The sequence below is a fragment of the Athene noctua genome, chromosome 2 (genome assembly GCF_965140245.1).
Source record: "Athene noctua chromosome 2, bAthNoc1.hap1.1, whole genome shotgun sequence".
In the NCBI taxonomy this organism is placed as follows: domain Eukaryota; kingdom Metazoa; phylum Chordata; class Aves; order Strigiformes; family Strigidae; genus Athene; species Athene noctua.
The window spans coordinates 138,178,236-138,322,414 of record NC_134038.1 but is presented as its reverse complement, the minus strand read 5'-3'; the positions used below and the strand labels follow the sequence as shown (position 1 = coordinate 138,322,414).

The 144,179-nt window shown below is 40.1% G+C and overlaps 4 protein-coding genes, 1 long non-coding RNA gene and 1 other non-coding gene across 12 annotated transcripts in view; 2 read left to right on the top strand and 4 right to left on the bottom strand.

The window, feature by feature from the left end:
- KLHL7 (kelch like family member 7) overlaps window positions 1-16,412 on the bottom strand; it is a 25,059-nt gene extending 8,647 nt beyond the window's left edge. Inside the window, exons 1-7 of the mRNA XM_074900414.1 lie at window positions 16,077-16,412; window positions 11,580-11,682; window positions 10,556-10,649; window positions 9,238-9,362; window positions 7,672-7,847; window positions 4,881-5,055; window positions 3,295-3,437 (exon numbers count right to left, since the gene is read on the bottom strand). Of these exons, the coding sequence (XP_074756515.1) occupies window positions 3,295-3,437; window positions 4,881-5,055; window positions 7,672-7,847; window positions 9,238-9,362; window positions 10,556-10,649; window positions 11,580-11,682; window positions 16,077-16,196 (936 nt within the window). The 5' untranslated portion in view covers window positions 16,197-16,412. The remainder of the gene's footprint in view (window positions 1-3,294; window positions 3,438-4,880; window positions 5,056-7,671; window positions 7,848-9,237; window positions 9,363-10,555; window positions 10,650-11,579; window positions 11,683-16,076) is intronic.
- A 23,154-nt stretch (window positions 16,413-39,566) lies between these two features.
- On the top strand, window positions 39,567-90,621 carry HYCC1 (hyccin PI4KA lipid kinase complex subunit 1). 7 transcript variants are annotated; one of them, XM_074900410.1, is made up of 12 exons: window positions 39,567-39,648; window positions 60,314-60,393; window positions 61,289-61,390; window positions 65,942-66,121; window positions 69,019-69,099; window positions 69,504-69,619; window positions 69,957-70,052; window positions 74,688-74,804; window positions 75,553-75,640; window positions 76,137-76,296; window positions 86,129-86,496; window positions 88,584-90,621. In XM_074900410.1, exons 2-12 carry the CDS (start codon window positions 60,343-60,345, stop codon window positions 88,668-88,670), a joined length of 1,446 nt encoding a protein of 481 aa, XP_074756511.1. In that variant the 5' UTR covers window positions 39,567-39,648; window positions 60,314-60,342; the 3' UTR covers window positions 88,671-90,621. The 7 variants fall into 7 exon arrangements, with proteins under 7 accessions (XP_074756511.1, XP_074756514.1, XP_074756513.1 ...); XM_074900413.1 differs by lacking the exon at window positions 88,584-90,621 and adding an exon at window positions 84,962-85,176 and having other exon boundaries at window positions 86,129-86,269; XM_074900412.1 differs by lacking the exon at window positions 88,584-90,621 and adding an exon at window positions 84,962-85,256 and having other exon boundaries at window positions 86,129-86,247.
- A 23,936-nt stretch (window positions 90,622-114,557) lies between these two features.
- LOC141958010 (uncharacterized) lies at window positions 114,558-122,330 on the bottom strand. The gene is made up of 2 exons (XR_012633222.1): window positions 122,199-122,330; window positions 114,558-115,423 (listed from the first exon to the last, which is right to left on the bottom strand). It is a non-coding gene; the product is annotated as an uncharacterized LOC141958010 (long non-coding RNA).
- On the bottom strand, window positions 115,049-115,136 carry LOC141958296 (small nucleolar RNA SNORD93). Its single transcript, XR_012633257.1, has one exon. It is a non-coding gene; the product is annotated as a small nucleolar RNA SNORD93 (small nucleolar RNA).
- Window positions 122,200-127,453, top strand: TOMM7 (translocase of outer mitochondrial membrane 7). The gene is made up of 3 exons (XM_074900405.1): window positions 122,200-122,732; window positions 125,994-126,042; window positions 127,231-127,453. Exons 1-3 carry the CDS (start codon window positions 122,303-122,305, stop codon window positions 127,244-127,246), a joined length of 495 nt encoding a protein of 164 aa, XP_074756506.1. The 5' UTR covers window positions 122,200-122,302; the 3' UTR covers window positions 127,247-127,453.
- Window positions 127,454-128,048: 595 nt separating this feature from the next.
- On the bottom strand, window positions 128,049-141,786 carry IL6 (interleukin 6). Its single transcript, XM_074900406.1, has 4 exons — window positions 141,714-141,786; window positions 141,427-141,540; window positions 141,045-141,191; window positions 128,049-138,759 (listed from the first exon to the last, which is right to left on the bottom strand). The coding sequence occupies exons 2-4, from the start codon at window positions 141,538-141,540 to the stop codon at window positions 138,568-138,570; spliced, it is 453 nt and encodes a 150-aa protein (XP_074756507.1). The 5' UTR covers window positions 141,714-141,786; the 3' UTR covers window positions 128,049-138,567.
- Window positions 141,787-144,179: the final 2,393 nt, after the last annotated feature.

Sequence of the window (144,179 nt, the reverse complement as noted above, 5' to 3'; positions counted from 1 at the left end):
TATTCTCATTCCTTTAATAATCAAGAAATAGCAATGCCACGCATCTGTTACTTTTTACTTGCCACTGCTGGGATTTTGCACTATTAAAAAGTTAAAACTTCCAGACATTTCTGTCACTAGAGACAGCAATTTCAAAAGAATAAGCATACTGCTGCCCCAAAATTCCATAAAGTCATGTATAAATTTTAATCAAAAATTCATAAACCAAGAAGTATTTTCTTCCCAGGTTGAGGGGGGGGAAAAAAAAAAGCTTAAAAAAATATTCTCTGGCAAATTTAACAAGAAAATGCTTCCCACCACCACTAATACATCTAGGATTTCTAGTAGTATGCTGAAAACAAACACCTCTACTCAAAGCAGTGCCAAATTGCTCCACAAGTTTTATGCCCGTCTGCATCTGTCCTGTTGCATCATTTTGCTCTCTTGATGAATTACATGCATCAGTGGAAGCATCAGTTACAGTGCAACAAATACAACAAATACAGACTTAAAGTAATACTGCTAACAGTCTCAACAAATAATATACAGTATCCAATCCACTCTTATTTAAAGAATCCTTTCTGACAACAAGAAAATGAAGATCAACATTAGAGACTAATTTTGTGTGCAAAGCAATGAGTGAAAATTAAAATTTTTTGCAGTAGTTTTATAGTGTTAGAATTATTGAAATTTATATCACAACTGGGAAACATATTTTCAGGAGAAACATAACATTTGTTTTGAACTGTTTCTTTAGCTGACAAAAATTTAATTAAAATCAAAAGTGAAGGACTAAGTCACTATTCAAGCAGTTCAACAGACAACAAAGAAAACTTCAATTCTTTCCCAAGGTCCTAACCTTGCAAAAGTACACACTCAACCTTAATTCTCTGCTCTGTGAAACTCCCATCATCTTTTGATGAAACTTAATTAAAGTGAGTTAAACGTGATATAGTCTTTGCAGCATTGGAGCCTTACATCCCATCCTTATTTTGCATGCACAGGATGCTAATCCCACAGGGGTTCTGGATCCTTGGTTTGTTGCATTTAAGAAGCTACTGTCACAGTTAATTAAAGATCAAACTCAGATACTCAAGCGAAACATCCAGAAAAGGACCTTTAAATAGCTTAGAGTTGAAATGAAGTAAGTAAAAGCTATTCAACAAGACATGACAGGCTAGCTAAGAATACCCAAGAAAGCATATAAGCACTAGGAAAACATTCAAGGAAGACATGCTTGTTAGAATCAAGTTCTCCAATTACCCACTTTTTTCCTTCTCCTTCCCTGTCCCCCACCCCTCTCCCCATTAATCCACATGCAAGGCCATAAAGCTTGATCAAGAGGCAGTTCTGCAAAATTTCTTCCAAACTCAGTTCTTTTTCGGTGTTATGCCTGGACAATTAGTCTATGAAAAAAATAAGCTATTTTATCCTATACTTTGTGTAGACTTATAAAGATAAGACTTTTTGTCTACAAAACAGACTTCTTTGTAATATAGTTTAGCTCTGACTGAAGACCACCTCCCTACATATATCATTTTCCTTCTAGTTTTAAGTCTTTGCCTGTTGCTCCCACTCAGCATGCACCGAGATGATTATTTTTCAAACAAGATTAAGTTTTCAGAAAATACATGGTGACAACTCGGGGAGCTTATATTAATTTATAAAGACTGATGAAGCAACATCTCCCATCTTTTGAGTTCTGACTACCACTGACATTAGGCACTTACGAAGTTTAACCTACCAGTTAGGTTGGTAAAGAGACCACATGCATGCTATGCTGGTAATACCATTGCCAATTAATGACTGGGGCAATAAGTCTCAATGCTTGCTTCTATCCTACCTAAAATCAGCTTTGTTCCAACCTAAGTAACTGGAAGTTAAGAGAAAGAAACTTTGATCTGATTTCCTTTTAATAAAAGAAAGGTCAGAGCATATTGGGTGAATTACAACTTGTTAAAATGCCAAAACAAAGTAACTGAAAAGGATGAATACCCTGATCAAAAGCTTTCCCAGCTCAGACCCTGAAAAGAATTATCTGCTCTGTTCCCTTCACCCTTCACCCTCTCACCCTCAGCTGAAGTACTGCTTGCTTTGAGTACGTGTAAGAAGCAAAAAGGTACTCGTTATTTCGGAATTTGGAATTCCTCATAAAAACACATACTAAAAGTTTCTCAAACTAAGTCAGCAAAGCTGGTCAGTTTTTTCTCCAGACTTAAGTGGCACTCAAAGAATGTAGCTTCAATTTTCTCTTGCATAAGGGAATCTGAATGATGAGTTCAAAACACATCCCAAGAGCTCATTCATTCTGAATTAGATTTGACAGGGCTCACACTGACTATAAAATTCACACAGATAACACACAAAACTGCTTGAAATAATAACAAGCATTTAATATGCTCAATTAGAACAACCACAATTTCTGCAACAAAATATTACATGTATGTGATCTCATAACTTATGATCTCATAACCCTGATATTTATGTAGTAATTTTTCTCTGTAGTAGTGCATGTGCTTGTCTGGTAAAAGAGTATGGATAATCCTTTTGCATGCAGCTGATGTTTCTAAACCATTTAGTCTGCATAGCTGAAATATACACCACTCCTGTGGCTTGATTTTATTCGGGGAACATGGAAACAAATTTCAGGCAAAACTAGCTTGCTCGCTCACTCTAAATTAGCCATCTCTAAGTTTTCTGTTGTAGAAACTCACTCTTTTCCACTTACAGAATACCTGCCTCCCAATTCTTTTCCTTATATACTGTTAAGAACTAACAAAACTCTGAACCATTAGGATTTAGAAGTGGTTACATGTTTATAATTAATGCACTGAAAAACCACCTTGCACTCTAAAACTGGCTTCTACACTAACATACTAATGTTAGCCAATTAGCTAATTAGCCAATAATTGTGCTAAAAAAAATTGCTTTGAGTTATTCTCTGAACACATATGTGCATGCACATGCATACAGACTTCCATATATTCCTAACCGATTGCTTGATGTTTCGGGGACCTTTTAGTTCCAGCTGTGGGATGCACGTATCAATGAATTCTTAACTCAGATGGATTTATCAAAACTAATATTGCCAACGAACACATAATCATTCTATTAAAAATTAAGTACTACCTCTAGGTACACAGATTTGAAAATACCCAATTAACCATACTCTTCCAACTGTATACCCAAAAGGCAGGGAATACATCCTTCCTAATACTGTTTTGTACGTCATTATGTCTTAGTTAATATCATCAGCAAATAAAACACGTAAGATTACAAACAGTGAATCTTAATGCATTTTGAGGTAACGATTACCTTTGGATTAAAATATCGGCAGGACTGGGGCTGTGAGCCTCCAAACAAAGCAATGCGATAATCATGTTTTTTCCTTCTTGGCCTTGTACCTTCTACTAACTCTTCTCTGTCTTCTGGGGAAAGTAGATGGTAGCGCATCCCACCTGGAAGGAAGACAACAACTGTTTGCAGATCCAGTGTAGTTCATACATGGAAAGGGATGTTTCATAGGCAGGGATAGGTGGTGAGAGGGAAGGGAAGGAAAAGGGGGGGAAAACCAAGTTTCTACATTACACCTATACAGCTTTGATTTAAAAGGGCAGAATACATAGCAGCACATGAGGATGGGAGCATACATCCAGATTTACACCCTATTTCAAATTGCCTGCTCCATGTGAAAACAGGACATTGATATAGACTCACATTATATACCAATTCAGCTCATTTAACCAATATTAACAAGCAACTAAGTTTGTCATATTGAAATAGGCAAAAGGAGGCAAACCCAAAGAAAAGGAACAAGAAAACTGGGAGCCTAAAGAGGACAACCCTAACATTAAAACAAGGGACTTGAACCCAGTGAGGAGTCAACCATGCTTGCCTCCTCACACCCCTAATTTCCGATGAATAAGGCAGGCATCTCTAGCATACTGTACCTCATGAAAACTCCTCACTTTTGTACTTAGCTTGAAAATGCAAAATATTAGTTACAATTGGTATAAGAAAATAGGCATTCTCCTAAGAAACATTCCAAAGAATGCAAAAATATTAGTGACAGTCCAAGCCACTAAAACCAGACAAACAAAAATCCTTATTTCTTAAACAATGCACCCAACTCCATGTCACACAAGAAGTATGACTGAGATGCTGATGGTCAGCAAATACTTACCAACATATAGGTTAATTTGAATCTTGCTCATTGAGACTGGAGGAAAACAATTGCATACCATTTTTTAGATCTACACTAAAATGAAGCCAACTAGTTAACTGCTACTGAAATGAAAATTTTTATTTCCAGAATATTTATCAACATCTAGGTTTTTCTTTCTTACATGATCACATTTCTCAAATGGTGTCTGAAAGTAAAAGGGAAGCTTGTTCTCTATCTCATCTGCACCTTGAGAATGCAACTGTCCGTAGGCTCAATGGTCAGTATATATTAGAGATAAAAACAGCAAAACACATGCTTAATATTCTAGTTTGCTTAGGAAAGCTATATAATATTCAAAATTTTGACATAAAACATTTTTAATTCATATACAAACATGAACAAATTGACCTAGCCTGTTCCAAAGGCACACTAACACTTCCAATTACCCTAACAATGCATTGACAAAATCTCCATTCCATTACTTGTCATGGAGTTCATGTCATTTGCTTGGAGGAAAGAAATGAAAGTCACACTGGGTTACATAAACTGGGTTTTATTTACATATTAGTCTGCTAATCCAACTTCAGCTCAACACAGCATCCTAGTGGGAACAAAGTCAGATGAATTTAATGTGAAAATGTTGTCAGAGCATTTTAAAGCAAACAATTTTCAAGAATTCCACAGCATTTTTAAAATTACACAGAACATTAAAAATTTCATCTAGAGGTCAACTTACTGATCACCATTTTAAGGCATTCTGGGTTATCCTGAATAAGTGGTTCAGCCTGAACTGTTTTACTTAAGAAGTTCTTTGATATGAGAGGAAATCGGACTTTAGCAAGAATATCAACCATGTACGGCTGGCGATTTGGCTCATCATACTTCAACCATCTGACTGCTGCATCATAAACCTTAAACAAGAGAGGAAAGAAAAGCATAAAGCACATCACCACACACTAAGACAAATTATTAAACCTTAATGCTCCAAACTGATTCTTCTGCCCATTGGTGAACTTATACTAACATTTTAGTATGTGGGGATCCACACCATCTTCCGAAGAAACCCAACAAAACAACCAACCAAACCCCAAAAGAGATGATGCTCAGACATGAAGTAAAACAAATGCACAACAACAGAAAATCCATCTACATACACCCCCCCCCCCCCCCCCCTCCTTCTACTATGTAACCTTTTTCTCCTCCAAATGGGAAGCATGAATCAGCAATTCACACTGATGTGGATAACCCCTATACCAGGTTGAGTCTAACATGCTTCGAGTTCCATGCCCTAACACAGGTAATACTTCACCAGAAATGTTGAAATAGCTTCTACTTGATATAGTCTCCTGAGCTGACAAACTGCTTCTGTTATCAAATTGCAGTGTTGGGGATCAAAATATATTGCTATCATTGTGTTTTAGGGGACCATTTGAATAAAAGTTTTCAGCTGCAGACTACCATAAATTTATCATTCAGAGAGTCTCCTCTCTAACTCCTCTACAGGAAAAGACAATGGGTTTTCTCGGGGGGCAGGGAAGACAACCAAGAAATCTGCTCTATTTATGACTGTCTTCTGGGTCAGGAGGAGTGAAATGAAAATCCAATATTACCTAAGATACTTCCATGCTGCTCTCAGACCTAGCAAGCTCATCTACTATGCTGCCACTTCAAAGTCAGCACTAACTTCATTACAAGTGATAACACAGTCAATACCTACTCCTGTAGCTGGAACTGATCACAGCGATCAGTGGTGGAGCGACTGAATTATAACGTGGAAACACATTTAGTGGCAGAATTAGAGTTATTCAGAGGGACTGCTATACCACCTCAACTATAATTCTGCAAAATGATCAGGGAGCAAGGGAGAATAAAGAAATAAAAAAATATTTAAGGCTCAACTCCATCAGCTAAGGAAATTTAACAATGATTAGACAGGAACATTTTATCCCTTCATCAACAGAAACATTACTTGCATACAGGAAAAATAGGACAGTAATTAAAGCTACTTTTTTTTGCTAAATGTAAATATGCTTTACACTAATACAAGAGTTAGAGTATAATGTCAACTTTCTAGCAGTACTTCTGAGAAATAAAATTACTATAGTATCACTGGCAAACTTCCAGTTTCATACTGCACACTGCCACTTTCCTAAAGGAATTTTAATGATGCCATGCTGCCTACACAAAATTTCTACCACTGCCACCAAGTTAAAGAATGCTATCTTACCTTACTAACAGAACAAGAATATAAATTCCAAAGTGTCATTTTGGCTGAAAGCCAAACACCACTTCCAGCTTTGAGACTGTTACCCTGAGACCTTAACTTTTCCTAGCACCTGGCAAGAATGTTGAACTGTGACAAAACTCATGTTTATACTTGTAACTAGCCAACTATCATATTCAGTCACCTGAAATTACTCCCCCACTCTCAGTAATTATTTTCATTTAAGATTTTTTACTGCAATTGATACATTGAAGAAAACACATTAATTCTCTGAAAGCTAAACTTCAGTCAGGAAAACATCCATTTCTATCCAAGTGGATACATATATGATGTTGGCTATGGGATCTGCCTCCTGCACTTCAAAGGTATGAGTCAACTCATGACAACATAGCCAAACAAATTACTTAGTTCAAGCACCAGAATAGCATAGCTAGAAAGGCAAGATTTCAATTTGTTTTCAACAGATTTGACTAAGAAGCTACAAGAAGTACCCAGCAGCTACAATCACCCTGTAATCACCTCTTTGGGCTGCAGTGCAGACTTCATACACTTCCTGTTTTCCTGCAGCAGTTAGAACCAGCTGGTGAACAATCACTCAGGGCTATGTTATAAACTGAATCAAACTTTCTGAATGGGACACCTGTAAATGTAGTTTCTACCACAGGTTACAACTTTTGAGTGAAACTCCAGGCTCCTTTCAGCCACCTAAACTTTTTTGTGTCCCTCCCCTAAATAAAGGCCTTCCATTGATCCGTCACTGTCAATGCATCGAGCTTTCAGTGTTTTGTTCACCTTGCTTCAAAGCCCCTCAGTTCCCCAAACTTAACTTGTGTATTCATAAGTTTCCATCAGAAGCAATTCCTCTGTGAAATGGACTGAGCCCATACTCAGGTAGAGACATGCAACCATTAAAGTGTAGTTTGTTTTACCACTTCAAAGTAGCTCATTTCAGTGATAGCACAGGAACCCCAATCTAGGAGCAACTGCTATAGTACATCCAACTTAATTCAGCTCACGTACTATGGAGTCAGAATCTCTATCTCAATAAAGGAAACTGTTTTGCTTACCCCCTTTATGATTGCTTTCTTTCCAGTTTGGTGAAACAAAACATGTAATAACCACACTTGAAATGTTAATATTTGTTTTTGACCAAGCCAGGCTGCATCTTTTATTCTAAAATTTAGCAAGCACTACGTGCATCATATACTGTAGGAACATCAGAAGTGAGATACTTTAAACCAATTCTTTATTGAAAAAGATAGTCAAGTTGAATGCTCTTTGCTGTATGAAACAGGGATCTCACCTGGTCCTCTGCCCTCACTGTCAACGTATCTTGGTTCAAGAGATGTGTCACACGCTTAACATCAAGCTGAAGAAATTCATCTGTCTTGTAAACTTCAGTGAAGTGCTGATGGATAAAGTCATCTGCAGTGGCTTTCAGTTCTGGACAGTCTAGGCATTCTGCTAATACACTTATACCTATTAAGGAAAAATTAAGAAAAAACCCTTCCAAATTTGAATTTCAATTACCTTTAATATATTAAAATATTACTTGCAACCCCAGTTTATTACTATGCTTTTTTTTCTTTAACACACATGCTGTCACAACTCATCTGCAACTCAAGACAAACTAGGATAAGCACAAGCTCCTGATACCTATGCTTACTGAACTAATTCCATTCCCATTAAAAATTGGGTAAGCACAGAGTTTTTCAGCAGATTGCGCTACAATCTTCTTCCTCTTTCTACAGAGAAGATGGCAAGTGGGGTAGAAGCAACTCACCAACCCATGGGCTGCAACTAGCCTGAGCTGCTCTAAGCAAACCAGAAAGATAAAATCCGAGTGTATGACCTCTTGACAAAGTATCAAGAGTTTCAAAATAACCCATCATTTCTTTCAAATATAAAAAACCCCCCAGTGAACTGTGGACTTGCCTAAGAATCTGCACAGAACAATTTCAACTTGTAAACAACGCCTTGAAGAAAAAATTATTTAATCTTTATGTCCCTTTTTGCTATAAATTAGCAACAAAGAATGCAAGTGTTAAGAGACCATAATTATTCTTCTAGTTAACAAAAACCACAGAGGAGGTTTGCCTTAAAGCAAGCATAAGTGGTATTTTCCTTAGAAAGTAATCTCTTTCTTCCAGCAGTTGTTTCAGAGCCACAGCTGTACTGCATCAAAGTGTCAGTTCAATCACTGTAGTTCAGATTCTCTGCAAAACATTTCTATTGATATTATAAACATCTATAACATGATTAGGAAGTTACTAGAATTACATGACAAATGTCAATAAAACCCTACAAACAAGTTTACTTTTAATCTCTGATTAAATAAAGTGCACCAAATCTTAAGCATGAAAAAGCACTTAGTTCTACTTGTTTACCTTTTCTGTAACACCGAGTTCATCACATTAGGGCTACAGAACATATACAATATCAAACTTGCCCAGGTGACATTCATGGATTTCAGTCAAGATGAAGAGCAAGTAAAACCAAAAGTAACCTAAACTTATCCTGTTCATACTTCTAAAAGATATGCTAGTTCTGCAGAAATTACAACTCTGTCAAATTCTGTAACAACTGAAAGCTCCACCTTGTTAAACAGCTGAGGTTCTCTTAACAACCAAGAAGCTCCAGGGTTGTTGCCAAGTTGGCATGAGACCTAGCAGTCAGTGGACCCTGATACTGGCATGATAACTGTCAGTTTATTTTGTCTATGACAAGGGACAACAGTTCAGATTCAGAGCATAATTATTTTTACATGTCTGGATTTAGTCAAATATTGCTGCCTTTTAGATGATAGTATCTGTTTTTCAAGAACAGCAGAGTTAAATGAACAGTAAATTTACGTATGCATTTCTCTTACCAAGACAATTGGAAGCATCAACTTGTTCCTTTAAAAAGTCCACACACATTTTTTTCACAGGTTCAATTTGATATTGGTTTGCTGCATCTAGTAAAGACTGGACATTATTGCTGTTAACTGAGATTCTGCAAAACAGGAAGGGTAAAACTGAAATCACTAGAATTATCTACTTTGTTGTAGTAAAAAAAAAAAGGCAACTTATTCACATAAACGGAAAAATTATTTCCCTGCTATTTACCCAAGAATCTTTCACACAGTCTGAGCACACAATTTCCCTTCATGATCTTTCCAAACTGCTTTCATTTGCTCTGCTTTACTGAGGAAGGGCAAAGAGTAAACAGCCCTGGATTCTGAAGAAATAGCCTTTAACACAGGCCCTCTGCAGTACCATACTATTGCTCTGACTTGTGTGATTAGCCACTTTCACAAAGCAGAAATGAATATTTTTTTTTCCTAACAGTCTCCTACTTCCAAACAGGCATCAGCAAAAATCTGTCTAAACTCATTGTCAAGGCTGCTCTGATTTGCCCAGAGTGCACAAGCAGAACCACCAGCCTGGCAGTGCTTCAAGAGAAGGTACAGAGCTCACAGACAAGGGCTTGGGCACCAGGGAAGGCAACCATACCAATGGGGTGCTGACACTGACTGTCTCTTACCACTGATGGAGCACACAAGATTCCTCTCAAAGAAAGGAGAAAGCCTTCCTAAGGAGAATTAATCCCATTAGTACAAAGATGAAAGGCCTGTCATCCATCTGTCATGAGAGCTGATTGAAAAGTGCTGTTGACAATCCTAGTCATCTGCACAAGCTGTTTTAAAAAAACAAACAAACAAACAAACAAACAAAAACCAACCACCACCACCCACACACAGACAACCTGAGACAGAAGGGAAATGCTGTTCACAGAACAGTTATCCACCCTGCCTGTCCTGAGATAAAGGTATAACTCCTGGAAATGGTTCTGTGTGATAGCTACTGTGGCCATTAAGAGAAACCCTGCTGATACCAATAAGGGCCCGAATTTCAGAACAATGGGAAACATCACTTGACTCCAACACTCAAGTCAAAAGCTTGAAGTGCTCCGAATTGCTTTCTGGAGATGACTACTGTTCTCTTTAGCCTGTAGGGCTTCCTACTGATTAAATAAAAATGAAAAGGGAAGAGGATATAAGGTCTAGTCACATCAGACTTTAAACAAAGTAAAGAATTGTAATGGTAACAAAACGGGTGAATCATAAAAGCATTATTTTCAGATTTTATTATTTACAACTGGCAGGCTTCCTAGAAAAAAGTATCAGCTTTAAATAATGAAGCTACCTTGCGGTATAGGCAAATTCCACGAGCTGTTCAATAATGTCAGGTTCCGCATCTTTTAACTCCACTTCAAAGGACTTTGATTCAAGCATATTTGCTGCAAATAAATTAAAAAACAAACTCCATCAATAAGTCACTCTATTTTCTACTGTTTGCAAAATATATAGTAACTAGAGTGATTATACAACGTGGGAAACTGCTAAAAACTTCACACAGTTGATTGCTGTTTTCCCAGGATTACTAACGCAAGTCAGGAAAGAAATGATGCAGTGGGACAAAAAGTAACTGGTGTGTGCACATAACTATTATGTAAATTACGATAAACCATATTAAATAGAAAAGGTCATAGATGCTATCAACTGCAGTGCAGACTGCCAAGTTAGCATTACCAAAACCAGGAAGCACACTGTCAAAAGCTATTTCCACATTTAAACTGATAACAATAGAGACAGCTCTGAGCTCCCCACAACCAGACACAGCACTGTAAGTCTGTCCACAGACAGTTACAAACTGACCATTGGAAGGCATGGTTATTTTACTTTATTAGACTTAAATGTGTGGTTTATAGCACAGTAATTTTACAGTTCATGGCTAAGGCATAAAGAAGAAAGATAGATACTAATCAAGTTTGTAAAGATAGCATAAATGCAAGAATACTGACACTTCTGAAAGCCCATTTTATATGTGGAAAAGACCAATGGTGAGAAGCAATGGTGCAGACAAATTCTGTCATGGGAGTAAAAACTCCCAGTTTTCAGGTCAAGAGAGGGAGACCAATTCTAATACAACATATGGGCCCAATTAATATGAGCTCACATATGAAGTAACACTTAACTTGATCAAAAGTGTTGAAGGGAAAATGAGGGGAAGGGTAAACAGATGAATGGAAGGACATAAAATGAGGAAATCTTCACTTATACTTATCCTTGAAATTAATCACTTTCATAAAATAAACAGCTTGTCAGACACTAGTATAACAGGATATAAACACAAAAGCTTATAATTAATTAATTTTGAAAAGACTTACTAGTAAACATCAAATTAAAAAAATGACTGGCCGAAGCAAGCACAACACGGTGAGCTGGAATTTTTCTTTCTTGAACCATAAGAATGACATCACATAGAGTTTTCTAAATCAGAGAAAAACACAGACAAAAAATGTGAAGAACAGTATTTTCAAAAAACTTTCAACAACATTTCTTTAAAAACAGATTATGGAAATTAATTGCTTTTCTTAATCCACACAACTCGGGAGTATTATGCAATGAAAAGATTTTCTGAAAGTCAAAGTTAAGTTCAGTAACCTGGAGAACTAGCAAACTTAAGTTTACCCATGAACTTGTACCTTAAGGATGGCCACAAATAACATGAACTCTTGATTAAAGTTTTTCCTGTAGTATGTGTATCAGCCTCGAATAACATGGGCTCTGCAGCATCTAGCAGAGGATGCATTTATGTTACCATCTTCATCTATCAGTGGCTCTCTTTACTCAGCTGTTGATTTTCAGAAATACTCATAGGAACCTCATATCTGAAGACCACCATCATATGGTCCAACCAGAGTGAACGTGATTGAACACTTAAGAAAATGTACCCCAAAAACATCACTTCTATGGAAGGGTTTGACTGTTCACACTTGATAAGCAATTAACTGCCAGAGGGAAAAAAAAGCCTTTTATTTCTCATTTTTTTGATATCTGTATGCAAGCAGTTAGTTTCTCCTCTACATGTGAACTGTCAAGCACTAGGAGAAAGGGAAGTGACGGAACTTACAAAAGTTGTCAGGAGACATGAGAGTAAGGGACTGGGGTAAAAAAACATAATTTCAAGATAAAGGATATCATTTCAGAATCTAAGAACATACTGACTGAAGTAAATTCACACCATACTACAGTTAATTACAACATCTTTATTAAGAAAGAAAAACTGAACAGCACTGCTTCCTAAAAACAGAAATTCATTTTCAACTACTACTTTAAGAACACCTACCTACACCCATCCAAGTAGTAACCCCAGAAAAGAGCATCTCTACTCTGGGAAGTACATACTTGCTTAGAACATTTTCCCCATACAGACAATACTACCTAGGGCACACCTCACAAGGCTGATAATCCATATATGCAGCCCCTTCAAATAAACCTGTTTTTTAGTTTCTGGAAGGAAAGGCCTCTCAGAAGCACACATGGGACAAAATACAAATAATATATTTTTTTAAAATGTTTTAATTAGGGGGTGACATACAGCTTCCTTTGTACATCTGTAGCTTTAAACCATTTAGGATTGAATAAGCAAAAGTAAGAGACCTTTCAAGAAGAGTTTCAGAGGAAGTCCTCTAAAGCTGAAATTCCCAGCACATCTTGTTCAAAACAAGTGTAAGAAACAAGCAGTACAAGATACCAGAACATCCTGTGGCGAAGCTTTGGTAAGACTTGCAACTGTTGCCTGATCTCCATGCTGTATTTCTCACACATTTAGTGCCTCAGCTCAGCATCTGAAGCACCTCAGATATTCTAAGGCCTTTCTGAGTGCAGGAAGAAATATTTGCCAACCATCATTTTCATCTGGGATGTTTCTGGGTGTTACTGTTTCAACTGACACTCTTCTGAGGATTTCTGTACTTCTTTCCAGAAGGACCCACTGGTGTCACTGAGTCACCTCAATGAGGCAACTGATGACTGGTATTGCATTAACCAAAGGACACACCCGCACATCAGCTTGCATTAGGGTGCTTCACCTTCCAAATAACAGGTCCGGCAACACCTTGCAACTCTGTCCCAGCTTCATTCTCAATTACTTCACTCACAGCTGACCCCCACTCAGCTGCAAAGTTGCAACAAAGGATTTATGCACATGCTGTCAAATAGCTCCATAAACTGCCCCCACAGGCCATCTCATGTCGGAGATGAGCAAGAAGTCCTCCATACACTAAACATACTTGCCCCCAACATCTTACCAGTACTAAGTACAAGTATGACCGTAGTTTACTCTAAACTCCCATACTCATGGAGGCTGCTTCTAGATCAGAGCTCACACAAAAAGCAGCCTCTTTCAAATTCTGCACTTTCCAATCAGCCCATTCTCCTACAGCATTAAACTAACGCATTTAAATAGCTAGTGCTCCACATGCATGCTGCTACTTCCATCCCAGGAAATTTTAAAATATCATATTTAGGTTTTATAACCACAGCATAGTTCTTGACTTAGCAAAATACAAAGCCTATAAATCCTTTAAATTTTCGCACAACTAATCAGCTGAACTAGTACATTCTCCTCTGGCTCCTGCTGACTTTCTAATTTTATCCTATATAATCACATTGTCTGTTAACTTCTTACAAACAACTCCTAAAAGAAGTGTGAGTGTCATGAACTAAACAAGAATTTCTGGAGCAGCCAGCACTGGGTGTGAGATGCAAAACTACCATCTGAGGTCAGATTAGAAGTTTCCAGGAAACACCAATAGCAGGCAAAATTCAGAGTTGCACCTCCCTGGGCATAACAGATTTTGAAATTTGAATCAGAAGTACACATCAATTTCACAGCACTTAATCCTGATTCTCCCTCTCCCTGTTTAGAGTAACTCACAACTAGATGAGAGCTGGCCCTCTATTATACTGAAAGATGAGGTTCTTAAACAGAACAACATGGTGCCAGATACTGGAGTAGTTACATGGTAAAGCACTGTGATTTCTCTGTGCTAGGGTCTGCACATATATCTAAGGGAGCGAAGTATTTCCTCTCATCTACTTACAAAGCATAACAGCATCTGGAATCCCCTTGTCAACAATGACAGAGGTATGAGCTGAACATTAATGAGCAGAGTTATGAACTCAGCTACACCATGGAATATATTTACCTAATTAGAAGAGAAACAAAACCTAAAAAAGTAGATCATAGGCTTTAAGTCTCAACTCCTGTACCTGAAGTCTTGAAATCAATTTGGTTTTTCATACATAGGAGCTTTGTTGCATGAAATGGCTTATGCAGACAACACAACTGGCTGCATATTAGTGAGAAGGACAGGGCTGAAGTGCAGGAGAAAAGCAGAATCAACACTGTGACATCACTTGCTAGCCCAGGACCTAGACTGCTGATGACCACATCACTAAAAGCTGGACTGAGCCTTTGGCAAGACTAACACTGAGAGATAAACAGCTAAACCCTAGAAGGTACAATACATGACAGTGCCAAGTACAAAGCCCCCAACTGTTCTTTAACAGCTGGCTTCAGAGTGAGCTTTAACTCTGGCTCCACATCATTTTTTAAGAGAACAACAGTACCACAATCAAGCCAGCTTCTCTTCCTCCAAGACAGATCTCTTCATATTCAAGGAGTTACACAGATCATCCTTCTGCTCCTGTACCAGAAGTCTGAGCTTTTTAAGGGGGGAAAAGAAACATAAAAAATAAGAAAGCAGCATTTCTTTCAGTTTGGACAGCTCAACTGAAATCCACTTGTATAATTATAATTTTGGTTACCGCTCTTGCTCTATTGATAAACTGAAGTCACCTTTAATAATAATTATAGGCTATTGATCTAGGAATCTTATCTGCCAGAAAGGTCAGAATTTGTAAAGATGAGGTCACTAGCCCCCTGTACTGCCATTGGCTTCTTAATGAGATGGCCAGACATACTTGGTACGAAGCACAAGAAGAAATGCTACCGGTGAAACCCAACCATGGTTACAGCCATCCCTCTCCTCCCACTGCAGCTTCACTATACCGATAGTGTTCCAGGGGTTCACAGTCCATTTGTTCAGAGAAGAGTTCCTGACTAAAATCCATCATCAACATCTCTACTGCCCTCAGGTTTCTGTTTGAAAAGGACTACGTAAATACTCTTATCTGGAGAAACTCCGCCACATTTTTTCACAGTGAGAACCACCAGCCATTGGACTAATCTCCCCAGTAAGTGGTGGAAACCACAACATCGGACACTTCTAAGGTCTGGCTGGACATGGTGCTGCTGGGCCATCTTGTCTAGACCGGGCTTCTGCTAAGAAAGGTTGGACCAGACGATCAATCCTTAAGGTCCCTTCCAACCTGGTATTCTATGATCGATCGCAACTTAACTTCTGACCTACCACAGGCAAGGTGCTATGAGATAAGGAGTGGGTCCACTGTGTCTTCTGCCTTCAGCACCAACAATAAGCCATCGCAAACAAAATCTGAACTTGCCACACTTGCTGTGTCAGCGTAGGGCAGCGTTTCTGAGTTACCCTTCCCCGTGGCCAAGGCCCGCCTCAGAGGCTCAGGCTCCCGGCGCCCCGGCTGGCCTCGGCGGCACCGTCCTCCCAGGGGTTCACCGCAGTCAAACCCAGCGACGGGAAACCCAAGCAACCCTTTGCCCGGGAGGCGGATCTGCCTACAGAACGGCGCTGTCCCCCCCGGCAGGCAGCCCTGCCGAGCGCCTGCCTGCTCGGTTCCGGGTCCCCGCAAGCCCCGCGATGGAGCCGTGGAGCCGCCGGGCGGCCCCGCCGTACCGGGGGCAGGGGAGGGGGGGAGATGAGCCGCCGCCTCCGCCGTACCTGCTTGCGCATGTTGTTCATCACCCCCATGAAGCTGGCCAGCAGCTTCGCCTCCTCGCGGGCGGCGAGCTTCTTCTCCGTCTTCTTCTTGCTGCTCTTCTCCGACCCGGGGGCGGCCATGCTCCCCCGCCCTCACCGCCGCCGACACCGGCCGCCCGCCACCCCCGCCGCAGCACATGCGACGCCGGGGCGACGCCCGCCAACCGCCGGGCGGCGACCGACGGCTCCCGACACCGGGGAGCGAGCTGCGGAGCGGCGGCAGGCAGGGCCGACCCCAGCCGCACCGCCGACACCGGAGCGACACCGGAGCGACACCGGCCGCGGCGGAAGCGGAGAGGGGGCGGAGCGAGGCGCACTGACGCCATCGCCCGGCGCGCGGCCCCCACGCGGCATAAACAAAGAGCGGAGGGGCCTGGGCGCGTCACGTGACGGGCGGGGGAACGCGCATGCGCGCCGGCGGGGCCGCGGCCCCGGGGGGTGTTGGGGGCGCCGGGGGGGCGGGTACAGGTCCCGGCGGGGGGCGGCGGGCGCTGTCAGTACTGGGTGCTCGCCTCCCGACGTGTTTTTAGGGATCCTGCCGTGGCTGGGGTGAACGTGAACCAGAGGCACCCGCTCCTGGTGGCTGCACCGCCCCGCTTCCAGAAATAATAACGTGTTGACCAGAATATTGGGTGCTTCGATCCCTGTTTTTTTGAACAGGGTTGTGACAGCCAAAGCAGCGTTTTTGTGTAAATTTGCTGTTTGTGTGATGCTTCCAATTTTGATCCCACATATAACAAGGTCTTGAACAGCTTAATGCTCTGACTTGAAGGGAGAGAAATTTGTGTGTGAAATAAAGTGAGGCTTTGTTTTGTTAAAGGAATGAGTGGTTTTCATCCTCATATCGTATACCTTGTGGTAAGCCTTAATAAGAAGGACTTTGATATTCTGGTTCTGCCATCTAACAGTTATTACTACATATAAGTAGTAAAAATTTTAACACATCCTTTATTTCATTGAAATAGTCTGACCCGGCTATCACTTGACGTTTCAGATTTTATTATATAACAGTAAAAATGAGAATTCTACACCTCTCTTGCCATAGTGATAGCCTGAAAAAACTGAGAATGTACATCTGGCCAATTTCAGATTTCACGGTGTAAAGAATTTACCTGTAGAGTTTTAATTCTAGGTCAAAAGCAACCCTAAGGTGCTTGTTTTATGTATGGGATACACAAAAATAGCCATGTTGGGCCCCTGACTGCATTCCCCTGTTCTGGGAACTTAGTCAGCTGAATTAAGGAGTTCAGCTTGCTGTGTCCAAGGCTGATAAGAGCTGTGGTGAGGAAAGCTAAAAGCGAGGACATGACGTTTCTTTCCCTGGGGAGCGGCTTTTAAGCAGGGAATTTACCGATGGCTCCTGTTACTGTGATAGACACCACATAAGTGCTTGAGTTCACAGGTACCACTCGAGTGTTCCCTTCTTTCATACTGCGCTATCCCTGGGGCAGGCAGGGTTACGTGACCTAATGATTAGCAGTAGTATGTAGCATTAGTCATCCAGCAGTCTCATAGCATAGTAGCATAGTCTTATACCTTTAGTCATAGCATTTGAGGAGATGTCCAGGGAGGTGCCTGTAACACAGGCAGGCAGCTAATATGATGTCTGTATCCAGATCAGGCTCAAATGAGGGGTCAGCCATACCCAAATCCTGCAAGTACCTTCAGTGGGATTTCAGACTGGGGGTAACCTCTGATGCAGGGAACCTCTGTGCCCTGTAAAGGGCAATGTACCACAAGGCCAGTTTCTTTCATGAAGTTTTCACTACTTCAGGCCATAGTACAAGATGAACAGCCTTGTGAGTGAGCAGGGAGGGCTGGCTGCTCTGAAAGGGATGGTGAGCTGGCAGCAGAGTGTGATACCAAGGCAGCTGCTTCACCAACAAGGAGCTGGCATGCTATGTAAGAGCGTTCTAGATTTACTTTAAATGCTCTTAAGATTAAATATCCTTTTAGCTAAGAATCTATATTCCTTTTTCATGAAAACCAGCTATCATTTACGTGTGTGTGTGTGTGTGTACATATATGTGCATATATGCACTGCCATGTGTAATTAAACAAAGCCACCCAGGAAGAACATGTCAAGATGAAAAACAAATCCAAACATATAGAGGTCCTAGATCTTGGGTCTAAGGTTTCAGAATCTTGGAGGGATGGCAGAAAACACTGTAATCTCAGAGACAAAAATGTCTTATTCAAAATTTTCAGATGAGCATTGGAAAAAAGAGTCAGCTTCTTGTGAAATCTGAGAAATTAAATTAAAAACATTTAAATGAATAGGCAATTTGTAACATTTAATACAAATGAAAGCATCATAATGTGGTGTGTCTCTTCTAAACACGTTGTTATTCCCAAAGCACTCTACCAACATTAATAGTTTAATGATATCCTTCAATTCCCAAACTGAGGTTAAAATTAAAAATGGAAAAAGATTATCCTCTTCTCTAAAGCTCATTTTATTTTTGAGTTTGACAGGGAAATCATTGGTCTGGCACAAACAATATATATCTATTGTGGTTTTGAATATCAAATTAAATTTTAAGCAATCACCTAATGCTGCTAAACAGGCTGGTGCAGGACAGCTGGATATCCTGAAATGTTTTAGTGAACACTGTTTGCTTAATCCAATAATCTCTAATGCATAGTGTGGTAGAGATATTTCCATCAAGAAGCCAAAGTAATGAACGTATCATGCTGAAATGTAGAAGATGAGCAAGGCCTGGCTCTGCAGTACAGATTCAGAATGACATGGAGTACCGGTCATGTTCAGCTCTTTATGCAAACCTGGCACTGAAAAATAGAATATTTACACCATCCTTTTCTCTCAGGGGTGCATGTGCTTCTTTGGGCAGGAGGAATGCTCCTCAATTACTTTATCAGTGGGGTGAGATTAATTCCCCTTGGTGTTAATAATTTATTACATACTGACTATAAATAGTAACAGTTCACCTGTCTTGTTTTTTTCTGATTTAAAAATCAAAACAAAAAGTAGAAGTTCTGAATATATGTGATACCTCATTATGTCACAATGGTATGGACTCCTAATGGAAACTGCTGCCACAATATGGTTAGCTCTGTCATTCCAGTTTTGTCTTTTCTCGAGCCTGGGTCTCCTCACCCATCTCCCCATGCCTCTTCTTCATTTAGATGAAGCAACACTGCTCACAAGGCCTCTCCCTTCTTTCCTTTGCCATCCTCTTGCCATCCTCTTGTGGGCAACGTGTGCATGCTTGGGAAGATGGGGAAGCTGAGGAGATCTTCTCTCTCCTAGTAGGAACATGAGAGAGAAGGGGAGGGTTATGCCGGACATGGAGAACATCTCAGGCCAGCTTGCAGTGCAGCTTTTGCCATGAAAGAAAGGCTCCAAAGGAGCCCTGTGCTCCTCCCACAGAGATCAGGAGAAATATCTCCTTCCCATGCCAAGCCACTTCCCTTCAAAAGCACAGCGATCCGCTCTGAAAGATTTAATGCTATGGTGACAGTTAGTACTATTCTGATCCTATTTCTGGCAATACTGTAGCGAAAGACTCAAATGCCTTGGGTTGGCTTTTACGGCAGGTCAGGTGCCCTCTACTTACACTGGCATGACTGGCAGGTGCAAGCCGTGCTGCTGTCATGAGTAGGGCTGACAACCCAGGTGAAGCAATGAAATCAAACAGAAACCTGTGACTTGGGATCAGTAACAGGCTCCGTTCAGTGTATGTTGACTGAGGAGGAGCTGGCACATTCAGCATGAAGGACAGATTGCCCAGATGAGGCCCTAATTATATATTTAACAGACATCGCTATTAAAACCAATTCTCCGCTTGAGTTTGTGATCAATTCATATTCAGTGGATTAGAGAAATATGAGCCAACGTGTCATAACAGAGAGCAAAAAGATCGATGACAAGCACTCAGATCAGACACTACTGGATTAGTGGAAATATGACATCAAAGATGAAAACGGATGCTTAGTTGGGGATAGTATAAAACCAGGGATTGTCAGCAGGTTTGATTTTTTTAAAGTGGACTGCATGTGGGTCTCAGGTATATTATCTAAGAAAGTGGCAAAATACTTTCCAAACTGTGATGTTGTTGATTCTTTTCGCTTAAAGCCATCACAGTTGTTGGTTTTTGGGTTTTGGTTTTTGTTTTGTTTTGTTTTTTTTAAAAAAAGCAAGGCTTTTCTTCATTTTCCCAGAATAGTCCCTTTATTTGCCATAGAGCTACATATAGGAATTTTAACTGTCTTATGCCAGAAGGAGCACCAGGACAAGTCATAGCATTGATGCTCACAGGAGGCATAAACTTCAAGGAGAAAACGGGCTTATCGCTATGTTAGCCAAGGTGTTTTACTGTATGCATTAAGGAGATCAAATGTTCATTTTGTTGTACTCCCAGGAGCAGTGGGAGTACTCTGACTTCCTGAAATCAATATTCTGGTTTTGACTAGCACATTTTAAACTGTTGCTGGTTGTCTTAGGAGCTTGCTCTTACTGGTGCTGGTGGCCTCTTCTGAGCAAGGACACTTTGTCCCACCTTTTGTCAGTCCCTCTGAACTGTGCCAGGGCACAAGGGGAATTTGGTCTGAATGGTTTCCTCGTGTTTGAAGTATTTTCAGGATATTCCCTCCTGTACAGTTTACTAGAGGTCCTCCTGATTTCTTGGCTTGGAGAATTGTTTTAATGTCCTGAATTAAGGCTTTCTCGCTGCTTGTTTATATTCTTTTCACATGGCTTCATTTCTTTTTTCTAATGAAATTGTTCCCTTTTATTTTCTCTCTCGTTTTTTAAACAAGTTTTAGACTTGTGCCTTCAATGCTAATGGAGGAGACTCTCATTTTCTTACTATGCTGTGAACTGTGGCTCATAACATCCCTTGGCATCCCAAATTTTCTGTTTTGATAGATGTGTCAGTTGCATTAAGCTTTAAAGGCACAGGGAAGAGAGACTAAAATGGATTTATATTTTATTTGCTTATTCATGATGTAAGGAAGTTTGGGGTTTTTTTGCTTCCTTTTTGCATTAAAGTTTAAGGTCCGTTTTGAAAACCTGGACCATGTAATAATTTACAAGTGAAGCCCCAAATGGCAAAGTGATTTTTTTCCACACTGTGTAACTGCTGTATGTACTGTTTAATTTTTATTGCTTATTCATCCAAACAGTAATGCTTATCTCAAAGCAGCACTTTTGTGCTGGGGAGCAGGAAGAGCGGGGCTGCCCCAAAAGCGGGGCTGCCAAGGAGACCCCAGCCCAGCAGGCAGAGTGCCATCCCCCACATCCAAACAGGTCCAGGGTGACAACAGGGCCTTCTGATGGTCCAGTGGTCATCAGAGGAGGTGAAGTGACAAGAAGCTCTGGAACCTGGACAGCAAGTGGGGATCCTGGGTGAGGGTGGTCAGGGCATCACAGCCTGCCCATGTACCCTGATGGGTTGGATGAGGAAGGTTCTTCCAATGAGACACCACCTAATGTATTTGGTTTTGAAAGTGTACCTCCTGCATTCTCCCAGGCTGAATTTCATGCTCTTTAATGGCACTGATGTTGTAATATAACTCATCTGTATTTCAGTGGTGAGGCTTAGGACATGATGTGTTAAGAAGTGAGTGCAGCTTTGTTCTGGCAGCCCAGGTCGGTACGTGCCTTTTGTCAGGCAGTGGTCCTTTTTCACACTGACACTTCCATTTTAGCTTATTGTGGAATGATTTACCGCCAGAGCCAGCCAAAGGACGCAACTGTGACAAATGCACATAAATACTCTGAAAACAATCTCCTTTCGGGAACAGATAAACAAACAAGGCAAGGAAAGCAGAGGATTCCCTGGATCCCTGTTTGGCTGACCTCAACCAGTGGGTGGGTTGAAGTTAATCCTGCCATAGGAGGCATTGCATGAAGTTAACATCTGCCATAGACTGAATATATCTCCTGGGTTTTGGTAGTGTTTGGAACGAATTCCAGATCTTTTCCTTCATTTAGCTTTTCTGATCTGAAGAATAATAAATATTTAGACTGTCTACAATACAATCCAACCCACCTCTCTGCCCCTTCCTCAAGGAAAAAATATTTGATGGATCTTCAAGCCAGTTCAGTAACTGCTATAGCATGGGTTGTAACAACATAGCAGTAGAGCAGCTGAGCATAGAAAGCTTGTCTCTGAAGTATAAGGATTTGGGGCTGGATTCTCCTTCTGCCAGTAGCACAGCCTGCTGCTCTCCGGAGCTGACCTGTGGGAGCTTGGCAGGGGCTGTGCCAGCAGAGTCTGAACCTACAGCCGAGTTTCTGCATACTGCAAAAAAACTCTAGGCTTCCTTGCCCATGAGAGGGAAAAGCAAGTAGCCCTAGCAAGGGACAATCACAGAATCATCTAGGTTGGAAGAGACCTTGAAGATCACCTAGTCCAACCATTAACCTAACACTGACAATTCTCAACTACACCATATCCCTAGGCGCTATGTCAACCCTAAGATTTTGTAGCAAGGTCATAATAACCATAGGATTAAAAAACCCCCGAAATTCAAAGGGGAATGAGTTGCAGAGAAAAAAGTGCCCTTCTTTAGTTTATTGCTTAAAGTCACTGGGTATCAAGTTGATGAAGACTTAATCATGCGTTCTTTTTAGTGAGTGTGAAATACCATAACCTTAAAGTGACAACATACAATAGGATATTACCAGTCACCTTCCAGCACATTCTGCCCTTCTGCATGTTCTAGCAACCAGAGCCCCTCCCAAGGGCTGTCATCTCTTCTTGTGAGAACTAGTATTTTCTTGGGAGAAACTTAGAAGAGAAAGGATTTCCTGCACCAAAATAGCTCCTACTGGGGATGGATCTTGGTGTTAATAAATCCACTTGCTAAGTAGGGGAATTCAGGCAGTATGTGTTTAAATGTCTGCCCTTGTTTAAGCTCGCAACAGGTTAACCTCTGAACTGGAAACAGGATCAGGGAGTAATAAAGCTGTTTGTGCAAAGTCCAAATCAATAGGTAAAACTGCCACCTTGTGTTACAGAGAGCATCAGTCTTTCCACAACAAAGGTTTCAGCAGTTCAGGGATTTATTTTCAGCCAAATAATAAATGTTATCTGACCTTCCAGTAAAAATCTGTATTTGAACTCTTTGCATGTGACTATTTCACATGAATTCCACATAAATTTGTAAATTAGTAGCTTTACTTTTTTTTTTTTTTTTAAGTAGGAATGTACAGGACAACATAGGAATAGTTAACCCAGGGACTGAGTTTATCTGAATTACCTTTGTCTCTGTGAGCATTACCCACAGCAAAACTGAGGTACAGAAAAGGAGCATAGCAGCAACAGTTGAGCGAAGTTTATGCCATCTCACCTACCAATGAAGGCTCACAAATGCTGGATTTCAGCAACAGGAAAAGGTGTTATCAGCAGTTCCAATTCACAGATTTCTACCGATTTCCCAGGGTGAACAAGGGATATTCCTGAGACCCTTCTAGTTGAACAAGCCAATTAATTGCTTATTGTTCAAAGACCAAACAAAGAAGAAAGGATTGCCCTCATGTAGGGAAAACCCTTAGGGGGGCACAGTTTTAAATTTTTTGTAGCAGCACACTAGGAGATAGCAGAACTGTCTTCCTAGTGCTGTTGGATTCTATAATTTTTTAAAGGAACTCATAGCTTCTGCACCCAGCCAATACACGTGATGATAGTTCTCTATATACATTTTTAAACAAATCACATTTTTCCATTCCAAATGCTGCCTGGAATGGGATGCCTTCAAGGAAACAATGTGTGAGTCATCCTCAAGAGACATGCATTTCAGGCACCTCCTTTGGAACAAAGTCTTGTATATCCAGCTAAAATATCCAATTATAAACAGTATTGAGTTACTCACATAATTGCCCAATGGCCTTAGAAGCAATTTGGGATTTTTATGACAATAAGAATTAATGCTGAGTTGTTGATGTTAAAAGTTAGAATAACATCACATGAAGATTAAAATGCCATTTCAGTGATAGTTTGTTCTGGGTTATGTTAAGAAAGGAAGTATCAGCCTGTGATCGTTTAAGACTCGTAAAACTTTTACTCCTCATTAAACACTGTTTGAATGTCTGAATGTAAAAGATACTTTCTGAAGGTTAATTCTCATGGGAACCTCAGGGGTATGGAGAACTCACTATGGATTTTGGTGGGTAAGGTAGCAGCACTCACAAACTTGTGTGGATTGGTTTTTAATATGTACCTTTCTGTACTACGAAAATACTATTACAGAACAGATTTTTACAAATTTGCGGTCATACGCAGACTTCATGCTGGCTGTTTCTCAACCCCTTGGCTCTAGTTTTTAGTTCTCCCCCTCTGAGAGGTATGAGAGAACTAATGCAAGGAGAGAAAGGTTTGGGAAGAGGTAAGTATATGTCATTGCAGGTGTGAGATAGATGGTCTCACAAATTATAAACAAAGGGTATGGCTTATTTAGGAGGAACAATATAATTTTGTGTGACCTGATGCATGAAATTCAGGAAGTATGGTATCCATACATCCAGCTAGTGGGCACTAGTTTGGCTGTAATACTTTCCTGTTATTGCTGCTGTTCCATCCTACTACTAGAATAGGTTGTGTTGCTCTCTTCATTCCTGGGATAGCATGCATGTGCCATATGGAGCTAGCACAAGAGTAAATGATAAGCTGAACTTCACCCTCCAAAGAACTGACAGGACTTAGGGTGAGTAATAAGAGCTGTAGAAGGGAACGCAGAAAACACTGGTTAGTTAGCGAAGTAAAGGGACTACACAGACAAGCCTAGTCATTTTGGCATTTACTTGAAGAAAATAAAAAAAAAACCCCTAGCCCCTCTAACTCCCCAGTAACCTGCCGGTTGAGGTTTTTTGAGACTTTTTATAGCACAGAGATGGGAGACCTTGAGAGCCTGGTTGCAGCCAGGACTCTCAATGACTGGTGAAGGAGTAGTTATCCTTGGTTTTAGTAATGTGTGTGCTACTGGGAGTAACTAGCTTTGAGGAATCATCTTGGAATGACCCTGATGTATTTGTCATGTTCATTTGACTGTGTATTTGTTTTGTAAGTAGGAAGAAGCTGGTTTTGAAAGAAACAATGATGATTAAAGGAAGCTGTTCTGCAGTTGATGCTAACTGCTGTCTGGAGCAGATCATGAGGGTTGCTGGATTGCTGTCTTGCAGTGAGTCCTCCTGTGACAGTGGTATCTCCCTATTTCCCTACTTGTAATATTTTATGCCTTTCCTTTTTAGTGTTCTTCCTCTTGGAGCTCTTAACTGCTCCTGTTCAACAATCCTACCAGTTCAATTTTCTCTTACTTTATTTTGCCTGTACTTTCTCACAGCTTTTGGTCACAACCTAGCAATTCTCTCAGAAGTATGAGCCAAGGTTATGCAGCTAGGCTGTATCAGATTGGATCCTTGGCACAAACAGCTGACCTCCTGGGGGATGACAGAGGAGGTGACCAAGAGGGGGTTGAAAGATGCACTAGACAGGAGGTTATAAGATGCAGTAGATCTGTCTGGATCCAAGCCCAGATGGTGCTAAGTGAGTACATGTTGCAGGGATGCTGGGAATAGTATGTTTGCTTTGATTGGGGTATCGTAGTATCCCTTTAGAAAATAATCTGAAATTCAAACAAATTAATGAAAGTCTTTATGTATGTGTATGTAAAGGTCAGACAGTGTGTTATTCACTGACCTATGATACCTCACTTCTTTAGTTGTGGCAATCTGTCGATACCTCCCCAATAATAGACCTGCAACTAGGATATAATAGGGGCTTTACGGGTTTCCACTAGGCAGTGAGCAGGGCTACAACACAATCACCAACCCGCTTTTAACTGAAACAAACAACCCTTCTCTCTCCCCTGCTGCAAATGATAAGATTGTTGGATCCAAGGCCAATTGCATGTTGTTGTGAACAGCTGCAAATCCACTGACGTCAGCAGAGCTGTAACCACTTAGTAAAACAACGACTCCAGCTCATGGTGGTTTTTCAGATGAATTTCAGTGAAACAATTGCATTCTATCTATCTAAAATTCTCCTGAGTTTTTCTTTGGATGGATATGTTTTTTCCTGCCCTGTGTAGTGCTGAAGTGTGCTATCAAGTAGCTACTTGTGCCATGTAAGGGATTCTTGCAGCTCTCTACCTTACAAAGCAGATTAGAGTCTGCCTGGATGAATTAACTACATCGTAGAAATGTATGAGATGATAGATTGTAAAAAGAGAATTTAGAGTTTTGTATCTCAAGGGCCCAATAAACACAATATCCCACGATACAGGAACTATGAAGCATACTACATGTCCCTCAAGAAGCATGACTATAATGTTCAGAGGGCTGCTCAAAATAGGCTTAATCTTACAAGATGCAGTACACTCTGGCTTGGTCTTGCAAAGTGTCAAAAAACATTAGTCCCATTGACATAAACCTTGAGTTACACAGATCTAAGTGAAGCAGAGAACCAGCACTGTAGAACAAGCTTAAGAATGGTGACTACTGGTTGCAAGGACTTACTTTTTCTGTTCTCCTGAGAAAAAGGGAAACTCTAAATGGAAATAGAGGAAGGGCTGGCAAGGGATAATGATCTCTAGTGGCTTTAGCACCAGCTTCCAGACCAACAATTCTGTGCCTGAAGTACGGTGGAGCAAGTTGTTTGACCTTTGGTACAAGAAATTACTTCTGATAGACTATGTCTACATTAGGTTAGATTGTGCTGATCCTATTACCTAATCAGGGCAGCTGCATGGCAGTTGCACTCCAGTTCTTCCTAATGAAGTTGCACCTGTCTCGGGAGTTTGCATTCTCTGTGTTGAGATGGTAGATAACAGAATCTTTCAGGGGGGAAAAAAAAGTATTTCTTCTTCTAATTTAGTCAAAACAAGTTTCAGTATGGACATTTGTATAAGTAAGAAATTCTGATGGTGTAAGAATGTTTACAGTTCTGATCTTCATTTAAGTCATACAGTGAAGTTTTTGCAGATTATTAAGGTGGACTTTCTGAGGCTGACATGAGCACAGTACAACATCGGCAACCAGGGTCTATTGATGATGTTCTTTGTGCAGAGTCATGTTTATCTTTGATCCGAACAGTGTGAATGATGGTGGTTTTGGATGCTTACAATGGGTAACTGTCAAAAAAGAGATGTAATAGAATTCTTAGCACTGAGATGCAGCAACTTGATGAATGATACATGTCTGAATCACCGAGGGAAAACATTTATGTACAGGATGAATTCTGAGTGTCCCATCTTTGTCTTGCTTAGCCTGAGGCTGTGGGAAGAGCAAACAAAGAACATGCAATTGTTCCCACACAAGAACAGACAAGCCTACATTGAAAAGACAATGAGCGAATCTAGCAGGATTCAGGGACATTACATGCAGTCTCCAAGGAGAAACAATCTTCAGTCTGAGACCTTGAAGATCAAAAGGAGTCAAAACACTTATAAACCCTTTGAGAAGACACAGAAGGGGAAGATCACCTTTAAGAAACTCCCTGTGGAGACAAGCTGACAGAGACAGTAGAGAGATTGTGAATAGATTTTAAATACATCTAGCCTTCCTAGACCAGGAGGATGGCAAGCCTAATAGTTGTATGTTTGGACAGTTTCACGGTTTTAGAGATATCTTTATCTTTCATATGCAAGTAACAGATAAAAGGGTTTAAACTGGCCATTCATTACCTCTGTCATTGATACTACAGAAGACAGAAATACAGTTACATATGAAAGACTAGGGGAGTCATAATTAATAGTCTAGAAAGTGCAGACAGGACCCCAGCAGAAAGAAAAAACATCTTGATATTTCATCACATACACAGAAAAGATGATAGCTAGAGGCTTGGGATGTAGGAATAAAACGGCTCAGACCGAGGTCAGAGGTTATTTGTCAAGTACAGCAATGCTAATAAGTAGTTTTCCCCCTTTTTTTTAAAAAAAATGGAGTACGTTCTCCTCTTCCTGTCTTCTTCCTACTCTGTATCTGTGGCTTTACCTTTTTCTGCCTCCTCCTCCTTTTTGATAAATATAATCCTCCTAAGGGTAGTATTTTATGTATGGGGATGTTAAATAGTTGCATGTACTAGTAGTTCTTGTAACTCCTACTCCAGCTATGTGGGGAATGTCCTTCAAAGACAAGGCACCAGTGTTACCTAAAAGTGTGATTTAACTTAATCGCTGTCCAAGTGGAATTGTTTGAAGAAGCCTTTTGTAAAATACTTTTGAAGCCTCTTTTTTAACTTTTAATAAAGGTACATTATTTACTGGGGGTGTGGTGGTTTTCTTTCAGCTGTGTGACTAGTACCTTTCAGCACGTTTCTAAGCTGCCAGGCATTAACAGCATGTTTCTAATCTGCCAACCCTAATACCTTGGGCAGTAGATGGCTGCTTTTAGCAGCAGTCATCTGCTGCCAAATTCGCCAATGCTCTTCTGATTTCTAGACAGCTTGAAATCCAGGACAGGCGTGCTCAGAAAGTTTGACAAAGGGCACATCAGGCTTCCTACCCATTGGTAGACTAAGCACATGCCCTTCCATGTGGGTCTCCCAGCCGCAGACATTGTTTCTGTCCAGGCTGTCCTGCATTATCTCCCATTGCTGTCAGTAGCAAGAGCTTTTTTTGCAGTTTGAATCCTTCAGTGTGTCTTTGCCTGTTGCCAAATTTAAGATCCAGGGCCTTGCTCTCAAAGCCCCCTGTGATACCTAAACTAGTCTTATTTCCTCTCCTCTTGCTTTCTACCACATTTCTCTTACCACTGATGCCAGCAGCAATGTTATTCTTCTGTCCTTACCTCTCTCCATTATTCCAGTAAATTTTCTTCATGTGGAAAAATTTCCTGACATTGTATATTGTGATTTTTCTGAAGAATTCATGAATTTCAGACCACCTGCTTATCTACAGGCACCTGTTACTGTTTTGCTTCCTTCATGAGAAGAAAAGCGGGACTCCAGGAGGTAAACAACCTTCTTTTGTTAACTTAAAACCTTTTTTCTGTTAGTTTTTTTTCGTAAGTCTGCATTTGTGCAGTGTTAGGCTGCTAGTTTATTTGACCGGGATTGGTTTTCTTTGGTTTGTTTTCCTGGCAAAATCTGGCCTGGTTGTGAGAGACGACTTGGGACTTCCCAAAACAAGGCCTGAGAGAAACAGGCCTACGAGAAAAAAACAGCTTGAGAAAGAGATAAGGTATGGGGGGGGAGCAGAGGCCCTCTGAGCCAAGGAGTGTCTCAAACACTTGCAAGTAATGGAACTATAGTCACGGGATGGATAGTGTGGAGGTTGAAGCTGGTAAGGCTGCCTGGGTAGCATGGGATGCAGCTGGGGGAGAGAGTCCTGTGGAGACAGGACAGTTCTGCATTGGTGCGTCTTGGAAAATTTCAAGGGCCATCTGTCTGGTGAATGACCTTTGCTTCATTATCCATGAAATGCATATTAAACTTGACACCCCTGAATATGATAATAAAGATTAACAAGATCATGCTAATGACATCATTCCATGAAGCACCTTACCACTTCCCATACATGGGATACATAGGTATGTGGGTCAACCTAGAGGATGGACACAAGGAAAGTGGGTATAAATTGAGGGAGAGGGTGAGGAGTGAAATATAGAACAAAAAAAGAAGTGAAATCAAGACAGATGCATCCTTAAATGCTTGTTGGCAGGAGCAACGCAGGAACCTGGACCAGTGATTTCTATTTCTACCTCTTTCTCTCTTTTGTTTTTTTCCCCCCCTTTTTCCTTATTTTCATTAGGTAACACAAGGGATACCATATCTCTTGCCATACATAATCCATCATATACTTAGTCAATTATCGTGTATCAAATTAGTATATGGTAGGAAATTAATAAATGTCTGGACTCAGAGACTTGTCTCACTGTTGTCCAATCTGTTGGGGATTTCTGAGTCTAAGTCACTTGTCACCGTCATCTGAGTGGGACACGAGATCGGTGTGTGCACTTCTTTCCTGGGAAATTCTATAAACTTATTCAGGAGCAACAGCTAGAATCCACATGCGCCCTCTTCCTCCCAGACACAGACTGAGCCTGCAGATATCACCTGCTAGCACATGGCATTTGCCCCACATCATTATTTTCTGCTCCTTTCCATTGAAAAGGAGCAGAGTGAACAAGAGGACAATAAACTTGGCACATGCCATCCCTCGTACAGGCAGTGGACCTCCTCAGGCTGGGAGGAGGCTGCCGAGGTGCAGCCATAATCTAGCAGTGATGAATAGGCTTAAAGCGAAACACATGTACTTCCCTGCAAAATTTTATTTTAAGAAATCATTTTGAATGGTTGGCAACTCCAGTTTCATTTGAACAAATTGCAGAAACTCATTTCCAACAAAAGAAATTAGATGTGATGCTTCAGAAAACATATTCATACTCAATTATTCTTTTCAGCTATTGGGAAAATCTATTTGCATTTGCAGATATGAAGCAAAAATGTAGCAAGACTATACATTACTTTTCCATGAAAACATATGGTATTTTTATTGTGGAGAAAACGAAAAACCTTACATGTAAAGCATTGCATATATTTTCTTTCCAATTTATACTCTTTTGTGTAACTGATTTCAATATCTCATCTGTTTTAGCAAACCTATGTTTCAGATTTACATATATTTGGAGGGCCACAATAATGTATAGTCTTCTAAAGTTAATGCCTATTTGTATCTTTCAAGAGATATTTACCAAGCTTATTTCCTTTTCATGTAATAATTCAAAATTATCTGGCTGGGCCATTTTTATTTACACATATTAGATGAGGTTTGAATAATTTCCTCTAATCCTTTTTTATCATGTATCTCTTGAGGGAGTTACAATTTAAAATATCTAGACATGTTGCTTTCCACACATTTCAATACTGTAATAGTTCTCGGTGTGTGAATTTGCACCAACCCTGCCGATGTTTAGAAGCATTAACACTTGGACAGAGAAATCTGTGTTCAACCCTATCCCCTCCAGTAGGTGTCATCGTGACAATGGAGAATACTGATGGGGATACTGGTGATGAGACCTGTGCCAAGGCAGGAAAAAAAGGTTTGTTGTAATACACTTTGTTTCTGTCAAAACAAGGTAGTTCTCTCAATGCTTAGCATTTATAGAGAGCCTTTCATTTCTATCATGCTTTGAAAAACATAGTGACTATTAAAACACAGTTGCCAGTCAGGTCACACAGGGCTGTGGTCCATGGCAATGGTGTCTATGTGCTCTGAAGGTGGTCATAAATATAGATATGTTTATGGGGACACATGCATGTGCAATACTCAGTTTGTCAACCGCTTTTTTTTTTTTTTTTTCCCCCAACAATATAGTTTCATTTATATGACACCCCTTGCTCAAAGCCATCACATCCTTCCTGTTACACTTTCCCTCCACACCCCAAGCCTCTTTACAAGTAATTTCTCCAAAGGAAAACCCAAATCCTCCTACTTCATTTTTACCAAGAATTAATCTCTCCACACCCATCAGCATCCAGTCACTTTTAAGGTTCATAGCTGCCTGAGTGATGGTTATTGAGTGATGAGTAAATCCACAACCCTATGTTATTAGTAGGTATGCTTTTAATCTCTCAAACAGAGAACAAATCTCCAGAAAAGGCAGGAAACAAGTCAGTCACTGGCAGTTTTACATGGACAAGGGCTGCAAGGTTGCAACATAAACATCTACAAAAGAATTTGGAAAACATGTTGAAAATATGTTAAGCTATTGTTAAGCAACTGGTCTGAGTTTCTCAGGCAAGATCAGAAAATTTAGGCTTAGAAAAAAAAAATCAGACACCTTTTCCCACCTTGGAATTCCCGACAGTTTGATTGAATATGTGATACGTATCTAGTGTGTATGTCCCTTTTTAGTTTCAGTCAGTGCTACACCTGTGTTCTTCATGACAGAATGCTAGCACATTAAGATGTCATCAGATAAAGTAGACCACAAGTTGAGCCAAGTAAAGCAAGAAAGCTGCTGAACTGAAATGTGACTTTGTAAAAATAACAGGGTGCAGCTATATCAAATAATAAGTCCATAATTTGAATGTTCTTTTTGTCTGAGTAATAGCCCTGTGAATAATAAGGCTTTTTTCTTTAAAATGTCAGGCTTTGGGGCAGTAAACAGCAAGAAAGCAGAGCACTAATGGCACTAAAGAGTCTGCTTCTCCTCCTTAGTCCAGTCTTTGAGACTGAAGCAAGTCTCTGCAATCAACATTAAAAATTCTATGGAAAATGGCCAAAGGATAGTACCAAATCTGTGACCTCTCACACTAAGAGGAAAGCGAGTCTTACTGGCAAGATTTTTTGTATTGTTCACATTCTTAAAAAAACCTGTTGGCTGCAATTTTGTCCTTGACCAAGTGGAAAGGCTCTCTGCTGGCAGAAAAATAAAGTATTTAATCAAAACAAAGCAGCTGATGCTCTTGACAGAGCAAGAACAGATATCTGTCTGGCTGTTCTGAGTATGCAAAACCATCTAAGATAAAATAGCCCCATAAAATTCTATTAATGGGGTAATAAAATTCTATCAATGGGGTAATGAGAGGGGTGTGAAGAATGTACTTGTTTATAAATTATAATCTCATTTGGGCACTGTCAAAGTAGTATAGAACTGAGGATAAAAAGCATGTCTATCCTCAGGAAATTTAGTGTGCTTTATTATCAAAGTTAGTAATGAAAACAAGCTGTAAAAAAACCCATATTTAAGAACTAGGACGATATAGCTACCAACTACAAAAGATGGAGACAAACTTAGCTATCATCTGTCAGAAAAGGTAACAAAGATAACTACCTACCTCGTGTTTGCTTTGGATTTTACTTCAAATATGTGAGGGTTTTTTGTTACACATATATACCTATTTAAGAATATCTATGTTCCCATTAACACTGTTCCCATACTTATTCTAAAAGCATTTCATAACACTGTAATTTAGCACTCTGCATTTCACTTAAGTCTTAAAATATTCAGTCTGTAACCCATTACTTTGAGAGGAGAGTAAGCATGGCTGATAAAAGCCCAGAAGACCAGAAGATAATCATGAAGAGATATCACTCAGTTCTCTATACCTGTCTTAAAGCAGGGTCAAACATACATAAACTGTTCTTAAAAACCTGAACTGGTGGTAATTCCACAATTTCTTCCAGTGATCTGCTCCAGTTGCAGTGCTATCTGTACAGTTAGAGCAAGACTTCCTAATGCCTACCTTCTGTTTCCCATGCAGTTTAGCCCTTAGGTGTAATTTGTCACCCTATCTGCTTTAAGATAAACATTATCCTCTCTCAGGTTTATGAAACTTAGTTATGTAGCTGAAACCTTAACTTTCCCTGGGGGAATTGCCTGAAATGTGGAGTCTTCAGACCAGTGCTGGTTCTTGTACACTGAAAGAACTACAGCTGGGAGTCAGACGGAGCCATGGCAGTTTAGTTGGGTCAGATCAAAAAGATGTTGCTGTACTGACACACTTGATGCTGGTTTTCAGGGCTGCTTCCACTGGTTCTGTATGGAGCCAAGCACAGTATATGTGCTAAGGGCTTACTAACACAGGCCGAGCGTCAGTGTGTCCAAGCAGGACATCAAGCTTCTCCTCTGGGCTAGCAGAAGACACGTGCACTTTGTAGACTTGGATCTAGACTTGGGTTTTGGGGCTAATGGGATTACATCAGAAGGGAGGGCTTCCATTATAAAAGTGTGTGCATGTGCTTCTAGCTCTCGTGATTCAAAGGAAAAGCTGACAAGCATGACCCAAGAGTAAGCAGTAATGAAATGTCAGCTGGTAGCTCTGAGCCCAACTGCACCCTCTTCATCAGCTAATCACATGCCAAGGGAGGAAGTGGTGAGCACGGTTGGGTTGTGCAGCCTCATACACATCATTCGGGCTGCAGAGCGGCCCCTGACTCAGGGGACAGGGCTTCTCATGGGGGAGACAGGCGTTGGTTTGCTCACTGAGAGACAACTCATGAATGTAAACATCTCCTGAGAAGAATATGCAGCTCTTGGGCTGGTCAGAGTGTCTAATAGCCCTTGTAAACTGAGCTCTTCATTTTCTGTAGTCCAGCAGCAAGACAATACACATGCTCAAAATACTGTCAACATACCCAGGCACACAAGGGCTGAGAGATGAATTTTCAGTAGGAATAACAATTAGTGAGCATCTGAAGAACCATGAAAATGTAAAAATCCTTGGATTGCCTTGCATAATTTTTTTCCTCATCTTTTTCCCTCTTACTTTCACAGCATCCCCCCCAGCCCTCCCTACTCTTCCTTGTTTATACTGCAAGGAGGAACCCCTAGTCAGGCACCAACAAGCAGTTGTGGTTAGGAAGAGGAAACCCAGCTCAGCTGTGATAAATAAAATAGCTCTGATACTTTAACTGAGCTGCTAATACCAATGTAGGGATGTTGCATAAAAGGCCTGTCAATTAACAGCACTTGTTTTGGTACTTCACCAAGCAGGGAGGACTGTAGAGGTGTAGGGGGAAGGTGCTGCAGGACTCCCAGGATGTGCTGTGGTGGATTTTTGCTACCTTCTTCCAGCTTCCCCCTCCTAAATACAGTCTCTTCTGCTCTCATTTCTCTCATGGGGTTGTGTATTTGGTTGTACTTATTATAAGAGGAATCTCCACATAGTTCTCCTCCCTTCCTTTACCTCGAGGGCTTGTTTCTCAGATTCTGAATGACATTGCTTTGATGCAATGCTTGTGTCTGTCCACTCAATTAATCTTGTGAACTGCTGTGCTTACCAACCTACATATGTGCTTTTAACCTCTCCTTTTAAAGTGTGAGGAAGAAGTAATGGATTTCCTAGACCTTGTAGTAAGGATAGTTTATGCATTATTTATGTTTATTATGACTTGGTTGCTGTGGTTTTTAAATTTTGCCTTACATTAGTGGTACAGTAAAAAAGAGCTGCTTCTGCTATCAAATCCTCACAGTAGCGTCACCTTAAAATTTAATCAAAATCAGGAGCTATTACATTTTTATTTCATAGTGTTGTAAGCAACATCCTTTAGTGCAAAAAAAATTACTTTAGGGAACTGGGCTTCAACAGCAAGTCAAACTTAGTTTTAGATTTGAATTCCATGAATTTAAACTTTTGGAAAGCCTTTGACTAGTAGAATAAATCAACTATTTTGGTTTTAATTTCATTGCAGTGTTTTTGTAATAAATATTTCTTTGCAATATTAACAAATCAAGGCTTAGTAGTGTCATGCTTGTGTGTAAGTTTTGCAAAGCAAAACTAAGAAAGGAGTCCTAAGGAGAATGCCGGGTTGCCAGGAGAACTCCAGGTCAGTAAAAAGCGTAAGATAACAGCTATCTTTATTTAGAGTAAATAAAAAATATCATAAATTGTGAAGTAAATGGGGGTTTTATAGTTCTATGCCAATGTATGGGTTTTTAATTTGAAGTTCTCTTGGAAGGACTTATTCAATGAGTTGACTAACAAGATGTTTATAGAGGCCTTCTTTCTTGAACATTTTCCTTTTAAGCATTTTGTGATAGAAATTTGAGACTGAGATCTTCAGTGTTTCAGAGTCAATCAGATGTTAGTGATTTTTCACTTTGCTGGAAGATGTGGTAAAGAGATTTCAGCTGGAGCCATTTTTTGTCAAAACATGGATTTGATAAAATGTAACTTCCGCTAGGAAGACATCACTTTCATTTACGTTTTCAAGAGAAAGTTATCAAAATATCTTATTCATAGTTGAAACTAGAATATTAAGAGGAAAACCATAACTCAAAGCTAAACATCTGACACTGTCACAATATGTGTCTTTTGTTTCAGAGCTCCCAAAATAAAAATTGCAGAATTCATGGTTTTGCACAAAGTGCAAAACTTATTTCTATTTGAAAGGAAATTTCAGAATATCCTTTTTTTGTTCCTACGCCAGCATGAATTTCTTACTTTTTTTCCCTGACTTTTTACATGCTTTGGTTACTGAGAAGGTTTTGATGGAGGCTGTCAGACTAGGGGTCTCCAGAGCCCTCTGCATTTGATACAAAGCTCTTGGAACTCTGCTGACTTGAAGGATGACTCGATGCTTCATCGTAGTCCCAATTAGTGGAGTTATCAAAGGCTCTGTAGGAGACCAGTGTGAGTTCTGGGCATCTTTGAAAATGTTAACTGAATTTCTAATCAAGACTACGGACCACTCTCAATTCTGCAGCGAGCATTACTCCATCCTAACTGAAACAGAAGGCCTGCTCCGCAATGGTGCTGCCATCCATTGAGCAACCTGTGCAGTTGTTACGGTCACAACCTGCCTGGCCTGAGCTGGCACTGGGACAGAGAACCAGCAAGATGTCACTTCTGGAGTTCTCTTTCCCTAAACAGTGGCCTTCTCGGTGTAGATTTGGTATGAGATCAGATGACTAGAAATAACTGCTATTTTTTCCCAGGGTCCAGATGTACTATCTTTTAAAAATGGACTGTGTTGAATTGAGCTTTAAGAATGTGGTCATATGACAGATTACAGTTGTTAAGTATTTATTTATCAAGGAATTCTGTTTTTAAAGAAGCTTACGACTCCATTATAGTTCCCAATCTAAATATAACAACTTAAAATGAAAAGTCACAGACCAAAAATAATGAAGCAGGCAGAAGCTATAGGTTCTAAATTGTGTTCCTGAGTAATGAGAACACTTTATGAAATCCAGAGGAAACTTATTCCTGGAACACTGTTTCTGAAACAACACTGAGCAGTCCTGAGTACTGGGGAAATGGAACAAAAGTTCTGATTCTTTGTAGCCCTTCTCTTAGAGGGCAATTTGAAATGGATTGCTAATGGCAAAAAACCCGTCATAAACACAAGACTAAAAGGCAGTAAGTGATGTGCAGATCTATGCACAGAAATATAAACGCAGTCAAAAGAAAATGTATTGTATATGGTTTAGTGCATTTAGAGTATTTAAGGCTAATGTAGTGAGAATGCCCTAAACACTAAAAAAATCCAGGAGTTATTAAAATTTGTGGAAGTAATATAAGGTGAACTATTTTCTTTTGATAATGTGACCTGACGATGCAGAACTATTAATATATGCCATGTGCTGCATGTGAATTTGCCTGCCTGTTTTTCGTGGATGATTAATTTATTTTGCTAATTGTTAAGAGTCATAACACATCAATAACAGTAAAATTAATGACAGTGTGATCTCAGGACATCTCTTTGCAATTATCAGGGTCACTTAGTATGTCATCTGTGCCACAAGCCGCATCAGTACCCAGTCTCCCTCCTGACACTACGTGTACATTGGTTCCGAGGATCAGGCTAACAAACTTCTCCCGCGCTGCTTCTATCTTTGCTGCCATTGCTTGTCCTTTGGTCCATGCTGCTCTCAGAACTGTAGGACTGAGCAGTAAACCAGCTCAGGGAACAGAATTGTGTTTAAAAAACTTGGTTTTTTTCTGCTTGGTTCTCTTCAGACTGAATTGATTTGGTGTTTTGTGTAACTGTTGGGTCACAAAAACCAGAAGGGTCTCAGGAATACATACAGGCAACAGGTGGGAAAGACATTGTGATGGGAGCTGCTTAATGCCTGCACTGTTATTGGTAGAGTGGTGGAAATGCAGAGAAACTCAGTTAAAGAGCTTAAAACCCAAAACTATTAAGTATTCTGGCTGTGATTCAGATGTATATTCTTTCTAAGATAGAAATTTATTATCTCACTCATAAAGTTCCATTTGGTTGTTCTTCAGATTATGGCATTTAATTGTCTCAATCTTAGTAAAATAATGAAGCTCTTTTACACCTTTGTTGGAACTAATATCATCTTTCTTTTCGGGAAAACAGACCTCTTTTATCCAGTGTCATAGAAACTGATGCCAGAATGAATTTAGACCATGACACAGTGGGAGTATTCTAAAGACAAATGACTTAGTAAGAAAGACATTTATATTCTAAAAGCAGGTTTTATGTATTATGATTTGTATTATAAAAGATAATTGAAAATAACACAGACATTTTGTTGTCAATAAAGTGTTATACTAGATACCTATGGAAATGAATGCACAAGTCTACATACAGCTCAGAAAGAAAGATACTGATAAGTACATAGATAGGATGGCCAGGAAATCTTGAAGAAATACATGGAACCTGCACTTTTCTTGGGTTCTAGGCTCCAGGGAAGTCAATAAACTTGCGTGTGAACACATGATCTACTTGTACAGAGTCATTTAGAGAATTAAGACTGGTGAGGCATAGATGAGTATGGCTTTTACATTAATGATTGTAGGGGACAATGCTTTGTGACACTGTTGGTGGAGCTAATTCGGACTCTGTCATTACATGGTATTTGACACTGACCAAATCACAATCTCTTTGCCTCGGTTTCACCACACAGCAATTAGATTACTGATTAATTTAATCTTAATCCTGAAGATTACTATAAGCACGTGCTTCTGAGGATCAAAATTTAATCCTCAAAGCATACTTGCAGAGAAACTCTGGTTGTAACAAAAAACATAAACTGAACTTTAATTAAAACAAAAAGTGGCTGATAATGCAGTGTTCGGTTTTATTTCAAGATCATTCTTCAGAGCAATCCAAGGATGAAGTCAGTGGGAAAAAAAAAAAAAACAAACCTGCAAAAAAGAGTACTTGTAATTGAAAAAGGCCTTAGATTGCTGTGGAATGAGACTTGCCCACATTTGCTCCACTTTGGGAAGGCTGATAAGAATCCAGTATCTAAACGATAATAAAGACACGCCTGATAAAAATTAAGAGGCATTAAATGATTCTCACGAAGGTGCCTGGAAACGTCTCTTGCGGAGCCGTCGGCCAGTATAATCGTCTCTTTGTTAGGGCTGGGGAAGTTAAAGACTATTTTGCTTTACAGTCTCATTAGTGAGCGTATCGCCAGCTCTATTTTCATTTCTAAGCGGTGGTAGCGGGGGGGTGGGGGGGCGGCGCGTGTGTTTTCGGACAGCGGTATCGCACACGCATCTGGTGCCGCCTGCCTCAGACCCATCCCAAGCGCTGCCGCTGCGTGTTTTGTTCTGTGTGACGGCTCCCACCAGCGCTCGCAGGGCAGTTTCGAGAGCGGCCGCTTCCCGCTGCCCCGGAGGCAGCATCTCCCACCAGGGCACGACCCTCCCCGGCCCCGCCTCAGCTTCCCCCGCGGCGGGGCTGGCTGCTGCCCGGCGCTGGAGTCACGCTCCCGATTCAGCCCCGGCGGGGGAACAATGACTTCTCTCCCCCCCACCCCCGGGGCTGCCGCCGCCTCTGGCGTTTCCGGGCCTGCGGCGGCGGGACGCGGCGGTGCCCCCTCGCCCCCCTCCCCTCCTCCCGGGGCGCCCTCACAGACCGGTGGCCGCCGCCCGCCCGCCCAGCGCCGCCGCCCGCCCTCAGAGCGGGGCAGCACCACCCATTGGGGGAGAGGAGGGCGCGGGCGCCCGCACGGTCCGCTCTGCCGCTCTATTGGCTGGCGTGACCGCGCTTCGCTTGCCTATTGGTCGAGGCCGCCGCCAGGCAGCGGCGGGGTCGGGCGGTGCCAGCCCGTCGCTGCCCGCCCTCGCCGCTGTCGCTCCCGGCGGGCGAGTAAGTCCGCGAGCGGCCGGGGCGGCGGAGGAGCCGCCGGGCGGGAGGGGTGAGTCTGAGGAGCGGCCGCTCTCCGCGGAGCGAACTTTTTCCCGCGCGAGGCTGGGGCAGCCCTCCGCGCCGGCGGGACGGTTGCGGCCGTTGGGCAACTAACGGCCGGCTGAAGAGAGCCCCTGGGGTGCCGGGTGGGTCCTGCCCGCCGGCTCGGCGGCGGGGTCCCCCGCCCCGCCCCGCCCTGGGGCAGCCGTTGCCCGGCGGGCTTACGCGCGGCGGTGGGCGAAGGGCGCCGGGGGGGGAGGGAGGGAGGGGGCGGCGGAGTTGCCGTGGCGGAGCCGGTGCCCGGGGGCGGCGGAGGGGCGGGGCGGGGGGGCAGTGACGGGCGGCCCGTGACGGGCTCGGCCGACCCCCTCCCGCCCTGCCGGGGGAGCCTGTCTCAGCCCCTGGTGCGGCGCCGGGCGGCGCTCCAGGGAGCGGCTTTAGCCTCCCCACTTTCGCGGGCCCCCCCCCGGGGCTCTGCCGGCATCCCGGCCGCCTCTGGCCGCTTGCCGGGGTCCTCCCGCGCCCAGCCTCTCGCTCGGCTCCCAGGCGGCGGTCGGGCGGGCAGAGCTGGGGGGGAGCGGCGGCCTGGCCGGGGCTGGCGGGGCAGCCGTTACTTGTGTCGCCTGGAGAAGGCGGCCGGGGGTGCGGGCGGCCGGCTGCGGGCGAGACAAAGGAGCTGCTCCCGCCCGTCTCCCGGAGCAGGGGCAGGCAGCGCGGTGCCTAGCAGCAGACTGCCCGCTCCTGGGGCGCGTGTGCCTGCTCGCGGGAGGATTTGGGACGTAGTTTAGTGGCGCGCTGGGAAATACGTTCGTTCTAACCCATCTCTTCTCTAGGTCTTTTTTTTTTTTCCTGCCGCGTTGACTTCGGTGTCCGCGGGTAGGGATGCGAGAGGTGGCAGCAACAGTTATAATTGCCGAGAGTTTGCGGTTGAGGTTTGCAAGTAGGAAGTGCCGCAGACTGCGGGGGGGTGTGCCGGTGTAGGCTTCGTTATTTAACTTCACGCACGTTAAAGTGAAGGAACTTCCCACGTGCTTTGTGTTTTAAAGGTAATGGTAACAGCCGAGGTAATGCTCGTGGACTTGTTCTTGTTCCCTGTGATCCTGAAAGCCAACACGTCTGTTTCCTGTCCAACTGAATTCTACCTCTGTCCCGAAAAAGTCTTACGCTCACAAGAAAAAGATTTGTGTACTCGAAGATTATTAAGTCTTGTTAGCGTTGATCTTTCATAGTGTTTAATATACACTGCTAGTGCGCGAGAGGATGACTACAGAAGAATAAAATATAAAAGTTTTAAAGGTTTTTTTTTTTTTATGTGATTGCTGTTAGACTTGTTAGCTGCAAATTCAGGTTTGGATATTAGGTTTTCTTTTTAAAGGCAACTTGAATAAATGACGCTGCAAAGAAGCAAAAAGCAGTTCTCTTTAGCAAAGTGTAGAGTGATGATGGCGATTGCTTTTCATTGCGTCTGAAAGACGTTTCTGCAGTTTTTCCTTTCAATAACGCAGCTAGATGCTCTAGTGTCTTCTCACAAGTTTGTGCTTTCCACAGAATGCCTTCCTCTATGCCAGTGCCTTGCTTTTGTTGCCCTCTCCACCTTGCAACAAGTTCTTTTATGTTGTGAAAAGTAAGTGGTGGTGTAAACCTTGGTCAAATTAGCTTCCAATCTATTTTACTGTCATTGGTGAAATACTTCTGGTAAGAGTAATGTACTTTGAAGGTGAGTTTTAGATCCATCTGGCACTGTTCTTGGACATATTTTTTTCTTCCAGAGTAAGAAGACAGTATGAAAATACTACTTTTGAAATGCAAAACTCGGCTGGTTCTCTTCTGTGATAATCTCTTTGCGAGATGAGGTACTTTTAACAGGCCTTTTATCAGAGGGGTGACAGTTTTGAGGAAGTTCAGTATTGCTTTGGATGATTTATTAATTGTAGCAATTCACTTTCAGTGTTGAGCAGTTCTAAAAGTGCAAGTTAAATCTATTCAGAATGCTTCTTACAAGGAGAAAGGCTTTCACAGGCAGAATCGCATTGAACTTCTGCCATAGTCTCCTGAATTGGGAAGGTTTTCTTTCACTTGAGAGTCTGCGGTAGACATGTTCACAGGCATAGCTGGGTAGTTAAGTCACTTGGATTCTAATTTTGCAAGGACTTGTATCACAAACAAGCATGTGCGTGAGATATTGCAAGGCTAGGCACTACAAATGGTATGTGTCATCTATATTTTACTTAGCACAATGAAGCTGGCCCGAAGTTGAGAGAAGAGCCCATTTACTGCCGCATGTTATGACTGTATCAAACCTAATAGTAAGTCACTGAGTTAAATTCTTTGTATGTGTTAGTGTAAAACTCCACTGTCTTGAATCTTTTCTATATGCTCACGTGAGGAAATATATTTTCATTAAATTCTGCCTTAAGGTAGATGTTAGGTTCTCTCTTGTCACTGACTTTCGCACATGCAATGTGAAAATCACCTCCTTCATTCTGGAGACTTATATTGTTAGTTATCAAATGTTGACCAATGTCTGGCTATTTGGATTAGAAAATAAACATACTTTTAATGGCCTGATGTGACACCATTTTGTTTCAGGTTGTGTGGAAGATGCATAGTTTGAGAAATCTACATGATTTGTAAAAGTCACAGTTCCCAGGCTTTCCTTTGGGACTAAGAGCCTGTGGAGTACTCTTTATGTTTGAGGCTTTCAAATGAAACTTTCATGAGGCTCAAATGTTCATGTTGATGAGAATATTAAAATGCAGTAGCACTTGGACTCTAAAGAAAGTTCGCCTGGGCATGCCACAAGCATACAAAGCCTATATCGGGAACAGCTTAGACTTAAATCCATTAGGTGGATCACCAGGTCAGGTTTCATTCCCAAGCCTTCACTTAGGCAAATGCACTCTCTGTGTAACCTGGCATGCTTCCTCCCTTGCAAACACAAGGTGGGATACGAAGCTTATGCTTAAGTCTGCCATAGGGTTTGTGCTGGTAGTTTTGTTAGTGTAACTGGAGATCATGCCTATGAATCACTGCACTTGTGTGTTACTTGCAGCATCACCAGTTACCAAGCACTCAGTCTTCCAGGAGCAATATGCATGAAGTTTAAGCAGGATATCCTGTCATGCTGTGTAAGAAACGAGAAGCCTGATGATATGACCTTCACTGTGTGTCTTCTTTGAAGTTAGGAAAACTAGAGTCTGAACCTCTTATGCTTTGGAAAAACTGAAGTCTGCAAATTTCTATTTATTTTCTGAGGTGTAATAGCTCGGTGACTGAAGTGGCGGCTCTGTGTAATCTCTAAGACTTCTTCCATGGTATTATCAAAATATGATGTGCTTAAAACCTGCGTTTTATATGCAGCGTTTTTCAGTGTGTTGCTTTGTACTTGGTAGGATGTACCTGAAAATATTTATTGTTTTACTGGAATCTGATAGTTTTCCTGCTCAACAAAATGACAGTTTTTGGTTTGTCAATGCTGTGCTGTTTAATTATGCAAGTATAAAAAACCTCCCGCCTTAATTAGAATTGTAGGCATGATATCTTTTTTTTAAATCTATATTTTCTTTCTTTTCCAGAAAAAAGGGCCCCTATAGCAGTTCACTGCCCTCAGTTACCAGAATTGAAATGATGGCATATTGAATACACATTTAGGAGTGGAGAATGTATTGGAATCAAAACATTTTTATATTAGCATCAGTAATTAGGAACTTAGACTGGATTAATTTATTTGAAATGCTTCTTGAGGTAATCTTGGAAGACAATAATAAAGTGGTGTCAGGATAAGGACTTAAATTTGTCAGATCAGTGACATTAAAGACAAGGAGCACTAAAATATGAAAATGTTTTGAATGTATAGCAATTGCTGCAAGGCCATGTTTGAAGTTTCCAGGCTGCTCAAGCTCTGCATGCCATTAAAATGTTTTATTAGCTTCTGCATTGATCAGAATCTTCTGTATACTCTATAATGTATAAGTATGTGCACACACTTTTAAGGTGAAGAACCTCCGTATGCTCTCAAGATTTTCTTTATAGGCTGACACTTAAAAATGTTTGAAGTTATTTGAATATGGTGGTGAAAGTTAAAAAGTTTTCCATGAGGTTAAGGGGTGAAATGCTTCTGCATTTGTTTAAGTAAATCATGAGGTTTCTATCAGAATTTGTGCTGGAACTTTGTTAGCATGAAAACTCCAATACTCATGGATTAGATTTAAAAAAAACTCCACAACAACAACATCTGAAAGATCCAACAACTGTAATAGTTCTCAATTTATAGCACATCTAAAAATAATGCAGGATATAAAGTGTTTCCTTGTACTTTTGGTGAAACTGTTGTGAAGCCTTTGTCCTAATTAGGACCATGTTCAATACCAGCTGAATAAAAATAGAATGTCGGCTTAGTCTGGGAGGGCAACTGTTATTTACAGTGATTTCTTTAGACTCATCCCCACATGAACTTGCATGCTCTGGGAACAACTGGGAAGGTAGTGAATGAAAGCAGTATAACTTACAGCCCAAGTGAGTACTGAAATTGTGTGAATGCGATCCTTTCTTGTCATTGCCGTGCCAGAAATGGGAGTATGTTGGTGTATTTGTTTGTGTGATGAATTAAGGGCTCTGTTTATAAGGCTTCAGTGTATCTGCTAAATAGCGTACAAATGTAATGCAAGTGGGTTCGATAAACAGTTGTTACCAGGAGTATTATTTACTAGAACTGGAATCAATAAAGCATGTGGAATTTAGACAGATACTTAATCATCATCACTCTTCTGTATGGAGAATGCCATGAAGAGCGAGGGTGTGCATGAAAACATTTCTTAGCTTATTTTAAATGGCCAGCATTGCTGAAGAATCATCTGATTATTGAAAGGAAGACTGGAAATGGATTATCACTCCAAAACAGATGGATGTGTTCTTCTATCTCTAACTTCTGATGATATGAAATGCTGTGCAGCAATCAAAGCATAACAAATAAATTTAGGTAAAAGCAATACCAACTGAGTAGTAAAACACACCTATTGCTGATGCAAAAGTTGCTAAGTATTTGTAGTCCATCCTGATTGACATAAGAGATCTCTCATTCTGACTTAGTGACAGAAACTGCATATTTTGAACGCTTTTGATAGCTATTAAAGATGGCTCTCTTGGGTAAGAGATAAGATACTCTTTACAGTTTTGTTACTGTTTTCTATTCGGAGGCTAACCTTTAATTAAAAATAGCATAAGGTGCTCTGAAACTGCACTGGATACTAATTAACTCACTTTGGTGCTTAAAGCCATGCTGTCTCCTAAGGTTTCCTGCTGTTTGCACTGGATAAATATTTATGCTTCAGCAAGACATTAACTTCAGCCTGATGAATAGTGCATACAACTTTAGTATTTTTGTTAATACTAAACACCATGATTCAGTACTGTTACTATATTTTATTGCAATTTTTTTTTTAGAAAGGGGGGAAGAAGTCTGTTATGCTTTAAATAGGTGGTAGAGAATTAAGTCTAATACTTAATAATTAAGCTGTCTAGCAGTCATGAGTATTCGGAAGCTAGTGCTGGATAACATAAGGTCTTCATGAGTGTCTAGTTAATGGACAAGGCTGTACTGTAGCTTTGTGCGTTGTCTTCATGTACTTGAATCCTCATCTCATATGTAAAGAAAATTGTTTTGTGTGTTTAAGTCTTTTTAATCCTACAGTATTAAAGGAAAATACTCCAATATGTGTAAAAGCATTAAGTTGGACCTATTAAATCTTAGAAAAATGCATCTAACAGGTTTTTAATGCCAGCCACCATCTCTGAAAATTAGGATACAGTGGATATTTTCAAACAGTCTGTCATGTAAGACATCCTGGATATATTACAGTAGCATCTCTCTGAGGAAGTGGGTTATAGGATCTTCAGGTACAAAAATGAAAACTTTTTTCCCCAGTAACACTCCTTCTCAATGTTTGCTGACTGAAGAAAATTGTGTTACTCTTTCAGAGTTGAAGTTGGTTGCAAAACCAGACTGCAATATCATATATTTTGTGTTAGGCTGATGAAAAGTTTTTGAAAGCGTGGGGAGGAGTGATATTAGGGAATTCCTTGGCTCTTGGTACTTAGAGTTAAAGCAACAATTTTATATTCCTTGCAGTAACTTTACACTGGATTTTGCTGTTTAAATTCTGAGTATTCTCCTACGGTTTGTGGTTAGTAGCACATCTGGCTGAACCTATTATTGTCTTCTCAGTTAAAATAATATCTCTCTTACTGGCTTGGTTTAGGTTGTGCCAGAATACCTATCTGCTTCACATCACGTGCTGTGGACATGCTACTGCTTTTCCTCAGTTAGAGCTTTTAGGCTCAATAAGCTGTAGTCTTTCCACTCACATCTCATGCTCCTAATTATATGGACTCCATATGTCAGATCTAGAAAGACTAGTAGGCTCCTGCAGTTTTTTTTTCCTGCTTTGAACTAAATTCCCAGTGCAGCAGCCAGAGGAGCAGGTGAGAGGCTTTTGACAGTAATCTGCACACCCGCTTACGCATGCATTCTGTAGCTTTGCCAGTGCTGGTATAATATTTACTGATTCCTGCCGATCTTGAAAGAATGTGATTTACATTTAATTGTAAAGCTGAGGAAAAAAAAAAAATCAAGTTTTTTTCCCCCCCCCTCCCTGTGTTCTCGGCAGCATTTTGTGTCAGTGCTGTAAATGATGGGTATTTTCACCACAGGGGTGTGATGAGACACTATACTTAAGACAATCAAATTTGTCATGTTACTTAGTGAAACACAACAAAGGAAACATCTGTTTTGTGGTGTACTTGATGATACTGCTTGATGGATCAGGATTCTGTTGTTTCAGCTAGAATTGGTTGAAGTTTTGTTGAATTTCTAGTAATGTGTGCAAATATAGTAGAACTACTCTTCCAGCACTTTTGCATCATGTTAGAGTTTGGCTGAGTAGATTTGCAATATCAGCTACTTTTAATTTTTTTGCTGCCTTATAACTTTTGTTTGGCATACATATTTTCAATATCATTCCTTTTGTCTTATGCTAAAATTTAAGTGTTTGAAGCATATGCATTTGCGCTGGTTACCAAGAGTTCTTACTAGAATGTAATGGTTATTTGTGCAGTGATGTTTTATGCCAAACTGTTGTTGGTGGCAAGCTGTAGCTGTACTGGTAAGGATTTTTCCACCTGAAACTTAACGTAATAAGAAAAGATCTCTAAACTGTGCAGTTCCTTTGCATTCATTCATTCATTCTTTAAGGGAGCAGTGAAAATCTTTGATTCGTTCCCATTTTACTGGTATTTAAAAGTATCTTAGATGTTTAGTCCTATTCTGGCAAAAAAGTGGATGATAGTTCTCCTGTGTTCACAGAGTTGCAGCAATCCAGTGAAACAGTGACAAGAACTAACTTAACTATTGACAACTGCTTTTTGGTGTGGTAAAATATAAGTCCTGTATAAATTCAGTAGCAGCAGTTGGATGTGGGTATACTTGAAGTCAAGGGAAGAAGGAACACCTGGAAGGTCTCTGCTTGTACAGTAAACAGAGGAACTGGCAAAACTGTGATTAGAAGTTAACTGAGTGATGAAACAGGAACCGAATGATGCCACATTTACCCTTCAACAGGTTTCTTACATGTGTCTACTGATTTAAAATGACGGCTGTATGATCTTTTTGTGTTGTGGAATTAATCCCCGCCCCTCTCCCAAATGTCATACTGTTTGTAAAGTGGCTGTTCAATGAGATAATATTTTTTTTCCTCTCATAGTGGTACAGCTTGCTTTGTTCTTGGTTCGTTGCAACTCTGCTTTCCTATGGATACGACAGTTTTTACAAACATAACATGTTGCTTCCTAGGCTTGTTAAGCTGTATTGATTTCATTCAGCTCTGGTTCATTTGAGTCCACTGTGTCCCAAATATATGTGTTGTCAGGGACCAATTTCCGTGTATTGTCATGACTGCATCTGCTGTTCAAGTGACTTTTCCGTTGTCACTTGTAAGCAGAATACACTAAATGAAGTTTCAAGTTCATAGACTTCAGCTTATTCTGGAAACAAACTTTGACTATTTTGTTTTTAGGCTACAGATATACTTGTCGAGCTCTAAATAGTGAAGTCTGTGCTCCAAACCAGGGCTCTAAATTTGTAACTGTCTATTGAAGTACCCCTTGCTTAGTCTGGAAGTGCTAGATATGTAGGTCTTGAAGAATGCACTTAGAAATCAGGCCTGTCTTGAGCAGAAGACATCTTGGGGTTTAATGAGAATGCAAAGAAACAGGGAAAGAAAATGAATGCATGCTCTGCTATTTTTGATCTTAAACTGTTTTGTGCTATCTAAGTGATATTGATATAAATTATTTAGAAACTTTCTGTTATGGCTTTGGAACAACAGCAGATTACTTTGTGATACCATTTACCCTGAAAATCTGCATGTGAGTTCCTCAAACAAGAGTCCCTCTAGAACCTGTGTAACTTGAGTTTAATTAGATTTATATTTCTTTCTTGGAATAATTAATATTCTGAGCTTTAGATGCTTTCATGAAGTAGGAAATTTTTACTTGAGGTTTTTAATTGAATATGAATTCAACCTAAATTAATACACCCTGCAATGTAAGACAATTAACACCGTTTTTCTGCTTTGTCATTATTATGCTTTGGGGATTGGACTTTTTTTTTTAAAATTACAATACAGAGCAAGACATAGAGAGTAGTAAATTGTCTGAGACTTCAAGTTGCACACGTTTTATACTACAGCATTCAAATTATATGTGGCAAGAGAGTGTTTTATGTGTTGGTTTTATCTTTTCTGAATGAGAGAGAAGTGTAGGTTCTGCTGTTACTTTTTTAAAGTTTTAGTTAAAGAAGCCGTGTTTTTCTGTTGCTTATAAAGTATGTAAGATACACAAAGTTGTTCTTAGGTGCTCTGAAATGTTTTTGAAATTAATATGTCCAGTCTTGTATAACAGGCTTGGGGGAGGGGCAGGCAGGGATGAGGAAGAATGAGAAAACTGCTATGGAGAGATAGAGCATATTTTTCCTGAAGCTGTTTAACACAGCATTATGAGCATGTATTGATGAGTCATTTCAATTCTGTAACTTAACAGGGAGCAATTGCCAACCACTTAAAGCAAACTAAATCCCAAGATTGTTTTCAGTATTGATGTACCCCTCCTCTAAAAAATGCACCTTCATTTAGCTTTTTTCTGTTAAAATGAGCTGCTAAAACATGTATCCATAGACCACCATAAATCTCTCTTTGCTAGAAAATCTGTGGTGTATTCCCAATCGCAAGGTTCCTGCTTTTCTCTCATGATCTTTGGGGAGATGGTAGAATAGTATACTGGAGACAATATATAGCAAACACTAAGTTATGCTAATGCTGCTGCATTGGTAGAGTTAGGGTGATAGGATGTATCATAACACTCATTTAAAATAAACGCTCTGGAGTAAAAGTAAAATCAGACCCTTCCATTAAAATTGTATTTGATCACATCTGATGGTATTACACTATATTGTATATCTACCCTGGGTAAACGCACCATAATGGTTATTCTTGGAGTGTACTAAGTTCTTTAGAGTCTGTTTCTGGGACATCCAAATCGTTGGCCTATCCCAGGATTTATGCCAAAAACATGAGTTCATGCTTGTTTCAAGTATAATGTGTTTGACTTCCTTAGCTACAACCGAAAATGCTTTGAAAGGATTGTTCATATTTGTGGGTACATGAAAACACGAATGCTTGCGGAGTAGGAGTCTGGGTTGTAGAGGGAAGTTTTAACTGGACACGTGTGACTATGGTGAAGGAAGGTATCATTTCAAAGCAGACAATTATCTTTAAATGTTTTTTTTTGTGCTAGTAATACTATTTTAAAAAGTTTTTAGAACTTTTAACTGTATTAATTTTTGGCAAATAAGTCACTTCGGAAGCACCTGTAACTTTTGCAATCTGATTCTCAGTTTGTGAAGCTCCCTGCATTTTGTGGAGGCAGAAGGAAGATTCAGTTGAAGTCCCAAGAGCTGCTACAAAATATCTTTTTCATGGGGCTTGTGTTAGTATCTTCTAAAGGCAGTTTCTGGCTTGCAGATAAGCATCTTTGCCTTTCAGATTATAAGAGGTGCAGATACTTCGAATGGGGTTAGAAGTAGGCAGAATCTCATTCTCAGCCAGTGGAGTTGGGAAATTTTGTTACATTCTTAATGTTGCTACTAGAAAGTAGAAGGTGAATAGTATTAAAAATGAGCAGGCTCTTCACCTTCCAGACTCCTGTCCCTACTTTGTGAGCTGAGTCTTTTTTGTACTAAGTCACTGCTAAACTGCTTGTCAGATGAATGCTTCTCTGCTTGCTCTAGCTGAAACTACATGCTGTAATGGTAGAAGGTGTTGGAACTGTGTCTTTAACAGTTGATGCTCAGAGGTGAACTACAGCCTCTGCTCCATTCTCCACATGCTTTTTAGGTCATACTCAAGCTGTTGTGCAGCATCTGCTTATGCATGCTTTACACTGAGAGTCTTTCCAACAGCTGAATTACCTGACACCTTTCTCTTTGATATGTAGCTGCAAATTCTGAACAAACTCTTAACTTGACTTGCAATTTTCACTTAGAGAGGAAAACTTGTTTTTAAAATAAGCTTGCAGCAGACTTCACAAACATCTAGATTAAATGAATAACTGCTAGTACAGGTATACTGTAGTAGCACTGAGGTTTGAGGAGGCCAGCAACTAGATGTCACTGCACTGCTAGCAAAATAACGCTCTGTGCTCTTGAAGAGACCATTGGCTGGTTCAGGACTTGGGTGCAACACTGAAATGAGAACTGCAACATAATTATTCTCTCTGCATAGTTTATTCTATTTCACCAGTTTAAATTTGTCTTTGGGAGAGGGAAACTGCCTGACTTCACAGGGATGTAGTGCACATTTGGCTTAGGGAAACTAGGGTGCATGAGAATGGTGTTTGCCTTGTTTAGGGTTCTGTAGAGAGTATTTCTGGTAGGTGGATAACTTCTGCAGCACTTTTCCCTTATATAAGTGGTAAGAGCACTGTCATGTACTGTAGTATTGACTGCTTGTAGATGCTCTTGACAGAAGTTACAGGAGTGCTGATGCATAGAAAACACAAAATTTCTAAAGCTTTCTAGTTTGTTTTTATCAGAGCATGAAGAAGACACCTTTGTTTTAATACTGTGGTATTTTGTGGCTAAAGAAAAACTGGAAAACCTATGTGAATTAGGTCACTTGTGTAGTATTAGCACGCTGTTCCCTTTTACACATTTCTTGTTGTCATTTCAGTTATGTCTGTTTAAGCTTGTGGTTGTACTCATTTTAATGTTACTTTAAATTCTATTTCCTTATGATGCATATAGTTATTACCTTGATTTTTCTTTGTGTATGTTAAACTGTTAGCTATATTAATCCAGAGTAATTAAGAACATACTTTAAGACAAGGTTTTTCAACTACATTTATTTTGTCTAAGGCTAGGCTGTTTATATCTGTCTGCTCTTAAAAACGTAATAAGATGTTTGCATGGAGTAAAACAAAAGAGGAAGCAAGTATATTTCACCTGCTAAGAAAAACTGTTTGGAAAGTAATAGTTCTTTATTTTTTTCATTTACATAATGAATGTAACTATTGGTATATTACAGATGGTAGAAAAGTTAACACTTGAGATTATACTGCAAATGAAATATTTTGAAAGAGAGTAGGGCTTCTGCAAGCTGGAGTATGGGATATAGCCAGAATAAGTTGGCTTACAAGTGATCAGTTTTAACTGACTGCAGTTACCAGCATGGCAGAAGGCAGCAAGGAAGAAATAGTAAAGTAGGATTAAAAAAAAATAATAATAATTCAAGCCGTGGAAGTTACTTCATCTTACTTCAGTTTGGCACTGTACTGCTAGGGCTGCTTTTGTACTGCTTTAACAGTATAAATCTGACTGAGTATGGCTCGTATAAATTCAAGTGAATATCTCAACGTGTAATCTATCTCTATCTTGGTGAGTTGCTTACCTGGCGTGAGTCATTTCATTGTCTTGAGTTATCCCCTTGCTAGAAAAGGGCAAGTACAAGGTTAGTTGCGTACAAAGGTGGTTTGTAATTGTTGTTTGCCAATCTTAAGTTGAGCAAATATAATTGCCAGGAGTCAAAGATCAGGATTAAAATAATCAAAAGCCTATGCTTACAGGGATCCTACTTTCCACTCAAGACTTTTCAGAAAACTTTTATCATGAATATTCTGGGTCATGTATACACATGACTATTTGTCAGCATTGTAAATGGCATTATAATCTCAACTGTAGGTCTGTGTGGGTTTTTGTTTTGTTTTGGTTTTCCCTATTGACAGAATTGAAAGGTTGTAGAATGCTGAGTTTTAGTTTAATATGTCAAGTATTTATGTATTGGTTTCTGGGCTGCAAAGCTTCAGTATTCTGTGGTGCTGGATCCTTTGCACAAGAAACAACTGCAATAAGACAGTCATTTATAGTTTCTCTACAGTCTAGTTAATGTACTCTTTCGTTCTTTACAGTAACTAATATTTTTTTCCTTACTTGGTGTCATCAAAACTGAATTGATGTCTGTTGCCTGTGGCTGAATATCATTAAACCTATGATTTTAAAAATTTCTAATGGATAGCATTCAGGAGGACTTTTCCATTTGATGGGCAGGTATCTATCACCTTGTCATATTCCAGGTGTAAACTGTTCAATAACCATACGTGCACATGATCAGGAAATCTTATTTAAATCTATATCATGGAAGAGTCCATTGACCCCTGACTCTTCAAGACTGACATTCCACATTGTGATTTAAAATGTAAGCTGTAAATAAGGTAGTTTCTTCTAGCACTGATGGGAGGTGGGGGGGAAGGGGGAGCAGGGAAGCAGCAAAACTGACAAACACCCTTGGCAGTGTGAATTTAGATTTGACTGCAGTTTCAGTTCCTAAGGTTTAGTAACCTTTACAAACCGCGGGGAACAAACATGTTCAAAACCATTATCTTTGTGTGGGTACACTACCATGTTGTGAAGAAGACTGCAGTAATGACCATACTGAATCAGAGCAGAATTTCTGAAACCTCATTGTCTAACAGCGGCTGTTAATAGAGTCTTAAAAAGGAACTGGGAGGGGAAGCCAGAAGAGTGTTCTGGGGGAGTAGCATCTGACTTGAACTGTCTGAACTGGAAGAAGTGCCTTATATATTTAGTGGCTGTGGATGGATTCTTCCAGGAATGTGTCCAGACTTCTTAGACTTCTTTTTTTCTGTGCATTTATGTAAAGTTCTTGGACTTGGGACTCAGTGCATACTATCTTCACATTGGTTTTGGTAACTCCTAATGTTTGTTTTGAACCTTCACCTATAGGTTCACTTAATGTTTGTTAGTTCTCTTGTTAGAAGACTGAACAGCCATCTCTTGTCGCTTCAGGAATTTACTTGTGCCCAAGTCAGTGATGCTTGGTGCACTGTAGCTATCTTGTTGACACTGCTGGATTTTACACTGAGGATAGCAATTATCAGAGAATATTTGATATCGTGTCTTTGAGCACTGCTTGCATTGTGTATTTGAATAGAGCATGTGACTGTTTCAGGCTTAGCACACTGGGGGTTTTGTTTCTTTGTGCAAGTTTGAAAAATGTCAAGAAGTCAGACCTGGCTTTTGTGGTTTCTAAAACTTGCCAGAGTGTTTTTTGGAGTCCATAGTAACATCAGTTTCTTTTTGGAAGAGACTTCAAATTATTTTCTACCCATTACTGCACCTACAACTATCTGTTTGTACAAGATATTTGACCATATTAAAAACTGAATTGTAAGTGGTATCACTAGAATGAATTTTGCATTAACATCAGGAAAACATGTTCTCTTATTTGGCAATTCATTCAAGAATACACTTGCCTGAGTGCCATTTCCTGTTCTGAGGCTTACCAAGGATTGTGTCTTTCTCTGAAACAAGCTGAGAGATAAAAGGGTTCAGCAGTGTGAATTTTAAGTATAGACTGTAGTCCTTCAGTGAACTTGATGTATGATGTAGAGCTGATGAAAAAGTTTTTAACACTGCTTCTACTGCTTCAAATGGTAATAAAAGTTCAGTCCTAATTGGCCCTTCCCTACCTTAGTATACAAACTACTACAGAATACAAGATCATCATGTACCAGGAACTTGATCTCTCGTGGGTCTGGTACATCCGAACAGAATGCCTACAAGTTTACTTTGTTCCTCTTCTGGGATGAGTTGACAAGTTTGGCTGGTGGTTCATAAAAATCTTAACTTCCTGGTCCATGTTTCTCCATAAGCTTAAAAAAAAAAAAAAAAAAAAAAAGTTCTTAGCAAATAGTACAAACTTCCAAGCAGATACTTTTCAGATTAGGTAAGGACACAGTATATGCTTTCCCTCTTCTTGCAGCAATTCCCAGAGGATGGGACTTGAGCAGTTTTTGGCTCCTGATTTTGTTTTTTCCAACTCTGTGACTTCCGCTAGCAAATGCCTGATACTGTGGGTCCAGAAGGTCAGTTCTGCAGAACTCAAGAGTTCATTCTTCATCCAAGTCCAGCCTCCTTGTACTTAATCCAGATTTCATTTACACACATGCATTCTGTGGATGACTTCTACAAAGGCTGGGTAGCTGTGAAAAATAGGAAGGCCACCTATTGTGAGAATTTCTTTTTAAAGAACAACCTGCTCATGTATTTTCTGTGATTTCATTCAAGGCTATGATTTAATATTATTGTTTTTAAAAAGTCTTGAGTGACAGGTATGAAAAACTGAAGGCATTAAAGTAAATGGATCTATTACTAAGTTTGCCAGAGAATACATCTTAATTCATCTTGTCTTGCTCACCACCAGCTCAGTGCATAGCAACTTTCTTTCCCCTCTATTAAAAACAGCAAGCTTGGTAAGTTCCTGTTGTGTTTGTGCTGTAATGGAAACAGGAATGGTCTCTGTAGAGACTTTGTAGAAGTCTTCTGAACAAGACTCGCTTTCATCAGATAAACTTGCTTCATGTCTTATTCCAGTTGTTCTACTCATCCTGAAACAAAGAAAATATCGGTATTTCCTATGTAAGGAGAGTTTTATTATAGTGTTAGAATAGAGCAAGATCAATTTACAGCTCTCGAAGGCTGCTTATTACTTGGAAACAAATCCACAGAACAGTTTTACCACAAGCTGTATCAAAACAGATTGTAGACTTTGAGTGGAATGTAAGCTAGACTTAATCTCCTCTTGTTGATATTAGAGTGCAAGTTGCATATATTCTAGGGTTCCAGTGTTAGAGATTAGTAAGGGCTCGAAGTATGCTTACTTTAAATAGATGTTCTATTAAGAAAGCTAGTTTGTTAATTATTGCTTGGTATAATTTGTATTTTTTGCTGCTAATCCATGTTGAGAGTCTTGTGGAAAATACTCCGAAGTGTTTTAAACTCCCAAAGCATAAACACACAGATAAACTTGCCATGTGTTAGTTGGGCTGCAGTAGCTATGCATGCTTTCATCATGTGGCAAATGTGAACTAATGTGATAAGACCTGCAATGAAGGAGTGTCACCTGAAGTTCCTTTACTTCATGTATGACATAAGCTCAGAAGATATATGTGTCTAATAAAAGTGCAACAGAGATGTGACAACCTGAGTATTACTGAGATGCATCACACAAAATTTTGTGGTATCATTTGAATCTTTGAGACTTCGTCCTCTTTACTGCAAATGTTTTCTACCAGGATATCCAGATGAATCTGCCTCTTAATCTTTTGGAATGAGGAGCATGGGGATGTTTGAAGCTGCTTGTCAGTTTTAGTCAAAGTATTGTTTGATTTGTGGGGACAAAAGCAATTTGTTTTTAAAGAAATTTTCAAACTCCACTCATCTGAACTCTTTGCAAGGATTTAAGAGGAAGACACCAAGGAGGAAAGTCTATTCAAAGGAAATAACATGCTGATGTAGCTTAAAACAAGACTTTTTTTGGAAAGGGTGTAGTACTTGCTGTATTGTTTGAATTGTAATTATTGTTTTGGTATTTATAAAGTACATTCTCAATATAATTGTACAGCTTTTTTACAAAGTAGCATGTATTTACTTTATCCATTTAATGTTGCTTTAATTCCATAGTGACTGGGGCATCTAATGCTTACAGTGGCCTATATTTTGCAGTTGGATCCAGAGCTGTAATTAAGGCATTCTTTTTAATCCTTTTGGGATTTTTTTTCTGTAAAAGGTTAACAGATCCTATAAATTAGGCCTTATTTTGGCCTACTTTGTGTCCAGAAAAAATCAATTTTAGAGTTACTCCTGTAAACTTTCTATGGGCTTCAGAAAAAATGGTGGTATTAACTGAAATTTGTTAATCCTTCCTTTAGAACACTTTTGGATTTGTTGTTTCTGTCCATACATTGTTGCAGTCCAACTTGATCTATTATTTAACTAGCACAAAATGTGGCAATCTTCAGCAAAACAGTAGGTTATCTACCTGGTTTAGTAGACCCTACACATGTGATGTGTGGAATTGAGGCTGCTTTTTCCTTCTAGGGAGAGATCAGTCTAACAGATTATCTTTGCTTTCAAGGAAAGTATATGATTAGATTAATTTGTGACACTCAAATGTTTGTTGCTGTGGATGCATATGTGCTTGAGGTTAAACAGTCTATTCAGAAGGGTATATGTATTTTTTTAATGCATGAAGGTAAAATAAGGATAGTCTATATTCTGTTCATCTCAACTGCCTTAACTCAGTAGAATGCCTCTGCTACTTAAAAAATCAAAGACCTGATCAAGAAAAGCTTTGTCCTGTTTCTTTTAGTTCAGCTTTTTATAGATTTCATTTCAAAAGTTCATGCTTTTGTCAAAAAAAGATTTTCCTTCAAATACGCAGTCATAAAAGCTTGAAGTATTGTCCAATGGATAATGCCAGCCAAGGATGCTCTTACTGTTTTTACTGGTCAAATGAATCCTGTGTTCTCTGTAAGCCTTTAATCTGAAAATAATGCTCGATGGATGAGTAGAAATAAGTGGGGAAAAAAAATGCCTCTCTTGGATAAATGTGGTGTCAGCTGTGGACTTGGAGTGTCCGGGACTTCTCTGGACAGTTAAATTGTGGGTTCCTTGCTTTGAACAATCAATATTAGCACAGGCATTTGTGCTATTAATGGGGCTCAGTAGGGAATGGTTACTATTGTCAACCCTGCTGAAACATGAGACATTGCAAAAGTCTTTGCCTTCACAGGAATGAAAGAAGGACTGATGTGATTCTGTAGGAACTGATGAGGTGGTTGCTTCAGTAATTGTGGTAGGACTAACCTTTGTGTGTGTTAGCACACAATATTATCCTTAAAAGCCTCACTTCACAGCAGGGTTTGACACACAGTCTGTACCATTCAGAGGCCACTAATACGTGTTGTCATCATTATACCTTTAGAGACCGTCAGTGCTGGTCAGAAAGAGTTGGTGTTTATCTGGATGAGTTTCCTCCATGACAGTCCTTCCTATTTCTTTGTTGATACAGGATGACAGAATGGATGAGGCTTCAATGGATTCTTGGAGATCAAGTCCAAGCTCCATTGCTCAAAGTAGTGAAAATTGGAACAGGTTGCTCAGGACCTTCACATCACTGCCCAGTTTTTCCATGTTTGTAATAATGATGTTCAGCAGTGTGACTGCCCTTGTTGACTCCTCAGTAACCTCTTTCAGGAAGTCATAATCAGTGCACTCCCAAAACCTTCTGGGTTGCTTGTTCTGTGTTGTATTGCTCTTCCAGGGGATAACAGGGTAGTTCATGTTCCACATGAGGACCAGGTGCCTGTAAATGTGAGGCTGCTTCAGTTGTATAAACAAGGTGTCATATATTTTTGTCTTGGTTGGGTGATGAGTAGCAGACACCTGCCACAACGTCACCCGTGTTGGTCTTCCCTCTCATCCATGACCCATAAACTCTCAGTTGTTTCATTGTCCATTGCAGGGTAGAGCTCCATGCATCCCTGATGGTCTTCCAAATAAAGGGCAGCTTTCCTTCCTCACCATCCACCATGTTGATGGACAGCCGGCTGAACAGGAGCCAGCAGTGTGCTCAGGTGGCCAAGAAGACCAATGTCATCCTGGCTTGTGTCAGGATTAGTGTGGCCAGCAGGGACAGGGGAGTGATCTTGCCCCTGTACTTGGCGCTGGTGAGGCCGCCCCTCGATTCCTGTGTTCAGTTTTGGGCCCCTCACTACAAAAAGGCCATTGAATTACTCAAACATGTCTAGAGAAGGGCAACAAAGCTGGTGAAGGGTCTGGAACACATGTCCTGTGAGGAGCGGCTGAGGGAACTGGGGGTGTTTAGTCTGGAGAAGAGGAGGCTGAGGGAAGACCTTATCACTCTCTACAGCTACCTGAAAGGAAACTGCAGAGAGCTGGGGATGAGTCTCTTTAGCCTAGTAGAAAGCAACAGGACAAGAGGGAATGGCCTTAAGTTGCACCAGGGAAGGTTTAGACTAGATATTAGGAAGCATTTCTTTACAGAAGGGGTTGTTAGGCGTTGGAATGGGCTGCCCAGGGAGGTGCTGGAGTCCCCATCCCTGGAGGTGTTCAAGAGTAGGGTCGATTTAGAGCTTAAGCATATGCTGTAGGTGGGAACTGTGCTAGGCGAACGGTTGGACTAGATGGTCTCCAGGGTCCTTTCCAACCTAGAAGATTCTGTGATTCATCCCAGACTGTCCTTAAAGATTGCGTATCCAGCCATGGTCATGTGAACTATGCTGCTGTGTCTCAGTGATCCCACTGAGATTGTAGTCATGCAGCCTCACACAGACCACTAATTCCTCCTGCTTGGTTGCCGTGCTGTGTGTGTGTTGGTGTATGGGCACTCCACAGAGGCACGCAGTGATGCTGATTTGCTAGAAGAGTTATTAGAGCTTCCACCTTCATACAAACAACACTATATATATGTGGTTACATTTGAAGTGGGGCCCTGATTAGCTGTTTTTTTTGTTTTGAGGTCTCTCTTGCCTACATCAGTCTTTACCTTTTGCGTGCCAACCCAGTCTGCCATTTCCTCACTTGGCTGTGGGTTGTCATCTACCTCCTGTGATGTTGCTGGTGTCCCTCATGGATCTGCTCCAACCCTCTACCTGCCAGGAGAAGCCTTTTAGTGGAGCTGCTGCTGCATTGTACCTCCTAGGTGTTTACAGCTACTACTGCTGTTTTCTCCAAAAATTAAATCTAGCCCTAGGCATCTTATAATTCCTTAGCCTTTCCTTATTCCCCTTTCATCCTCAGAAAGCACTGTTGTTGTATGCTTTGTGCAGACTTGTGTATCTTTCTAGGGTTGTAAGAGGAGATTTACTTACCTGGTTCCCCATGGTTTCACCTGAGTGGGTCCTTTATTTAATGATAGTGCTAGTAAGAGGTGCTAGAAATCTCTGGCTGCTTATGCTATTATTGTATATTGAAATGATTTAAGAAGTTGCTGGACAGCCTGTTCAATTTTATTCCTTTTGCTGTGCATGTCTGAATAGTCATTTCCTCACAACCAGTTCTATGCTTTGAAAGATCTCAGTTGCTTTCTCTTAAGTAAAGACTTAATTATTTATTTTTTTTTTTTTCCTTTCTCTGGAGGGTTATAGTGAGCTCTTGCTATTATCATCTGGGTCTTCTCCTTTTAGGCTTCTTAAAATTCTTTGGATATATTCCACTACAGTCTGGATTTCAGAACAAATATTTGTATTGTGTTATACAAGGCAGTTCTTCCCTTCTGCTCTTTTCCTTGCTTATCATTCACGAACAAGGCCGTACCTGGGTTTCAGTACTTCATAACTAATTTTAAGCTGACAAAGCTAAACTTGTTGCGATGTCTCACATGACTGAATGTTTCACCAAGTAATTATTAATTTTTTCCTCAGATGAGTGTTTAATTTTGTCATTGTTTGAAATTTATGGTTGCACTTTGGGTAGGCTAATGTGTATTGTTGAATAGTTTACCTACACCTAGGATATCCCCCACAGCATGTCCTTTTAACTTTTGTATCTTAATGATATATTGCTCTTTGTTTCAGAATAAGCCATTCCACAGGACAGTTGTTTTTGTTTTTTTCAAAAATGAAGAGAACTCAGAAATGAAATGCAAAGTGCCTTTTGAAACTCTTGTGTTCAAGTCTTAGTACTGATGATCTTGCTCTGTCTGAGATTGTGTGGGATGTTGGACAGAGGAGTCCGTCTTAGACTACATGCTGAGGCAGCAGGCTTGTCTTGCAGTTGCCATGGGTGGGGGAGGATTGAAAGGTTTTCCATCAGCCTTTATTTCAGTGACCTTTTCCAAGTTAGGAATAGCAGTTGACTAGGAAAAACCTAGACAGTCATTTCTCTTCAGTGAGTCCATACAGTTTTCTCTCAAGTTCTGTAAGCTGAAAAATAAATTGAAATTGAGAAGGTAATATTTCCTGTTTTCAAAATGCCATTTCTGCAAATCTTTGACTTACTAAGCTTCCCACGCAATACATACTTGGAATTTATTAAACTGCTGCATGTGAAGACTCCCATGCTTAATGCTTCCAGCAGCTTGTGTGAGTGAGGTAGAATAAAAGTTCAAAGTAATGTCAGCATGTGAAATGTTAACAAGTAAAAGCATGATAGATTCTTTAAATATTCACAGGGACTTAATTTTCATCATCTGCTTAATGCAGTGACTACATAGTTTTCACAAACTGTGTTTTGTTTATTCTTTCAGGCTGAAGGTTTTGGAACAGATGTTGGAAGATGTTAGCTGTGGATACTGGGGTTGTGGAGGAGTGGTTATCGGAGTTCAAGGTAATATACTACTGATATTTAGCCAGTAGTGTTTGAACTGCTGCTGGAGTGGTATCAAGTGCTTGACTGATGGAGAAAATTAAGGAAAATAGTAACCTTGGATTTTGCTGAGATAATAGATATATGCAGATGTCTGTTTGAAAGGATTTTTTACCTTGTCCTCTTTGGGATTACATACTTCCTGATAGAGAGCAGTGAAAGTGTGTATCACAGATGAATGGTCTTGTTGGTTTGAGTATGAACTAGACTTGACTGTAGGTTTTGCTCCTGATCTGCTGAGATACACTGGGAATGTGTTTTCCTGTCTGTATAGTGGAGTATGATCTCCTTTGAAGGACTGTGGGTAAGAAGTACTGTAAGAGCTATGAATAGTAAGTTTAAATGTACAGCTTCTGAAGGGTGTTAAAAAGATTAGATTTTTAACCTCTTCAGTACTGGCAGAAAATCCTGCTTAGTGTTAGAAGAGAGCTGTTCATGTCAATTGGAATTTATGTTCTTCTAGGGTTATACTGTGTCCTGTAATAATGTTCACTAGCTGTGTACAGTCAGTCTTGAGAAAACTCTTTAAAGTATGCATCTGAAAACTACTAAGTTTCACAGTACTGAAATTTCACTGGGATTGTGCCTGTGAAACTCTAGGGCTTTATCTATTTTCCATCCACTGTCATTACGTTCTGTATGAAACTTTGCAAAACAGTAAAATGCAGTGTGTCTTCTGGCAATTTTTTTGTTCTGAAAACATGGTGATTTCTGTAGTAAGGATTTCTTTGTGAAACAAAGTTTATAGTGAGCTCTGATAAGCAGTAACTTGTAATGGAAAGTTGTTGTTGAAATAGCTATTATATTTTGATGATAAAAATATTATAACTACTAGAAAAAGCAATTTCTATTTCAGACACTGCCAGAAGCATCCATATCCAGCTATGCTACAAACTTGAAGGACAAGAGTGCTTTGATTTCATCTCTTTACAAAGTGATTCAGGAGCCACAGAGTGAAGTGAGTATATTGAATCTTTCACATAAAATGTCTGCCATAACACCAGCAGAATAAAATAAAAACTTGTGTGCCAGTTAATTGTGCTCTAACTATGTGGACTACAGAACTAGGTGAAGAGTCTCTGTCACAATGTTTGTTCTTAGCAATGACATGCTACCATGGAAACAATTCATAAATTTGGTAAGCTTGTAGATTATACTCATGGGCTTCAGGACTTGGGTATAGAATTGAGAAAACGTTAAGGAGTTGAAAAGATTGAGACTGACAGGATTCTTTTCTGTAATTCAGTATCACTTGAATGTGAATCTGTAGCTGTCAGAAGCTTGTCTAACCCAAGAGAATGTTGTTAGATAGGTTTGCAGTTATTTTAAGTTATTTCTTAGGTTTTAGGAGTTTTGTTGTTGTTTTAAATACATGCAATCTAAATATATGCATTTATACAGTGGATGTACCCTTGCTGAAATGATGGGGAAAAAAAAATATTGGGCGAAAGTGGGCAGGTTAGCTATCTCCTTGTGCCAGGTATGGTTCTATACCCCATAACTGCACTTGTTTTAAAGTGTCCAGGTGAGTTCAGAACATACTGAGCTGGTTGTAGTTATGTCTTGTTAACTGTATTGTGTTGCTTTCTACCATCCAGCAAACCTTTGTGTGTTATTTTAAAATTGCACCAAGTCCTTAATTCCTCTTCTAAAAAACCCCAGCATAAGGAACCTTTCCAAAGTTTGAGATGATGCCAGTAGACATCAGAGGATAAAATGTTTTCAGTATATACATTTTTAGTGAGAATACTGGTAGAGACACTCCCAGGTTGTCCAGCAAAGAAGAAATGTAATTTTACTTTGCTCAGAAAGGCATTCTGAGTCATTCCAACTACTGAGTCAAGCATGTCTGTCTTCAGACTATGTATCAACATGTAAATTAATCTGATGAGTCTCCCTGTTGATAGCTAAATTGATACTGTCATATGTTCTTTGATTTCTTACTACTTCTTACTGTCACTAGGTTTCTCAGGGACCTTAGTAGCAGGGTTATCAAGATCCTGCAAATTCTGTTCAAAAAGTTGTTGGGATAATTCAGGGGACAAGATATTGAAGATTTCCCTGTTAGGGAAATGTATAGAAATGGAAAGCCGGTGCTGACCCTGAGTGGTGTGTTGATGCCTTGGGAGAACAGTCCTAAAAGTTATTTGGATTGTTCTCCCAAGTACCTGTCACTTTAGGGAAAGGGCTGCTTGGAGCTTTCCACACTGTGAAAATACTTACAAGCTATCAATTAAAGACAAATAATTTCTTTCAACTGTTATTTGAGATCTATTAGCTGCATTGTTTAATGTCAACTTGCTTTACAGTGTAGAGCATGTGCTGTCATTTCTTATCATGTATGTAATGCAAAGTGCAAGGGTTAATGCGCAAATAGTACAAATACAGTTGAGATTAAAAACAGGCAAACAACCCCATCTGTATACCTTTGAATATTTGTACTTGTAATATAATAATTATCTGTACCTTAAAATTGTCCTTAATCTCATTTTGGGGGGTGGATGTGTTCTCTTTTTAAGCATTTGAAAAGTAATCACGTCCATTTGCATCTCTGACTAAATTTTCCTGCTGGTTCATGTTTGCTTTTCATATTTTTTTTTTGATTGCTTTTCTGAAAATTTCATACTCAGTTTATGAGATAAATGAACTACTCGTTTGCTATAGCAAAGAAATACCCAATTCATAGTGGCTCATACCCAATTCATAGTGGCTCTGTTAGTAAATACTTTGTTCGTTACTTTTGAGTTTCCTGGGCCACTGATAAGTGAAAAATGTCATTCAATACAAGGAGAGTCTTCAGTAGATGCGCACATTTAAAGGATTTTTAACTGAGTCGGGAGTCCAACAATAAATAAATGAATAAATAAATAAATTTCTGAGTTTTGTATCTTCACAGATTTTTTTGCTTTCTGCATAAAACACTGTTGCTGTCCTTTTAGATAGTTGCCATGCAGGCATTGCATTAGGAAATAGAAAGTGTTTGGACTGTCTTAATACACTTGGATGCAGCTTAAAGGAAGAGGGATGAAATTGCTTGAACATTCTTCTGTTCCAGCATTAAATTTTTTTTCAGTCTAGATATCTTTTCCAACTGTTTTAGTGTAAAACAATATCTTGAAACAGCAACAATCATTAGTGCATTTTGATATTAGGTTGTAGCATGTGGTGGCATTTTGAGGAGGAAAATCTGGTTTTCTACTGATTACACATTTAAATGTGCTGATATAAAGCTGTCTCAACTGAGATAATGATGTGAACATGGATACCTGTCATAGTGACTTATGTGCCTTTTAAAGTTCAAGCACATCATTCTGAACTGATACTTCATTAAAGGAAGCATGCAAATTCTGTGAAATATGTAATGTGAAGATGGAAAGCACTTGTGCTGGTAAAGTTTTCTAGAAGGAAATTTGATATTCTTCAAACTGACTAGTTTAGCTTGGTGTGATTTTTTTGTTTGTTTGTTTAATTATTTTTTTGCCTTTGCTGTAGATTTTTCACAAATGATTCTTCCAAAGAGAAGCTGTATCTGTCAGAAGCTGAAAGTTTCTCTCTTTTTTTTGAATGGATCAGATTGTCCCAAATTACGTTGTAAAAAGAACCAAAACTTGGTAAAATCCTTCAGGTTTGGAAGTAACTTTGGGAAGTGAGAAATATTGAGTCCCCTTTCTTTGTAGTCAGGAGGAAAAACTTAGGAAAGCAAACACTTTTTTTTTTTCCTAGCATGCTGATGGTTCCTACTTTGCTGCACTAAAGGGAGTAAAATACGGAAGAATGGGTTTCTTACCTTTTTGAAAACTTCCTTCATTGAAAAAACTGAAGATGTGACCTAGACAAATAGCAGAAGAACTGAGTGTTATAGTTAGAATAAAATGGAAAACGTGATCTGCGTGTTACTAGCAGTAAAGTTTATATTTTAGTTTTTAAGGATTTTCAGAAAGTTCTTGAGTAATACTTTGCTTTCTGAAGTGCAGTGGCAATTCTGATAATTATGGTACCTTTTCTCAGTGCAGTCTCTAAAATACTCTAAAATGCATGTCTGGTTTGGATTCCATCATTTTCAGGTTGAAACTTTTGGGGATTTTGTGCAGGTATATACTTCAGTGAAGGTCTTTTACTAGCCTGAACATTCCTGGTTTTGAAATAAATTTGAGTCTATTTTTGTGAGTCATGTAGATGAACTGTTAAGATGTTTTTGTAGTAAGAAACAAGGTAGCAAAACCAGTGCTTTAAGTGTGTTACATTTGAATCCTGTCTTTTAGAGATTTGCAGTCGGAGAATGTTGCATTCTATGTTATGCTTTTTAAATATATACTAGCTGGAACTGATAAAATGAATTCTAAATAGATGGTATCTCAGATTTAATTTTGTGAAGTTCACTAAGATAAATGCTTCAACTGCCTAGATTCTTTTTCAGGGAGTAGTTTCTTAGATGCTAGGTAACTCCTGATTTTTATTACTTGCAAATAAACGATTTGGGAGATTTAATTGAAAATCCCCTTTTTCCCTTCCCTAACCTGCTCTTTTTTTTTTTCTAGAATAAATCCTTTTACAGTTCCAAACTGTTATTGACGGTTTGCTCAGTTTGCTGCCAGAAAGTGTTTTTGAGTATGTACTTTTGAGTTTTTGCCCGAGAGTTCAGTGTCCAGTTCAGCTGGCTTTGCAAGTGTCTACTGGTTTTGACAGTATTTTCCACTTAGGTTAGGAAATCTCCTATCTAGGTGACAAAATAAAAATATAAATTCCATACATTGACACGCAATGGTTAACACTATGTTTTGACCTCTAGCAGAGGTAGGTGATAGCACAAGAATGTGCATTAAATCCAGAAACACAGTGTGCTTAATTGCTTAATTGGTTTTAGTTTTTTTTTTACTTGTTCTAGCTCAGTGTATTACTTCCAGTCAATGTAGTACTTCTGCTTGTATCAGCTTAACAAATTTGATGGTAAAATTACTCTTGAGGCTTCTTACTTCTGTCTCAAACCTGTAAAAATGCTGAAGTTTCTGGAAGATTTTGAGTAGAAAGGGAAACTAATTCTACCATATACTAAGGTAATGTAATACTTTGAGTGTTACACAGCTCTTCTGACTTTGTGAGTAAAGCAATTTATGTGTACACTGGTGGAATGCTGCAATAGCAAGTCCTTTTGTTCAGGTACTCTCCTGTGTGTTAATGATATTGGGGGCATGGTATGAGATCTGGTGATAACAAGTATCTTCTATTTATGCCTTTGAGGCTGGAGGAAGTGATCCAAAAATGAGAGAAAGGAGCCATTGGAATTCATTCTTGACATGGGATGGAAGGCTCTATTTTTATCATCTGAAAGTATGTTATATAAGGGATGGAAAGTGTATAAGATGACTTGGGCAGTTATTTCATCAGTCAGTCCCTAATAGCTAAAACGTAACATTTATCACTTTACACTTTTGTCCAAAGGACTGATCCACACAAAGTTGAATTTTTTTGGTAATGTTTTATTCATTCACAATTGTCATTTATATTTCAGCTTCTGGAGCCAGTTTGCCATCAACTCTTTGAGTTTTATCGCAGTGGTGAGGAACAATTGCTACGATTTACTCTGCAGTTTCTTCCAGAATTGATATGGTGCTATCTTGCTGTCTCGGCCAGCAGAGATTTGCAGAGCAGTGGATGCATAGAGGCTCTTCTCCTAGGAGTTTATAACTTGGTTTGTATTTGCATGTAATTATTCAGGGCTAAAAATGTTAGTGAGATTTTAGGGGATAATACAGAGTATTTCACTGGGGGATAATTAACACTTTTGTTTCTGAATTAAAATGAAGTGATTGAGTATCTCAGTTTTGTCTCTTCAGAATGGTGTCCTTGTCAGAAATCTGCAACATGAACTTTTATTTTGGTCAATATTTTCTCTGCTTTTTTTGTGGTTCCTGAAAAGTGTTAATGCACTAATCGTTGAAGAAGACAGAGGAGTCCTCTTAATATTTTTTGTTACTTAGTTACATTCTGCTCAAGAGCTTTTGGAGGCGCTGCTTTTGAAGTGGTTGCCCATATTTTCTGGGGTATTTTTACTATCTTGACCAGAAAACACAAAAATATCACTTTCAACAAATACTTAGTACTTGACTGCTGAACAGATTGCTTAGCTTTGAGAAATTAAAGGTCTTTTATTTTGTAATAATGTTGACATTTTTTTCCATATTTTATATGAAAAGATACTGTTTGTTACTAAATTACTGCTTCGGAGAACAAAATTACGAAAAAAAACTTGAAGAGCACCATATTTTAGTTAGCATTTAGTCTTTTTATGGCTATTGTAAAAACCCATAGTGTGTTACGGCCATTGGGATTCTCTTCAGTGTAGTTTGTATGTTCTGGATGTTTTAGGAAGGTGCTTTGGGAAGTGAAACAGTGATGAACTTCAAGTTCCCATTTTGAAAATCTGGAGAAATCAGCTCCCATCCTTCTTCTAAGAATAATCTCACTCGTGCCAAGCAAACAAAAATATTTTTTCACCCAGGATTCTACTTAAAAAGACCTGAACCCTTATATTCAACTCCTCTTTAGGCAGAGTACAGGCTTCATGTGCTTTCTGTGTGCTTTGTTGTATCTGAGAAGAAAAACACTCCTGGAACGCATTTGGTATATCTTATGTCATAAAACAATTCAATCCTTTATTTCCATGATGAATTCACCTAAAATGGTTGCTGGATGTGGCTATAATCACTTGTCTTTCTGCTAGAAGAGATTACATTTACAGTTAAGCTTGAAACCATTCCAGTAACAGCTTAACTATGAACAGTTTCGTCCTCAATTAGTAACATAACCATCCATCTCCAGCTTCTTGGGATCATAAGAATTTTAGTGCAAGCTTCTGTAGGAAGCTCTAGATCCACCTGATTTTTAGAAACATGTTCCCTGCCCCCCACCTCCTTCTGCTTTAAGGCATCATGAATGCTTATGCTGAAGTAACACAATGTTACTGATGCTGACTTTTTCACCTGGTGATGTTGTATCAAATCTGTAATTTAATCAAGATGGTTCTGTTCTTCAGTATGCAAGGTTGAAAAAGTATTAGGTGACCTACTTAGATCCTTATTTTTTCTTTAACCAGCTACTTTATCTTTTCAAAAGCAAGAGGAAAAACATAGCCTAATATAAATAGTAATCCTTCTGGTCTCTTGGAACTTGAGGGGCATAATGTGCTTAACAGTCCTGCGGTTTCTTACTGAAAGAAATTGAAATATTAAATATTGCTCAGAATAATTTTAAATTCACTATCTTGTCAGAGATATGGAATTATTGCGGCTGAACCTTGAGATCATGAACTGTTTTGTTCTACCTTCAGCCTGGAGACATTCAGTGGTAGTTGCAGTTGATATTTTTGGCTTTTCTGGCTGTAGGTATCATTTTTTCCTAATAAATCAGATCTTGAAATGCACTCCTGAAACTTAATTACGAGTCTGATTAGAATGAATAGTCAAAATATCCATATTTTTAGATTTTAAAAGTTTGGATGTAACCAGTTTCTCTTCCCTTCCCCCTCATATATTGAAGAAACTGTTTTTCACATGGCTGTGGAAGCAATATTGAAAATTAACAATGGTTTGTGGAGAGTGGAGAAGCTATATAACTCTTCAGACAGAACAATTCTGTATGCCTTTTTGATACTTCTCAGTCTTACTTTACCACTTCATATTCTACTTTAAGATGTGAGTTTTAATAAATACTATGTGAGTTTAAACCTTTAGCCTTTCCAAGCCATCGGTCTTAGGAGACACTGAAGCTCCTCTCTGATCTCTACCTTTGGATATATGAAATCTGCTGCTGAAATTTAGAAAGAAAAAGTTCCTGTGTGTGTGGTGTTGGTTATTGGTCAGTTCTGCTTTGTAACCTCTAATTTGAAGTACTTCAGTGCTCTTCTGTGATACACAGGCACATCTTTTTTTTTTGCCTTACCTATTAGTCTTCCGCTAATTTACAGGAGTGAGAAGTCTACCAACATACTGTCATGTGGTATCTTCCAGGAGAGTAGCTTCTCTAAAGCTTTGCATCCATGCTTCTTTTAACTCCCTAAGTTAACTCCATAAGTTACAGTTCTTTTAACTCTATAAGTTATAACTGAACTTGGGCTTTTGCAAATACTATGATGTCAAATCATATGAGGCTGCACATTGCAGAGCTATAATATTTCCAAATAAATTACTTGTAGAATCATTACTTATTGGCTAAATAGTTTTCAGAACAGAATTATTGAGCATTAACCGTCACAATTAGCAAATAGTGTATAATTATTAAAAGATAATACTATTTAAACATACCAAGATTTACAGTTAGTGTATTTAAGGCGCACTGTGTATGCAAAATGCATGTGCCCTTTGCTATGTCATTTGAATACTTTTCAGAAACAAAGCAAATGCACTGTGATAGAAGGCAAATACAGAGATAATTTCTAGCTTGTAGCCTGGATTGTTATAGTATCCCTATCTGTCCCTATAATGATTTGTTGGCTTTTTTCATCCATTCACCCCCATCTGGCATTTAACATTTTTGCATGTCTGGTTTCTGTAGTACAGTGTAACCATTGGTATCTCCTGTCTTTTTCAGGAGATAGTTGACAAAGAGGGACATAGCAAAGTGCTGAGTTTCACAATTCCGTCTTTGTCCAAACCTTCAGTCTATCATGAAGTAAGTGACATCCACAATGTAAAGTTGTTGCTGATCGAGAAAGGCAGTATGCTTTGGAGACCTGTTCGTTAAGAATAAAAGTGAAAAGTAGTTTGAATGTGTTGCATGATGACATAGGAACATGTTTCTTGGTCTTCTGAGTACTACTAACTTGTCTCTGAGACTTATTCAAGACTCCATAGTCATAACTGCATAATGTCCATGCTCCAACTATGTCTTTCTATTCTGAAGGTATGTACCTTATCTGGAGTAAAATAACTTCTCAAATGTAAGACAGTGGTCAGATAACCTTAGCCTGTTAAAAATTTATGTACAAATGTAGTGATGCTGATTGCTGTCTGTTTTCACTTGCATTGAAGCAAGACTTCAGCCAGACATGTTTTGAATGACCCTTTTTCCTTTAGCCTTCCAGCATTGGCTCCATGGCTCTCACTGAAGGAGCTTTATCGCAGCATGGCTTATCCAGGGTTGTATACAGTGGACCTCATCCTCAGAGGGAGATGTTAACAGCACAGAACAGGTGAAATTGTGTAGTAAGATTTTTCTTGAGAAGCACTAATGAATCTTAGCTTTTTATAATCTTTCATATAGTTATAGAATGAAGGTGGATAGGTGAATGTTGTAGTTTGTAGTGGGTTTTTTGTTCTTAAATACATGTAAATGTAGATGAAGACAGATTAGCAGAAGGTATTACTACATGAAGAGGAGAAGCTTGCAGAAGTAAAGTACACAATCACCAACTTTATTGAAGTGAAATATCAAATCTGTTCAAATAACTCTTGCAAATTTCTGTGTAAACTTGTTTTTTTAAAAAACAGAATTGATATTATAATTCTAATGTTTCTCATAAATCCTAGGTTTGAAGTGCTGACTTTCCTTCTGCTCTGTTACAATGCTGCCTTAAGCTACATGCCTGCAGTTTCTCTTCAGTCGTTGTGTCAAATTTGTTCAAGGTAATTACTGTAGGTTTATTTAAAATCGCATTTTAAACTTGAAATGTGATCCATTTGAACTTCTTTGTTGTTAAAAAAAAAAAAGCTTCAGGTTCCCAAAAACTGCTTGCAAACTTGACTTTCTTTCCAAAATGTTTACAGCTGCATTGTTTGTAAAAGCTTATATAACTTTGGGTTAAGATCTCAAAATGGGGAAGCTTTATATGCAGTGCTGTTAAGAGAAGTCAAATCAAGGGAACTGTTTTGGTTTTAACCAAGGTAGTTGTAGGTGTGTTAAGTAAATAAAATCAGGACTGTCTTCTAAAATCTTGGTAAATTTTGCATTGCAAGCTTACCAAATATATTTGAATGTTGTGCAAGTTGAAACTTTCTTGAAATTATAGTAGATTTTGAAACTAGAAATATATCTGTTCTCACAGATACTTTCGGTATTTCCAAAAACTGCTGTTGCTTCAAAAAACAACCCCAAAAAAACCCTGCGTCAGCTTTAATTACAATGTCTATTTTTGATCCATTTCTTTTTTCAGAGAGGAAGAACTGGTAGTAAACATGTCTATCTCTATATTTTTTAAAGTGGACTTTGGGTTAAGGAAAAAATTAGAATGTTTTCTTTAACCCAGGAAACCTGAGAGCGACCTAGAAGTCAACTACATCAACTTTTTACCAGTCATAAGTTTCCAGGTTCCTCACACAAGCAAAGCATGGTAGTGGATGCCTGTAAGATTCTCTTCTCTTTAGAGGAAGTGAGAGAGCATTGGAGCACTTGGCAGTATTTACAAGACTCTTTAGAAGATCTTTGTAAGGTATACTGGTCTAAAATTTAAGGTGGAAAATGCTTAGAAGCTAAAGATTATGGACAGGAGACTGATGTTACTTATTCTACTTGATTAGGCTTTGATTGTATTTGGGATAATAATTTTTAAACAGCCTCCAAAAAACCCTAGGCAAATTACCAGTAGATGCAAGCAAGTCTTTCTGCTTTAAAATCTTGAATGCTTGGATACTGAGTTATTTGATATTATACCATTTGACTTTTATCTTAGTTCTTCATATGCTACTGGTTTTGGCATCCATGTTTCTCTGTTTACTGAAAATCTTGCCCTGACAGCATTTTAGGGATTCAAGGAAATATGTGTCAAAAGACCAGAATATCTTTCAGTATCCTGTTTGGATGTGGTGTTGACAAAATTCTTGGAAGAATCTGTAGAATAACTCCTTTAGTTGGTTTAAGGAGTGTTGAATTTAGTTTTTTTGGAAGATCTGTATGAAAGCAATCAGCAATTAATGTGCTTTCTCCTAGTAAGTCTAATTCAATTTTTATGACTTTTCTAAAGAAGCAAAAGCTTCTAGTACTACTTATTTACAAGCATGAACTGTAAATGTGGCAATTGCAGCACGAAATATTTTGTGCTGATCTCAAGTGTTGTAAATCCACATTTTTTGCATTTGAGTATCTTCAGTTACTAAGTCTTTTTTCATAAGAATATTATCTTACTCTGATGTAGAGCAAAGCAGTTCCACTGATGTCATTCTAGCCTTGTAGAGGAAGTAACTCAGATTAGAGTAGGACTTCTTAAAACTAATCAATACTGGCATTAATGGAGTGTCTATATTAAGGTCTTTTCTATGTAACTGTCAGTGTTAACTGAACACATTCCTACTGTGACTTCACTATTTTCCCCCCAAAATACCTACTGTATCCCTGTATAGTATCACCTAGTAAGTGTATAAATAGATACATCAGCATAAAAATGGTTAGATGGGTTTTATGTAAACTAGTCTTTTTGCTTGAAGTGGACACTTACTTGCTGCTGCCTCCAGTCCTTAGGCTTTACACAGCACTGAAAGGTTTATTTAGTGGATTGTGTCATCTTCGAGCAAAACCATTGGCAGAAATTATGGACTATTTGGAACTAAAATGTTGCCCAAGTTGCATAATAATAGCCTCTTCCAGGGGATAAAGATGAGGAAAATGGGATGGGATTTTTGTGGGTTTGTTACTCAACCTTGTTAATTTCAGTAACTGGCTCCTGTGGTATATATAGGACTAGGTAAGAGTCAGAAAAAAGACTTTCATCCTTTAACTTTTACCATGTATGGACAAAATCAAATAGGAGAGGATGAACTCATTCAGTTCTAACATCCTAAGCATATTTAACAGAAGGGTCAATTTCGTTCACTTAACTGGAAGTCAAATTTTTGGTTTAGCTAGCTGTGCATATACTTTGCAGGTGAACTCTATGTATTTTAAGATACAAATTTATTTGCTTTCTGGTTTCTAAAAAATTAGAGTTTTAAGCCATTTGAATAGTGAGACAAATCACAATGCAATCTGAAGTAATGTATTCCTAACAATAATAAAATCAGAGTTTAAAATCTGAATGAATAAGCAAGGAGTACTTAAATAGACTGTGCTTCTAGCCAACAGCAATATCAAATTTAGGGGAAAACCTGTGGTTAGGTACAATTCATATGTTTGGCTACTCTTGAAAATCAAAATTCAAAGCTAAGCAAAATAATTTTTTGGTTTTGGTTTTAGAAATAGGATTTCGAATTGTTGAATTCAGTCACTTAAATCTTGGTTTAGGCCAGTCTGAGAATTTTGTATTTAGGGTTGTAAATTTCAGTGAGAATTATGACTAAATACTGATGTTCAGAGCAGCAGCTGACCAACTCTATAAAGTGGCAACACAAGCCTAGGGTTTATGGAATTACCTTCAATACCACATGAGTGCACAGAGGGCAGGTATCCTATACCTACAGCTCCCTTGGCTTTTGCTGAACTTCACGAGGTTAAGTGCAAGGTCCTGCACCTGTGTTGGGGCAATCCCTGATACCAGTACAGACTGAGGGATGAATAGATTGAGAGCAACCCTGTGGAGAAGCGCTTGGGGATACAGTGCAGTACACACTCATATCCCAGAAAGCCAACCGTATCCTGGGCTGCATCAAGAGAAGAGAGGCCAGTGGTCGAGGGAGGGGATTGTCTCCATCTACTTCACTTCCGTGAGACCCCACCTGCAGTGCTGTGTTCAGTAAGAGAGACATGGACCTGTTTTATGGACCTCTGGGTCCAGTGGAGGGCCATAAAAAAAGTCAAGAGTGCTGGAACACTGCTCCTTTAAAGAAAGGCTGAGAGAGCTGGGGTTCAGCCTTTTGAAGAGAAGATTCCAGGAAGACCTTCTTGCAGCCCTTCAGTATCTATAAGGGAGGCTTATAGGAAAGGTGAGAGAGGCTTTTTAGCAAGACTTGTAGTGACAGGATGAGGGGTGGCCACAACTAAAAGAGGGTCAGTTTAGATTGGACATAAAGAAGAAATCCTTCCCTGTGAGGGTGGTGAGACACTGGCACAGGTTGCCCAGAGAAGCTGTGGCTGCCCCCTCCCTGGCAGTGTTCCAGGCCAGGTTGGACGGGGCTTTGAGCAACCTGGGCTAGTGGAAGGTGTCCCTGCCCAGGGCAGGAGGGTGGAAATTCATGCTCTCTAAAGGTCCCTTCTGACTCAAACCATTCTGTGATTCTTCCTTTATAAACATCTCATAATGTTTTCATTTCCTTGCTTGTTGTCACTAGCATAGCTTCCTGTCTTTCCTGAGGTGTTTAAAATATTTTTTTGTTTTTATTTGGTGATATGGTGATATGAGTATGAAGAATCAAATTTAGATCATACTAGGTACAAAGTACATACTGGGAGAGTTGCTGAGCCACAGAGATCCTGGGGGCGCCGTCTGTGTGTGGGGTGGTTTTTTGGTGTGGGGTTTTTTTTTTTTAAGTAGCTAAAGCAGAAGATAAGGTGAGGGATAGAGAAGGAGAGGAAAAATGTGGAGAAGTGGAGTAGATTAGTGGCAAAGTTAGGATTAATAAAAAAAGTAATTTGAAAAGTACTACAATTTTAACTCCTTTTTTTCCCAGAAAAAGTAGATTTAAGAGTTTTACAAGCTCTCTGGTATTGATGCTGAAGAATTGAAGCTTACTGAGACTAAACCTTTTAGTTTATGCTTTGGAGAAGGAAATACTTCGATTAATGTGATTTAAAGGTCGTTCCAGAAGTCCAGTAATAGCCAATGAATTGAATAATTAACTACCCAATATCTTTGATTTCCAAAATGTTTTTGGACTACAGAACCTGGTGTGGACTTTAGTTTGAAACTAAATTCTAAAGCTGACTTACTGGATTTTAGAATAACTTTATGAATGTGATGCTTCTGGTCTCTTTGCCTGAGAACTTGTATGCAGCTTCCATATTACATGCAATGATGCTTATGTTTCTATCTGTAATATTAATAGTCACTATGTTGCTTTATTTCCTTAAATACCATTAACGTATTCTTTGTCTGTTCTGCAGTGAATGAGTGGATTCAAAATGGCTTTTACTGGTAGCTTTCTCGTATTCCACTGTAGTATAAATGTAACAGGAGTGTCTAGGATGTCTCTGTTTTGAAGGATTTGAACTGTGCCGGCAGAGGGCATACCCTTCTTCCATAATAAGAAACATTCTGCTTCAGCACAAGGTTGTTGATGGATGCCTTCCTGTGGGTCTGCTGTAATTAAAATGCATACTAAATACCTAGCATTGCAGAGTTCTGTACAAAGGTGGTTCTACATTATTTGCTAATGACAGATGCATGATTTCTTTAGAATTTGTGTCTGTGGATATCCTCGCCAACAAGTGAGAAAGTACAAGGGAGTCAACTGTAGGATTCCAGTTTCTTCTGAATTCATGGTGCAAATGCTAACAGGGATTTATTATGCCTTGTAAGTAGTTTTTTTTAAATATGCGTACAAAATAAAGAAATGTCAGCTTAATTTCTACACTTGTTTAGGTGTGCTACCTTTTGAAATGTTTTATTTTTCTAGTGGACAGATGCTGTGTCTAGCCATAAGGTCCTCAGGAAGAGAACATAGTTCTCCAATTAATTGGCTGAAGTTACCTATGTCATATTGGGGAAGAGGTCTAGAACAGCATTTAATAGGTATAACTGCTGATGGGAAGAAAGAAGATCTTTAAAAAAACCTCCTCCTTCTAACTATTGTCTGCTGTCCACATTTTTGCATGCTTAGTTTTGACATCAGTTTAGTTAAGGGAAAAAGGTCTTATCATTTTTCCTTTGAAATGCTGATGTCCTCTCCCCTTTAACAGTCATGTTAATGTGTGAAGCTTTCTTATTAACTGAAATAATTAGAGACTAGTAACACAGGAACACTCAAAAGGTGGAGTAGTATTCAAACAGTCCTGTTTGAATTTCAGAATAAGTCTTGATCAATAACTAATTAAGTAATTTTAAAATTGCTCAGGGTGACCAATGAAAATAAAACTTTGTCTCCATAGACACTACTTCAGAACAAGTTCTCTCTGTAGCAGGCTTACTACTAATGAACACAAGCAGTTCAACTCCTCTAAATTGAACTCTCAAGGAGCACTAAATCTGTGAAGGTTATGTGACTAAGAAGGTTTGTCTATTGATATAGATGCTTATTATTATGTATGTATTTACCTTTGTAGTTATAATGGAGAATGGGATCTGGCTCGTAAAGCTATGGATGACATTTTGTATAGAGCACAGCTGGAACTGTATCCAGAACCTTTGCTGGTAGGTATTATATTCCAACATTTTTTGGGGTAGAATTTTAGTCTAGGAAATCTTTATTGTGAACACACGTGATGCAACATTGCACCAGGAACCTACATATCACAGGGTCTGTGTGGCTGTGTTCATGTGAATAGCTACATCTATAACTATACACACACACAGGTATTTTAATGTACTTAGTTACTTTGTCATCTTCCCTAGTGAACAAGCTATTTCAGCGAAACACTTCTAATTCTTGAAAGCTTAGATGATAGTCCAGAAGCATTCTGAAGTAATAGCCACATCTTTAAATTGGAAGCTTTGTTTTAGAAAGTGGCAAGTATTAGTTCTGAGAGGCAATTGCAAACAGCATTCTTTAACCTGTGCAAAAAGGTGTGCTTTTTGACCTTAAACTGGAGTTATACACAGTATTCTTCTTGGAGTAATAAGAATCCCCTGACAGAGTTCTAAGATTTGGATTCATGTTAAGAACTTGACTGTGTGCTTTCTCTTCTAGGTTGCTAATGCAATAAAAGCCTCACTGCCTAAGGGTGCCATGAAATCTAGTAAAGAAGGTACAAGATGCATTCAGGTTGAAATTACACCTACTTCATCCAGAATATCAAGAAACGCTGTGACTAGCATGTCTATCCGAGGGCATAGATGGAAAAGACATGGTAAGAAACACATTTTGCAGTGAATCCTCAACTTTTTACACGTGTTTAAAGTAATGTTGAAAACTTTGTTATTGCACACCTTCATTGCTAGTAAACAAGCAACAGTTTGGAGGTTTTTATTTTCTTGACTGGTGAATGGGAATCTTAATGTAGTTCACATGATGTGTATTCTTTATTTCGTTGTTTATTTCCATGTTTAAAAAAACCCAAACCAACACACAGAAACCCTTTTTGTTAAAGCTGTACAAAATTATTGATTTTTTTTTTTTTGAGAAACCAGTGTTCCTGTTTTCTTCTGAAAAGCAGTTTGTAGTACCTGAAACAAAGGTGTTAACAACTTTACTGCAAAACCTCATCTGTCTTAAATTACTTAAATAAAAATAGGATTTAAGGATAGGGGGATAAATTACTATGCTTTGGTGTTGGGGTTTAACCCTGGCTAGTAACTAAGCACCACACAGGCACTTAACTCCCCCTGCAGTGGCATGGGAAAGATAATTGGAAGGTTAGAAGTGAGAGAACTCCCGGGTTGAAATGAAGACAGTTTAATAGGGAAAGCAAAAGCTGTGCATGCAAGCAAAGCAAAACAAGGAATTCATTCACCACTTCCTGTCAGGAGGCAGGAGCTCAGCCATCTCCAGGAGAGCAGGGCTCCATCATGTGTAACAGCGACTTGGGAAGGCATACACCATCACTCTGAACATCTCCCCCTTCCTTCTTCTTCCCCCAGCTTTTTATTGCTGAGCATGACATCATACGGTATGGGATATCCCTTTGGTCATTTGGGGGTCAGCTGTCCCAGCTGTGTCCCTTCTCAACTTCTTGTGCTTCCCCCCCAGCCTCCTCACTGGTGGGGTGGTGAGAAGCAGAAAAGGCCATGACTGTGTGAGCACTACTCAGCAATAACTGAAACATCCCTGTATTATCAACACAGTTTCCAACACAATCCAAAACCAGCCCTGTTCTAGCTAACTCTATCCCAGCCAAAACCAGCACATTTGAGCAAACTATTATAAGGGCTTCCATCCACAAAGTAGAACACAGGTCTGGGCTGAGAAGTAGAAAAAGTGATGTTAAATGTATTGCAAAAGGAGAAACATTATATTCCACTTCTTCTACCATCTTCAGATGAGGAAAGAGCCAGCGGACCAGAGATGAAAATTGGCAATGGCTTGTTCTGCTAGGCTTGTAATTCTGATGACAGGCTGAGTGAGTGATATAAGAATGCTCTTCTAATAGGTTCAATAAAGATTTTGAAGTAGTGTCATAAAAAATTCTGTATGATATGTACTGTGTGAGCTTTTGTAGTATATGGACAGTTCAGGTAAAAAACTATTCCCAAGTTACTTGTCATAAAGGACCAAAAGGTAGTTCAGGTAAGTGTTGAGAAAAGTATAAAAACGCTGGTAGAAGATGACTTTAAAATAATGACAGAGCTTTCTGAGCAGTAGTAGTACACATTGGTAGTGATAGTACCAATAGTAAGCTGTCAGAGGGAGTGAGGGACAAAGAAAGGTAAAATAACCAAACTTCTTTTCAGTTGATTAAAAACTGTTTAAAACTGTCAAAGCTGAGGAGCAAAGCATTAGTGTCTTTAACTTGAGTGAGGTCCAGCAGCAAGTCATTACTGAAATCTCAAGACTGCTAAGGACCATTTTAGTCTTTATTATTTATTTTCCTTTCTTCAGGCTTACAGTTGTTAAGCAGGGATTATTGACCAGGTTCAAGAAAACTGTATGATAGCTCACCTTTTAAATGGACAAATGACCTCTGAAGCTGGCAATTTTGTTAGCTATTACTTTTGAGTAGTTCTGATTCTTGTTCAAATGAGGTGGTGCAGGGGAACACAGATTAAGGATACCAAGTGCTGGTTCATTCAGAGGAATTGGAAGTGTATTAAAATAAAGATTCCCTTTGTCTGTGCATTTACAGAATAAAAATAGTAAAAAGGTTACAGAACCAGTGTTGGAACCATCCTCGTAAGAATGCATTTTTTTCAGCAAATTTAGAAATCTAGAAGTTTTTTAAATTATTGCCTTCTTGCAGGGGGCGATGCTTGGTGAAGTTCAAGGAAAAATGGGTGGGGCAAGTGTGCTGTGCAGCAGACAGCAGTAAGGTGAAAGGGAAATGAGAGTTTTAGTAGGACTGAAAGAAATGAGCTGAATGCTGTTGTTTTATGGGAGTTTTATGAAACAGGACAACTTGAGAGAAGCAGTGATAATCTAGTATGACTCAAGTGAGGAGTAGTCAGTGTTTAGGGATGAGAATTGAAAGATTAAGGACTTTTACAAAAAAGCTGTTGTCAACATTTTGTTTGGGTTATTGGGAAAACTTTGGATTTGCCTTGATGGTACAGGATTTAATGAAGAATAAAATCACTTGGTGTAGGGTGGGGTTGGAAGGAAACTTGTGTGGCAGGTTTTGGGAGTAATTGTAAATTTGAAAGCTCTGTGAACATTACGCTAATTTAAAGGCTAAAACTGAGTCTATGGTATCTTTGACTGTGATTGTTTTGTTTTAAATGGTGTTCCATGCATAGATTGCTTCAGCTAATCACAACATTTTCATTTTAAAATAGTAACAAAATTTTTGTTTGTGAACTGAAAAGCCTTTTTAAAGTCAGAGTGGATGCTCTCCTGATTTCAAAATTCCTAATAACATAATTCAGTGCCCCACAATTCCTGATGAAAGAAGGATGTGGAATAGATCTTCAGAGTCAGCATGCAGAAAGAATAATGAGGCTTGTGCTTACAGGTGCCTGTTTGAATTAAAATAAATACTAGAGTTGGTAGAAATCAGATGACAAAACTTGTTACCTCCTGACCATTATTTTCTCTCCCACAGAGTAAGGGGAAGAAATATATTTGGATGTTTTCTTTTTGTGCTTCAGTATAATAAAAATGAGTTGTACAAATGGATTAGGAAGCTAGAGGGGACAGCTGAGAGGTAGTCTGATCTTACACATTACATGAACCAGAAGACCTGATGAAGCAAAGTATCCCTTGAGGAAGGAAGGGCAGCTTGTTCTTTGTGTGAAATAAATAAAAGAATTACAGCCAATCACATTTCCAGATGAGAAGCATGGGTGCTTTCTTTATCTTTTAAAAAATCCAGTTTACTATAAACGTTTTCAGACTTTAGATCTGGCGAGCCTTTGCTAGATTTCTAGATTGAAGTCAGTTTTGAAAAAAGGTCAATTCAACATTTAATCTTGTGGTGCCTAGCCCTATATCTTGTTCATTAGAGCTGTTACTTAGACTTTTTTAAAAATCATATTGTGAATTTGGACTTCTAAGGTAGGTACTTTGGAGGTATTAAAGGTGAAGCTTATTTGCAAAGTGGATCAGTTGATACTAGCCACCACTTACCAACAAATTATTTAGTGCTATTAAACTGGGTTGCCTATAAATCATAAAACTTAAAAAAGGAGAGCATTAGCTCCTCTATCTAGCATTAGATTTTTGTACTGTTTGTGTTTTAAAAACAAGCCTTGAGTGTCATCTCCATTTCCATTCACAAATAGAGGAAAGCCAGAAAAATCGCACAGCGTGTAAGGGATGTAAACACCTAAATAAATGGTTATTTATGGAAGTTAGGAAAAAAAACAAAGCAAGCCCTAGCAGCACTTCCCTTACCAATGTAAAAATCTGCCAACTGCCCTATAAAAGCATTGGTCAGGAAAAACTGTATGTAGAAGTAATACGTGTAGAGAAATACTCTGATGTATCAGACTGAGTAAGAAGAGCTGAGCAGATGTTGGTAAGATACATAACACAAAAAACAAGACATCAACTAGAGAAGGACAGGATGTTATTTTTTTTCCCCCATTTCAGAAAACAATTTCCGTGTAGTACACAAGGTTTAGAAAAATTAATATTATCTGTGGAGAAAATCTTCTTACTTTTTGAAACAGCATTAATTCCTGAAGTAGTTACAACTTTTAGGAATCTGGAATGAATGTTAATTTTGAGATATAAGCTTGATGTTTTGTGAGTAATTCAAAATGCTACTGTTGTGCAGGAAATGTGGTTTGAGCTTGTGGTGGTTAAAGTTGAATTACAATCCCAGGTGGGCAGTTTGCCTGTGCAGTCTGAAGTAGATGATGTAGGCAACTGTAATAGGAACATAGACTATGATTGAAATATCTTCTGAATTAATTCTTAGCAGCTAGTAATCATGAAATGCATTTATCAGGGTTGGTTGTACTACTCAGAGAATTCAGAAATATGACTCCAAGTGCATTTTACTTCAGCTGCTGTGGGCATATTTGTATTAATTTTCAAACTGACAATTGTTCCGTTTGTCTCTACACTGTTTAGCACATCCTCTGTGTTCTCATTTGCTGCATTGCCTTCTGCACTGGGTATTAATATCTCTTTCTCAAAGTATAGACTCCCAGAGTTGTCCAGCTTGAAGTAGTGTTATCTTCAAAACCAAGCACTATGAAGCTGAAGGTTTGTTTTAGGTGTTCTTAACAGTTTTAAAATAAGGAGGGGATGCTACCATGAAAGACGTTGATTATGTAGTCTTATCTCTGCCACGAGACTGTAGATAGTATGGTAGACAGCGTTAATAGGACTTGAGATACCCAGTATACCATTTTTTCATTAATTTTGTCCTGTACTTCAGTGTTAAACTCAGAAAAAGGTATATTCTTTCATTAGAAGCCATTAATAGCACTAAACTAGAAGACTAGACATAATTATGCTGAGTAAAACTCAAGTTTTTTGTTGTTCTCCAGTTCACTGTGGTAATGGCTACACAGCTGTGGGAATGCAGCAATGATGGGTAAAATACTGATATCACAGTAGGGTATTACATTTAGAAATACACACTATCAAACAGCAATAACCAAGTGTTGCTATTACCCAAAATCTGTAACAGAAAAGTTGTTCTCCTGTTCCTCTGATTTCTGTTGTGCACTCTGAGTCTCCTTTCTTTGGAGCTGGATGCTGTTAATTACTGCTTTTCTGCCCTTGGTGGGGAAGGGGTTGATAGTAAGCTCTGTTCTGCCCTCTCCTCTCCCTGGTGTCCTGGCTCTAAATGAAGTTTCTAGTAGAATTGACTTGTGCATATGGAGATTAGTGGATCCTGGAAAGAAGTTCTGCTGAAATAAGGTGCCTGTAGCTGCACTGATGGAGTAGCAGGAAGGAATTTCAAGATTGCTGTAGGAGAGGCACAGGTACCTCACCCTAGTAAAATAAGAGCAATGAGGCCAAGCAGAGCATTGATCTTCTCACTAACCTTTCTACTACTATGTTTTTAGAAGAAAGGCTCTATTTGGTGGTGGTATTAATACCATTATTGTTGTTTATTGTTTTTATTACTATTGCAGTTCACAGCGCTTGGTTGTTACTTTTCTTACTGACAATAGAATACTTTTGTAGAAAGTGCTGTTAGAATTGTTTCCAAGTGTTACTCCTTCTAACTTGAGTTTCCTGCTAAATATCAGGAAGTTAGTGGCTAATAGGAGCAGTTGTTAATGACATTTCCTTTAGCTAGTACAACTTGTTAAATAAGATATTTTCATTGACTAGTTAGAAAAAAACATGATACTTCACATTTGCAGGTAAAATGAGGGATAGTTAACCTTCTAGCTCTGAGACTTAATTTATTGTTGTGATAATTGCAGACAGCACAAATGCTAATGAAAAGCAAAGCACTGTAGCCTGCTTGAGCTAGAAGTACCCTGTATCTGCACAAAGCCCTCAGTATGGGAAGAGAGGATCCCCTCTAGCTAAAAATAGAGCTGCTGCTGTAAAAAATCATCTCATCATAAATTTCTCTGGTTTTGGACTTCATACTGTCAGTTAAATGTCTGTAGTGCTAACTACTGTCGTGTGCAGTAGCAAACGGGCAGTATAGTCTGAGTGGTCCTTACTTAATCCTCAGGTCTGAAAGAGCTGTACGGGGATTTGCAGAATCACAGAATGGTTTGGGTTGGAAGGGACCTTAAAGATCATCTAGTTCCAGCCTCCCTGCCATGGGCAGGGACACCTTCCACTAGCCCAGGTTGCTCAAAGCCCTGTCCAACCTGTCCCTGAACACTGCCAGGGAGAGGGCAGCCACAACAGAATCACAGAATCATCTAGGTTGGAATAGACCTTGAAGATCACCTAGTCCAACCCTTAATGTAACACTGACAGTTCTCAACTACACCATATCCTTAAACACCGTGTCAGCCTCTCTGGGCAACCTGTTCCAGTGCCTCACCATCCTCATAGTAAAGAATTTCTTTCTTATATCTAATCTAAATCTGCCCTCTTTCAGTTTAAAACTGTTACCCCTTGTCCTATCACTACCCTCCCTGATGCAGAGTCCCTCCTCATCTCTCCTGTAGCCCCCTTTAAGTACTGGAAGGATGCTGTAAGGTCTCTCTGGAGCTTTCTCTTCTCCAGGCTGAACAGCCCCAACTCTCTCAGCCTGTCCTCACAGGGGAGGTGCTCCAGCCTCACAGTCATCTGGATAGAGTGGTTCATCTATCAAATCCAGATCTTGCCAACTTAGAGAGAAGGATGTCATGTGGGACAGTGTCAAATGCTTTGCACAAGTCCAGGTAGATGACATCAGTTGCTCTTCCCTTATCCACCAATGCTGTAACCCTGTTGTAGAAGGCCATGAAATTCATCAGGCATTATTTTCCCTTAGTGAAGCCATGTAGGCTGTCACCAGTCCTTATTTTTCATGTGCCCTAGCATAGTTTCCAGGAAGATCTGCTCCATGATCTTGCCAGGCACAAAGATGAGATCTATTGGCCTGTAGTTCCTCAGGTCTTCCTTTTTGTTCCTTCTTGAAAATGGGAGTTAGGTTTTTCTTTTTCCAGTCAGCAGGAACTTCACCAGACTTCTGTAATTTCTTAAATATGATGGACAGTTGTTTAGCATCTTCACCTACCAGTTCCCTCAGGACCCACGGATGCATCTCATCAGGTCCCATGGACTTGTGCACCTTCAGGTTCCTTAGGTGGTCTCAAACCTGATCATCTCCTACAGTGGGTGGTTCTTCATTCTCCCAGTCCCTGCCTTTGCCTTCTGTGCCTTGGGCAGTGTGGCTGGAGCACTTGCTGGTGAAGACTGAGGCCGAAAAATTGAGCTGTGCTTTTTAGAGCATTTTTAGTCTTTTTCAAGTTTGTGGCTGTAGTGTTTGCATATAGTATACATATAAAACATATACAGAAAATATAACAATGTAGCATATTGTGTAGTTCTTCCTCTTCACTTGTATTTCTGTGGTATACATCTTCATGGAGGATGTACCATGACTATCCATAACTGATGGCTTCTCTTTTTCTTCTCCAGGTCATCTAAATGCATTTTTGTCGTAGAGCTAATGCCGATAAAGCAATTCTGAATACTTTTAAAAAGACCTTCAAATAATGAGAATACTTCAAACACTGAAGCTGACAGATCACTAGGATTGTAACTTGTTAATTCATATGCTTATAATTTCTATAAAGTTTTCAATTCCTGTTTTTCTTCTCACTTTTTTGCCTCTCGAGTTCATACTTCTGAAACGTGTCTTTATCTAATGTAGACCAGCATCTTTTGAGTCGGGATTTGTTTTACCAGGACATTGTAGGAACTATTGCTTTCTTATCACTAAATATTATTAAATTTCTTGTGCTTACACACAACCATCATTCTCACATTTTGCGTAGCAGTGGAGTATTCTGTTTCCTTGGGAATTTTTGGCTATGTCTGCAGAAACCTTTGTCTGTTTTGAAATAATTGTTTGGCCAGCACTTGTATATCTGCTGTTGATGACTTACCTTGCTGATGAAAAGAAGTAGTCTTAGAACCAAGCTGCATTGTTTTTTGCCTTAATTTCTTTTTTTTTCCCCCAGTGCTACAGAAAGTTGTGGTGCTTTCTGTCCTCCAGCTTAATGCCTGTTTTCTCAACTGTACTTATTTGTCACACAAGTCAGTTACTAAGTTTATTGCAAACTAACTTACTTGTAAGCTCACATAAAAAGCTTAAAAAGACTGAGGAGATCAACATTTATATTATTAGTAGGTGGCAAAAACTGCAGTAAAACTCCATAGGTTTTATCTGAATAAGTTGGTTTTAGTACTGGAGAATTTTCCTACTTGTAAACATCTTTCTGGTTGAAAATAGTTTTTTGAAATGAGGAAAGAAGATAGAAGTCAAAGTGTGCTTGAGTTGGCTTTGTTGTTTCACTATTAGTTCTCAGGCTGGGCACCGTGCAGCATCATGACATTGTACATGTAGAGTTTCTGGTCTTATGTGATAACACATGAAGTTAATATGTCATTTCATTATAAAAAGAACTTTCACTTTAGCATGGTGATACAGAGAATCTAATCATAGAAGTGAATTATGGAGAGTTCTTTGATTTTTTTTTTTTTTTATTATCTCTGAATGTTTGTTTCATGATCCTTGGAAAATTCAATTGTGAAAGATCAAGCATGGGGCTTTCCAGTATGTGGATGCAGGCCAATAATTGGAAGATTGAAGCCTGCAATGTAGAAAAGGCAAAATTCCATACTCGCTGATGTTGCTAGTTAACAACAAGTTAATATGTGAACATCTGCTTTAATTTATAATGCTTTAGTCATCTGTATCTGTTGGCTTTTGTTTCATGTTTTGTTTCAGACATTTTTTGTTTTGTGTTTTTTTTTTTTTTCTTATCCATCTTTAATTCTAGAACAACCAGAGAATGGTAATGATGCTACTGAATTGGGCAACTTTGTCATACCCGAGATTAGTGTCACAAGTGTGGCTGGAGAGAGGACCGGGAATGGGGAAAAGAGCAGAGCACTAGCAGAGAATGATGTTCAGCATTTACAGGGAGTACAGGAAACAGCTACAGATCCTAGAACTGACAGCAAAGGCATGCCAGAAATCAGGAGGCAAAAATCTGTAAGAAAAATGATGGAGGATGGAATAAACTCATCTGGCAGAGTGCAGTTTTAGCAGAGCACTTGTAGCTGCACTCTAAGGTACCACTGTTGATTGAAAGGGTCACTGCTGCATGTTTGGAGAATTAAAAGTATGCAGTTAATATATTTGCATGTGTAATAACACAAATGCATGTATTGCACACAGCTTCGTCTGTGCCACAGACAATGACGACACAAAAGTAGATATGTTTAATCTGAAGAAAATACATTGTGAGACTCAACATACCTTTGAGTTTATTAAGCATATTTATTGGGTTTACAAAATTCAGTGATCAATGGTGTGAAGAATCCATCAAAATGGATGTGAAAAGTATCTCACTGTGTACCTCAGATTTCCCAGATTCCACCGTTCACGGTATACGGGAGATCTCCTGTTGTGCTTGAGTTTCCAACTCATGCCACCAGACCTATGATGCAGAAGGTGACCTTTCAGTCCTGAAGCATTCTTGGGATGCTAAAGGTGCAGGTGCCATATTGGGTGTCCTGGGGCATTGATCACACACCTTTATAATTAACAAGCTTTGCAAAATCATATATTGGAGCACTTGCTCGAAATAAGATTTAGATTTTTTTTTTTTTTTTGTTCTGTGTGGTATTTTCTAATCTGTAAGGTTCTAATCTCCTGCATGAATTAACAAGACTGCTTTTTATTTTCCCCTCCAAAATCACTACAAAATGAGATTGTGGGCATGCTTTTTGATCTAGTTAATGCAGCATTACTTGCTGTAACTTTATATCCTAATGAACCTTAATTCCAAATTGTAATGGAATAGGTAAGTGTTTTGTCTTCTGTTTTCTGTTCTGTTGCTGTATGGCTTCATGCTTGTATATATCGAAATCTAGCAATACATAAAATCAATAAATGGGATTAAGGTAATTGCTAATTCTTTATTTCTCTTTCTACCATGCAGGTAATGCTGATTTAGCAATTCAAGAAGAACTTATAGAAGTATCTGAAACTGATGAAGGGTTTTACTCTAGGGCTACTTCTAGTACAAGTCAGTCTGCTCTATCTAACAGCAGCAACACGAGCAGTAAGAATCTTTTAGGGAAGAGCCAACGCAGGTCTGGAGGAAGCAAAGCTGGAGGAAAAGAAAAAGAAGGAGAAACCTGCAGAGAACACTTGTCACGAAAACAAACTCAGAGAGCCATGAGTGAGAATCTAGAGCTTGTCTCTCTGAAGAGACTGACACTGACAACTAGCCAGTCCCTGCCTAAGCCTGGCAGCCATAGTCTGGCCAGAACAACCACTACTGTGTTTAGTAAATCATTTGAACAGGTCAGTGGTGTCACAGTTCCAAATAATCGTGGTGGTGTATCTGGTACAGAGGCAAACAGGTTTTCAGCTTGCAGTCTTCAGGAGGAAAAACTGATGTATGGAACAGAAAGAACAGATCTTCCAATTTTAAGCAAACAACCTAATCAGCAGCGACCTCCCAGTATTAGCATAACTTTGTCAACAGATTGATATTGAAATGGCAAGTATGAAAAATAAGATATTGAGTTTATGCTGATATTGGTACATTATGCTCCTTAATATACAGTATGTTGCTTTCTTATCAAGCCCATAAATTCTTATTCGGCTCACGTTTGATGGTAATAGTGGATAGATAACAGTTGTAATTGTTTCGCATCAACTTCTAGTAGCTTGGAAAGTTCCTCTTTGTCTTGCTGTATTTATACACCTAATTGATTTTGAAGTTTACAGCTTCACTAGTCTAACGGGCATTGATTCGGTTGGTTAGTCGCTGACCAAATGGGAGCAAATAGAGCCACTGCCCCAGATTCTGCTTTTTCACTACCATTTGATATAGGCAAAACTGCAAGTGCTTGTTTTATTTAACAGGAGTCTTGCAGTATAGTATGGGCATGAAATTTTGGAACAGCATTGTAAGAAGAACCATTCTCTTATGTTAACCTTACATGTAAGCACAGCTTTCTCATGGAAAAAAACTAGAAGCATCAGTTCAGTGTTTGACACTATGGTGGGTTTTGTAATGGTAGTTAGTACATGTTGGGATGTTCATACTTTTTTATGCCTACATGAGTCTGAATTATAGATGCATTTTGGTTTTTCTGTATGTCTTTGAACCAGGGCCAAAAGTCATACAGAAGCAGTACTTGTGGATGGGAGTTCTTACAAGTTGCTATAGTAGTCACTCTTCAGACTTATAAATTGTGTGACAGAATCTGTCTGTCTTTCAGATTCTTAAATATTAGGCACAAAGCTACTCACTGAAAAGTCGTTGTCATCAGTATTTTTATTATTTTTGGGGAAGAGATGTGCTTATGTCGTGATGTTATGTAGGAAATAAGGTATGAACCTCTTGCACTGACTCAAGCAAATCAGGAATGTGTTTAACGTGAACTTGTTACTTGAGACTAAGAATATTACCAAAGGATGTGTACTTTCAGTAACTTGCAAGCACAAAGGGAAATTATAATGTAAATATAACTAGCACTGTAATTCCTAGTCTTTTATATCTATTATTTTTCTAGTTTGAAATTCTAAAGCAGCAGCCTGTTCAAGGTTACCTAACCTTTAACTTTCAGTTAGTTTGGTGACCTTGTTTAATACCAACTTCTAAAACATTAAGATTTTAATTAAAAATGGACATTAAAACTTATTATGCAAAAATTTGAAGAACAATAGCTGACAAAACCACTCCAGTAGCAGCGATTAGCTGATAAACAGATAATGTTTTGAGTGGAGACATAGGATGAAGGCCTAAGGCAGTCATTCCCAACTGTCCAGGTTTCTGCAGCTAGTGATCCTTTATTGTGAAGAACCCTGTAACAGAGCAAACACTAAAATTCTGGTAGACTTTCCTATTTGCCTGGACATAAGTTTAGATATCCTTCTTCGACCTAAACTGAAGCACAAGTAACTTTTAATCAGATAATTGCTATAAACATGATTAACATTAATAAGCTGGTTAATTAACGTAAAGAGATCAGGAGACATAGTTAATAGGGACAAGTAAGTTGTATAATTCTACTTCTAAGACTGCAGACTAGGTGTGTACGTATCTTAATACTCACCAAAGTATATGGAATAGCTGCATTAGTCTGTAGGTGTCTGTCTTCACCTAAGAGCCTGAGTTTAAATGGATGTGCCACACTTTTTTCATCCTTCAGTTTGTTGCGTGAAACTGTTCTATTCTAATAATGCAGTATTTTACCTTTTTATAGTAAAGTGTTTTCTTAATTGTACATGAAAACTTACATTCCTAATGTATAAACTACAAGTTTGTCCTGTTTAGTGTTTAATACTTTGGCCAGTGAAATAAACTAGTTCTTTGAAGTCGTATGGTTTTGTAAATACATTGTACAGCTGAAAATTTTGCCTCTTTTTTTTTTTTACAGGTTTTTCTGCAGTACATTAGACACTACATTTGTTTCACATTGACTAATACACATGGCTGGTGGAGCATGCATAACCACAAGCAGTAGAAGGATTTTAGGCAGGTGATAGCAGACGTTGGCTAGCACTACACATACTGAATGTAGAGCTCTTCCTTTGCTTCAGATTTGTACTAGATGTTACAAAGAAATAACTTGCAGAACTTAGAGTTGCTTCCTGATCTGCTCTGCAGTGCAGCATTTAAGAATACTTTGGAAACATTTTACATTAATTTACATTGAAACATAAACCAGAATCGTTAAATTGTAGTTGACAAACGTTTGTTGTGATGGTATTAGTTGTGAGTTAGTGTTAAGGGACTAGATTTTTTTTAAGTAATTCTACTGGTTTTGTTTCGTTTCATTTAGTTCATGATTGTTTATCTCCACAGTAGACACTCTTTCAAGCTGGGTGTTGGTATAAAAGATGTTTATTATACTGAGAAGATTTAGTCACTTTAGTTATTTCAGAGGATCTAAAATGCCATAAAATGTAGATATGTAACATAATGTTTACAGTACTGTTGGCTACAAGTCAGACAGTGTTAAATTGAAATTAGCTTATCCTTTTATTTTATCCAGCTAATTATTCAAACTGGTCTGGCTTGAACCCAAGATATAGGCTCATATTGATACAACTGAAATTACATAGACATTTCTGAGAAAATGATAAAAGGAAAGGTTCTTGGTTGTAAAGGCTGCTGTTTCTATACGTATATGGCTTCATATAAATATGTATGTATTGGTCTCTGGAACAACTTTTACACAGTGAGCATGTTTTTGTGAACTGACATCACACCTTGATGCTGATCAAGTCTAAAGAATTTCTTTCCTTACTGGAGTAGTAAAGCTTTCAGTTGTGCTTCTTTCTTTTCTTAAAAATGGAAAAGAAAAACACCCACAACCCAAAAAACAGGATAGGGGAGAGGGAGGGCAGAATTACTTGTTGTCCAAATATTCATGGTGCAGGATTGGAGAGGAGGAGAAGGAAGGGGGGAAGGAAACGGATATTAATTCTTTCACAATATTTTTAAAATAAAGCTTTTGGGTTTTCAGCATTATCTGATCACTTTAGACTGATGAATGAAAAATGTGTATTAAAGAATTAGAGGTCTTCTAACAGCATAAGGAAAAGCTATTAAGACATCCCATATTGTAGTATACCTGCGAGTGGGTAGTTCTGGTGAATATACTCCCAACATCATACATGGGTGCAGCATTCTTCAGGAAAAATGTTATGTAGGAGTGAATCATCTCAAATTACATGAAGAGAAGTTTTAATGCTGACATTTATAACGGACCTTACTGCTTTAAATCAAAGGGCACTGTTTCCAATGATGGCTTTGAACAGCAACACTTTCAAAACTCTGAAGCTGTGAAGCATTATTTTTGTTGTGAGAATCTGTATCATTTGTGCAAAAAGCATATGGCCTCTAACCACTTGCTGTAAAGCTGCCGTGACTTTTCTGAAGGGAATGAAATGTCCTTGAATTGCCTTGAATACCTGACAGGTTGGACAGGTATGGAAATATATAGCTATTTTAGTTACACTTCTCTCTAAGGGGGTCTATTCTGATTTCTATAAGGATTCTAGAAATTTCTAAATTATTATGTCTTGATATCTTTTGTCAGTGTTTGAGGCTTACAGTGCTGTATATAGGTGTGTAATATATTGCCTTTTGTATTTGTATAATTCTACTTTTAAGACTAGGTGTGTACATTTCTTAATATTCACCAAAGTCTGTGGAATAACTGCATCAGTCTACAGATGTCTGTCTTCACCTGAGAACCTGAGTTGAAATGAATGTGCCATGCTTTCTCATATTCCTTGGTTTCTCATGTGACACTGTTCTGTGTTTTAGTAACTCAGTATTTTGCTTTTTTTACAGTGAAGTGTTCTCATAACTGTATATGAAAACTTACATTCCTAGTGTATAAATGACAAGGTTGTCTTGTTTAATGTTTAATAACTCGGGCAGTAAAATAAACTTTTTTGAAGTGACATGCTTTTGTAAATACTTTCTACAGCAGAATATTTTGTCTCTTTACAGGCTTTGTTGAAATATGCATTAGATAGTAATATATTTGTTTAGTTTTCATGATACACTTCTAGAAGTCTCGGTAAGGTTGATCATATTACTTAAAATATGCTGAATGCCCATTTTACATAGCGTAGGCTCTGCAGTCAGGTAAGACACCATGTCTAAACCAGTTGGTTGAGAAACACTGATTGACAGGTGAAAGGTGTGTTCAAGCAGGTGAGTTGTAAACTGGTTGTTGGCAGAAGCAGATGGGTGTCCTGTCAGTAATATAGTGCTGCTCGGGCAATTGGTAGTTTTGATGGTCTTGATGTAACAGTGGTCTGATACATAGCCATTATCTGCAATGTGTCATCATTAGTAGAACTTCTATCCAGCAATCTTCACTGTGTTTCTGTGACCTGCTGGTGACCTGTGGGCTGTTGGCCATCTTTGCTGCAAGGGCATGTGTGGCTGCTTCCTGTTCCCCTTGTTCATGAAGACCCTCAGGGCTTTTTCTGTAAAGCTGCTTCTCAGCTGCCTGGCCCCCGAGTGTGCGGGTGCCTGGGGTGGTTTGTCCCCAGAGGCAGGACTTGGTGTTGCCCTTTAAACTTCCTAAGATTCACTGGTGGGCCCACGCCTCCTGCCTTTTGATGTCCCTGTGAATGGCAGCATCCCTCTGGGGTACCAGGCTCTCCTGGTTTTGTGTTGTCTTCAAACATGCTGAGGGTGAGCTCTGTACCATCACCCACTTTCATTAATGAAGATGTTAAACCATCCTGGCCTGAGTATTGACCCCTGGTGTACACCAGTGAAGCCAGGTCTCCAGCTGGGCTTTGTGCCACTGGTCACAGCCCTTTGAGCCTGACAATTGAGGCAGTTTTCTGCTCTGGGGGCTGCTCTTGCTGGTAACAACAGAAGCAAAGGCTGCTGTAAGTACCTTGGCCTTTTGCATATCTCCTGTCAGGAGGTCCTCTGCCCCACTCAGCTGTGGAGCCTTATTTTCCCCTTGTTTTCCTGTCACTGATGATATCTCTGCTAAAGTTTTTCTTGTTGCCCTTCACCTCACTTGCCAGACTGCTTCGTTTGGGTTTTGGCTTTCTTAACCCCATCTGTGCATGCTTGGATAGTGCATCTATAATCTCCCAAAGTCCCCTGTTCTTGCTTCCACCTCTTGTATGCTTCTCTTTCATGTCTAAGTGTGGTCAAGAGCTCCTCACTCATGCATCGAGGCCTCCTGCCACCTCTGCTTGATTTTCTGTGTGTTAGGATGGACCATTTCTGAGCCTGGAGGAGATGGTTCCTGAACATCAACCAGCTCTCCTGGGCCCTTTTCTCTAGGGTGGTCTCCTGTGGGCATCTACCGAGCAGATTCCCTGCACAAGGCAAGTCCTGTTCTTTTGTAGGTCAGGGTTCAATGTTTCTTTCCTTTCAAATATAGTCTTTGGTGCAATGCTGTAGAGAAACCTCGATGAATGGAAATGCTGTAGCAGATGGCAGCAGTGGGAGATCTCACTGTGCATTTTTTTTTCATCTCTTTCAAATGTCAGTCTTTAACCTGTTCTTTTGAATGGGCAAAACTCAAATTTCCCTTCATGTGACTTTGAATACCACCACCCCTTCCCAAAATGTAGTACAGAGTACAAAAGAAAGTAATGGTACCCCAAAACAGCCCTTAATGGAGGATGGGAGTACCTGAGAGCCTGCTGGCCAATTGACAGTGAGAAGAATGTTTGAAGGTAATACAACAAATTAGTAGCCAGTTTACAGAAATTAGTTTCTACAGACTTCACAGCTAGTTGCATGCACTGAGCCTGTAATAATTTTTCATGCTTTATGTTAATCTAGCTCTGTATTAATGATAATTTCAGTATGGGGGTTTTCTCCCAACCCACAGCTGCCAGGTAATAAATGAATCTGCTAATTTAGGATAGTGGGAAAAATGTCACTGTGACTCCAGAAACCTTTGTGAAACAAACCTTTACATTACACGGTGCTTGCTTCATTAACTTGATTCCCAAAATGAGGTTGTGTTTAATCATCTGTTACTCTAAATGTGCTGGGACAATACTGAAATTTAATGGTGCAGAAAGACTTGTGTAAGTTGGTCTGAGTCATACTGTACTGACAAGCTGCCTAGTTGTTGTTCTCATTGTTAATGCTGACTAATACTGGCAGTCCTCTATGTAGAATTTCTTGGTCTGGACTACGATGGTAGGTTTTTCTAGTGAGAGAGGGTGGATTTCAGAGGAGGTGAGCAGAAATACTGGCTTTTACCTCTACACCATACAGCAAAGTAAATGAAGGAGTGTGTGGTCTTGGCACAGAAAGTCTGCAGTGTGGATACGATTTAATGATGTGTCTGCAATACAAATAGTGAACCAAAATAAAGAAAAATCATTCAGTGTTTTCTCTGAAAAGATGCTTTGCTCATACATGCAACTTGAATATCATCTTTGATTCCTGGCAAAGTAGGAATAGAACAGTGACTCATTTAAAACATACATATAAAAACATGTTGCATACATGTGTGTATACACATTTATACATATATATGGTTTTGTCTTCAGCTATTCAAGGTAAGGAGGTTGTAGAACTGCTGGGGAGACTATTGGAGCTGGCAAAGACCTATGATACCATCGAAAATAAATGGAGCTAGGCAATAAAAGTTGTACTGTCACTGGTGTATTTTCCTTGTGGCTTTATGTGCTAAGAGTAAATTGATTTGAATATACATGGTAAAGGATCTTGCACTTATTCCCTAAATATGTTTTTAAAAAATTACCATATTTTTTGGTTTGATTTTTTTGTTGTTAAAATGCATGGTCGTTTCATTATTGTTAATAACCTGCAGTTCAGACTTTGCTAATAATTCAGATTAATTAAATTGGGCTAACATCATATACAATAACACTTTAGAATCAAGTGTGAGCCAAATGTCATGCCAAATGTCATACCAAATGTCAGCTTTCAGCAGACTGTCCTGCTCCTAAAATGGTGTTTGATAAATCTGCTATAATAAATCACAAAAGGGAAAGACTTTTGCAAGTTAACAGCACTGATATTCCCCAGAACATTAGTTACTTTTTACTTCATTGGGAAATCCCATTCCTCATTTCAGCCATTAAAAAAACTCCACCCAGCTGCTGTTTATCGAAGGATTTCAGCTCTCCCTGTACTGACTGGAGAGAAGACACAGGCACTGTCAGACTGATTCAGCATATCTTGAGAGAGGGAGATACTCTCTGACACCCAAAAAGTGTTCATCCCATCTCCTTTCCTTCTCATCCTGAACCACTGGCTTAGCATTGCTGCCTAGTTACTGCTTCCTACTGAACTGAATCTGTACATCCCTCTGCTTGCTGCATAAAGCCAAAATAAGCTTTAGCATAGCATCAGTCACTTCAGCATCGCTCCAGATGTCAGCAGCTGTCCTATTTTAACTGAAGGCCTTACAAGCAGGCAGATGTCTAGGAAGCATAGATCTGGTTTAGTAATTCTGCTGGCCAGGATATAAGGATCAGCTTGAAATAACGTGGACAGATGCTGGGAGTTAAGATTCAGGCTGCCTCTGTTTGGATTATTTGAGTAATTATGAAGTAGTTGCATTTCTGAATGTCTAAAGCAGGGAAGAAGGAAAGAACTGGAGCACAAATCTTTCTATAGCAGTCCTGCTTCTGCCATTCTTGCTTCAGGATCCCACTTAGAAGTGTGTAATAGCTTTATCAGCTTCTGCATTTAAACAGAATAGCAGGAAGGCTGTTAACGCTTCCTTACAACTGAATGATAACTGTTCAGCTCTAGCTGAATCCTCTGACAAATCTGAGGCTTTGTTCTTAACTGTTCAGCCTGGGAAGGAGCTTCTCGACTGTCTTGCGTGTCTCATCAAATTCATAACTTTAAGCTGCTTTGGTGATCTGCCAGAACTTACTTACTCTTTCCTGCTACCAGTGTAGGAAGCCACGCTACAAAAGCATTGCCCTTGTTTCAGGTGTTCAAGTCTTCCCAAGCTCAGAGAAGGGCTGATGAGAGATTTTTATCACTTCAGTCTTTGCCCAAGACAGGCTTCCTGACCAACACCAGATGTGTTATAAGGCTGCCAGCCTTGTGCTGAGGCATTCACACGACAGCCAGTCCTATGTGTGGCCATAGGAGCGAGGCCAGAGGCCAGCGCCAACTGGAGATCTTTTCAGATACTCGGCCCTTGTGTGGGCAGACCTCTGTGCTGTGGAATGGCAGGAGGCTGGATGCACCTCCCGAACAGCCAGCGGGAGAGACAGTTTCAGAAGTCTCGACTGGATATTGCACTGAGCCCACGGAGCACTTCAGCTGCCACTTTCCTGAACTGCTGTGATCCAGGTTTTTAACGGATTAGTTCTCTGCTTTGGCATCATTACCCAAAATAAAATGTGCTTATGGACAAATAACAAAGAAGAAACTACTGAGCAATCGTTTTCTCCAAGATTCCACACTGCATTGTCCATCTTTTGTAAAGCCTGGCATGCATGATCCATACTGCAGCATGATCTGCGTGCTCCGTTCTCGATGACTGACAGAGTGTTTTTGTACCTTAGGAACAGTATGGGATGCTTGTGAGCATGAAGAGTTTTGACGCATTCTGGTAATGGTGAGATGAGTAACTTGTTAAATATGCCAACAAAATTAGTTACTAGGTAGATCCACTTACGAGGTATTTGATGCCATAATTTAATTTCAGGCAGAAAAGCAGTGCCTTGGAAGAATCTGTATTCAATCTTGAGATACTGAGCAGCTTTAATGTGCCTTGACATTCAGTATGGCATTCATAATCCCTGTAATTATTCCTTCCTACTCTAATAAGAGCAGGCACTGTACAGCACAAGTACTGAGGGTTAGTTTTGTTTCATGCTTGAAAGGAGGAACACATCATATAAAGCACACTTTGTACTGAGCTGTGGGAAAAGAGGTGAATGGGAGGCTAAACCAGAAGCTTTAAAAGCAGTTCAAAATGTCTAGTATGCTTCCTCTCTGCCTGTCTCTCTAGGCAGTTTTGAATGAATGAAGAAGCTGCACAAAATGAGAGAAGCACAAAGCTGAGAGCTTACTGGAGGGGGGAGAGCTTTTGGAGGAAACCTCTCCTCCCATGGCTCCCACCTGCCTGCAAGGGCAGGCATCGTCCCATCAGGCAGGGCTTGTGCTACAGTGTTCTGCCCCTTCCCTCCCTCTGCCAAAAACTTCTGCCTCTGTCTCCTTGGAGAGGAACCTGAGCGCTGGTACTGCCACAGTAACAAATACAAGAAATTAACACTGAAGCAACCAAACGTGCCACTAGAGGAACAATTATGGGCAATACTGGTGACTGCGCCCCGCTACGTAGGTTTAAGCACTGATGATTTTCTTGTGTGTTGGTGTTGAACTGCTTAATGGGTACCTGAAGCCAAAATGTCAGGAACTTCTGGACTGTTTCTGGTAGAGGGTTAAAGAAAAGGAGACATACAATGAATGGATGTGAAGAATAATTTTTTATGCTCTTAAAGGCAGTGGCCACTAGGCTGGCTATCGAGGTGCCCCTTAAACTGGAAGAGACAATGGAATTAAGAGGACTTGGTGAATATACTAGCCATCAGCTGATATCTGAGGGAGTTTATGGAAGAGACAGTGCAAAGGCTACAGCCTTTGGTCAGATGTGACCTTACAAGGTGTGAAGGGGGCATCAATAACGATGGAGGGTTGGACAACTCAAGATGTGCAGATATCAACCAAAGAGGAGAATGGAGACCCTGCAGTTCACAAGGTACATAGAAACCGCACATCTGCTGTGATCGAGGAGCAAAGCTGTCCATGTGGCATGGCATAGCTGATGTGTCCACACAGAGCAAGAACGGGGTGCAGATCTGACTATAAGAGGTCCCAATAAAAAAAAAAAAAAAGTTAATTGTCTCACTGATTTGGCCAGTATGATGTGACTTGGAAGGGGTTTTTTTAATAATGCAAGGAGTTTGCGTAACAGAACTAACAGACCACTCATGCAGCAGTATGCCAAAATATTCACTATAGAAATAATACGTTGGAATAGCTTTTGTAAGTGAAGTATGAGCACAGACTGATCCACGGGACTGACAAAAGGCACGGGTAAAGCTAAGAATGGTGGAGTAGTGCAGCACATTTAAAAAATAGGAAATTACTATATGATCTTTAAGCTAAAATCTCTTAGGAAAAGAGTAGTAAAAACATTTTAGTGGGATAGTGTTACATGTCTGCTATAATCCTTTGGGGAGACATTTCTAGTCTTCGCAGAGGAATGTTAACGGAAGCTGTCATTAGGAGAGACTTAAATTTTCTTGCTATAGATTGGAGGACAAATTCTATCAATGATTACAGGTTTTCATTGCTTCTAGGAGTCATAACTGACACGCTTGTTCCACAAAATGTTCCTGAACCAGCAGCAGTGTGTGCTGCTTCAGGCTTTGAGCATATTTATGTTGCATACTGCTTGCTGGGCAGTGGATTCCTGAAACTGCTGAAAGTAATAAATCAGCCCCAGGTGGGAACTCTGCTGGTGAGAGCACCTTTCTGGCGTGTAAACCACCTTGTTCAGCTGGGGCTCTGGTACTTCTACACACGGCTTCATTACCACTGTCCAAGACTTACAGTGAAGTAAGAAAGAGTTATACAAAATAACTTTAATTTTTTTTTTACAGTTTGTCTAAAACAACAACAGACCTCAAATGAAAGGACTTTTTATTTCAAAACGATGAACTTCCAGAAATTAAGATGGCTAGACAGTGAAATTTACTGGCCTGAGAGAAAGAGAAAAAAAATCCCAAAAGCTCAAAGAAACTTTAGTCAAACGACAGGGTCTCTAGCATTTGCACCTTAGGAAGGGAAGAAGTCTTGTATGGAAAGCTGTCAGTGAAATGTTATCCCCTTTAAAAGTGTACTTGAACATCTGTAAGGAACTGAAAGAAGGGGGAACAGAAGAAAACATACAGTCTAATGGGATCAGAAAGTCTTTGTGATGGACTGGATAACCAGAAGACAAAACTGAGTAACATACATGTACAGATTCCTTAACTATAAAAACAGAATAAGAGAAAAAGCACAAAGGGGAAGTAGCAGAAACAGGGGACTGAGACCAGCAAATGTAAGAAAATGTTTTCAAGAAGATTGACATTGCCACCCCATGGCCAGTCAGTACAAGGACATAATGATGCACATTCCCAGGCTACAATAGGACCTACAGTAAGGTTATGTTCCCACAGTGTCACAACTGTTTCTCTGAATTGACAGTGAAGGTCAGGCGTCCTGGGTAGTGCACAGCCTGCGCTGTTGTTCATTCCCACTGCAGACACCAGGGTAACCCCCACAGGTTCATTTACATGCCACCGTACGTGATCTGAATAGAGTGGGTGCCTTATGCCAAGAAGAACAACCCAGAGACTCACGAGGTCAGTGGCCTTTAAGCTGATAAAGGTCTCTTTAAGCTTTTAGTTATCACAGCAAATTACATTTCCTTGAGGCTTTGAGCCAATGTAGTAGAAGCCTCCATGTGGTTTGTTGTGCGGTGCTCTATGGAAATACACGCATTAAACTTTTTCTTTGCAGCTGCCATTACCCGCACAGATGACGTGAAGCACGGCAGGTTTGCAGTCCTGAAGTCATTCTATGGGTCCTTCTAGCAGTCAGAAGGAAGATGTCCCATAGTGATCTGACTTGACCACATTTCCTCAAATCTCTCAATATCTACTCAGTGGGTAAGTTATTATCTAGCGTAAACTCCCCTAGCCTTGCCACTCGCCTCTTCTAATCTCTCTGTTATTCTGACAGACAAATCAAAATGTCAAGTCAAATAAAACACAGAGCACCTATGACAGCAGGCTGTTATATGGCAAACAGAAGAAAGTCAAAAATGTTCAGGGTGCTCAGCTGGCCTTTTTCCTATGGACTAATGTACAGCAAATGCTCTTAGAAACAGCATGATGGAAAATATAGGCTCTCATTCAAAAGCAAACATGGAGCACCCGTACGACTTCTCACATATCACTGTACCTCCTAGGTGTGCACGTGACTGTCATCAACTAAACTCACCCCAATTCATATTTCTTAGGAAAATTTTCTTTTTCTATAGAGTTATATAGAGGGTGACTGGACTGTCTGAAAAAACTACATGGAATTATATGGGAATGTATGATAAAAGAGAAATGCTGATTAGCTACTTAATAAAACTGATAAATCCTAACTTTTTAGAAGCTACTGTATTGTATAGATGAAATGAGAGTTTTGCTGTCATAGTTGAGCTGTGCTAATTACGCAATTATAATGCTTGTGGAGAAGGAAATTTGCAAAAAGTATATTAAATGTTCAGCACTCTGCTGCCTGTCAGCTGAAAGAAAGGCAAGTTAATTGAATACGACAGTCTATCCTCTTTCTGTTGTAAATCAGTGGTTAATTATAATGTGCAGCTACATGGCCATATGTCACTTGCTCTGGCATAACTGTAACGTGTCTCGTTATTGATCACTGCACTGGTGGAGCTGAAAGCTGCTATACCCCTGCACTAAATGCCTTAGAAGTCTGATTGGTTTCAGTATTGCATAAAACTACTCTTCATTCAAAGTTTGGCAATTAAAATTAGGCCAGAATTCCACCAGAATCTAACGTACATTTAGTGTGTTGTGTTAGTGTGCGATTTTTTAAAATTTTTTTTTTATGATTGCAAATAGACTTAAATACAAAAGAAAACAGATGAAATGGCAGAAATATCCCCTAGGAGCAGGCACAGAATTACTGAGAAAGAGCTGTTGCCAAGTCAAATTTTTCTGTAGACTTGCTGATGATAAGCAGAGCTGTCCCAAACTGTTTTAATGTCTCCAGGTATCTGGAAATTGGCTACTTTTAATCTGTAGCAGCTTTGGTTGCCTACTACAAAAGTGCAGAGTTGTCTAAATGATTGTTTTTCTCAAAAGTTTGTTTTCTGTTTGATAATATACTTGTGTCTGATTTAAAATACTGCTTAGAAACTAATCATGGTTTTAGATTAGTGTCCCATAGAAAACATTCCTCTACCTCACCTCTCCTGATGGACTTTCAGGCCAGAGGGCTGGTCTGTGTAGGTGCAGACACCACAAATGAGTGTGGGAATAAAGACAAAGCCTTAAACCTGAGAGGCCAGTTGTTCGGTGCAATAGAGCCTGGGGCTGCAACCTTCAGCCACTGGGAACTGGAGATAATGACGGAGTTACTGGAATATTTTTAAAGGATAATAAGGAATATACACTGGAATTATATTGCCAGACATTCCTTTATCTTTGCCCTGGGTAAGCAGTTTTCATCTGTGAGGATAAACCACAATGTAACAGTATGTATTTGGCATGAAGAGCAATACGTCATGGTAGGGAAGAACGCTTAATGAAGCTAGCTAGGCTAATTGTGGAAGGGGGACAGTTTCCAACACGGATCAATTGTATCTTCCATTCTGCTTCAGATAGCTCAATATTGGACATCACGCAAAAATGTGATGTTTTGTGGTGCCAGGAAAACCATTATTAGTCCAGTTTATTGGACTGTGCATACTGTAGCTAGTGTGTTTAAACATTTTTATTCCCTAGTAACTAAACAAAAACTGGTGAGTAACATCAGGTATTCTGTTGAAAAGGGGAATCAAGTCTTTACAACATTTGGTTGCTTGAAGATGAGAAAGCATCCAGCTACCATCAACTAGAGGAGAAAGTACACCACTTAAACATTACTTACCCACTTGTGTCTGGAAAACAGGGAGTTGGATACCCATCTAAATATTTGCACTAGTTTACACTGAGGACTCAAAAGCATGGATGGAAAATTAAAGAATAATTAATGTTTTGCCCATTTAGACCAGAGCCCTTGATGCCACATTCTCCTCATGATAGCTGTGGCCAGAAAGGTTTGCTCCAAGGTTTGCACTGATCTGATTTCAGTAGATCAGAATCTCACTGAAGACTTTTTATCATGTGCACTGTAAGGCAGGAAAAACACATTTCATTAACTTAGCCGCATCAGCGCAGTTTTCTTCTGTCACTGTTTACACCACTTACTGGGTGGTTCCAGTATTCTTCCACAATATTTCCACTTACCTGAAATGAAGGTGGATGTTCTTCTGTTTTCTGTCAGCAAACATCTTGAATTCTGAATTCAGTAAGAGTGGTGGTGTTGATGCCCGTGAGAGTAGAATGTCATCCTTCATCTCAGATTGTGTGTTCTCATTGCAACCACCTTACCCTTCCTTCTTTGGGTACATAGTTTCATAAATAAGCATCTCTTGCATGCAGATTATTACTTGAAAGTCGACGGCTTTCAAATTTGTTTTTTTCAGGCCAGCATTGAGATACCTTGTGGAACCACAGCTTTCAACATGAGAGCTCTGAACTTTCTGTAGTCGCTTGCTCTGCTTGGTCCTATGTTTTTGGTGCTGTGGCTCTGGTTTTGGAGCATCTCTGAAGCTCACCTTTCAGTCATATGGTGGCTGCTCAAAAGGTGTATCAGTCACATATGCCCTCTGTGGTGCAAGAGCCCTTTCTCCTCTGGCTGCTGTTGGCCTTGGCTTGCTCCCTCTCACCTTGGCCCTCATAGGAAGCCATGAGCTGAAAAGCAGGGGCCTGATGGGTGTCATTCTGGGAGTCTCTGCTCCAAAAGGCCAAGATGAATGTCATTTCTAAGAAGCATTTTTCATTTCTTAAAGTACAGAAATCTAAGAGCTGGTATCTATTCAAACACCAGACTGTTCAGGGCAGCATGCCCAGAAATGTTGGTATTTGAGCTGAAAAATGTAAGTGTTTATACATCCCACTTCCTGCGTTTGTCTTTGTGTAGTTATGGTATGGGCCTGATTTGTAAGGCGGAAAAAAAAAATACCATTCTGCCTTTTCCATTTTACTCAGATGGTATTTTGCAATGCATGTATCTTCCACTGGATTACATGGACAGACATAAGCTCTTTGTGCTAACTGTTCTTGGGTTAATGGTGGCTGCCTCCATCTAGTTGTTTGTAGACTTACTTGGAAGCTGCAATGACAGAGAACAAATAAATAAGGAGTCCTTCTGCATAAGGAACAACTACTTACGATTCCTGTGAAGGAGGGAAATGGAATATCCCAGGTGAAGAGTTTAAAAACAAAACCAAGACATGACAGCACTAATACCATTGAGACTCTATGTAGATGTCACAGTGTTATGGCTTTATTTATTTCTTCCTGTTGCATGACGGACTGCATGTTTTCAGACAATATAGTCTTCTAGCAGTGTTTATCAAACTTTTTGCTTTCCCTCTGTATTAACAGAAACTCAGTTGCCCTGATGCGAGCAAGAACAAACCAGTTTCCGACTGCAGTGCAAACCTGGCTCTGGAGGAAGGGAAACAATAGCTCTAATGGAAGGTATTTTACAGTTACAGCATCAAGACATTGATTCCATAATTGCAGTTTCTTCTAGCTGGCCTGGCCAGGAAAGGGGTGTTGCTGTTGAGCAGCACTGTGTTTTTCTTATGTTCTGTATTTCACTTCCCAGATCTAATCATGACCTTGCCATCTGAGAAACACTTGCCGTCTATACAGGGCTGGGTGGAAGCATGAACTTTTCTTACACAGAAATGCCAGCATTGTGAAATGCTTTGCTCTTAAATGGGACTTTTACAAACAAAAATATGTCAGAAACACTAGTATGTGACTTTTCTATTGTCCTTCTATGTGTTTTACATAATATATATAAAAGGAAATAATCTCCTATTCTATCTCCTGGCCACTCTTGTCAGCTCCCAAAGATGTCTGTGCATGTAGCTGAATTCTGGCCCTCACGGTCTGTGACTTTTTTTTTTTGTATCACTGCTTCACATAAACTTCACAAGATGAATATTAAAGGTATCTGTCCTTTGGCTAGCTTCCCTCAGATTTCTCTCTTACAGTTAGTTAACCAAAGCTATATTTAACATGTACCTATCAGCAAACGATAGAGTACCCCTTCCCTCTGTAGCTAGAGTAACACCCCAAACCTTTTCCTCAGCATGTGCCTCATATTCTTGGAGATTTGATGGTTTGAGCTTCATTTGTAGGTGATGCCTGGGCCGGCCTCTGCATCATGCTTCTATGCAAGCAGGTTCATGGGGCTTTTCAGGATGGTGATAGGGTTTGTCCAATGAGCTTCTTTATTTTCTAATGAAAACACTTCTATGATGGCTTCAAAGTGGAGCTGTTACACAGCTGGATGAGAGCTTCTTTCCACTTTGGCAGTGGCTCATGAACATCCTCCTTCCATCTCCTGGTTATTGCCTTGATGCCTACTATGGATGCTGCAGTCCTGCACAGAACTGAGACTGAGCACACATGACATGGCTCAATTACTGTCAGTACCTGGTGCTTGGCTGCTTTCACAGCCTGTTAATTAAACTTCAACAGTGTAATTTTGGGGGTCTGTAATTTCGTAATGCTGGAATTAAGGCTCTTTATCCTTGGTGACTATCTAGAAAGTGGATTCTTTGTGCTGAGCTGCTATGAACTGTCTTGCCTGGCAAGTCAAAAGTTATTGTGGTCGGCTGTGAGGGATCAGACACAGCGTGGGAGGTCCTGAGCACCACGAGTGGAACAGCTTTTGTAATCACCACAGGCTAGGCTGGACCTCTTGTGGTCACTTGTAGTCAGGTCATCTCCTGCCTCTAGTAGCTCCTGGTAGCCAGCATGATTGAGAGTATCCCTCAGGTCACCTACTCTGGTGACAAATGGTCCAGCTGTGTGAGGGGGCAAATGAGGTTTAAACCTATTTTTGCACATCACTTTTTCCCCCCAAATACATGCTGTTTGTCATCTGGCAGGTATGGTTCTTAGCAAACCAGGCTTTCCCCCTCCTTTAGTGCTCATCTTTTGATCTGAGATAAAGTATGTGCCAAATATATATCAAGGCAGAAGCTTTGCAAGCCTTCTAACATCAATTGTAAGAGAACAAATATGGGGTGAAATTCTGCTCTTGAGCTCTGTAAATCTAGAGGCACTGCAGAGATGACAATTTTGAGATTGCTCTGGATTTAAGACATTTTACTTAGGTAGAAAATCCAGTTTGTGATGTCCATAGTAAAACATTTGAGTGTTTGGAAACAAATTAGTTTCTGAAAGCTTTCACATTTATCAGGCCTTTGGTTAATATTGCCAGGCATTGATCTGTAAGTAGCATCAGTTCCTTATAGCAGCTGCCCTCTTTTCCTTCACTTGCTTGAGGGAGTTTGTTACACAGTGGTGAGCATGTTACTGGTCTTGGCTAAACTAGCAAGTGTAATATTGCCAATAAATAATATTTAGAAAGACTGGCTCATGGTTATCTCTGGGGACTGCAGAAGCCAACTGGCTGGTGAGCTCCCAGTAGACTTTCTGCAAAAGCCCAAACTAAATTTGAAAGAGTAAATATATAATTGTGTCAGAACAAACATCTAAGCTCTTTTTGTCATAAGCATCTAAGATCAACTACAGCTAGCTCCCAGGTATCATCTAATGTTTAGTCCTCTGAGAGAAAGGCTTTTGCAGTATTTAACACAGGGACGATTAGCCTCACTGACATTTGGGTGACCAGCTGAATGGATGTACATACTGTAGCTTCTTATAATGCTACTACGGTGAGAGAGAACAAGAATATTTATTTCTCCACCAGAATTTTACCTGTGAGTGCAAAAGGCAGTGTATTATGTTGCCCTAACCTTGTCATATAGAGGACTTGATATGTGAAGCCTATCAAAGCTCATGAAAGAAACAACACATCCAAATCTCCATTTCTGGTTGTAACCGAGCCCTTCTAGCAGTCTCCTTCTCTGGCACTATGGAGCCAGACTAGTGTGGGGCATTGGAAGGCTTTATTCAAGCATCCTACCAACTCTGAGTCATGCTGTGGCTTTGGCCAAGTCCATATCATCCTCGTCTCAGACCAACATGTTATTTCCTCATTTTCATTGTTTAAGGATTCAAAGCAGACTTTTTTACCCTTTCTCTTTCACTGTCTCTCCAACCCTTGATTTTTCATGTGAATTTCCATAGAGTAACTATTCTTTATCAATAAATACTCAACTATGATTTATGATTATTTTACTCTGGCGGTGCATGTGTGTCTTCAGAGAAGCTTAAACTCCATGGCATGAAATGCTGTACAAAGTACCTCTTTGTTGAGCAAACCAGGTATTTAGAAAATAAATGGGAGAAAATTATCATCTATATAGTTGAAGATAAATTAACATACAGTTTGTTATTATGACACATCTAGGAATTAATACAAGTTAGTTGGATCAAATCATGAATTACTCCTGCCCCTCTGTCTAGGGGGGAGCTACAATATGGTCCTCAATATGAATGTGTCTTCATTTGTATAACAATGGGAAATTGATGCAACGGAGAAAATTAGCATGAGAAAGTTCACTGTGAGATCTTACAAAAAGGGAAGGGCTTATTAATTCACAAAATCTTTAAGTAAATTGATATTATCCACTTGCACTTGTTCTTCTATACGTGCAATTCATTGACACCCCAACACTCATAATATTCATGAGTACCAAGCCAAACGAGTCCAGGTGGCCTGGCCAGGATCACTTGTGTTTGACATGAAGGAGCAGGAATGCCAAATGCCAAGCCCTCAAGGTTCCCCTTGACTGGGGACAACAAAGTAGTTTCCGGACAGATCGTTCATATCCCTTAAGAGGCATCAGCTGGTAAGTGGTCATATTTTACCTTAGAATCCCTCTTACTTTGCTCTCCATAAGTGATAGACCAGGTTGCTGCCCATTGCCTAATTTTTCCTTATTTTCAACATGTGTGTTTTCCTGAGGGGCTAACAGGGGAGGCAAGGCGCACCTGATGCTGCAGCCTTGTTACCATCCTCCCGGGGTCAGGATGCTGGGTCTTTAGCTGACAGGTCTTCTGTGTTGTGGTTGTTTTCAAAGTGCGGGTCTGTGGCCTTGACATAAACAGAGCAATTCCTTATTTTTTCTGCTGGGAATGGTTTTCTGTTTTAACAAAACAGTCCATTCTTTTAACCCTCTATTCTGCTGTTCCTGCTGGTGCTTGCACGCATTTCCATTCATACAAGCCTTCATTTTTCTGTTACAAATCTCTACAGCTGCTGTAGAGATTCCTGATCCCTTTTTATTAAGATTCATTTCACTAAAATATATCATTTAATGCCACACACATGCAGATGAATGCTCTGTTGAAACGTAAACGAAGCTTGTAAATAACTGTTAAAGTATCATACTCAGTGAAAGAAAACTCTAAAATCTGGGGGGAGCTCCATCCCCTATGTCTGCTGAAGCACAGGCTTGTTAAAATGCTGAAGTACATGTAAAATAATTAAAATACTGATGTAGCCAATATAAACACCTTGAAAAATAACAAAATTATGCTCACCAAAATAATAAATGGGAAACTGATAGTATGTATTTCCCATGATGTGTGCTGGAGGATTTGAACACACCGCTCCCACTGGTGTTGTGAAGTTACTGCTCTGAATTTTCTGTTAGTGGCAGAAATGCAAACCCTTTGTGGCTTACTATCTTCTTGCTTGTGCCCAGCAATGGAAGTTATATGTTATTGCTGACAGGAGGTGAAATCCTGACTTTACCTTAAATCTCGAAGCTGAGGTTTGCTAGTCAAGTGGTATGGAGTCAAGAGAGGTGAGTCTGCATTTCGTAGCCACTGTTAGAGCATGCCGTGACATCTCAGCATTAGACACTTTAAAATGCAGAATAGCACAGTGAAGTCACTAATTAGCCCTTTGCAGCTAGTTATTAAAAACCAGTGTTGAACAACTGAAAACTGACCCGTAGAGGCCTGCACGCTCCTGGCTTTTAGCCCTATTTTAGCTACTTACTATTACTTGGAAGTAGAATCTATTCCCTTAGTAACCTTGTTCTTCTTTCTGGAAGTGGATTTGTTTGTGACACCAAGGATGTGTTTCCCATATCAGTGACTTGCAACACAGTGCAGTCAAACCGTTTAGCCTGAAAACTCTAGCTGCCTTAAGGGGAGAAAAACATTGCAAATGCAAAACTTCACTGATCTAAGTTTACTCCATGGGTTCTAATACAGAGTAATGCCTTCTTGGGATGGGTATCTGAACACCCCAGAGGACTGGAAGCTGCAAGGCTGGATTTATCCAAGTTGGATGGAGATACACCCAATTTTGCACAAGCTACAATTTGTGGGTTTTTTTCCTAATGTTGAAATCCAATTAAAAATGGAAGTTAAACATGGTAAGATCCCACAGGATGTAGTAAGAAATGCCACACACTGTCCTATGTACAATCTTAACACAGAATCCTTGTCCTCAACCAAGCATGCCATCGTAGAGCCATGGTCCTTGACTACTTTTGCCACCACACCCTTTCTGGCTTTTTCAAATTTTGGACTGGACTCTGGTACAGCATTCACCACAACTGTAAAGTAAGTGTGTGAAAATCTTTTCTGTTTTTTAAATTTGGAAACTGGAATCAGAAAATTCAAAAGGACTATCTGTTCCTGCCTCTACTACAGAACTCCCATGTATCAACCTAATCACTCCAAAATGTTTCTAATTTTCTAATGTCAAATATTTGCATATGTGGTTCTAGACAGCTGAAACACTGAGTATTTCCAACCTGCAGCTGAGGTTTGGTACATGTGATACACACGCATGCATAAATATATATACTCAGTAGTGGTGTTGGTATTGATATCCAAGCTGGCTCATTCAAAATTAATTCTGATAAACCTCCAGTTTTGTACTGCTATGTACATTCATGTACATATAATACATGTGTTAAGTGTCTCTGCTCATCTATGTGTGTGAGCTGCAGGCTCTTCAGAATCAACTTAAGACAAGCTAGTCTGAATACCAGTATCACTCCTGAAGCAAGCACAACCTTACCTATGAGTTACAGACCAGTTTCTGTAGGTGGTGTGAAATGTTTGTGCCTTCATGTTTTTTCAGCTTTCAAAGTGCTGGTTACTCTGCAAACGCGGAAGTCCTCTTCTCGGAACTCGGCCTTATGCCCTACTGAGTAGGAAGAATACAATCTTATCAGAAAGCTGGTTAATGTTTAGGACTCTTATGTTACAATAAGATCCCCATAAAATGATTGTGAAGAAGTATGTTTATTCAGTGCACTTGAAGTGAAACAAACAGTAGTTTAGAAAATTCATGGTAACCACTGGTTTATTACACAGAAAACTTCACAAGTACTAAATTTACTATAAAAGCACACAACAACCAGAGAAGTAAAAATAAAATAAAATAAAAAAAAAAGGCAATTGGAAAAACAAAAAAGCAGTGTGAACAAGGTTAAGAATCATTTGTGCAAATGGCTGTGTTTCTGGCTTGGAGCCAACTGGGTGGAAAAAGAAATTGCTATACATAGATTCCCAGAGGATGTAACAGAAGTTGTAGCAGACTGCTGGAGGCTGATGTATGTCAAGAATGAGATTCGTGATTAGTAGTTTACGATAATTTAAGCAGGGTCTGCTCACAGGTAGTAGACTCCACAAAGTTCTAAACGTGGAAGCAATCGTTGGTGTTTTTCAGCTACTTGTGACAGTAAGTATAAACATGCTTTATTTACTAAAACTAAAAGGGAGAAGGATGCTTCAGCACACATTTAAGGGTCCTGGCAACTTGACAGCAGCAGGCTTTAATTTCCATAGATGTAAAAGTATCTTGTCACTGTCATTAAAACTCCCATCTCTGAAAGTACATTACCTGAGTAACATTTTGATCAAGTATGATTGCACAAGCTTTATACATGGCATATTCAGATTTCTTCCTTTTTTTTTTTTTTTTTTTTAAATCCAAAACTAAGTATACTTTGCCAATAAAATACTATTTTATTTTTTGTCACAGGCACACAGCAATACCATGTTCTTTATCCAGACAGTATATATCTATCTATTTGTTTCCATGTAAAGAAATATAGCAACAGGGTTTTGGTCAATCTGCCTATAGCAATCTGCTGCTCTAGGACAGTTATTCTGCATTACCTGTAACTGCCTCTGTAATCAAGTTGGGCCTGCTCAGCAGAACAAACACAACTGTATGTAACAATGATGTGCTTCTGAGGTAAGAGTATCTTAACTGCTCTTAAATAATTATTTTTTTGAACATTTCACATATATATAACAAATAAAAGGGAAAGCTGGGTACAAACAAATGAGAATATACACCATCTAGGATTAGTGAAGATCATCGTGGAGGTAGAGCTGTACACCTGTGAAGCTCACAGCAGGAAAAGCTTGCCATGCCTCCAAAAGCTCAGGCTTATTTCCCCTTAATAATTGTTAGCAGTTTTAACAGAAAGACGTAATCAGTTACACAGGTAACAACAAGGTAAAACTCCTTTAACTCCATGTATTGAACAGATATAACTGCTGCAGTGGAACTCTCATTTTTCCCCATACTCAGGACATTTTTAACATTAATTTTCATATACGCCTTATTTTACGTGATTGCTTGATCATAACTTTTTCTATTTATGCATGATTTTTATGTTTATAGCTTACAAGTTGTCTGTCAAAAAAAACTTCAAGAGTGTTGACTGGATTTGTCTGTGGTTTTAATGTGAAGGGAATTTTACCATGGAAAGTTTTGGTTTTTACCATGGAACAAAAGGTTTAAAATGCCACCTATAAGCTGGGAAGATGGTCTTAGATTTAACTGGGGGGCAGATGGATGTCGTCCTTCCCAGGAACGCTCACTTTTGCTTTCTTGCTGGAGAATGCTCTAGGCTCTTCCAGTGTATTGTACTTCTGCACTGAGAATGAAGAACATGTTAGCTGTGTTGCAGGACACTGAGAGAGTGGATTAAACAAGAGAGCTAAAGCTTCCTCACACTGAAATACAGCAGATCTAAAAAATTCTGGAAGGCATTTGTGCTACACTGGAACCAAGTGTTATTTTAGAATCAAAATATGGGATATTATAAGTATCCTTCCCAAAATCATAGCATTTGCCTTGGAAGTAAGAAATGAGTTTTTAAAAAAATTTATAGATAGCAATGTATAAATAGGGGTGAATTAAAGAAGTTTGACACTGGGAACCACATTTCTCAAAGCAGCAGTTTTAGTTAATTGAATTGCTATCTTTCTTGCTTCTCCTTAAGCTAAGGGATACAGTGGTTTACTATAAAATTAGTCTGTAAATAAATGCCTTCAATTAGTGGTTATTTTGAGAAGAAGGGAGCTTACCTTCTGCAGGAAAGAAGATTATCTTTTCTGTTTTGAGATAATTGTATTTTCAGGCCTCTGAGTTATGGAAAGTGATGACTATTTGGAGATGTCAACTCTTTGCGAGGTGTAAAATTACACAGTACAAGGAGAAATCATCAAGAATCTTAAAGGAATTAAAAGGGGTCTCTTTTGTAATCTATTCTTACAAACCTTCACACAGTACTCACTTAGAAAATTTTGATTATAGAGTTGAAAAGGCAAATAACAGGCTATTGTAAAGGTTGTCTGAAATCCCTCCCTGCGTATCTCTGTCTCTGGACTTAGTTCTTTGAAGGTTAACCTGAAACATGTTGCTTGACTTTACAGTAATAAATTCTGGAATAATTTCCACATTGTTTTAATTTACTTTAAATCACTGCCAGGCATTTCTGACTCCTATTTTAACATGATTTGTCTGGAATTAATAACACAGTAATAGGTTATACAGTATTTGGGTCCAAACTGTAAGTGTCCACTCATTTACCTTCTAATTTATAATTTTCAATTGGAGTCATATAAGCCAATGACTAATTTCCACCATCAATAATGTCCACTGCAAATTAGCAGTAAGAAAAAAAGGAAAAAATGAATTGTGCAATGTGCTTATTCATTCTAGAGTTTTCAATACGCAGCACCAAATGTTCCATGCTGTATCTTATACAAGTCTTAGGAATGGCAAGCTTTGTAACAGCTTGCCTCCAGTCTTCTCTAGAAACAGAAAGAACAGCTTACACTAAGGCTTATATGTTTTAAAAAATCAGTGTATTTTTATAATTTAAAAAGCTGTTACAATGGGTAGTGACCTCCTAAGCATATAAAGAAAAGGGGATAGTCACGCTAACCCATGAGTGTTACTGACCACAGGTACAATTGAGTGGGCTTGGTGAGTTATTAGGATTTCTTTATCTGTAAAATGGGGATAATAATATTCACCAGCTTTTAAAAACCATTCTAAGATACACGTGGCTAATTATTAAGTAGTGTGGATTCTCCCCTGTGAGTAACACACAGCTGCTAATACACTGACTTATCCACTTTCATATTAGCATCTTTATTTAAACATTCACTATTCCTACTGTGACATGGCAAAACACTCATTTTGTCAAACAGCAATTGTAAAGAAGCTTTTATCCAGCACAAGTGTAATTAGAGTAGTAGAGAAGTGATGAGATTGTCATCAGCTTTGAGCTCGAGGGCCTATCTATTTTAAGTTCAAGTAACTGAAAGTAGCAAAAATAGTTTCCAATTCAAGTCTGCCCTCCACTGGCTTTAATAAAACACTGCTAGTAAATTTTGGATCAATAGTGTCTTTCTGTAATGAAGTAGAGGAACTAAATTAATAGAAGCTGATACAATTTATTGAGACCTTTAGTCAACATTTCTTCTTTAATTTTTTAATAGTAGTTAAATGATTTGTAGATTTCTTTTTAAAGTCCCATCTAGGCTCTCTGGCAGATTCTTGTTCTTCAGGTTCTCAAAAGCCCACCAGCATATCATTAATATCAGAGCTGCTGGAACTACAACATGAGAAATAACATTCTGCACATGGTTTTAAAGACATTTAATAGAAAAGCTACAGAAAAATATTTTGCTATGATACAATTAACAATTCTAATATGTAGTGCTATATGTACTAGTGAAGCACTAATGTCCTAAAAGAGACCAGTATCAGTCTAGTCTAGTCTAGCACTCTGTCACTAGAAGCAGTCTTTCCCCCTAAAATGTGAAAGGAAAGAACAACAACTTTTATTAGGGTGTTTATTTTAGAGAGAACTTTCCATCACAAATCCCACAGGCAATTATCTCTTAACTCAGGAAGACTCATTTTCCTTTCTATATTTAAAGTAGGAAGGTAATAGGGGGAAAAAAGAAAGCTATCTTACTTATACTTACTCACATAGATTCATCTAGCATGAATTCAACCCCAAGGTGACATTTGTGTTTGGAATAGAAAATCTGTACCATTATGCACTGGAGGATGTGATCAAGCTGAAAAGCCTCTGGTTCATTTATCTTGTCATCTCCATGCTTCGTTACACATAACAGCATCCAATCTTTTGTGACTGCTATCTAAACCTAAAATAAAGGAGTAAAATGTGGTTCCTTCAGATGCGTACTTAATACACACTTGAAAAAAAGGGAAAGAATAAAAGTATTACAGAAATGTCATTTTACTTAGACCCTGCAAACGCCTGAAAATCAGGGTCAGATTCATAGCTTGTGCCAAGTGTGTCTAACAGACTTCATAAAGCAGAATGTAAGGAACTTTCAGAAGTTCCTTAAATGTCCTTTGCGTGTGCTAAAATTCTTGCTGAAATAGCTACCATTCAAAATAAACCCCTTAGAAGTCCATGTAACATTTGACAGGATGCAGTGAAAGGCACACAGCTGATCTGTCCTTACTGTTTTGTGGGGTTTGGGTTGGGTTTTTTGTTGGGGTTTGTTTTTTTTTCTTTGCTTTGGGTAGGAAGCTATGCAAAAGCCTACTGAAATCTCATTAATCACTCCAGTATGTACTGTTACAAATCTATTGTTACAAATCACCCTCTTAAACTGGACTCCAGAAAAAGAACATCTAAAATGTCTGCCATTCTGCACTTCCAGGAGATTACTGTTTGAGATTTTTGATAATCCTAACTGAAAACCAGCAGTATTGCCACACTGAAACACAGATATTTTCCTGAAAGGTCACTGGTGTTCTACGCGTTAGTGGAAACACTTTAAAATGAACTTACAGATACACGAATTTGCCTGTCAATATATAGAGAAGATATACTTGTGTGTCTACTTGACAATATTTTAAAATTAATAAAATCTAAAAACATTTGTCTGGGCTAAATATGGCATGTGATTATGCTAAAACAGACAAAGTCTTGACAGAAATTATGTATGAAAGGCAAAAGGGACAACATTTTCAGAGATTAAATTTTATTTTAATAGGGTAGTAAAGACTTCATTAACCATGAGTTGCGCTTCATTTGATTCTGATAGCACTACACCAGACTTGCAAAGAAAGGAAACAGCTTTCCTTGATCACCTTCTGGTATCTATGAAAGGCCTTAATTACTCCTCATTATAATACTAACTTACTGATTCTAATCTTCCATGTGCTGAAGATCTTGAAGAATTTTCAGTGAAATCTGAACTACTGAAATAAAAAATAAAGACAGACATAAACACTGATACTTTTGTCCATATTGTTTTGATTTCAAGTTCTGAAAGGCAGTTCTTTTGGGAGCATCGCCTTTAGTAGGAATGTCATGCAATGCATTCTGATGGGGCTCGGCAAGAGGAGGTGTGAACTGCTCCTCACCTTGCTGGTCAAGGTTAAGGCCATGCTGAATTAGAAATATGACAAAATGTTTGTCCTTAAGTTTCTGAAGTGAATTCGCCCAAAGTGAAAATTCAAGATAAATAATACCTACATTCATTTTATGTAACTAATTTGTTCAACATTCAGATATACTGAGAAAGATTCAGTTTATACATACACATGACACATTCACTTTGTTGACTACATTAATATCTCTCTCTACTTCGCTCTCGAGACCCCACCTGGAGTAACGTATTCAGCTCCGGGACCCCAACACCAGAAGGGCAGGGACCTGCTCAAGAGGGTCCAGAGGAGGGACACAAAAATGACCAGAGGGATGGGAGACCTCTCCTATGAAGACAGGCTGAGACTTGAGGTTGTTCAGCCTGGAGAAGGGTCCGGGGAGACCTTATGGCAGCCTTCCAGTATGTAAAGGGGGCTACAGGAAAGATGGGGAGGGACTCTGCATCAGGGAGGGTAGTGATAGGACAAGGGGTAATGGTTCTAAACTGAAAGAGAGTAGATTTAGATCAGATATAAGGAAGAAATCCTTCCCTGTGAGGGTGGTGAGACACTGGCACAGGTTGCCCAGAGGAGCTGTGGCTGCCCCCTCCCTGGCAGTGTTCAAGGCCAGGTTGGACGGGGCTTTGAGCAACCTGGGCTAGTGGAAGGTGTCCCTGCCCAGGGCAGGGGGGCTGGAACTGGATGGTCTTTACGGTCCCTTCCAACCCAAACCATTCTGTGATTCTATGATCTTAGCCACAATCTGAAAATATACATGTTCCCTATTATGCTCTGGACTCTGTAATTTGCATTATGAGTTGTTAAAAGCTGTTATAACGACGACACTAAAACCTAGACTATCTTTGAAGTAAGAGTTCAAGCTATGCTTTAAGTTTGATTTAAAGTTATGGTAAATTAAAATTTAATATATACTTTAAAAAATATATCTTAATTTTAACAAACACTCTTCCCGTTTTGGAGGCACCAGAGGAAAAGTATACTTAGGGATATACACCATAACTGAAACTGTATTTTTTTAACAGTGATTTAAGATAAAAAACAGAGCAAACTCACATTCTAGCAGAAAACCCACACAAACCTGTTCCACATCCACCTGGTATATTTCAGCTCAGAGGTCCTTTCTGCTTTACTACTTTTCTCTTTGCTTATAACTAGGAAATAGTTAGGAACTTCTTGTTGTTGTATACATTTATCTTGTAAGATCTAAATGAGTGCGTCCAAAAGTGTTACTGTAAATCAGTGAAGCGAATTCCGTGCATCAATCAGTTAAGATTTTCAAGTATTACATTGTCAGAAAAAGTTTCAGCAGTGTGTTTATTTTTTGTAGACAGATGCCAAGAAAGACTATTACAACAAATGCTCACCAAAGAGAGAAAGCAGAATATGACTTTTAATTACAATTCTTATTCTTCAAACACTCCCATTCTTTGTTCTGCATCAAAGAGAAATATTTCATTTTCATGTGCAATGCTGTCAACTGATTGCAAAGACTTACGTTCTCATGGCTGCCTCACTTTAATACAATGAACTAAGGTCAGAACTGGTATAAAAACAAGCATAACAAGAGCAAAGACTGTTTTGGAAATTAGAATATACTCACTGTTTTTCTCATCTTGTTTCAATCATAGAAAACATTTGACTAAAACAAGCATCTTCTAAGTCCTTTAAAATCTTTATAGACATGTGCTGTTATAGCAACATATTCTCCAGCAACAAAAATCTAGTTGAGATCAATTGACAAGGTTTACATCCAAGTATCTTTAGAGAAAAATCCTCCTAGAGCTACTGAAACCTTCACTGCTCAGATGCTAAAAAAAGAGCTTAATTTAAAACCAAAGAATGACTAAATATGGATATTAGTTTTGGCCTCAGAAAATCCTTTAATCCATCAGATTTTTGCGTATCACTGAAAGTATGCAAGGAATCAGATTATAGTTTTCATCCTCGGCCAAGTACTGCAATCATAAAAACATGCATTTAAGAACTGTTGTGTTTTTAGAGGAACTATCTGTGGTAAAAGATAGCAGTATCTTTAAATGTAACCCTTTTCATTATTAAATGAGGATGGGGAGAATGGGAAAGTCAACTTTCAAACAATAGTAAAGTTTTACAACAGGTAATATTAAATTTTCAAGCACAACAGCAGTTCTTCTCAAAGGTCTCTAAAAGCATTTGATGAGGTTCTGTTGAATGCTGTCTCACCTCAGACTGCTGCTTCTCCTTCATTCGCCTCAGGAGCTGTAATGAAAAATAATGAAATTATTACCATGTTTGCACTCAACTTTGTATTACCACTCAGTTTTGGTTTATTTGTAAACAAATAAGTTGTATAGTTACTGTATTGGATATACAGAATTACTACACTTTGATTTTTGTTCCTACCACTCTGATCATTTCACTAATTTTCTAGACAGGCATCTGACAATATCACTTTTCTTGGAAATATCCCATGTCAGACAGTACAGCCAATGAGCATCACACAGAAATTTATGTGAAAGAGATTCTAATCGGGACAGAAATTTTTCATATGCATTACTGCTCTGTATTGCAAGTATGTTTTGAAAATATGCTAAATACTAAATGCAAAAACGCAAAACATATCCACCCCCAAGTAATCCAGGTCTTATAAAAATTCAAAAAAGAGACATTTTAGAATTCTGACATTTCCCACATGACAATCAGACAGCCTTAAGTCCTTTTTTACTGTAGTGCTTTCCATTTCTATTTGTCGCCTCATGAAATGACAAGGAACATTTCCCAGACCAGTACCACAGAGTAGCTGGGATTTATTAGACTAAATGAATGGGAATACTAAAACGGAATGGAAGAAAAAGACCATCATTACTAGGGCACAATAGAAATATAATTGTAATAATAATGTGAAATAGAATGTCTAGTCATAATACACTACCATTTTAATGACATTGTAAAGATTCAGCCTGTAATGGAACTCTGTTAAATACCTGTTTATGTTCTTATAGTATTTATACGGATTTACAGTGTAATTCTCAAGTATGAAATATCAATTGCAGTATCTTTGAAATGCAAGTTACCCATAAACAAAGTCAAACTCAAACTTTCTTCCCAAACAGATGAATTTAATGCAGTTTCTTGACAGCAGATTGAAGGGAAATCTCAAAGGCGAGAGTGTTAAGTGCATAATGGAGGTCTGCAGGGATTTCCTATGTAGCATTTACAGTAATTTTTCACAAACGTTAACATGTCACTTCACTTTGTCTCCTTCTTCAGCTTCTTAGTTGCATGCACTACTGCATGGCTTTACTTTGTGGTATGTTGATAAAGCTTGAGGTCTGGAATTCTTCAAACTGAAATGTACCCTTTGCACCAAAAAACAAAGACAAGCTAAAGCCATCAGACTGAGTGACATTATTTCCCTGAACCACAGATTGACACTCAAGTGATTCAGTCATGTCTATAAGAGCCTCAATTCTCTCCTTTACCCATAAAGCATGAAACATTTGGCTGGTTTACAATGAGTGTTAGCAGTATTTATTTGCAATGAAAACACAGCACTTGTGGAATTACTGCTAATCAAGTTAATAAAACAGTAGAGATTCACATTCTTGTTGTCCCAGTTAAAACCTCTGCAATTTTATTCCGGATATTATTGTTGTTGCCGATCACATGAACTACAAGGCAAAAGAAATTCAAGCGGCTTTTTATAACAAAAAACTTTCAACACATGGTATTACTGAATTTTCTTTTTTCATTCCAGCAATTAGGGCTCTTGCTTTTCTTAATGGATACACCATTCCAGGTGCTTTTGTCTTCACTATCAGCCATAAGAAAAAAAAAAAAAATCAAGTAAACCCAGTATCCTTCATGGAAATGTTACTATAATAAATTATAAACACAAACTAGTACCCAGAGCACACCCACAACATCCTAATTGTGTCTTCTCTGGGCAAAGCTGCCTCCATCAGTTTCTTACAGTACCCATTTCGTTGGGTATTACTTCTTCTCCCTTCAAACCAGCTCATTGTTTCATGCCAAATCATAGGAATATTTGGGTTTAGGGACCAGTTTTCAGTATTTCAGTTATTTGAATACTCTGTCCCACCAACCTAAACCTGCAAGGAAGATGACTGTTGCTTTTACCCTTCGGGTGAGTCAATAGCTCACCAAAGGACTGTTGAGCTCTTAGACCCTCTAATATCCTAAGTGCAAGAGGAGCCAAATAAAGGCACAGAAAACTTCTGGAGTCAGTATAAACTTTCACTGTTGGCATACTCTGGTTTTTTATGTTGTTTAGTTTTGTTTGTTTGTTTTTGTTTTGTTGTGGGAATTTTTTGGGTTTGGTGTTTTGGTTTTTTTTCTTTACTGTAAATATGATCCTTTGGACACTATGAGACTATGGATGTGTGTTAGGACAGAAGAAGTGCTGCTCTCCTCTCACTCTTCTTACAGAATCACAGAATTGTCTACGTTGGAAAAGACCTTGAAGAGCATCCAGTCCAATCATCAACCCAACATTAACAGTTCCCAACTACACCATATCCCTCAGTGCTAAGTCGACCCTACTCTTAAACACCTCCAGGGATGGTGACTCCACCACCTCCCTGGGCAGCCCATTCCAATGCCTAACAACCTGTTCCGTAAAGAAATGCTTCCTAATATCCAGTCTGAACCTTCCCTGGGGCAACTTGAGGCCATTCCCTCTTGTCCTATTGCTTATTACTTGGTTAAAGAGGCTCATCCCCAGCTCTCTGCAACCTCCTTTCAGGGAGCTGTAGAGGGCGATGAGGTCTCCCCTCAGCCTCCTCTTCTCCAGACTAAACACCCCCAGTTCCCTCAGCCGCTCCCCGTACGACCTGTGCTCCAGACCCTGCACCAGCTCCGTTGCCCTTCTCTGGACACGCTCGAGTCATTCAATGTCCTTTTTGTAGTGAGGGGCCCAAAACTGAACACAGGAATCGAGGGGCGGCCTCACCAGTGCCCAGTACAGGGGTAAGATCCCTTCCCTGTCCCTGCTGGCCACGCTATTGCTGACACAAGCCAGGATGCCATTGGCCTTCTTGGCCACCTGGGCACACTGCTGGCTCCTGTTCTGCCGGCTGTCAATCCACACCCCCAGGTCCCTCTCTGACTGGCAGCTCTCCAGCCACTCCTCCCCAAGCCTGTAGCGCTGCTGGGGGTTGTTGTGGCCCAAGGGCAGCCCCCGGCATTTGGCCTTATTGAAACTCCTCCAGCTGGCCTCAGCCCATGGCTCCAGCCTGTCCAGGTCTCTCTGCAGAGCCTCCCTACCCTCGAGCAGATCAACACTCCCACCCAACCTGGTGTCATCTGCAAACTGACTGAGGGTGCACTCGATCTCCTCATCTAGATCATCAATAAAGATGTTAAACAGGAGTGGCCCCAAAACCGAGCCCTGGGGGACACCACTCGTGACCGGCCACCAACTGGATTTAACTCCGTTCCCCACAACTCCCTGTGCCTGGCCATCCAGACAGTTTTTTACCCAGCAAAGCGTGTGCCCATCCAAGCTGTGAGCAGCCAGTTTCGCCAGGAGAATGCTGTGGGAAATGGTGTCAAAGGCCTTATTAAAGTCAAGGTAAACAACATCCACAGCCTTTCCCTCATCCAATAAGCAGGTCACCCTAGTAGAAGGAGATCAGGTTTGTCAGGCAGGACCTGCCTTTCATAAACCCATGCTGACTGGGCCTGAGCATCTGGTTGTCCCGCATGTGTTGTGTGACGGCACTCAGGATGAGCTGCTCCATCAGCTTCCCGGGTACCGAAGTCAAGCTGACAGGCCTGTAATTTCCCAGACCATCCTTCCAACCCTTCTTATACATGGGTGTCACATTGGCCAATTTCCAATCTGTCGGGACCTCCCCGGTCAGCCAGGACTGCTGGTAAATGATGGAAAGCGGCTTGGTGAGCACCCCAGCCAGCTCCTTCAGCACCCTCGGGTGTATCCCATCCGGCCCCACAGACTTGTGTGTGTCTGTGTGATGCAGCAGGTCACTGACTGTCTCCTCCTGGATTGTGGGGTGGTTGTTCTCCCAGTCTCTGTCTTCTGGCTGGGGAGGCTGGATTCCCTCAATACAGCTAGTCTTGCTATTAAAGACATTAGTTTACAAATATACAACTTCTGTCTGTAACACTATATAAACATAGACTATTAGCTATACAGAATCAGCTTTGGTTTATTTGCATACAAAACTCATACACTTGTGCTCTTCTAGCCTACACCATCAATTCTGTTCGCAAAAGAACTGTGGCAAAGAAATATTAACTTTCTTGTTATTCATTTCCTGGCTTCTATAGTTAAATAAAGGAAATAAGATACAAGCTTTTAGTCAAACATTAGAATTAGCAGACATGAGAAATGAGAGCTATCAAGGAAACTTTCTGTGCTATGAAAATTATTCCTTGACTTGATGTATGAAGGAAAGAAGAAAAACAGCTGGTACACACTGGCACATTTTTGTGAATACCCTAATAAACCAATATAAACCAATTTATACTCAAACAAAAGACAGAACCATTTTGATCAGTCATTTAGTACCTTTGACCCACACATAAGTGAATCCCACTTACACTAAAATTACAAGAAGTTTAAGGAAAATACCTTTTTAATTTAATTCTAATACAGTGGGTCACAACTTACTGTAATATTTTGTAAGAGATCATTAACAAGATGTGTGCCCTAATGAACAGTTGGGTTTGTATGTTTAGAAAGAACAAGCTGTAACATTGTGGAAACAGATCTGATGGTGTCATCTACAAGAGAAAATCAATTTAATATAAACTGATGAAAAATAGGTTCCTGCAGCAACCATTTCTCTTCCTTCACAAGGGTCAGAAAATAAGGTTCATTGGTTGGAGTTTTTTCTTTTCTAAAAGAGTATGACAAGCCATTACTGATAAATGAGTGTGCCTCCTGCACTACACTAGTTCAGAATAGTAAATTTGTCATTTAAATGTTTGTACAACTTTACTCATGAGTACTAGTTTGCAAATTTAGACAATAGTAATATACCAAAACAACCGAAAGCTAATGCAAACCTATGGATAGAAAGACTTGTTACCTCAATTTCAAGTTAAGAGTTCCCAGCTCAAACAGCAAACTATCCGAAAAATAGTTTAATAGTTACATGGTATCAATTTCAGGAGCAGAAGTACAGCAATCCACTGATGTACAAGTACCAGACCAGATATGACAAAGTAGGAATATGTGACACTGATAAGTACAAACTCACCATTAATACTAGCGAACAGCAAGACACAAACAGCACTTCAGAGGCAGTTCTGCCTTTTATGGATTATTTGTATTACTAGTTGCCTAAGCCTGCCACAGAAAAGTGTTCATTAGTGTTCCACAAATTCTAGATTTGTTACTTAAAGTGTTCCATTAATCTGGAGGTATTACTTTCAAGTAACAACATCCTGGTTGCTAAACAATAACCTGGGAAAAGCCCTACCTGTAAGATGATACTGGGAACACTTTTATTTTTTAAAGCAAAATGAAGATATCTACCCTGTATTTTTCTGCCTATCCCAGCAGCTTACCAGCTGCAGAAAGAATGGAGTAAGCCAAAAGAAGTTGTTCAAAAAACATCAAGCAAAACTAACTCAGTATGAAGTCAACTGACATAAAATGTGCTTTCATTATTGTGTCATTTTGTGGAGCCCGCTTTGTTGCCCCTAACGGCTGAGAATGTATAAAGAAAATACAACATATGATTGCATCATGTGCCATTTGTCATGAAGGCATATTCTTTTGGGAAAGGCGTGGGCTCACATTCCAAGCTTCATACTGATGTTCATCTGCTGATGAACTACAGCACTGGTGCCTAACCTTTCTTTAGGGACAAGCTGTTCAGTTCATAAAGAAGCCACTCACGAACTCTAAGCCTTCGCGTTACTTGGTAGACAACATTAAATATGTCAATCACATGACTAGAAATATTCATGTAGTCCATCAACGTGTTTAATACATATGAAAGCACACTACATATGGCTGTTTTACATGAGGAAGGGCCGTTTGTGCATTCTGTAACATGGCAGCATATTTGTGACATCACATCACCAAAATACTCTTTTATCCCCCACATTTTGATTATTGGTGGACCATGACAAAAGCAAGCCATGGGCTGCCAGAATCCCTCATGCAGCTTAAAGGTTGCTACCTGTCCGCACCTGAAAAGAAAGGAACAAGCTATCACTTCCTATTTTGATCATCTTAGAATAGCACAGCAGGCATCCACACATTGGAAGAGGAAATGATGTATCTGTATAAGTGATATTTATTGTAGCCCTGGATTCCTTTTTGGATCTGAAAGCACTGATCTGTTGTTATTCTTAATATGACAACATGGAAATAGAACTTCAAGTAATTGCCGTAGGCAAACCAAAACATCATGTGTAGAACTAACTGTGTGTGGTGAGTAAATCATGACCATAAACAAGACTGAGCAGATTTCTGCACTGTCACAAGGAGTGACTTTTAAGAACTTTTTCCAGTGTTTCCATATAGTTTGACACAGCTAGCAGATATGACACAGACTGTCAATGTTAAATACTGCAGCCACATTAGTAATCCCAGGAACCTGAAGACCTGGATCTGTCACGGCAGCAGACCACCTGAGAAAGAATGAAAATGTGGTACAAATATGATATAACTGGCTGAGTCAATGGCACAGATATCATGCAGCAAGCTGTTCGTAAGTAGTGGTGTCAAATAGACAACAGCTTGGTGGTTAGGGCACTACAGGGGGTTCTTGCTGAGACCACTCATTTATCTGTTTGAAAAGAAAGTGCCTCAGTACTTATCCAGGTTCAGACTTTGTAAGGACAAGTCCTAAGTGGCATTTTTTAGATATTAGGGTAAAAAGCCAGAATGCCTTCCCCCATATTTCTAGTCAAGCTTTCACTCCCAGAAGGCTGCATTTCCACATGACTGAACACATCGCACAGTGTGGTACCAAAGATGGAGAGGACTTTCCAATTTCACCCAGAAACGTTTATCGCTCCATCTCTCACTTACCAAAAGGCACTTCCCGGCCTCCAGAGGCGGCGTGAAAAGCGTGCGCATACCTTGCGAGCTCCGGGAAAGAAACACAAACACAGAAATGCAGGACCTACAGACAGATGAAGAAGGCCCACAGATTCTGTCACCCCCTCACCCTCGAACAAACACCCCGATTCTGGCGGGCCGGCCTGGGTCCGTCGCTCCCGGTTTGCGAGGCCGACGCTACAGCGCAGAACAATCCCTTCCGGCGTGGGGCGGGGCCGGGCCGGGCCAGCAGAGAGCCGCCGCTCCGCGCCTGCCCGCTGGGCGGGGACAAGCGGACGGAGCCCCGCGGCCGCCATTTTCTCGCCCTTCTCAGGGAAGGGCCGCCCACCCTCCCTCACGCGGCGCGACAGGCCGGCTGGGCTCCTCCTCCTCATCCTCCTCCTCTCTCCCCCGCCGCCGGAATGCCGAAGCTGAGCAAGGAGGCCAAGCAGCGGCTACAGCAGCTCTTCAAGGGCGGCCAGTTCGCCATCCGCTGGGGCTTCATCCCCGTCGTGCTCTACCTAGGTCAGTGGCGGGCGGGGGTGGCGCTCGGCGGCCTCTGGGGAAGCCGAGGGCCGGGCGCGCTGCGTTCCCTCCCTCCCTCCCTCCCGCCCGCCCGGGCCGGCCCTGCCCTGCCCGGCCCTGCCCTGCCCTGGCAGCGCGCGCGCCCCGCGGCGGGGCCAACCCCGGCTCCGCGGCCCTTCGCGCGCATGCGCGGCCGCGGAAAGCGCTGGGGGCGCGGAGGGCCCGGCCTGGGGCCCCGCGGGGTAGGGGCGGCGGCTTGGCAGGACTGCGGGGTAGTTGGGGTCTTCTTGTTTGTGGGTTTTGGTTGTTTGGTTTTGTTGGGTTTGGGTTATTTGGGGTTTTTTTTCCCCCCTTTAAAAAGGTTTTTCTGCCTCTTTCCCTTCCTGGGGGTGTTGCCGCGCTGGGAGCGCGCGCTGGGCCTGCGTGCCCAGTGAGGGGAGGGCCGCGGGCGCCGGTGGCCTGTGGCAGGCGGGCGGGCCGAGCCCCTCTGGGGAGCGCGCTGAGCGCGCACCGGAGCGGCTTAACAGCGGGCGAAGCTGCGATTTAATTGTGCGTCAGCGCCTGGCGGCTTTAGTAGGTTCACCCGTGTGTTTCTTGCAGTAGGGAGTCAGCGTGTGAGGAGAAAGCTGTCTGTGGCCGGGAGCTCTGCTTTCTGTGCCGAGAGGGCTGCTAGCCTCTGGCTGAGGTTGAATTTCCAGCTAGGTACAGGTTACAGGCTTCCTCAGAGTGGCGTGGCTCCTGTTTCCGAACTGCTGTGAAACATCAGGGGATGCATCTGTGTCATGCTTGGCTCCCAGGGTGTATTTCATTTGCTCCGGACATGGGGCTGGCTGGGCATCGCAGCCACATGGTAGTTCTGCTGGGTTTGGGCTGCATGCCGTCAGCAGTCCTTGTCGAAGAGCCTGACCTACTTAAGATACGCACGTGTGCAGTAGGCCTGACACTTTTCTTCACTTTTTTTATGATAAGGGGTCCCAGGAAGGCTAATCCACACGGTTCATCTGACTTGCTTTCTGCCCCAACTCTGCTGTGCCTTTTGGGAAAAGCATCTAAAACAGGCAGGCATCTCTGCCTTGAATGCAAACATGAAGGAGGGTTGGGAGCTGATCTGTTGTTTTAACTGAGAGAAATACAGCGTCCAGTTTGAAGGGCTTTGTCCAAATAATAGATAATAATCAGGAGAAAGTTGGTCCTTCAGCAGTTACATGCATGCTTTAACAACTACAAGTGAAAGAGGTCACATCAAACACTATGAAAAAAACCCCTAATCATCAATATTAGGTTTAAACTTTAATTAGATTTCCATTTTTAGTTTATCACTTACTTTAAATTGATAATTTTTGGGTGGGAATTTGAGCAGTGTTTTGTGACCTAATTTTTCTTTTGCTGAAGTTGTGTTTTGATTTTACTCCCATGACAGTATCTATGAATGTGGGAATGGTGCTGTTTGTACTGAGGGACACCAGAGGAAATGAAATAAGTTACTTCAAGTCATACAAAGACATCTTATTGTGTTTATAGTTGCACTGATATCAGGGTGCTTAGTATATTTCTGTTATGTAGAGGTGAGAAACTTAAGTTGTAGTTTAATGTCATATTTCCAGAAAAGAAGTCTACTGTTCCAAATCTACACAGCTGCCTTATAAGGTAATGTGCTGTAATGAAAGGACATTAAGTGTAAGCAGATGGGAGGGGGACATGCAGGTGCCACCTTTGCTTGCCATAGGTACTTGGAGGTGGCATGCACTCAAACCCCACAGAATTGGAAGAACCTCTTTGTACTGGGATTACATTTGAATCTGGGAGGGAAGGTGTGATGCAGTGACAGGGCAAGCGACTACGCAGTCCTTGGTGTCACTGGTTCAAGGTAGACTTTTGTATTGACCCCTGTGTATATGAAAAAACACTTTAAACTAAACACAAGCAAGGAAACTTCCAGAATTTTTGAGCTTTTAACTTGATCTGAAAAGCTTTCTAGGCAAAGATGGAATGCTCAGGGGATGTATGAGCGAACATGGTATGTGAATGTCCAATTATAGGTTGTTGGTCAGGGGTTTTTTTGTTGTCTTTTTTTTAAACTTACTTTGAAGTGAATGCCCCTGTTTTAAGTAGGTAAATTAGACCAGTGCAATTTTGTTAAACCTGGCTTGCTTATTTAAAATTACTAGGGGTGGAAAAAGCCAGAAACGCTCACACACTGAGTGTGACTCCTAATACAGCTTCATTAATTTTATAGCAATTTTGTTGGACAGTATGTCAACCAAAGAAAGTGGGTCAGGATGTTTAATAGTCTCAAACCACACAAGGTTATCTTCAAAGAGCTAACCCAGTGCCCATGAAGTTAATAGAAGTTTTTCCATTAACCTTCATGGCCTGTGTTTCAGGCAAACTGACATTAAGGATTTATTTTCTGTAAACGAGGGAAATAATCTGTTTTTCGTGTAACATCCATTTCTAGATAACAAGTGTAGGAGAGAGTGTGTTGAACAGTGCATGCATTGCATGATTCCGCTTCAAGACTTTTTAACTTACAGTACAGTGGGCAAAGATATTTCATACACTGAATCTTCTATTGCTTCTCTAGCATACATTTGCTTTAGTGAATTGGTATTTGAGTCATTAGCTCGGATGAACTCTTTGTAATTAGCTTTTTTTTTTTCATTTTCCTGGGTGTAGATTGACAAACATCTTGTTTCTTTGCAAGCTTTAGTAATAGGTAGCTTTTCAAAATATGCCAGTAAAAATAGAAGATTTTAGGTTTAACTGATTTAACATTTAGAATTCTGTCACCCTAAATTGAGTGAACTGTTGTTGAAATAATACTTTTAAGTTCTGCATCAGATGTCATTGCAGAACACTGCCTGTTAGGACTCAAGGTGCTCACTTCCACCAGTTACAGGTGTCGCTGTTGGTCCAGCTTTACTAGGTTACTTTCTGAACAGCATTTAAAATCTATATGTTTGTGTGTGTAGGTATCTATGTCTTGATCTTTGGGGTGGATAAAGATGCAGGTAAGAATTGAAAAAAAACCCCACCAAAAACTGTACACATTTATTTATTTTCTCTACTTTCTAAGCCTGATAAGAATGTGCAGTTTTTATTCAGGTTTGTAAGCAACTTCATGAATCACAGTTCTCTGCTCAATAGGTTTTCTTTTTTATTGCAATTCAGGGGGCTGGAATAATTTGATAGGGATTTAACTATGTGGGAGTCTGAACATACATATTTTTACATATATGTATGCGATGTGTTTCACTTCAGGTTTTAAGAGAGGTGCAGATCCTGGAATGCCTGAGCCAACTATCTGGAGGTATGTATCGGTTCCAAATGTACATGCAAACTCGGTGCAGGTACTTACCGTTTTAGGTGTTACCTCTGGACAGCAACAGCTGGGAAGGTTGCTTCCACCCATTGTTTTTAATTGTGCAGAATGAAAGCATAGCTGTCTGTGGTTCTCATTTCTTCAGAAATCCAAATTAAAAGACAGCAGAACACAAGTTCTTGGGAGGGCCTTTCTCTTAATCTTGCATGGCTTTTAATATATGGGACTTCCTTTACCTTTTGAGTGGAAGCTACCCTTCTAATCTGTTGTAGAGCTAGTTAATGCCAGTTTCTGCACTGAGGAAGCTTTCTAGCACAAATTTAAAACAAAACTGTCTTCTGCCTTTGCAAATATGATAACTGCATAAAAGCTGCATGAAACAAAGGGCTATATCCTTCAGTATCAGTCATTGTTATGAAGCAAAGTGCATTTGTTCACGTTGCCTCTTGTGGGACTGTTAGTGCTGCAGTGTCATGGCATTAGTAATACTTGAATTCTTGTGGTATTTGAGTATTGTTGGAGGGCTTCTATGGGTCAAACTAATTAAGTTTTGAAGAAAACGTGACTTATTTTTCTTGAAATAACTTTAGTTACTATGCAGAACCAGGTATTCCTAAGACAAATAATTGATAGACAGTATTTGCAAAGTCCTTTTTTAACTTTTCTAGTGTAACACAGTTACAATGTATAGAAATCCCATTTTTAGGATTCAGTGATTCAAGGAAGCTAGTTTTAGCAGGAGAAAATATGAAAAAAAGCATCAAGATTACAGTTTTCGTAAAATCTTCTGTTGTCTTAAGAACTGACTTGCTAGAGTTGCTTGCTTGCTGACAGTGTTTCTATGTTTAGCTTCACTAGCAGTTTGAGACTTTTTTTTCTTGATCCATTGAGTGTGTCTCTGTCCAGCATAATGTATTTCATACCAGAGTGTATGTACATACATACCAGAAGCTTGGCCTAATCCGAAGCTTACAGACACTAATTTTTCTTAACGCATATTCATGCTCTGTAGGCTTAAGTGTTACTTTAAAGGTGGAATTATTTCAGTCTTCTGGGGGGTAGCGTTTATTCTGTACATCTACAGGGCTGTTCCTCCAGACTTGTGTTTTACAAATACCCATTTAAAAACAGGTACATGCAAATCTGACTTTCGTTTCCTCCCCCCTCCCCTTTCAGTCTACTTTGGGGATGAAGGATGTGGTGGTCCTGTTCTAGAACCAGCCAATGGACAGAGAAAGTGTCTGAAGATACGAGCATTCCAGAGGACGAGGTGGACACTTACACCAGCTGGCTCAATCAGCTTGCTAATGACATAGGTTCTACATACAGCAAAATGGAGTTTATATGGACCTAATTTATTTGCATTACAGTTTAATTAAATAAATACAATTTGAATGGATATGCATTGTTTTTAAGTCTTTACGTAGCTATAATGGAGTAATTTCTTTATTACAGAAAGGATAACCTGTTGTGTGGGGTTTGTTTTTTTCTTTTTCCCAAAATATGATGATATTCAACCCCAGTATTTATCTCTGTTATGATGGTCTTTTAGATAAAGATTCCTCTTTATCTTCAAGGTAACCAGAAAACTGAGCTAATATTTTAAATACTTCAATATTCTTCAGAGATTTCTTGCTTGAGTGTCGGTAAGCCTCTGCAGCTGGTCACTATGCTGACCTGGTTTGTTGTTTTTTTATTTTCCTCTTGGATTTCTTCATCTCTGGATCTATTAAGGATGGAGAGATGTACGCCTAGCACAGATCATAAAAATGATACTTTTCTGCCAAATTTACCTTTAAACATTATATACATATTCTGTAATTTGGGATGGGGTGGGAGGACACAACAAAATTGCTCTGTGTATGCGTATACAGTGCTCTTATTGTAAGAGGAGGATGCTCATGTATAGCTGAAGGAAGAAAATAACCACACTAAACAAGGTATTTGCTTTATTTTTTCTCCAAAGTCTTGCTCTTTGGAATATTGGTGATTTGGCTTCAGTTGGTTTTCTCCCTTTTAACACTGAAATTCAAGAACTGAAATGGCAACTGCTTGGTTTCTGTTAAATAGAAGCTGCATTGGGTAGATTACTCTTGCCCCTCTAGAACTGTACAAGCTAGTCTGTATCTGTGCAGTGATTTAAAAAAGAAAATGTTTATTGGCTCCAACACCACTGCAACAAAAGTATTCTAGATTTCAGATTGGCTTTTTTTTTAACCCCATAGATTTTCAGACAGTTTTTATATTAATTTAATGTTTAAGGAATATGAGATTCCTCAGTTTTTCATCTCCTGTGAAAATTCATTGTAAAATGTTACTGTGTTTAAGGGAAGATGTGATTGGAAAGAAAATGAGAAATGAGACAAGAGAAAAAAATTTAGTTGAAAGACAAGAATTGGGAAGGAAGTAAAAAGTGGGAAACATTTGTGAGAGCTAATGCAAACCAACATGTTCCTTAAAATTTCATTAATCACAGTAATTAAATCAAATGTCATGAAATACTGGAATAGGTAATGATAATGGATTGCTGACAGGGAAAAAGAGCAAGGACTGAATGCAGAACACTTTTCTTGTGACCCTGTATTCAGTTGCTAGCACAGCTTTTCTAGTGCCTTTTTTCTAATGGCGACTTGAGATTCATGTAACCGCTTATATGTCTTAAATTATGAAAGGAGTTCAAGTTCTGATCCTATTTCTTGACTGACCCTAATTACAATAGTAATGAAATAATCTGTTGGTACTTGATAGTGGCTTTTATCATGATCAGGAACACTTTTCTTTTGTTGAATCTAGTGGAATAACCTGAGATATTCGATACAAAGAGATGGGGTTTTCAGTGTAAAGTAATTCACATTTCTCAATCAGATTTTGCATTTGGCGAGGATATACGGTGCCCAAAATGCAGCAGTGGGTGGATGGACCCGGACACCTGCAGAAGTGTATTTCATGTGCTCTACTGTGTGTCAGACATTTGGGGATGTGGCTTATGGATCTTAACCACCACATGGTTGCTCTGTCAGCTTTTCAAGAATAATAGTATTTGGCAAGAAGTAGAAAAATAGGGAAGTGTCCTTGTCTCTTTGGTTAAAAGTTTTACATTTACATAACAATGGATATATCAAGCACAGGCCAGATTCTGTGACCTCACAGTGCTGAAAATTTCCCTTAAAAGTAGTTGTAGCATAGTTTTTTGAGACTTGGAATTATTGGATGAATATCACTTATGCAATTCTTTTTAAATTTCACTTTAAGTACATTGGGTAGCAAATTTTTGGTAATTCACTGCTATTTTGGAAATAAGTGAAATTATTGTTCTCTTCAAAACCAAAATCAGGTATGGTTCAGGAAAGTCATTAGCATGGGGCCTTTGTGTTTTCAAATTGAGGGGAAAAAAATGTCTTTCATAGTGCATTCAAGTCAAGTTAAATGGAATGCCAATATGTAGTGTAACTTTTTTCATTTGTACAAGCAGACATTGTTTCATTCAATATAGCTCTCTCTGTAACTCTGTAACTGAAACACTGCATAAACTGACCTTTTCAGGGATCAGGAGAGCAGACTTTGGCCTCTTCAGGGATCTACTTGGCAAAGTACCATGGGATAAAGCCTTGGAGGGAAAAGGGAAACAAGAAAGCTGGTTGATATTCAAGGATCACCTCCTCCAAGCTCAGGAGCAATGCATCCTGACAAAGAAGTCAGACAGAAATGCTGGGAGGCCTGCATGGATGAACAAGGAGCTCCTGGACAAGCTCAAATACAAAAAGGAAGCCTGCAGAGGGTGAAAGCAAGGACAGAGAGCCTGGGAGCAAGACAGAAACTGTCCGAGCAGCCAGGGATCAGGTTAGGAAAGCTAAAGCCCTGATTGAATGAAATCTGACCAGGAACATCAATGGCAACAAAGAAAAGCTTCTACAGGTACACCGGTGATAAAAGGAAACCTAGGGAAAACATAGGCCCTCTCTGGAAGAAAGCAGGAGACCAGATACCCAGGATATGGAGAAGGCTGAGGTACTTAAATTTTTTGCCTCAGTTTTCACTGGTCAGGGCTCCAGCCACACCGCCCAAGACACAGAAGGCAAAGGCAGGAATTGGGAGAATGAAGAACCACCCACTGCAGGAGAAGATCAGGTTTGAGACCATCTAAGGAACCTGAAGGTGCACAAGTCCATGGGACCTGATGAGATGCATCCGTGGGTCCTGAGGGAACTGGCAGCTGAAGTTGCTAAACAACTGTCCATCGTATTTGAGAAATCGTGGAAGTCTGGTGAAGTTCCTGCTGACTTGAAAAGGGGAAACGTAGCCCCCACTTTTAAAAAGGGGAAAAAAGGAAAACCTGGGGAACTACAGGCCAGTCAGTCTCACCTCTCTGCCCAACAAGATCACGGAGTAAATCCTCCTAGAAAATAAGGAGGTGATTGGTGACAGCCCACATGGCTTCACGAAGGGAAGGTCATGCCTGACCAGTGTGGTGGCCTTCTGTGACAGGGTTACAGTGTTGGTGGATAAGGGAGGAGCAACTGACGTCATCTACCTGGACTTGTGCAAAGCGTTTGACACTGTTCTGCATGACATCCTTCTCTCTAAATTGGATTTGACAGATGGATCATTTAGTGGTTAAGGAATTGGCTTGATGGACTCAGAGTTGTGGACAACAGCTCAGTGTCTGAGTAGAGAGCAGTGACGAGTGGCGTTCCTCAGGGGTCAGTACTGGGACCAGCGCAATTTAACATCTTTGTTGGTGCCATGGGCAGTGGGATTGAGCGCACCCTCAGCAAGTTTGCTGACAACACCAAGCTGTGTGGTGCGGTCGACACGCTGGAGGGAAGGGATGTGCCATCCAGAAGGACCTGGACAGGCTGGAGAGGTGGGACCGTGTGAACCTCATGAAGTTCAACAAGGCCAAGTGCAAGGTCCTGCACATGGGTCGGGGCAATCCCAAGCACAAACACAGGCTGGGTGGTGAGTGGATTGGGAGCAGCCCTGCGGAGAAGGACTTGGGGATATTAATGGATGGAAAACTGACTGTGAGCCAGCAATGTGCACTCACAGCCCAGAAAGCCAACTGTATCCAGGCTCCATCAAGAGAAGTGTGGCCAGCAGGTCAAGGGAGGGGATTCTCCCTCTCTACTCCGCTCTTGTGAGACCCCACCTGGAGTCCTGTGTCCAGCTCTGGGGCCCCCAACATAAAAAGGACATGGACCTGCTTGAATGGGTCCAGAGGAGGTCACGAAGATGATCAGAGGGCTGGAGCACCTCCCCTGTGAGGGCAGGCTGAGAGAGTTGGGGTTGTTCAGCCTGGAGAAGAGAAGGCTCCAGGGAGACCCGATAGCGGCCTCCCAGTACTTCAAAGGGGATACAGGAAAGGGGGGGGAGGGACACACACTCTGCATCAGGGAGGGCAGTGATAGGACAAGGGGTAGTGGTTCTAAACTGCAAGGGTAGATTCTGTGATTCCCCACCCCTCCCAAAAAACCTGAATCAGCATTAATCATAAGTATTGGTAATTAATTGTGAGGTAGCAAAAAATAAAATAGGAGGAAATTTTTTTTCAATTTTAAAAGTGAAGGAATCTTTGGTAGCAATGTCTTGAAATTACTTTGCAGTTATTGTAATTTTTGCAAAGTTCAGATGTCCTTATAAGAGCAGGTCAGTGTTCTGTGAAGTTATACGTTAAATAGATTCATGTGAATCTTAAGTCCTTGAAATAACTTCAGCAATTATACTAGTTTTATCAAGGCTTTTTTAGGTGGTGCTAGGGAGAATAGGGCAGGTTTCTGGTGTAAAGGGGAGGGACTCTCATGCTTGTCAAGCTGTGGGTTAGGGACTGGAAGTTAGGTGTTACTTGTTCCAATCTCTTAAATTTTTTCTTTTCCATCTTTTTCCAAGCAAAACCTGAGAAAGTTTCATTTTGCTATCAGATGGGAGACACTTAAAAAAGAACATGAGCTCCTCTGCTTGACTGTATTGATCTCTGTCAAGTGAATTGGTGCCTTCCACAGCCAAATATGGATTCTTTCCTGTAGTGGGGCTTGTAATGCAGTCCTGCGAGACCACAGATGAACTCTCAGTGTTGGAATAAGGTTGATGAGTCTAGTTTATTGTAAATTGAGCTGTGACTTCCACAGCTGAGCTCAAGGCTACAGTCTGAGATGCGTGAAATAAATTCTTTGATGCTTTCCTGTGTGCTGTGAAGATTGTACTAACTTTGAGCTATCCAGCCAATCTTACCTGGCGATAGGAATTGTTCAACTGTGCCTTGTGCCTGCAAAGTGGAGGTGGAGTGTGCTTGTGGTTGCCTCAGTGTGAGGGAAATACCCCAGGTGGGAGGCTGTTGCTGGAGCCTGTTGTATCTGGTGACAAACAGTTGTGCAAGGGGCTGAGGGAATGTTTTCACTTGGACAAGTCTTGGGAAGATCAAACGTTGCCATACTCACTATGCTGCTTGCCAAAGATGAAGGCATCTTGATGATTTTAATGCGAGAAGAATGCCTCAATCTTGAGTGACCTGTAGTCCCATCGTCCTTAGACATCAGGAAGACAACGTTTCTCCTTGTCAGAAGGTGCTGGTCTGCCTCTTGGACTTTTCCTGTGAGAGTGATAGTAGCAGCAATAGCTTTTCTGTAGCCTGTGAACCAGGGATTGTCCTTAACCCTGAAGAAATGAGCTGTTTCTCTTCCTCCAGCCAGACTGTGTGAAATACTAGCAAAATGTCAGGAGGTTATGATGAACAAGGAGCAATATGGTAACCTGCCTTCTGAATATCTTGCTCACTGGCACACTGACTACAGCTGCTGGTGGTGGTTTTACCATTCAGGAACAATTTATCTTCTATCATTTCTATATTTTCCTAAAACTGCCTCTCCTGTCATTGTATTTAGCTGGAGTCACAAGATCAGTTACAGCCTGGTCCCACTGGGTAATTGTGGTGGGCAGCAACTTTTCAACCCTCAGTTGTGACAACCCCTTCAGCAAAGCATCTCCTGCAAGATTGTCTTTGAGGAGTTGCCCTCAGGTGTGGGCATAGCAAACAGTGGAAAGGGGAGCAAAGATGTTGGGCTAAGAGGGAGGAAGTAAGGGAGGGAGAAAGTTAGGGTCCTGAAAAGAGAATAAAGACAAGGAGGTTAGTCAGAAGAATAATAAAGAGTAGGAAAAATGGACAAGGTTTCTAAAGCTGAAAATGCAAGAAGTGAGAAAAAGGCGTGCACATTGGAGAATGAGCCACAGAGCCCCCTGGTACTTGATGTGTGATGCTGAGGGAGTCTTATGAGTTTGATGGTTTTCTTGGTCTTGGTGTGTGGACTGGGGTTCCTCTGGTAGTAGGGTGTGAAAAATCAGTCTGGTTAGTGTCATTGCTAAACAAGGGAGAAAGAAAAAAGATACCTGGCTTTCAGTATAAGTTTGTTCTCAAGAAGTTAATCTACAAAGGAACCTACTTGTTTGCTTCATAAACTTCAAGGCCTGGCCAGTTGTGAAGTAAAAATGAAGCTGATAGGAAATTTGGAACAAGTATTTACAAATTCCTGGCGTAGACACAGCTGATATAAAGTTACTACTGTATCTTATCACAATTATAAAACAGAAGGTAGGTGCTTTTTTCTTTAATTCATCAGCAGGACTCACATTAACTTAAATTTATAGCTTTCAAACATGCAAACTCTGCAGACCAAAGGAGCGTTCATAATTTTGTCACAACAAGCCCCTGTGTTGGCAATGTATGAAATCTGTCCTTTGCTCTGTGCAGCCATCTTCCAAAATGTCTGTAGGTGACAGTGCTTCTGAAGGTGTATTTTTATTGCACCGTGTTGTAAGTGAAACAGTGGTCTAACTACATTGGGTTTGGTGAGGAAAAAATGGTAAAACAGTCTATACACCCTGGATATTTTGGGAAATATTTTGTTACAGACTTGGAATTTAAGCTATGATGATGCTGATGATATATTTGCAAATAAAAGCTCATTACATCTCTTCCTACCGCAGGAATAGAGACCACATCCTGTTAAATGTCGTATGACTAATTTAATTTTTACAAGTGACCTCTTAATTGCAGTTTCTAAATACTTTTCCATGATGGTGTGCAGTGCAATAGCTGTTTCTTGGTTAAGCTTGTGGATTACATGCATTATTTTGTGGTTATGCTCATGTTAATTCAGGATTATGGGATGGGTAAAACAGGGGATGCTTATCTGCTAAGTGGAAAAAGGTTTCTACTCTGATCAGTCCTGATTAAGAAATCAGGTCCAAATTGCTATGAAAAATAAGAAGTTCAAGCAACTGCAAAGCAGGGAGCAGTTACTAGTCTGGGAAGTAAGATAAGTCTGGGTTTCCAGTTATGTCCCAATTCTGTTTCTCAGGGCCTGCTTTAAACTCGGAGAGACCCCCCAAATGGTGCAATTCATGACAGTGAAACTTGAAAGCAGTCCTTTTCCAGCCAGACTGGAAGATTGCCTGTGCATCTTTCATCCCAAATGGTCTCTGTTCTAACAAATCCCATTTTCTTTTATAGTCCCATCCCAGGTCACTGGGCTATATGATTATGAGAGATATCGGTCTTGCAATTTGAGGGATATCTTTGAAATTCATTGTATTTGTTAATGCATATTAATTTGGGATACATGGTTTCTTGTCCCTTTACATCTCTTCCCAGATTGTTAGAAGTGGAAGAGGAAACAAAAACTGCTGCTGGGCAGTAGTGATGGCATAGTAGCTAATTTTTCCCTTGTGAGCTGAGTTCAGGGAGGAAATAGTATTTTGGTGTTGGAGCTTGCAGAGATTGCATTTTCTGGGGATGAAGGGTAGGTTTTGTTTTTCCTTTTATCAAGAAGAAATTCACTGAAAGAGATCAGAAATTGTTATCTAATCATTCAACTTGAGAAGCAAGAGTTTACAAAAAGATTTCCACCCAATATCACAAAGTTTGTAGTAATATACATATATTTGGCAGCACTTCTTAACCATTAGGATTTGACTTTGACATATACTAGTGTATACTTACCTTTTCACCATTTTATCTTTTAACTTGAATGTGGAAAATATCATTCGTCACAAGTAATCCTGGCAAACTTAGGAGGAAGTTTCCCATTGAGCTAAGACAAACTAATGGCTCATTACTGCTGAAAAGTGATCCTGCTCCCGTTGCTTCACTGGTGGTATAACTCTTCCCTTTCTTGTAGCATCAGCTGTGTTTTGCCAACCTCACTTGCCATCGGCAAAAATCTGTGAAGGTACTAGAGATGTAAATAGTCTCTGTCAAGTAGCTGTTCTTTCTGCCAAAATTTAGTGTTTACATCAGTACATAGACTTACGGGGCAGGGGATGGTATTGCAACGCGGGAAGTGGTTCTGGCTGAAGTGTTTTGGGTTTTTGTAGTTTCTTACACGTCTGACAAAAAAGTATGTTTAAAAAGTAGAAAAATGACACTTCAGAGACTGTCATTGCAAAAAAAAAAAAAAGTAATTTTGCATTACAGATTACTTTAGTGTTAGGTTGCATTCTGTCTTTTAAATTTTTTTTTTCTCTCTTGCCTAGTGTTATGTTCACAGCACCAAGGAATATTTTACTTCTCATTTTTAACACTGTCTCTTAATACCATGGGCTTTTTCTTGCATACTGTGGAGTGTATGCATGCTTTTTAACTTAGCTTTACCTCCTTCCTGCATTGGGAAAGCAAATTCAGGACGAAGGGAGTTAGTAATCAGTTGAGCATTCCAGAGTCTCTGTGTGAGGTTAACGAGTAGAGATGCAGTGGGAACATGTGGAAGGTCTAGCTGGGATCTGTGGGGAGAGGCTGGTCCTGTACAGCAGCAGCCAGTTGCTTTGCTGTGTAGTTTCCTAGAAGCAATTATTAGCAGGTCTTAGTTTTGGGGTGGGTTGTTGGTTTTTTTTGCCTTGCTCACTGAGTTAGCTCTCAGGAGGAGCTCTCTTCAATAGAAGCGGTGAGGTATTTCATTGTTGTTAAAAGTAGCACAGTTGTTTTTGAGGATTGATTGATAAGAATTAGGAATGCTCATTTTTACTATTCTGTTTTTTTATGTGTTCACACTGGTCTACCAATTAAAATCTGTGTGTTTATTGATTGTTGGTAAAATGCTTTCTACACAACAAACTGGAAAAAGGATGATAAGTTGGTAAGTTTGAGAGGCTGCATGATGTGCTCAACAGTATTTAGTTCTCCTCTGATCATATGAATTCTCCGCTACAAGTCTTCATTGTGCCACAAACACCAGTGAGTGTAGATTTCAGCAAGTGATTCTTATCCTGGGATCAGTCCCTGAAGTTGTCACAGTGAGAGCAAAACAATGTCCTGTAAGGCAGCTGCTGTGTAGAAGCACCGTGAGCATTGTGGGTGGCTGTGGAGGAGCTACAGGTAAAATGGTGGCAGCTCAGTGGCAGCATCAGCAATACCCTTCACTCTAGGAAGGATTTGAAAGTTGACCTCTCCCCACCCAGCATGTGGTAATCTTTGCTCATCTTCTGCATCCTTGAATGTAGCAGCATTGACATCTTCACTAGAATTGCAGACAACCTGGGGTGGCCATGAGCTGACAAATGCTGGTGGGAAGCATGGTCACTTGTCTATCAGTTGCATGAGATTTCAGTACCCTGTATCTTAGATGTTCTGGGCATTCAAGGGGGAAATCAGTGTGACTTTGTATAGCTGCAGTGTCCCTAGTAGCTCATGGTGGTGTCAGGTAGCCACCTGCTACTGGGAAAAGTAAGACCAGGGGATGCCTTTCTTTTTGGTTGGTCTGTCACTTTTTTTCCCCTTTCTGTTCTCAAGTAGTAATAATAAAGTCCTTAAAAGGTCCCATGTGGGATCCATGTTTGGATCTCATAGCTCTTAGGGACATAATAAGGGCCAGAATGGTCTCTAACCAAATGGTCACAAAGAAAATTGCTGGGAAGGTAAGCTGTGAAAAAGCCAAACCAGGATTTTCTATGTCTCCTAGAGGATATGCCAGGACAGCTAAAGCAGGATCTTCTGTGTTGTGGGAGAAACCTTTTCACCGCAGACATCTTGAAAGTGACCACCTTGGAGGCTCCTCGTTCCTTCTTGAGATGTTGCGCAACTCAAGACATGGGTTTTACCATATTGGGCAAAGCCATGGTTTGGTTTGTTCTGAGCCTCTGAGATGCAGGCTCTGGGTGGACTGGTCACTGTTTTGGCATTCCCAGTGGTGGAATGTGTGGACAATCAGATCGCTCAGAGGAAGAGGAAGATTTACTGACATCCTTATCCACATGCCAGGGCTTGCCTTTCATCTCCTCATCTGCATCACTGAACCACAAGAGAGAGAGGGGGTAATTAATGTTCCACCACTTGCAGGGACAAAGCTCGAGGGGCTTCTGCTGCTTTCGTCCCTTGTATGTGCTGTGAATTCCTCAGAGTTTGGGTATATGAGGTACCTGCACAGCCACAATGGAGCAGATGATACAACTAAGGAACATTTTAGTGATTTGGTTCTCAGGCTAAAGACCTGGGGTGTTTTTTCTCTCCAGTATTCAAGAATATGCATTCATGATATGTGGCCTGTCTGTGCTAGTGGAATATAAGTGACAGAACACAAATGCATTAGATCATGAACTGTCATTGACCTCTCAGCAACAATATGTTGATTTACATCACCTAGGGACCTATGATTTTTTTTTTCCCCTCTGCTTCTTGGGGGAGGGGGGAGAGATGTTTAATCAAATTTGGAGAATTACCTTGGCTGACAGCAGTAAGTCTAATCAGATGACAGAATTCATGTCAAAGCTGTTAATGTATAATTTTATTTGTTTAAAAGAGATTGCTTGACTTGTAAGTGGATGCTTTCACTTATAATTTTATCGAGTATTCCTTATTACATATAGGAGACTCATTGTTCATTTGTTTCTCAAGAGCAGTGATGCTTTATCTTGTTAATTTAGTACCATGTTCAGTGCATCTTGTTCCTTTATATCCCGTTTTAAGAATTACATGTTGATCGAGCTGTCTCTGTATGTGTTATCTATATGCGATATATAAATAACTGACCTAATGATATGAATAAAATTTAAATTCTTGAAAGTGGTTATTTTGATAATTGCAAGTATTAAAAATCAGATACATTAGTCTTATTTAAAGTTCAAACAGGTTATAAAGTGGGTTTTTAAATCAGCTTTTATTTGTTCTAAAAATATAAATAAGTCATAAATCTCATATTTAAAAAACCATAAGTTATACAACAATTTTTCTGGCTTCTAAAAATATTTTGTTGTTAAATACATATTAAATAAGTTGATATTCTGGATAGTACTATTAGAAATGAAATAAAATACGTCCTGTGTTTAAATTATTTCTAAATAACAGAAATATAAATAGGAAACATTAGAAACCAATAAATATTTTAAATACAATAAATATGTTCCTAGAAGGAAATGAGAATGTATATAAATGCAAGCCATTGTTACTATTTCTGGTTCTTAAAACAGAACAACACTGTCATCTGCCACATGACAGATTTGTAACAAAGGATTGTGCCCGAATTAAAACATTCAGACACTGAAACTCCTGGTGTTTTTCAAATAGCGAACAGCCCTCACAGTTTTCTCCATAAATGAAGTAAAGTCTCGGAGGATGAGGTGGGTGGTGATTTTCTCTATCCAGGTCTTATCGGACTTCAGCTTTGTGCGGAGGGATTGCTGGGTAGCTGAGTCAGGGATGGTCACTTCATCGGGATTGATCACCTGTGAAAAAGACAACATTGGGGCGCCCCAGTTAAAACACTGTAATTGAGCTTGTTGGAGAGCATCCGTTTATATGTACAGTATGTTCCCGAACAGCTGCATATCCACCCTTCCAGTGCTGCGGACGATCGATCTCCCTGGGACCTCTGCTCCCCTACAGCCCTCCTTCTGTGGTGGGGTTTGAGGTACGCTGATGCCTGCTATGATTACTGCAGAAGAATCGGAGGGTCTCATCTGGTCTATACTGTTTGTTCTGGTTTGAATGCAACGTCTGGCATGGCGGTCCAACAGGCTGCACTGAGCAGATTGGTACACCTCTCCTGCTATCTGCTGACTGCGTGGTTAGTTGGGAAGACGCTGATCGTGATTTGTCCTAACCTGTACTGGGTGTTACATCCTGAGTCATAACTTAATTAGATTACACTGGCATACTCTCACATTTTGTAGTAGATTAACAGTTTCCAAAGATGACGGACTTGTTTATCTGCTTAATTCTTACTTTCCAGGCATTTAGGCACGTGGGAGACTAAGGGTCACTGACTTTCACTGATGTGTGGGATCCTAACTGCAAGATGAGTAGAAGGAGTTACGTACTTAATGCTGAGTGACAGTGCTGGGCACCTGGTACCCAGATGCCTTTTAAGAACTTGTCCTGTGAAGTGGGTAGGTGACTTCTGAAAATGCGAGTTACCCAAATCACAGAGCTGGTTTAGAGGATTTGGGATCTAGAAGTCTAACAATAAAAGTATCTGCTTTATTCTGTTTTTAGGATCTCTCCTACCCTTTTACAAGTGTCAAAAGCATGTGCACCTCCTTCTTGAACATCTTTTTTTGGTGTGAAATTCAGTAAGATACGGATATTCTTTCTGTCTAGACTACTTGGAAGTGAATTCTGATCACACATCCATTTACTGGTACATCCAACTTCTTGCTGCATGATGTAAGAGTTTGTATCTGGATATCCAGACAGGTATCGTGCTGATGGATCTACCTGACCACAAGTGACTTGCTCTCCTTGCCTTAAATAGCAGATAAGCTTCTCTCATAAAGAAAAACTTCCAACCTGGAGATCAAGACTCCTCTTTTTCAAAAACTGTAGTTTCTACAAGTATGGGGTTTGCTTTTGATCGCTGATTTAATTCTGCCTGTTCCAATTAGCTCGATCCTACTAATTTTCAAAAAAAAGCTAGTCTCCCCCCGTTAGGAGACAAACTTTCTGCAAACTAATTTATTAAGTTGGAAGCCAGAAGTCAGCTGTCTTATGACAGGACTATTATTCTTAGCTAGCACAGTGTGAAAAAAGTGGTTCAGCTCCCTTTCACTTAAAGAATGATAGACATAAATAAATGTTAGGAAAGGCATGGCAAACACACAGTGGGCTTTTCAAACACCAAAAAACACCTTGAGGGAAATAATGCCCAGAGATTTCTGGAGTCCTTCATCACCTGGGTGGTTCTTACTCAGGCAAATAGTTTCCCTGATGACAAAGGAAGTATTCATGTTAAGGGTTATTAACATGAGTAAGAACTGAAGGAATGAAGTGAATTTTTGGAGTGTAATCTTTAAAAGCTCTCCAAAACCTAGAAAACGACTGTCAGAAACAAATAGCATTTAGCTTACCAAATCAAAAGAGAATCGGGTATTTGTATAGAAGGAAGATTGTTTTTTTCCACAGTGATCACATGCAAAATGTCTTCTTTTCAATGGGCAGCACCTTTCGTATAGTCAAGTTATTAACTTATGTTCTGAATTTAACTGTCTTCCTTGCTTTTTAAGCTACTGCTATCTCAGTATACCGTATGGCTTGGATTAAAAGTTTGGAGAGTTTTAAAGATTAATAATATTGTAAAAATGCTATTTATGTGGGTTTTTAAAAAAAGTTGCTTAGTTCTACTTCTCAGGGGGTTGCAACATGAGAAGGCTTGGACTGAACTGCAGTTCCACAATTAGGAACAAGCTCCCTGAAAAATCTTATTTCTTATTAGCCAGGCAGCGTTAGTGCATTTGTTCATAAAACAGTGACACACGTAATTGTTGGTTTGGAAATTAGAAATAACAATAGAAAGCAGGAAGAAGAGTTGTTTCCTTAAGGAAAGAAAACAAAACGTTGTAAAACCTGTAAGTTAGTCATAAGGTTAAGTATCTGAGGATAAGGAGCTATCGCCTGTTTCCACTGAGAGAAATTAAAGTGGGAAATGTTCAACTTCAGATTCCATTCTGTTTCTCTGAGTACACATCAGTGCTAAGCCATAACAATTAGCAGAGTAAATTTAAAACCAACTCACCATCTGCCTTATGGTATGTGCCAGGTGCTCAGTACTGTAACACAGCGATTCAACATTTTGCTTTTCACTAGTAAAAGTTTCTTGTATGTATTCAAGGTATGTCTGAAACGTATAAAGTCCGCTTGAGATTTTCTTCAAGCATTTATCCTGAAATAAGAGAAAGGTGAGAAAGTCACCTACAGCCCAGAAATGCCTCGGTCGCGGTATTGCGCGTACCGCGCAGGTAAGGGGACGGCGCTTATACAGAGCGCGGAGGGCTGTGCCACGCCAGAGCCAGCTGGAGCCGGCACAAATCTCGAGGTCGACTTCCCCAGCTTTTTGGAGCAGGCAGAAATTGCCCCGGGTGTATGGGATTAGACTGGAAAGGAGAGCGCTTCCTTGCCTCATCGAAGCCGGCGAGCATGCACCCATCTTCCTCCGTCACCTTGGGGAGATTGAGATTGTTCTGGACGAGCATCTCCATGCTGTTCCCGCAGATGGTAAACTTCTCGCACATCTGGGGAGAGACACCGAGAGGTTTCGTCGCACCTTGGCCGGAGGCAGCCGCCCCTGGGCTGGGGGTGAGCGTCGAGCGTGTGCGAGCCCCCCGGCCGGGCGTCAGTGTGAGTGTGTGCGAGCCCCCCGGGTGCGAGTGTCGTGCGTGAGCGTGGGGTCCCGCCCGGTACCCACCTCCTCCTGCAGCTGTGCCGCCCGGGCGTGCAGTTGCCGGGCCAGCCGCACGCAGTCGGGCAGCGCCGCCCGCCGCCCCGCCGCCTCCTCCAGCTCGGTCTCCCCCGAGGAGTCGGCGGCGGGCAGCGGGGCGGCGGCGGCCCGCGGCAGCAGCAGGAGGAGCAGCAGCGGCGGCGGCAGGGCGGCGCGGGGGGCGGGCGGCCGGCGGCGGCGGCCGGCGCCCTCCTTGTCAGGGTCACCGTGATGGTCGCAGCCCCGGGGGAACTTCATGGTGCGGCTCCTCGGCTCCGGGACCTTCTCCTCGGCGAGGCTGGCGGGTCGAATGAGCTCCGGGCATCCCTGAACGTGTATTTATCGAGGGGGCTTCGAGATTATTCATGGCCCGGGAAAATCCGGCGTGAGAACACGGGGGTGTGTGTGCGCGGCGGAGCGCGCCGGGCTTGACACAGCGCTCGCCCCGTCCGAGCGGCAGGATTGTGAAACGGGGCCGGAGCGGGGGGGGGGGGGGGGGGCAGCCGAGAGCGGCCGGCATGAAGTCATCGCGCTCCCGCACCGTAATTCCCTGCGGGCCGGGCTACACAGCAACCCCCACCCCCCCCGCCGCCTCCGGCTCACCTGGGCCCCCGGGACCGGGGTCAGGGTCAGAGCTGGAGCCGCCCGCCCCCCCCCCCCCCCCCCAGCACGGAAAGTCTAAAATCGCACATGCATACATAGTACCTACATACTTACCTACTTTATTTTATCTATTTTAGTATATCAATTGGTCCTACACATTTTGTATTAGGTATGTTTCGTTCTACATATTTTGTATTAGGTATGTTTTTCCCCATATTTTAGCTATTTTTATCGTTTGTGTAGGTGAAACTAAACACGTGTGTTTAGGTGCTGGGTATATCTAGGGTGTAAGTTGCCTCTCTCTCCGTGAGCCCCGCATGGGTAGGATGAAATACATCACATTCCTACACTTCAAATGCACGGGGAGTGGGACCACAGGCAGCTCCTACAGCTCCAAGGGGAGGGTGGCCCAGGAAATGCCACGCAATTCTCTTATCTGCTGCCTTATCTCTCTCTACCTACCTGCGAGGTGTGGCGGGAATTTCAGCCTTTCACGAAGGGACCCTTCACCCAGGGCAAGCGTGCCCATTTGGCTCTATCCTGTAGAGTGTGCACTGAGTCAAACTGTCAAAGCATGCTGACATTGAACTTTTGAAACATCCTGAACTGAATTTGGCCAAACTGACTTTTTTTTTTTTTTTTTTTTTTTTTTCCTTTTAGTGAAATCGGTGTCATTTTCTCATGTAAGGAAGACCAGAGAAAGACCTGATTTTGCTTCGGGAGATGCTAACAGGAGGTTACAGAGTGGGGAGAACAGAACACGGAGCATAGGAGATGTATCATTTGGCCTTTCCCTCTCAGAAAAAGAGGTACTGCTATTTCATTTTCTAAGAACAGCCTAGATAGAGAGCTTCAGGAAAAGAAGCAGGGTACTTCTAGTTTTTTAACATCCTGTTCTGCCAGAAGCGGAAAGGCAGCTGCAGTAATTTTGCCCAGTGGAGAAATACTAGCACTGAAACACAAGTGTGAGAGAGCAATTTTCAATAGCAGCAATCTGTCTCTGCCCAGTGCCCTGAGCGCAGAGGAGGGGAGCCATAGCAATAATTTTCTGTAACGTTAGCTCTTGCTTGCCAGGTCTGTGGCGTTAGGCATAACGATAAAGCATACCACTATCTGTATGCTTGACTAGTGTCAAATTAAAAGACCCGATTGCAAGGTGCCAAAGTATTAAAACAGCCAGACCAGATGAGCACAACGGTCCTGACAAGCCCCTTCTTTGTCTTCTGATAACCATCAGGGGCAGGTACAGCAGGGATGGGAAGCCCTGCCTCTCTCGCTTTCCGTTTATGATAGCCCATGAACATACCTGTCTCAGAGAGGGGTTTCCTTCCACTGCCAGGCAGCTCACAGACTATTCCCTGCAGACAGTCAAACTTTTCCTTTACCTAATCCAAGTGAAAATACTGATTGTTCCTAAAATCACCAAAACTTGGTAGGAGGCTACATTTCCTTCCTATCTTTTCAGGAGGCATTCTCTAAGTTAGTCGTGTTTGTAGCTCTGTAATTTTTAATTTGGTAACCTTATTTCACGAGTTGTCCTTTTCTCCTTGTGACATGAAAAAGTCTGTTCCTTAGCAATTTCCAGACAACCATTTTGTGCCGATCACTATTACATGGGAATCAGTCTTGCTGGTGTGTAATTACAGCTTCAGAGTGAAATAAAAGCAAATTTCAACTGTCGTTCCTCATCTAGAAGTCTCTCAGCCTTCAGTTATTATTGTCTCCTTTTGCATTTAGTGGTTTTGTTTACTCTCTTACATGATTGTCAGTGTGACTTTTCGGAGGTACAAAGTATACTTACATGCTCCTGTGGAAGTTGCTCATTAATGTCATAGAAATTCAGTTTGAAAA

What these genes read in the sequence shown, in the direction of transcription:
- HYCC1 (XM_074900407.1), top strand. Translation starts at nt 60,343, where the DNA reads ATGTTAGCTGTGGATACTGGGGTTGTGGAGGAGTGGTTATCGGAGTTC. An exon ending in ACAGGGATTTATTATGCCTT is followed by an intron (nt 74,805 to 75,552) that starts GTAAGTAGTTTT and finishes TTACCTTTGTAG; the next exon opens with TTATAATGGAGAATGGGATC. An exon ending in TGTATCCAGAACCTTTGCTG is followed by an intron (nt 75,641 to 76,136) that starts GTAGGTATTATA and finishes TTTCTCTTCTAG; the next exon opens with GTTGCTAATGCAATAAAAGC.
- TOMM7 (XM_074900405.1), top strand. Translation starts at nt 122,303, where the DNA reads ATGAAGAAGGCCCACAGATTCTGTCACCCCCTCACCCTCGAACAAACA. An exon ending in CCCCGTCGTGCTCTACCTAG is followed by an intron (nt 122,733 to 125,993) that starts GTCAGTGGCGGG and finishes GTTTCACTTCAG; the next exon opens with GTTTTAAGAGAGGTGCAGAT.
- IL6 (XM_074900406.1), bottom strand. Translation starts at nt 141,540, where the DNA reads ATGTGCGAGAAGTTTACCATCTGCGGGAACAGCATGGAGATGCTCGTC. An exon ending in TGCTCGCCGGCTTCGATGAG is followed by an intron (nt 141,192 to 141,426) that starts GCAAGGAAGCGC and finishes CTCTTATTTCAG; the next exon opens with GATAAATGCTTGAAGAAAAT. An exon ending in CACATACCATAAGGCAGATG is followed by an intron (nt 138,760 to 141,044) that starts GTGAGTTGGTTT and finishes TCTTTTTCACAG; the next exon opens with GTGATCAATCCCGATGAAGT.